Below are 143362 nucleotides of genomic sequence, written 5' to 3' on the forward strand. Positions count from 1 at the left end.
AAGACAAGCTGGTTACCTTCTGATGCCTTATCCATTATTTAGCTTCATCTTGTGATGGCGTTGGGACTCTCTGGTAAAAAATTTAACACCCTTTGAGTAAGGTCTTGAATTTGAACTCTGAATTGGGGGGGGGGGGGGGAATCATATCAAGAGACTTTCTCTCAATTGAAAGTTGACCAAACTTGATTACGAATTAGTCAGCAATATTAAATAATTGATGTCACAAAAAGAAATTTCAACATTTCTGTTGTGACTACGAAATGAAGCTTGCAATTTAAGGATCTATCCGGAACTTCATCTCTCGAATAATGTCCTGCATCGTGGTTCGTGGGTGAGGAACAATTCTGAGCCAAGGTGATCTTTTCAAAATATAATATTGGTGGCAAAAGAAAGATTTCTAATATTTCAATGCATGGAATATTCTACACGTTTAAATTAGAAGCATTCTGCTTCTTCCACAACATGTTTTGCAAAAACATTGTAAAAAAACAAGAAAGAATGAAACAAAGCATATGATGCAAATGAGAGCTAACAAAAGTGAACGCTCATGTGAATTTGCTCAAACGATTGAGAAGTGAACTCTTGCCTCACTAATGAATTTGACTTCCTAGTTTCTATGAAGCCATCTGAGGACTAGCTTCCCCCCCCCCCCCCCCAAAGTATAACTTACAGTATCCTCAAGCTACTTTGGCTAGTTCTTCAAGCTTTACAAAAGACTAGCTGAGTAGCAATGACCGAGAGAAAATACTTGTTATTCACGCTTCTGCAATAATTTTCAGGGTTAGCCCTCATTGGCATTTCAAAGATGTCAATTTACTTGATAGGAATGAAGGCAAAAAAAAAAAAAAACTTTTCAAATATGTGATGTGGGTAACATTTGAACAATCACCACTGAACAAATAGAAACCTTTCATTGATCAAGTATTTTACATGGGCAAGATAAACGCAAAAAACAGATCTGCACCCAACATTTCGAAGTTTAACCTCCCTAAAATGGAGAAGGGATGCAAAAACAGCATTATAATTGTATAATAGATTCAACAAGGTCCTGGAGAGGGGCGAGCTCTGCTTTATCAATCAGACGGAATTCCTGCAGAGTCAGATTGACATGAGAACCAAAAGAGAAATAAACAGTGCATGTTTGAACATTATGGTCTTTCACTTACCCATGTAAACAAAACAAAATGCTTGAAGCATGTATTCAGATGAGCTTCTTCCTTCAAACTCACTATCTTTTGGAAATGTGAGTGATATATGTGAGCATATACACGGAACAATCTCTTAAAAATTGTCTTAACAACATCTCCAAAATTGCTCGGAAAGGGAGCCCCTGGACCAACGCAGCAGCGCAGGTGTCATTAATAATTATAATAACCGGCAAAAAAATCAGTCAAGTTGCTTCGGCTTCTTTGATGAAAACGTACCTAGTTTTTGAGGAAAAATTGTTTCATCATCTAGTTGAGATTCAATCCAATCCATCAGATACTCAACATACTTTGGAGCAGATACCTCTATAGGTTTCTTAATTGTGACGCCATCAGCCCATCTATACTCATATCTGTAGAATTTAACTGATATTAAGTACTTGCCCCCTGGATGATGTTAACGTTGATCATTATGAACTAATGATTCAACTTGTCCATTTAAGTCAAGAAAAGTCTAGAAGACAACCAAACAAAGGCTACAAAACAAAGAAAAAAATGATACAGGACAGGTGAAACAGGGCGGTCTAAACTAAAGGAGATTGGTTCTCCCATTCTTGCATTTGAAAGAGTTCTTCCTTTTGTCAAATCCCTACGCTTAGGTTAATTAGGAAAATCTCTGTTAACTTGTAATTCGGAGAGTACTATTTAATATTCACTACCAACAGTCTCCAACATAGCTCAGCACCCATCCTGCTTCATATTTGGAAGAATGAAATTTCTCACAGAACCCATTCCTCCATCACTCAGAAAAGGTAAAGGGTAGTTTTTAATTTATACGCATATCCAGCAAATATTTAGGTGCAGTATTTTAGACGCCATGTACTCTCAAGCACTATGAAATGATACTACTAATTGACAAAACAACCAGAACTTTAATATGGCAAGCTCTTTTTGATATGAGCCCTCGTCAAAATGGTTGAAGCCACTGGTTTAAAAAAAAAAAAAAAAACTAGTTTAGGCAGGTTTCATTGATTTTTGTGGTGCATGTACTAAAACCATGTATTAGTATTACCTATTATAAAAGGCTACATATACCTAGAGTAATTGTTGTTAATAGCTTGCCAACATGCCAAAAATAGTAGACAGAAGATAAGGAGATGCAAGTAGAATAGGCACTTAGTTGATGCAAGAAAAATAAGGAGAGTTTGGCTGACGGATCAAATACTTTGGTCCTGCAGTCATTGTTGGACAGTTGTTTGGTGTGCAGAATTCCGTAAGAGTGCCATAAAGGATATTCACTTGATTAAAGAAATCCACAGCTGCACAAAGAAGGGACACTAAAGTTAACATTTTACAAGCAATTTATGAATAATTTAAATTTTAAACCTTCCAGCGTGATTTGCCTGAAACTCAATGAACTAGAGGTTCTTACTGTTTACAGCTAACCACTCATTAATATCTTCACCAGGCGGCAGCTTTACAGCTTCTCTCAAGTTTCCACTACCCAATGTGGCATCAATATGCTTTTGTAGTTGAGCACCCTGCACTTTAAGAAATAAAATGCATGAGACAAAACGACAAACAAATTGAATATGCATAACCCCAAGACAGTAGCAGAAAAGAATCCAGCAACCATAGAAAAGAATGAAAATCAAGGAAAACTGACCTTGCTTCCAGATGGAGCACTCTTTTTCGGACGAAAAGTTTTTGAATTTCTGCAGAGATCAAAGCAGTAGTAGTCACTAACAGTGAAAACAAATATGTGGACCAAGATTGTGACATAAACCCGTAAGACAGACATTACTGATATGTTTTAAGCTAATTACAGTAAGACCCCTGCACGTCAATCATGTGTCACTCCCACATTCAGCACACATATGAAACGCCTGTTATGTTAGCATTCTATCGACGTGCATAGACAATAGCCAAACATTGGCGTCTTTTACCTGCTGTAAACTTCAGGTGGTTTGACAGAATCCTCCTTGTACTTATCATGTTGACAACTTAACATGGACAAACAATGAAAAAAGAAGTACTTGCAGAAGCAGAAAAAAATTATCAAAAATAGCATACACAGAATGATCAGCAATGAAAAACTTGCAGAATTTTTGTCATCACAGCACTTCCCACCAACAGTTATATGTAACAAAAAGGTAAAACTAAAATCATGTTTAAAAGATAGGAGAGAGAATTGGCTTATTCGACGCCAATCAGCTTGGAACAAGTTAGATCAAAATACCCAAATACGATAACAATATTATAAGCACTTTTTAAAGTATATTCTGATTTTATTTTTTTTAACTTCGGCATGATTTAAGTGATAAATCATTTTAACATGTTAAAATAAAGACAATAAGCATGATGTCCAGAAATCATTACATCGTTTTGTAGTTGAATCAATACAACAGTAATGCGTTCAATATACAATTAACACAATTGAAGGGCAAGGTACATCACAATTTCATAGAATATAAAAATTAAACAAAAAATACTTTACATTCCATTTATCCAAAGAAAAGTTACATGACAAATTAATGATGCTTCTGTTGTAAGCTCTTCATAGTGGAACTTTTTTTAAACTCGGCTTTTGGACAAATAGGTGGAAGTCATAATTTCATGGGTTGGGCTTGAACGGATTGATGGGCCTTGCACGCCCCTTCTAAAACTAACCTCAAAAAAGAATCATCTGAAAGAAAGCGAAAAATATCGTCTCTCAATATCAGTAAACATCCCATTAGAAATCGAATTGTCAAATTTCAAAATTGGTTTTCTGCTCCAATGAATTTCGAATAGCCGGCTCTCAGGGAGACAGATTCACATTGCTCTTTCACAAAAAGAATCATCAAACTGAAGCGATAAATTTGACAGCCAAATATCAAACCATTCTATTTGAGAGAATGGAAAATAATTGAATGCAGCGGAACAAAAAGAGAACACAACGTGAAACAAAACGATTATGAATGCAAAAGGATCGACAACAGTTACGCAATCAGAATGCAGATAATCTTCGAGAAAATTGACTGTTATAATTGAAGGCTGACCTGCTTCCAAGACCGAAGAGACTCATGGCGCCCAAATCCTAAGCCTCTGTCTCTCTGGAAGACGGAAAGGCTCAAAACAAAAGCCAAAATTCGGAGGAAAGAAATGAGTGCTCTATATATATATATATATATATATAGAGAGAGAGAGAGAGAGAGACGTAAGACAGAGACATAGAACAGAAGGGCATCTTTGCTTGACCTCCCAATATTGCCAGACTGTCATCTCCCTCCGTCACTCTCTCTCTTCTCTTCTCCCTCTGCCCTGTGAGGGAGAGCTGGAGAGAAAAAGGCAAGGCCTTCGTCATTTGCCAACCTGCATGGTGCTTACCTGGATGATTCTCCGTATTTGCACCGTTCTGTTTCTGCTTCCTCTTTATTTATTCCCTTTCTTTTTTTTTTAATTTTCAAATCATAATCGAACTCTTTGACCAAAGTAAAATAAAACTAAATTTAGTATTAATAGTAATAAGTTCATACAAATATAATTTCTCAAAAAAATTTAAAAAATAAATTTTTTTAATAATATATCAGACCATAGATATTATGTAAATCCAAAATCATCGATAACTAGCTACTCTCCTCCGATACTTAATATAAGACCCAATTGTTGAGTTGGTTTTGGTCCTAAATATAAGACCCATTTCTTATATTTATCAATGTTCTCTAAATTACCCTTATGGATATTCCCTCAACCATAATCAAATAGAAGAAGGAGATGGGGTATTAAGAAAGATGATTGTGGTGTTTTAGGAAAAATGTGTCACTTTTCTTATAATTAACCAACTTACCTAACTTCCTTAATCTAATCAAATTAGTTAAATAGGTCTTATATTAAGGACCGGAAAAGTATTTATTATTTGTTGACTATTGAAGTAACACTGTACATTATTATGTGGCCAAAAAAAGCAGTTGTATGGGAGTGGACACATCTTTTGAAAAAACGGTTTCTTTTGAAAAAATAGAATGTTTCAAATTATTCTTTAAAACTAAGTTTGGAAACATGGTGAAAACATAGTATTTTCGTACCTTTTTAAGATAAAATAATTATGCTGGTCCAAAGAAGAGATAAAGCTGATATATATTTTTTCGTGCATGAGACAAATTTTTTAAATTTGGTGGTCTTTCCTTTAGTGGGAAAATCCAAATTCCATAATTGTCTCGCTTGTCTATAAGCCATATTGAATGCAGACAAAAAGCTAATGTGTGACTATCGTAAGAAAGAGATGCTTTCTCCTTTTTTTTCCCTGTAACTTGCGTATTTATTATTTTTTTAATAGAGAATCTGAACTCATAATCTCATAATTAGGAAAAATCTTTAAAATTATTTTATGTTATTTGGGCTGCAAAATTCTGATAAGTTCTTACTTAAGCCAGAGTAATAATAACTTTATTTTAAATTATCCTCTATTTTGTATTGAACTGTAAGGAAAATATTATGAGGAAATGAATATGATATTGGGTGGTTTCTCCTAGGACATCAATGGAAAGCCAGGGTAAATTTATTTTTAAAAAATAAATATGAGAAACGAAACTTTTTTTTTTTTTCCGAGTTACGGAGTCTGGTGCCCAAGAATAATTATGAGATGTGTGTATGATCCTTTGCCGCCCAAATCGGTGACACCCGGATGCCAGGTGCCAACCATCCAAAATTTCGGATCAGAATAATTAATATTAATAATATTAATATAAAGTTAAAGTCATGTGTATATATTTGAATTAAGAGGGGAAAAAAAAGAAGATGAATGACTTTTTTGTTATTTAAACCACAATCTTGTTCCACATTTTTGTTTTAAAAAAATCTAGTAATTGGATCGGACTATTTCTTTGCAAGGATTTGCAATATGTTCTCAAATCTAGAACAAGCAGACAATATTCTGATACGGGCATCGAATAGCTAATGCTGTGTTCTGTTTGCTTTATTGAACGTTCATCATTGGATGTCTGTCTCCATCATAAGGCTTACTCCTGTAATCTTCTTTTTTATGAAGTAGAGAGAAAAAAATATTTTTTGATCCTATTTATAAAGTATTAAAAGAAATTTATTGCACTGATGTACATTTTTATCCTTCATTTATTATTGTATTGATTTTGTTTACACGAGAGTTAATGAAATTTAAGATTTTATTTAGTCTATGTGAAACAGGTTGAAAATGACTTATAAATAGGACTAAAAGAATATGCTACATTTTTTTCATATTCCTTGTTTCAATTTTTCAATGACATATTGTGATATGTTTTATTTTAAAATAATTATTATTAAACTATAAATCCACACTAGAAAACATAGGACTCACGCCCACATATAAACGTCATTGAAAAATTTACTATAATAAATGTCAAAAAGTTATCTAAATATTTTTTTATATGCATATATGCATATGCACAGATACACATGCATTTTTTTTTTGTTAGAACGAGGGTGTGCAGTTTGTTTGTTTTTTTTAATTTTCAAAGTATTTTTAAGGTATTAATTTATTGTCGTCTTCTTTTTGGAATGACCTTGATTTTATGTTTTTAATTGCCTATTTGGGTGCCCTTGCCCATCATTTTTGTTGACAATTGTAAGGATCTTAAATAATGAAAATTATTTTTTAAATTACCACTAAAAGGTTGTACAATTAGTAAAAGGTCAATTCATAACTGTGAGTTCGAATCTTATTGCTGATAATATAAAAAATTTATTAATAGGTGAGCTGTAAGTATAACATTATTGATAATTGACCTGCAAGTACCTTTGTAAGTGAGATTTTATGAGTAAGTGATCTATAAATCTTTCTTGAGTCTAGTTCAGATGAGTTTTTAGGACTCAATTTATCTAAATTTTTTTCCCAACAAATTATTTTTAAATTTTATTTATAGCATTTTGAATTAAAAGTTTTATAATAGAACAATATAATAATGATGTCATATTTGTATCAATTATCATCTATCCTATCCTATTATTAATTTAATAAGTACATAACCCGTACTCCTTGCCTTTTAATGAAAACATTCCCATCTTTCGTGGGCAAGGTGAGAAGTTTCATGAATGATGTCATGATAGATGATTAATTGGCTTTTTGACCAGAATACTAGTCACAGTAAATAATATTACCTAAATGTGATAGAATAAAAATTATTATCAAATTTAAATGGGCTGTCATCTCTCTCCATTCTTCTCTAGAAGCCTACTCTCACTCCCTGCATTTCCTCTTCCCAGTCCGCGGGGACACATATACACAGCATCATATTAATATTTTTAATACTTATGCACACTATAATTTATGGAAAAACTAAAATTAAATAAAATAATTAATAATTTAAAAATAGGTTAACTATCATCCTCTACTTTGATTATTTTTCTCATAAACATTTAATGCTCTAAACTAATTTTTGATGCACTCAACACTATAAAATATTTCGGGTTAAAGTATATCCAACGTCTTAAAATATTTTTTTAAATATATCAAATATTTTAAAATAGTTTATGGTACACTCAATACTTTGATGTATTTTTTCAAGTATGTCCAGTACCTTGAAGTATTTTGTGGTGCATTTAGTACTTGGAAGTATTTTTTTCATGTAGATCTATTACTCTAAAAATACGTTTTGGTGCTTAATATACATTCATTTAATAGACCTTTTGAAGAGTTAATGGTGAAATTAAAACCGTTTATAAAATAATACTTTGAAAGCACAACTATTTCTGAAGAAAATTAACATTTTAAGAGTAAAATTACGGCACAAAATTACATCATTCAATGTCCTAAACTATTTTTAATGTATTCAACACCATAAAATATATTTTAATAAAAAATAGATAATTTAATTTAAAAATACATTTTATAATAAAAATTAATTAAGTAGTTTTCAACATATCGAAATACTTTTTAAACAGCACTTGATATTTTAAAATAATTTTTTGTGCATCTAACATCATAAAATAAAATAACATCAAAAATTAACTTAGAGTATTGAATGCTTATGGAATAAATAATTCACAGCAGTGGATGATAGTTAACATATTTTTAAATTATTAATTATTTAATTTAATTTTAATTTTTGCATAAATTATATTGCTTGAAAATATTAATATGATACTACCTTCGGTCCTAATTATAAGACCAAGTTGACTTATTTGAGGAGATTAAGGAAGTAAGTTAAGTTAGTTATTTGTAATAAATAAGTGTTGTCATTCCTAAAATATCCTTGCTAATTAAGTATATTGGCTAGAACTATCATTATTAGAAGGATTATTTTGAAAAAAATGCATAAATATGAGAGACAAAATGGATTAGGGTCTTATAATTAGGACCAAACAAAAAGTCAAATAGGGTCTTATAATAAGGACCAGAGGTAGTACTATACATGCGCCTCCACGGATTGGGAAGGGAGATGCAGGAAGTGGGGTAGGGTTTAGAGAAGAATGGGGAGAGAGAGAGAGATGGTAACCTATTTAATTCGTAGCATTAGAATAAATAATTTTTATTATGTAGCATTTGGATAATATTATTTATTGCGCATAGCATTTTGGTCAAAAAACCTTGATTAATATGTAAAACCATAACGCTAACATATTCCTTTCATCTACTCTTAGAAAGTTGATTTTCATTTTATTCACAATACCTCAATTCATTTTATTTTTTAAATTAATTAATTTAACTTATAAACTAATATATATAATATAATATTATATTATATAGGAGTATTTTAAAAAATTATGTTATATTTGTTAGAATTAAGCAATTTATTTTGACCAAAAAATAATTTATTTCGTGTTTTTTTAAATTTATTTAAGTTAATTACCCTCAACTTATTATTGCTATAAAAGCCAATTATTGACCCAATATTTACATTCATCCTCAACGACTCCTTCACAAGTATGGTATTATCTCATCTCATAAGAATTATAGGGTTTATAAATTTAAAGAGCTTTCTCTTCTAAAAAATTAGTCTTTTGAGATTGTGCTTTTCTTTTAAACTTATGCTCACTATATTTGTGCTTTTATTGAGAGACTGATGTTATAGAAAGGGCTACCCATGAACTGACTGGTAGAAATTGAGTGACGTGTCACGGTGTAAAGATACCACGGGTATCGACTCTTGAGGAGGCTGCATCATTATGAATCTCATATTGAAAAATCTCATAAATGTGGTGAAATTTATCAGTTTGAAAAGCTCTTCCTCTTAATATGCTAGCCTCTTGGAACTGTGTTGTTAGCTTGAAGTTGTGATTGTGATTATCACAAGGTCTTTAGGTCTTTGATTCTTTTGACCAGAAAAAATGGAGGGAAGAAGTGAAGAACGAGGACTAGGTGAGAAGCTTTAATACGCTCTCAATGGCATTTCAAGTAAACGGTTATTGGTTGTTCTTAGAATTAAGAACTTCCTGGAGACCTTATTTTCTTATTGAAACATGTGATGTCACAACGAAGAAAACGTGCTCAACCAAATATTTGAAAGCAGTGGCTCATCCTCACCGAAGAAGAAAAAGGAATACCTTGTGATGGAGGAGTGGGACCACTTACCGCTCATAATATTCTTTCTGATTTTAAATAATTAATTTGCAGAAATTAAAAAAAGCATATAAATTAGTTATTATTTATTAGAAAAGATGCATATTGAGCTAACACACTCCATTTAATTATTTGCGCAAATAGTAATAGATGTTTTTACTTAGCCGTGATGCCAAATGACAAATATAAGGAAATCCGTAGTAATATTTATTGAAGATTATCATCATTTGATACAAACCTGTTAATATATGTAATGATTATTAATAATTTAAAAATATAAATTTAAAAGATAAAATAAAATTGAGGTATTATGGGACCAAAACATATGCGCCACCCGAGTCTTACGTGTAAGATGGGTGTGATTATCCTGGATAATTCCCCGCGAGTATTCCAATATAAGCCGTTCAAAGTATCGGTCCTCCAGATTTGACGGTTGATATTCCTTTCTCTTTCTCATACGTCTTCCCTCTATCGTCTCGTGCTACTGACGACGATTCGTTTCTGATAAGGTAGCTTTTCGTCGACACTCAACTAATCATCGCTCTCCACGTGGCACCCTTCTGACCCCGGTTCTAACCATGACGCACTCTGTCCCCCTTCCTTCCCTCCTTCCACTGGTCTATCCCCAAACCCCGCGCAATTCCTCGCTGCGTTCCCAGTCTCACTCACACACACACACACAGCTCCTATTTTAACGGCGTCGTCCTTTTCAATTTCGCCAAAGTGTAAACAGTAACGGTGACTCCAATGCCATGATCAGGAGGAGCGAAGAGTGATAAGTGATGTTAGTGCCTTAAACCCCGAGAGAATTTCCTTTTCTGGAAAAATGGAGTGTGTTGCTGCTCGGAACTTCGCGGCAATGACGGTTTCTTTTGGCTCATCTTCAAGGGCGAGGAGAAAGCAGCTTTGGCGAAGACCATCGTCGTTCTCTGCGGATGGCTATTGGTGCCGTTCACGTTGTCTGCGTGTGGAAGCCCGTTCTGGGAGTGAGAGTTTGGTGGCCGTTGATCAGAATTTCGCTGATGAGGAAGATTATATCAAGGCTGGTGGGTCTGAACTTGTTTTCGTCCAAATGCAGCAGAACAAATCTATGGATAAACAGTCCAAGCTTGTCGATAAGGTTGGGCTGACTTTTTAAAGCTCTGTTTCATGAGTTTTGATCGTTATTTGATTGGAATGTTTAATCTTGTACGTCGGATAGGAGTTTCCTGTTTTCTGCATTTGCTCTCTATTAATGTCAAGTATAAAAGGATGAGATTGTAACGGTAGATAGTCATCATGAAGTCTTTGACATAGGGTTCTGCTCTCTGTCGTTTGAGCTGATATCTACGGAAGCTCCTTGTAACGATGTACGGTTTTCTTTTTGTGGGATTATTAGTTTCAAGTTTCCAACAAGATTCCTCCATCGTTATCTTTTGCTTTTCAGTGATCTCTGTCATTCCACTATTTTTGTTCTGTTTCACAAGGGGTTACTATTCTTTTTGGGATATCTTGGTATTGTGATTAGTCTTATTTCTGTTTGGTTTTATGGATGGCAAGGAGGCCCCTGCTTACTATAAATATAAAAAATTGACGTGAGACTTCTGTTGGCTTTGTTTTCAGAGTTGTCAAGCACGGACATTTTTCCTTTTTGCTGATAATTGGCATTATTTTGAACGGAAAGATAGCTTTGCTACTCCAGTTTTTTGGGTTCTGACATGGTTTACAAACATAATTGTTTTCAGGACCTTTTATCACTCGCTAAAATCTCGTATTTTGCAGTTAAAACCAATCTCTATTGGAGATGATATTCTGGATCTGGTAGTTACTGGTTGTGGTCCAGCTGGTCTTGCATTGGCTGCAGAGTCTGCCAAGCTAGGGATAAAAGTTGGACTTATTGGTCCAGATCTTCCTTTTACAAATAATTATGGCGTGTGGGAAGATGAATTCAAAGGTATTATTCTTGTTCCTTCATTCTTCTGATTTTGCTTTTGTTTTTGGTTGGGTTCTAATTTCTTCTGAGCATTGGGTAACAAAATTATAAATCAACCAAAAGAATGTGGTGGATGCTTATGTGCTCATAAATTCTTGTCGTGGTGATTGTTACCCTCCTGTTTTTTTAAAGCAAATTGTAATTCTGAAAATTTTCATTTTCATCGAATTGATATGGTGGGATGAGGCTTGTTGATCTCATCTTTGTTGTTGTTGAACTGATATATCATGTGCCTATCAAAGTTTATTTGGAAGCATTTCTGTATGCTGTTTTCTGATGAACTAGTGAATTCTGAGTTTTCTTGCTAATTTCCAGTTTGGGCATTATGCCCTGAAAAATAATATGTATACCCATCTTTTTGACAAGACAATGAACTCACTTCCACTTTCGTATAAATTAACATGCTTCTTATGATATTAGGTCTTGGACTTGAAGGTTGTATAGAGCATGTTTGGCGGGATACTATTGTATATCTTGATGATAGGGATCCCATTTTGATTGGACGTGCTTATGGACGTGTCAGTCGACATCTACTGCATGAAGAGTTATTGAAAAGGTAAGAGCAAGACTGTTTAAACTACATTGCTTTTATTTTATGATAATATAACTTCCCCTAAACATTTCTTCAATGTAGTTTTGTCACATTTAAGATTATGATTCATATTAATTTTCCCTAGGTGTGTCGAGTCAGGTGTCTCATATCTTAGCTCAAGAGTAGAAAGGATTGTTGAAGCTAGCAATGGTTGCAGTAATGTCGTCTGTGAAGATGATAATATAGTGCCTTGCAGGTATAATACAATTTTTTTTTTCTACTTTTAAATTTTGTATCCATTCAGTGATGAAATTGGCCCATTGTTATATATTGAAGCTTCTGACACGTTGTTACAGGCTTGTTACTGTTGCATCAGGAGCAGCTTCAGGGAAATTGTTACAGTATGAGGTTGGGGGTCCAAAAGTGTCTGTCCAAACAGCTTACGGCGTGGAGGTTGAGGTAGGAGGCTAGGTCTATGGTGTGCGACTTTCTAATTTGGTTGATGATTTTATTATTAAAAAGTTCTCTCATTTTGAAATTAATTTAAGTGTGGACTTCCTCTAGTTTCTCTTATCTCTATCCCCTCTCCTGCATCTTCTGTATCAGGTTACCTGTATGATTGGGTCTTTTGGTTTCTCTGGTTATAAAATTGAGTCATTGTACTGTATAAGGATAGCAGGCTAGTAAGAGTTACAAATCTCGTTACTGTTTTTACGGTACATTTTTAAAAAACAAGAGTTCTAAATATTCAAAACCTACCAGTTCTTTGTGCTGCTCTGGAGTTGGTCTTAAAATAGGACGTAATTTGTTGTTTTTGGTGAATTGTTTTTTGAAACTGTCCTGTTCCGAAATAATGGAGTGAAAAATATGATGACTAATGGTGATGACCACTCCTTGGCTATGCTTTTAGGTGGAAAACAATCCTTATGATCCAAACTTGATGGTTTTCATGGATTACAGAGATTACATGAAGCAAAATGTTCCATGTCTAGAAGAAAACTATCCAACATTTCTTTACGTGATGCCGATGTCTCCTACAAGACTGTTTTTTGAGGTCTTCTCAATCTTCTTAAGCATTGGCGGTTTACCTTTTGCTTGACTGTTACAATTCTATGTCAATTTATGTAAAACTGTTAAACACAGGAAACCTGCTTGGCCTCAAAAGATGCCGTGCCTTTTGAGTTGCTGAAGAAAAAGCTCTTTTTGAGACTAAACACCATGGGGATTAGAATCACAAAAATTTATGAAGAGGTAATGTCGTGAGCAATATTAAGATTGATAGTTAACGAGTGTCAATTCGTTTTTATGTACTTTGATGTCAAGTAAGGCTTTATGCTTTATCCCATATAATAGATTACTGATGTGCACATTTATATCATTTGATTGGCGGTGTCTGTGGCATTTGATTGGTGATATGTTATGTAATTATAATTATAAATAAGAAAATATTTAAATATGATAAATATCTATTATTTTATTTTTCGTTCCTTTTCGCTGATTTAAATAATATTATTAGGATTTAGATAGTATTTAATTATATTAGTAGGATTTGGATAGATTAGGATATTTAGATAATATTTAGATTTAGATAATATCAGGATATTTATTTAGATTGATATCTATTAGGCTTTTACTTATAAGTACCCACCATCCTTTGTAACTCAGTTTTGGCAATGTGATCAGAAATTATTCAGTTTCTCTTGGTCCTCTACTCTTCTCAATTCTCCTCTGTTTCTATTACATTTTTCCCTTTCTCTCTCCTATTTCCTTACTTTCCATTACATGGTATCTGTGGCGTCTAAAAGTAATGGCTTGTTTGTTTAAGCTTAAAATAAAAAGTGAGTTTAATTAAGCTAAACATATAGACATGACTTGGATAACAGCAGTGGAACTGAAAGTCTCCCAGCCTCGGATACTGTTGTAATCAGCCTAGTGTATCATGTGCTCCACTGATAACAATGTTGCTTTGCATCCTCAATTTCGAACCGTCCTTAGATCATGAGTTTTTGTAACAATTATGTGATATAGACAAGTTTTACTGATATATCTTGCTTTAATTTAATTATCTTTCTCCAGTAGAATTAGAAGCTTATAATTTTTTTTGGGGGCCAATTAGAAGTTTATAAATTTATAAATCAACTCAATTTGTATCCGAATCTCAATTATGAGTGCCCAAAAATTACTTCTACTTATATATTTCTATGCAGGAGTGGTCGTACATCCCAGTTGGTGGATCTTTGCCAAATACAGAGCAAAAGAACCTTGCATTTGGTGCTGCTGCTAGCATGGTTCATCCGGCTACAGGCATGTCATGGTCATATATTCATTTCACGATTATGTTTTATCCATCTTACATTCATCATTTTATTCAACAGGATACTCAGTGGTCAGATCCTTGTCAGAGGCTCCAAAATATGCGTCAGTAATTGCTACTATCTTGAGAGGGGGTCATGCACGGGACATTCTTACTCGTGAAAGAAGTAACAAAAATCTATCCGCACAAGGTAATCAAGTATTTTTCTCTTAATTTAACATTAAAATCTGCCACAACCAAGTATTTAGCTCATATTTTTCCCATTCCTTTAGTTTGATCTGACTGCATGACATTTGTTAATTTGGATAACGAATCTCAATTTTTTCCAATCTTGATAGTTTTTTGTTTTTGGAGTTTCTTTATGTATTGGAAACTCGTTTAAATATTAATTTCTTCGTATATTGATCTCTGCATTAATTTCTTCGTATATTTAAGAGCATACTTGGTCATTTAATCGTGGAAGTGGAATTTTCCGCTTGTATATGCGTTCATGGTCTCGTATTATTTTCAGCTTGGGACGCTCTTTGGCCACTAGAAAGGAAACGGCAGAGGTCATTCTTCCTCTTCGGATTGGCACTAATTCTGGAGCTGGACATTGAGGGCATTAGAACATTCTTTCACACTTTCTTCCGCTTACCTGATTGGTATGATCTATTTTCTCTCATTTGTGATTGATATCTCGAAATTTGATTTATGACGTTTTCCCTGTGTATAACGTGGCTAGGATCTGGTGCATCACTTTGTAGGTAGAAAATCAAACACGTGCGAAGGGCTTAGCAAAAGCCTTGACTATATCTATAGTTTTAGCTATACAAATTTTGGTCTCATCCCATGGAATCATCAAGAATTGTCTTGACTTCATTACGTGAAAGCCAAAGGAAAGCTTCATCAAATGCCACAAATCTTTGTTATTTTCGGTCGCTCCCGATATGAACATGACATAAATTAATGGATATGATTTAAAATAACTGCGTGGTACGAGCTTCGGATTGCCATGTCTTTGATGCCTCCAGTGCTTAGGTTAAAACTATCATGCAACTTCCCTGGCTGGAGATGATAACTTGTTTCAATGACTGTATTTGTGCTTGGGATTAATGTACTCTGAAAGTTTTGGCATAGACCTTAAAATTGTCTGAGCATCTTTCATCGTTGACTTCTGTGCTCAAGATTGTCCGCAAAAGCCACATCTTGCTTCAGGTGGATTTGGTTCCTTGGATCAAAACTGTTAGTTTGTCACCATTCCCCTGGAAATAACTTTTCCAATTACGTTGATTCTCGTTCCAGAAGAGGCTTCTAGATGCATCTGATATTAAATGTGATCTTTCGTAGTTTTCTTGATCCCCTTCTGTGCTGTTTTTGCAGTAGAAAGATTAATGACATATAATGAAGTGATCGAGTATGAAAGATTTTATGCAAAGCAGCTGAGCCTGACTGCCTTGCCTGTTTCTTGAAGCATGAATTAACTGGTAAATATGTTTTTCTTTACAGGATGTGGCAAGGATTTCTGGGTTCGACTCTCTCTTCAACAGATCTAGCATTGTTTGCATTCTACATGTTCATCATTGCACCAAATAACTTGAGAATGCTACTTGTCAAACACCTACTTTCAGATCCCACTGGGGCAACCATGATAAGGACCTACTTAATCTTATAGGATTTTTATATCCCTTCTCCTTCTCTTTTATTAGCTCCTTTTATATGGTTATTAGATTAAACCAGCAACTCCATTAGAGATCAGTAGGCACTTCTGTAGATATGTCTATAATTTTAAGTTCAACGTACGTTCTGTATTGAGCAGCATATGTGCATCCATCTGGTACTTTAGTTGCAACCATTTTGGTGATTGTCTGAACCCTCTCAATAGTTCGTCAGAGTACGGAACTGTTAGTACTATTATTACAAGAAAATCAGCAGAGAAGTAAACTGATGTTAAAATAAATTTCAGTTGGGCAGAAATTTGGGATTTTTATACATTTAAATGGAAAAATTTCAAGATACACGGAAATGTTCAATTTTCAATCGGTGCCATGGGACCATAAGATGCTAGTATGTCTTTTACAGATGAGGATCATGGCATAATCACTAGTAACTTCTTGTCACTAACACTGTTTTCATATTGATCTGCCAAAAATGCCCCTACTGAGATGATAACTATACTTCCAGTTTACCTTGATTAAACATAGCATATCCCTATTTTAAAAACAAACTCCCTCCTGTCATATGCAAAGCTTTAAAGCCTTGCTTGGTCTTAAAGGCAAGGCAAAGACGTGGTAGTTAAACTTCTTTTATTCTAATCTTGCACTTTCTTAATTTTAATAAAGACAAAATTGAAAAGCCTTATATTTTCACAGATTTAAGAATATCGACTATTACTTTCTAAGCGCAAAGTTATTTAATTATAGGAATGTTTCGGAATTGTTAAAAGCACTTAAATTTTAACTACTTTTACATGAGTCGAAATAAAATTTTTTTCCCACATGTATCATGTACTACCTCTGATCCTTAATATAAGATCCTGTTTGATTTTTATTTTGGTCTTAAATATAAGATCTTGATTTACTTTTCTTTATATTTATACATTTTTTCCAAAATAACTCTTCTAACAATGATAATTCTAGTCAATACATTTGATTAGTAAGGATATTTTAGAAAAGATAACACCTATTTAGGACAAATAACTAACTCAACTTACTTCCTTAATCTCTAAATTAGTCAACTAGCTCTTATAAATAGGACCAGAGGTAGTACTATCTCTGATCCTTAATATAAGGGTTAGTTTGATTTTTAATTTGATTCTAAATATAAAATCCAAAACTACTTTTTCTTTCATATTTATCTATTTTTTTAAAAGTAGTCCTTATAGTAGTTGCACATACTAAATATTTCATCAAATAATAGTTTTAGTTAATACACATGATTAGCAATGGTATTTTAGGAATGACAATACCTATTTATTACAAATAACTATCTTAATTTATTTTCTTAATATTTCCAAATTAGTCAACTAGATCTCATATTAAAGATCGAAGGTAATACATTGTAAAATCACTTCTAAAAAAACTAGTATAAACACCCTCTATCTCTTTCCAAATAAACAAACAAGCCTTTAATAAAAATTTTTATTTACATTCGTACCAATTGTTATTTAAATTTCGAATCACTGTACCATTTTATGATTTTTTCTAAATAAATTCATTTCAAGTACATTTCTTAAGAGACCCGCAATTGTCTGGTCGTTTTAATTAATAAAACCTTTGAGCTTTTCTGAACATTTTGAGGCGACAAGCCAATTTCTTGCAAGCATCAACCGACTGCCAAGTTTGACTAATTAGGCAGTCTCAGTCTTGGATTGAAGACGGTCGATTAACATTGGCTTGCTCAACCTTAGTTAGGCTCTGTTTGGATATTCCAAAACCGTAGTTTCAGAAGCACTTTTCTGCAAAACGAGGTAACCCCCTCTACATATTTACTTCGTAATCCGTAAAAGCACTTCTGAAACCATGGTTTTGTTTTTATCCAAACACTCCCTTAATCGATTAGGTTGACGATCATCATCACTTCCCTGTCATAATCTGATCAGTACAGTTGACTATCTTCATGCCTCAATCAGCCACCATTTTTGGGATTAGAATTTATGTTCTATTGCACTAGTCTACTCCACCAGTCCCTTGATCCAACTGATTGGGATGTCCAGGGGTTTTAGCTTGTTTATTCTTCATTTTTCCAATTGATTGGTTCTCGTCATATCAAGCTCTCCTGGTTTTTCAAATTATTTTTAATATTATCTGCATGTAATATAAACTTTAAGAATAGTGTCAACCAAAACATAAATAAATTTGATGCGTCTCTTGTCCGTTGTCGTTTGATGAGGAAGAAATCTGAAATGCATTTTGAAGCAATTTGTACCATATTTATGATCCATAAGAACATTTTTTTATGTTGCGAATCCGAAGGGAATTGTATATCTTCATTTCCTCTCAAGTAATTCCCGTTATTTTAGTACTATTTTATTATTCTCAGCAATTCATCTCCTTACTGATCATATTCATGACTTTTATTATCCTAATCCTATATCGCTAATTTACTGTGGATAAGACGACGGATTAGTAGGTGACGGAATACAGGGTGGTGGATAGCTTCCAATAGCCAATTATAGAGTTTTTTTTTTTTTAAATGATAAAAACAGGGAGACAATTTTGAGGTATTTTCGTTCTCTTATGTTTAAAAATGAGAATAGTTTTAAAAAAATATTTAAATACAAAATACATACCCAAGCCTCATGTTTTATGTGTTTCTTTATTATTATTGTTACCACTTTTCTGGTCCTATTTATAAGATAGATAGAGAAGATTTTTCTTAATTCTATTTATAAGTCATTTCGTTAAATTTTTAATATGAATGTATTATTTTATCTTTCATTTATTATAGTAGTTATTTTTTTTAAAGATATATATATTAAATAGGAATAAAGTTAGAAGGTTATTATATTTTAATAGACAGTTAATGCAGGTTAAAATTTTCCTTAGTCTGTGTGAAATAAACTAGAAATGTTTTTATAAATAGAACAAGAGGAGTATTTTCTAAACACAAGTATTTTTGTACTGAACGCAATTCTATTCAAAATACTATCAAACGCTAAATATAAGTATTTTTTTCAACGACAATTCAAACTTTTATTTATCATATTATGATCCAACTCTTGTTTGTTCTCTATAAAGTGAATTTTATATTTAGAATTGAAAGATTTTTTTGGTACAAAAAAAATTAAGTGAGTTAAGTCCTGGAGGCTCACCAAGGCTAGAACATGTTTCTAAACTCAGAAAACGCTTGTAAAGCTACTTACAGATCGCCCACTAACAAAGTCTTTATATAAGGGTGGAAACAGGTCAAGCCTCGCTCTTAACAGGCCAGGTCTGTTTTGGAGCCTATTAGCCTAAACCTGGCCGTGGCCTGTTACAAGCTTATTTTTCAGTTTGAGCCTGCTTTGTATAAAGGCCTGACCTGACCTGAAACCTGTTAAAAAGCCTGCATTTTTAAAAAATTCAAATTATAGTTATATTTTTTAAAAAAAAAGGCTAAGATTAAAAAAAGCATACATAATAATTAATTTTTTAGTGTTATCTTTTATTTAAATTTTAGCATCATAAGTACTATTTTAAATTTTAATTACAATTTATAAGGATATTATTGAAAACTAATTATAATTGTATGTTAAAATTTGGAACAAGATTATGTTAAAGTATACCAAAAAAATTAAAATTAAGACAAATAAATAAAGAGAAAAAACTATTAATTTTACAATGAATAAAGAGGGTATTATACTTTAATTAACATAGTACATAAGTTAATTAATTTATCATTCTTGGAACAAAATTTTTTTTTCCTATTTTATTTATATGTTTAAAATTTAAAGATCACATTATTTATTGATATTATTATTATTTTAAATTACATTTTTATCTTCACTTCTCAACTAAACTTCAAAATTTAAGAAAGGATTAAGCTATTAATTATATATTAAAATTAAAAAATAAATTAAAAGAGCACATTAAAAATAATACTATTAACTAATTTTTTTATATATTATAATTATAAATTTCTAACAGACCCAGATTGGCCTAACAAGCTTTTTAAAGAACCTAAGCCTAGCTTGTTTAGTTAAATAGGCCTGAGCCTGTTTCTTTTGAAAAACAGGCTAGGCCAGGACAAGTCAAATGCAGGTCAGGCCATAGACTCCGGACAGGTCACTTGACATGTTTCCATCCTTATCCTCATATCGATATTGAGATTTGAACTTATAATTTTATAATTTTATAAACAATAAGTTAGACTTCTTATCAACTAGATTAATTTTTGATCCCATCGAGGGACTAGACTTGGAGTATCCGAATAGAAGAAGGCACGCATTGACGCCATGAAATAGGAAAGGTAGATGGGCCGGAAAAGAAAAAAAGTAAATAGGAAAGGTCCAAATGTCGCGAAAGAAAGAGAGAGAAGGGTCCAAATGAAGAGAGTGGGGATGGAGACCGACAGAGACAGAGGATGTGAATTGAATGTATACAGCGATATGGTCGGTGGGTGGCAGAAGCCAAAAGAAAGCGAACACGTGGCACCAAGCGAAGAGGGGAAAAGGATCGAAGCTGACGTGTCGAATAAGGATTCGGCACAGAAACAAAAACTGAAGCACAACACAATCTCCACCTCTATCTTTCATACGTGTCCCCCTCGCTCTTATTTTTTATTATTAAAATAATAATATCAACAATTATTATCATACTCCTTCGGTTCAATGCATTTATTTTTTCTATATATTTTAATAATAATAATGCTTCCTTCCAATTTTGGGGGATTGCTGCGTGCATCTCCCCTTGCGACTTGGGATTTGTTCCTTCTTACTTCTTCCACGTCATTCGTTTCAGTCCATGCATCCTTTTTGTTCAATCTTGACCTCACCACCAATCTGACGATCATCTCTTTTTTTTTTTTTCCATTGTTCTGATAATTTCATATAGTTAGTTTTTTTCATTTCATTAATAATAATTATTAAAAGTTATCATTACATGATGTCAATTTTAATTTATATGTAAAAATTAAAAGAAACTGTAATAGTTCTTTTAACACTATATTCCTTTCTATTTGTGATGCTTAATAATAGAGTTCAGTTACATTTACCACATAAAGTACTTTTTTCAGTTTATTGTCATAAAGTAATTTTATATGGATCCGTCTTTTTAGATTTTTTTTAATAGCATTCAGTTTTTTAAAATAAATTTTGTAAATTTAATATCTTAAAATATTTTTCTGATGAGATTTAGTGTCTTAAAGTTTAGGATGTTTATTGCTACTGAGAAAATACTTTTAATAGTAAAATTACACCAAAAATTATTTTATAATACTAAATTCTATTGGGAAAAAAAATACTTGGTGATGGATGCCACCTAACCCTACTTAAAAGGTGTTAATATTGAACATATTGCCTTACCCTTCATTAATTAAATAGCAAGCTAGCAAGAAATATTTTTTTTTTTTTTTGACCGGAGCTAGCAAGAAATATTGCAACAAAGAAAAACCAACAAAAGAAGTTATCACTGAAAATTTAAGAACTTATAAAGTATGGTATTAATTAACTTATTGAAATTCGGAGATTAGGTGGGGTCCCTAGATGTGATTATTGCTAAATGTCTTGTTTATAAAGTATGGTATTAATTAACTTATTGAAATTCGGAGATTAGGTGGGGTCCCTAGATGTGATTATTGCTAAATGTCTTGTCTTGCTTAATTTTTGCCTAACTTAGGTGTATTCACATGGTGGCCGGGGATTGATATTTTAAAGAAAGAATGAATGAAATGGGGACATGTGGACTTGACATTAATATAAGAGTCCCATTGTAAAAGCAAGTAATAAAGTCCATAATGGATGAGAGAGAAGCAGTTTGGTACAGCAAACTACAAAGACATTGACATTTAAATCTGGGATTAATTAAAGGTAATCTGGATTAGGACATATTGCATCTAATTAACCAATACAAAGGAAACCTCATGGAATGACTTCTTCCATTTATTTGGAGATATTCTTCCTTAAGAAATTCATTCATCAGACTATAATTTAATAATTTTAATTTTCGGATTTAATTTTTTAAGTACAAAAATAAGTGAATGAATTGCCGGGTGTTATCATCATGTGTTAACTTTTTTTAGTCATCTTGGCTGCTCTTAATTAGTTTTAATTTTATGATTTTAACTAGTTTTAATTATTATATCATTTAACATTTTAAGTATAAATTTAATTTTTTATGATATTAGTTAACAACCATCTGTTTTTTATTTTATTGATGAGCTATGCAAGATTTTTGTTAGTCATTCTCGTTAAACAAGATTGGGATACAAATTTTGATTTTTCAAAAAATTGGAACAAAATGATGTTAAATGGTCAAAGTAAAAATAAATTAATAAACTTTTTTTTTTTGGCCTGAAAAAAACCAGGTATCTTTTGTCGTCTGAACTCTGATCTCTGAGAAATGTAACCGATAAATAACAGCATATCCTCGTGCAGGCTTCTTCCTCGCACCATACCCTTCCCTGTCCCTTCACGCGCAGGATTTTTCGTTTTGAGAAAGGTAAGCGACTCTGGATTACGAATTTGTCTTTGCTTTCACTGTCTTCAGAGAATAATCTCTGTGCACTTTAATTGGTTGAAGTGGGTGGAAGTTGTAATGATCGATATGGACATCTTTTTCTGTATTATTGAGAATGGAGATGCTTGGTGTGGGTTGACATATGAAAGTAACACAAGAGAGGAAAACCTAATGGAATTTCAATGGATGGCGTGGGTTGCCTCAGATCTGGGGAACTTCTGTTCCCATTCTTGTACTGATTGGGCGGTTTTTTAACTGTTTCGCTTATTGTTGTTGTTGTTATCATTATGTTTTTGTTGTTGTTTGCTTGTTCAACGACCCCATTCCCTCGTCTTTATGCTTAGGCTACACACACAGAGAGAGAGAGAGAGAGAGAGAAGGCACTGACTTTTCCATTATTTTGATATGGTTCTTGAATCATCGATTGCCTGATTTTCCAGGGGACCGAAGGGTTTGGTGAGAAGGTAGAAATAGAAGATTTTAGTACATCAGATAGTACCCCTTTTGGCTGGTATTGATTGAACAAGCAGGTCCAAAATCAGGTAAAATTCAGAAAGAATCTAGAGAGCTACTCTAGTATCTAGTTCCACAGCTTCAATGTTTGATGCCTAAATAAATAGTGTAAATCGCTGTCTCTTGGAAAAGTGGGTTCTAAGCTCCTTTAATTTCTTGCCGTAGGCGTCTTGGTGTTTTATGTCGGATTGAACGCGTGAGGAACAGAGGCCTAAGGAAATAGGGTATAAAATTAGTTAGAGGCTGGCAGTTTTCCATATTCTAGTGGGCGAGGGGGATAAGGCTGTTTCTACAAGGCAAAGTAAATATATGGAGGAAATATCTTCGGCGGTTGCAGTGCCATTCACTCTTGGGAATTTGATCCCTAAGGACTCATCAGTGACAAAACACATGGATATTGCTGGATTAAAATTTATGGCAAGTACAGCAACACTGATATTAAATCCTGCAATGGAGAGCTTTGGATCTGTTGGAAGTGATGAAAATTCGACAGATGCTAGTCCACAACATCAGATTACAGTATCTGCAGGGGAAAAAGAGAATCAGGCTGGTGCTTCGCATGTGCCAGAAATGTTCATTAAATGTAACCGTAATTGGACCTCAAATGAAACCCATAATCAGGGAGGGAGGGAAGATGAACACGGGTTAGGGGTTGATTTTCGATGTCTGCATGATTCAAGGTCTCAGTCTATGGCCTGTGAGAATTGCGGTATCCTTGGGGAGAAATCTTCAACTTCAGAGATTGATATACCTAATGCCATGGAGGTTGAAGATAATGCCCATGGTATGTACAGTTTGAACGATTCATATACTGTGCAGGAGCCGGTGCAAGACATTGTTTCTGTTCGAACAGATCCTGAGAGTGAAGATGGCAGTGGGTCGGATGGGTCTGATCCAAAACTAATTGCCCCACCTCTTGAGATGCCAACGGAGGAAAAAGTGTGCAGAGCAAGCTTCCAGAAGACTCTGGATTTGAATAGTGGACCTCTTTGGGGCTTTTCATCTATTTGTGGAAGGAGACAGGAGATGGAGGATGCTATTGCTGCAAATCTTCACCTTTTGCAAGTTCCTTCCCATATGCTAATGGACAACACTGGGCATGAAAACACTGAAAACTCAGTTGCCCACTTTTTTGCTGTCTATGATGGACATGGTGGCTGTCAGGTATGCTTTCAAGTTTCAATCAAATATTTTGATGCAAGTCGCAGTGTTGTTGAAGTTGAGTCATTTCACTGAGTACTTGTTTTTGCAGGTTGCTAATTATTGCCGGGAGCGTCTTCATTCAGTGCTTGTTGAGGAGTTACAAGATGCAGACTCGAGTTTGGATGGAATTAGTTGGACGGACCATTGGAAGAAAGCATTTTCCAATTGTTTCCGGAAAGTTGATGACGAAGTTGGAGGAATTCATGCTGAGAACAATGAAATCAATAATGATGGATCAGAATCTAGCATGGAACCACTTGCTCCTGAAACTGTTGGTTCTACTGCAGTGGTTGTCATTTTATGCCAAAACCACTTAATAATTGCAAATTGTGGGGATTCAAGAGCAGTCTTGTGTCGTGGAAAAGAAGCGCTGCCATTATCTTCTGATCACAAAGTGGGATATTTTATTCATATTACAGTTTGTTTTCGCCGTTCACTTGAAGCAGAAATTGAATGATTCATTGTATTTACTTTCACTTTGTATCGTGTGCAGCCAAATAGAGAGGATGAGTGGGCCAGGATAGAAGCTGCGGGAGGAAGGATCATACAATGGAATGGATACCGGGTGCTCGGCGTCTTGGCAGTGTCAAGATCCATAGGTATGTGTTCAGGACTTTTTTTTCTTTTAAGCTTCTTTTCTTTTTTACTGACTATCATCAAGCATGACCTTGTGTGCCTTCGGCATCTCTACGACATGTTATATATCTATACATTATGGTTGCCCAGTACTGTGCACTCTGTTAAGGTATTTAATATTTTGATATCCAAGTTATATGTTTTAACGTCTATCTTACATAGATTTACTGCTATCTTGTTTGTGTTATTGTTCTATTCATGAAGTTCTGCGCTGTCACTGTTGCATGGTGTTCTTTTAGCTTGAATATTCTAGTGACCGTGCCTTAGTACCTAAGATCTGGGGACAGGAAAGAACCTTCATGAACTTTCCATGTGATATCAGTACCGGATGATTGTCTCATGAAAACTATTAATGGGAAAATAACAAACTTAGCAACAATTTTCCCCCTGGTAGTTGAACATTTAGTTCTAGTAAAGAATTGAGATTTCTCGCCATGTGGGCATATAAAATACTTTAATATTCAATTTTATGGAAGGATGCAGGGTGTCGTTCGAATATTTATTATACTTTTTAATTTTTTATAACTCTGTTACTTTTTCTTGTGACCTAATTTTCCTTGATGGCCGCCAGGTGATAGGTACTTAAAGCCATGGATAATACCTACACCAGAAGTGAAGTTCGTCCGTAGGGAGAAAAAGGATGAGTGCCTAATTCTGGCAAGTGATGGTTTATGGGATGTCATGACAAATGAAGAAGCCTGCGAGATTGCACGAAAACGAATCCTTCTTTGGCACAAGAAACATGGCAATGGCGGATCGACAGGGCCAGGAGAGGGAGTTGATCCTGCAGCACAGTCTGCTGCAGAGTACTTATCTGGAGTTGCTCTCCAAAGAGGAAGCAAAGATAACATTTCTGTTATAGTGATAGACTTGAAGGGTAGAAGGAAATTTAAGACCAAGGCATGACATAAGTACCGTCAATCACCTGGACTTTCATTTCATAGATATAGGAGTATCTTGCAAATATATTTCTTTCTTACCACAGTTATGTAGCCCGTCGGTTTTTTCCATCACGTCTGGGCTTAGCCATCTTATCCTGTTTTTAAGTATATACCAGAATCTGCAGGGGATGAGGTTAGGTTCGTTTGGTTCTTGTTATCACTGTGATAGCTTTCCACATTAGAAAGCTAACTTGATTCTAGAGAGGAAATATTTTTTAGTCCATGTTTACGTGTGTGGACCGTACAATTGATCAAAGCCACATGGCTCTGCTCTGAATGATTAGATGGTTTGGATTGATTCCCGTATGGTTATATCGGGTGGTTGTGCTACGCCACAGACAAATCCATTGAAATGAACTAGTTCTCAAAGACAACCCTGTGGCAGCGTAATCATCTAAGTTTTAACGTCCTTAAGTTAAACATGTGTGTAATAAGATCAATAATAATATGAAATTTATAACATACTATTTGTCAACCATAAAATAATAATAGTTCCCATACAGAAACTTACAATATATTATTTGTCACTAATTTTGACAGTATTGATTGCCTTGTCAAAAACTTACAATAGGGCGTGTTTTCACTTTTCAACATTGGGATTCTATTGCTTCATCCCATTTTAATGTTATTATTGCCGTCAATAAGATCTGCATTTGCAGGAGAGACTCATGTGAATCCTGATGTTACATTTTACGAAGATATATTTTCATGTTTATGACCAAGAAAATTCGACGATTAAAATTTTAGTCAAATTAACCAAGATGAATGGTCATATTTACTTATTCATCCAAATATTTACACTAAAAAAGCACGGTTAAATTCTCTAGCCACAAATTTTTTTTTTGAAAAGAAAAACAGTATACTACCTCCAGTCCTAATTATAAAATATCGTTTGCAGTAAAATATGATTATTATTCTTATACTATTTCCGGTTCTAATTATAAAACCTTATGTCTACAAACGAGATCTTATAGTATAAGAATAATAACCATATTTTAAGCATTACTAGTTTTTTTTTTTGGGTGAATTATCTAGTTTCGTTGTTGAAACACTTATTTTAGGAAAAACTCATTTCTCAAAAATTGGGGGAAAACAAAAATTGACAGGGCCTGGGTTATCAACAGTTTATCAAGTAATCGAAACCCCAGGAAGCAATTTGACCAGCCATAGCAAAAGAACCTAAAAGTACATTAGGGCAGAGGTGAACTTGCAAACGACTTGGATATAATGAATTCAAAACCTTTGGCATAGATTTAGACGTGCCTTTGCAACATCCATACAAACTATGATCTCAATAATTTGTACAACAAACCATGCAATCCGCATATAGGGCAAATAACACTAGTAATGTATCCTTAGTTCCCATCATAAAAATTCAAACTTTTCGCGGTCCGTGGACGCTGATCATCTTCAGCCCTAAAATTCTTCATGAAGTCTTAATCATCGCAGCCTCGTGGATCACGGCACTTGCAAGTCTCATAATCGACGAATCCACTTGATATCCAAAAAAAAAATGTCCTTCATAATTTCTATGATCTGCATAGAGAGGTATCAAAAACTGCGGTTACATATCAGGTAAAATTAAAGGTCACAGCACCAGCCAAAGAGTGCAATCGATTTCCATTGTTAAGGATTATTAAATTGTCCCAAAACAGAAGGTCAGATAATCTCGGTATGTTAGCAACAAGAATTGGACGCCTGTAAGTAAAGGTTACTGCTATGTTTTTTGTCACACTTTATGTAACAACATTAGTACTTATTCTGACAAAATAAAACCTAAATTGGTTCCTGGTTGGTAAATAAATATCGAGGATTTCCTACACCAACAGCTAGCTTCCAGTTTTATGTCCGTTATTCTTGATGAGTTAGGCAGATCCAAAGGTTCTTCAGTTATTTTCTCCATCATTGCCTCTTGTCTTCAAGGAGGAGTCCTCTTTCACTTTCTCACTTTCAAAACTTGATATATTTATATATCAATTACGGAACAAATGTCTATTTTGTACTACTCTTTCTTTTTCTCCCTAAATGCTCAATAGTTTACAATAACAAACAAATTCTCAATATTGAAGCAGAAGTTCTGGTATTGATTAGTAGACCCTTTAATTAACACACACATACCCCTATCTTTAACAACATGAGGGGAAATGACGCATAAAACAAAAGGGAAGATGGCTATGTTTCCATTTTGAGAAAGGGGCAACGTTGAAACTTACCAAGTAGAAGTAGGCACAGTTGCAAGCGGGGATCCTGCATTCTTGAAATAAGCCGAAAGATCTACATCTGAGTCCCCATACATGTTGATAAAAGGATGTCCCTGGATTTCATATCAGATATATTTCATCACATCAGAGAAGATATTGTACAAGGTGTGCCCATATAAATAAGTTTTACGCAGTCACTCACCATAAGATCCTGAGCTGACAGTCTATCTTTTGGGTCTTTCTGTAAACTAAACAAAGAGAAGATTGACAGAGGAGGATCAAAAACCTCATGAGAAAAAGTCGCAGAAAATTCATGACAGGACAGCTAGTCGATTTTTTTTCCCCCGTGTTTGGGGGGGGGGGGATGAAAGTTGCTGGCCTTCAACATTATTTTAAGACAGTTAAACACCACTTCTGTGTAATTATGAAAAAAATCTTACGGTGTGAATTATGAAGATACAACTCCAAGGTATGGCACAGTTTTTTACCTTTTATGTTAAGGTTCTATTTATTTACAGACTTATTCTAAGAAACTGCCAGGCATTTTAAAAGATCCTTCTCGTCTTTTCCTTTTTCATCTGTTTTTCTATTTTGTGGTGGGCAAAGGTTCTCAAGACCTTACACAATTTAGTAATTGAATATACTTACCATGCAGAGATAAACGAGCAGAATTCCGGAGAAAACTGATCAGATGGAGCAAAGGGAGGAGGTTTATCAACAACAGTTTCAATTAGCTCAAAAATACTTTCCCATCTTTCACCTTGATCAGGTGGTGTATATGGAAACCGCCCAGTAGCACACTCAAGCAATATCAGTCCCAAACTCCATATATCACTTTTGTAGTTATAGCCATTCTGGCTCCCATCTATTCTCTCTGGCTGTAATTCAGACAAAACGGATAAGTTGCCTCATACATAGGTGTTCCCAGAAACATGACAGATTGATAATACATAGGTACACAACGTACTCACAGACATATAGTTGTATGTGCCGATGAAAGTATTTGCTTGACCAGATGTTGTTTGCATTATTACACTCACACCAAAGTCAGTAATCTTTACCTCCCCTCGATGGTTTATCAACAGATTAGAAGGTTTTAAGTCCCTGTGGATAATATGTTTTCATGGTGAAGATATATCAAACCCTTGAGCACCTGCATTGCGAAACACATGAGAGAAATCAGGTATAGTGGTGGAACCAACTCCTCCAGCCAGATTGCCAGAACCTAAGTCTGAAATATTGAAAGGTAACCACTTACTCCTCACCTGCTTACAGATAGCAGCAAGATATTTTTCTGGAATTGTTTTAACTTTCTTCAGAAGATCTGCTAAAGAACCTCCATCCATGTACTCTAAGATGATTGATATGGCACCATTATCATAGAATGACTGATAGCAAATAACAACATACGGGCATTGAGCTGACTGATTGATCTTAAGCTCTTGTGCTATCTGCCTTCGCATGGACTCCTCAATATTCATTTGGATAACCTAAATTGTGGAGAAGCATGTACCATAAGTAACGGAATGTGTAAAACATGTCAAGATTGTAAACAGATGGAAATAGACTTCAATATCCGAATTTACAGTATAGATGGGGCGAAAATAAGTAAACCCTAGTTCTTCAATTAGCTAGAACATCCCAATACTTCTCCCCAAATTGTCCCTGCTCTTCTCTCAGCTGATTTTTAATCCCATTCTTCAAACAAACTCCTCAAATCTCTCCCAAAAGGACTCCAGTGTCCCTCTCCCACCTGAATATTGCCTAAGCTGTCATCCAATGCTTCACAACATAACCAATTTTCACAGTTGGGGATCCAATCATGAACGTATTATGATAGGAAAGTGCTTCACAAGTTTAAACACTTTCAACAGTAAAATGATATGGAAGCAGCTTTCAAATTAATAAATTAGATTGTCAGACCACACAGACACATAAGAGTACAACCAAAATTTAAAAAATGTAGAAATCAGAAGGAAGAACAAATATGATAAAGATGGATATTTAAGTAGGATGAGGAACTCTCTCCCAAAAGCTAGTTATTGAGACGAGAGAACCTATCAACTTAAATACTCAATTAAGCATCTCATACTATTTAGGCATCCCATACCACCTAAATCCCTACCAGATACCACATATTCCACCCATGCTTATCATCCAAAATCAAGTTAATGCATGCAATGAATAACAAGAGGAGAAAAACAAAATGATGAACAAAAAAGAGATTCTCAATTTCTTGTGAAAAAGCTAAAATATTCAAGCCTTAGGCTCAGCAAATGTCCTCTGAATGTAATCTAAATTGTCCTGTCAAATGATAGATTAAAACGTAAACTCCCAGATATGAAGTCGCATCTTAGTCAATGTGTTCAGAGATACCAAGACGTCCAATATCCTCCCTTGGAACACAATAACACCAAAAGTATTCTGTTTACAAAACAATGCTTCACCTTCCAAACAAACTCTACTAAAATCTGAAAATTATTTTTTATACAAAAAGGATAATGATGAGACCATACCATTTTCTTGAAACTTTCTAGAGAATGTGTCCTTGACTGACTGCTATTGTATGGTAAAACATGCATTAAAGTTCACAATAATTACCAAGCTGAAATATCTCAGTGCTCATTGCAAGAATTTCATGGGAGAGAAGGGCATTAACCTTTGAAATTATGAAATCCGGCTAGACAACACAAGTATGAAAGAGATAACTAAATATATAAAAACCAAAGAGCAGAAGATACAAATTCAAGGCAAAGTGAGCAATATGCAGGGACTATGCATACCTTTAGTGCAAAAAACTGATTAGTCCATTTGTGTTGCACCAGTTGCACTACCCCACCATTTCCCTTGCCAACCACTTTGATTATGTCTATGTCTGCCAAACTCAACTGGTTGTCCAGAGGTCTGATAGGGGGTGCCTGGCAGATATTAAACCCATAATTAACAAATTGTCAGAGTTCAGCCAGCATATATATCAATTTCTAAGTTTTTTACAAAATAAAAGTAAATATAGGAAAATTCAGGTTAAGAGATTAAATCCCCCCCCCCACCAAAAAAAATTTCCCATGATGGAAAGAATAATGTTATCAGGAACTAATTTAAAAAATTAAGGATCAAATTTGACCAGGAGTTTTTTTTTTTTTTTGGTTTAACGTAGCCTCGGAAGTGTTAAAATAAAGCAATGCTGCCTTTTACCTTTAAAAATATTAACGGTCAATGTCAATACTTTAATAGAGAACATTAGTTTTTTAACGAGGTGGGGTAACACTGCCATGTTTTGAAACTTCTGGGGTGACATTGAACCCAAAAAAACTTCCAAGGCAACACTGGTATTGAGCAAAAACTTTCAGAGCAAATTTGCACCTTAATTCAAATTTAAATGGTCAAAATAATGATAGTATTTTCTATTAGTTCAAACCATTCGCACAAGAGTTGTGGCAGAAAAGAAAGGCCCCAGACTTGTACTCTGCCATTCTTAGCATAGAAATACAGAAGGGAAGGGAAGGAAAGAAGGGGTCTGAAAGCTATGAAGCATGGACACTTAAAGAAATGACGTCCATGTCCCACACAAGTTGGATAATCATTTTAAACATGATTCTACACTTTAAATTATATGTTTTTTAGGTAGATATTTAAATTGCATATTGATAATTAATATGCCTATATTTATGTCAATAACGTGTCCCATGTCATGGTCCATAATTTCTATGGCCCGAGTACCGAGATAGCAATAAAACAGACTCAGACAATTTTATGCACCAAAAATTCATCCAAAAATGGTCATTTCCTTAGATGGAGTCGAGATAAAAGAACACAAACAATTGATTTTATGCATCGAATGTCACATTAAAACTTCCCTAAAAATGTCCATTTTCTTAAATGGCATTGACATAAAAGTTAAAAACCAGATTGCGGAGCAGTCTTTGTGCCATAAGCTTGCATCTTGCAGCTTATCCTCCGGTTGATTTAAGAGAAAAACGAAGATAAGCGAAGATATACAATAAAGCATTAGTTCCTTGACATTTCTGGTCCAACCAGTTGCAGCAGCTGGGGAGGCAAAGCTCAATAGCTTCCCAACCTCATTCAGATTTTGTAATCAAAGATGATGTCAAGTAAAAGGCAAAAATAATTAATCTACAACATAGGCTTTGATGCTGCTTTCCAACCAAAAAAATTTCTCCGCTTGGGCTTGGGAGGGATTAAAATTAAGAAAAAACATAAAGTTAAGAAATCCTTTTTTATCACACAGAACATTTCATCAGATCCAATGATCAAGATGAAAAAATGCACCCAAAGAAACGCAGGGCAATTTGATTGGATATGCACTAAGAAAAGTGAAAGAAAAAAGAACAGAATTGAAAGACATATGTTACAGCTTCGACTTCAGTCTCAGTCACAATTCGAACTCCGTCCCGATTAACAAGCAAATCCCCATCCTTAAACGTCCCGCTTTCCGTCCTACAATACATTCAAAATCCCAGATTTGAATCAGCCAAAGCCAATCACACACACCCGCATTCACTCATACGGATGGATTTCCAAGGAGAAGGAGACTTACAGAAACTTGGCGAAGGAAACCTGATCAGATGCAGGAACATTGAGCTTGAGATTGAGGCCTAAGTTTCCTTTCTTCATGATTTTGGATTTCTGGTGGAACGAGTTAGGTGTTCAGTAATTGTAGGGAGTCAGAATGTTTCAGGAGGAGAAATGAAAGCCAAAAAACCGGGCACTGAATTTATACATCGAAATAATAATTCTATTATAGTAATATCTTGACCAGTATTTGGGATTTTTTTTTCAAAAAACGCAAAACAAAACAAAAGAAAATCATTCTTGCTTTAAGTGTTGTAAGATTCAAAACTTGTGATTGGATGGTGAAGAGCAGTCACGATTGACGATCAAAATAGATCAGCTTCGACGATGGAAGCATGTTTTGACTTTTCAGACTTCTCGCCCATTTACCCGCGCCTTTTACATCATTTTTTGGATTTTTCTTTTCGTTTTTTTAAAATAGATTCTATTATCGACATACCCTTTATATGCCTAAAAAAAATTAGTTTGATTTTGTCCTCTAAAATAATGTTAGTATGGTTTTCTGATGATTTTTTCTGACATCAATTTTTCTTGAAAGCTTGTTTAAAGAAAAGCTTCTTATAGTATATAATATTTTACTTAATTCATATTTTAATGAAATAATTAAATTAATATATTAAAAAAATTTTAAGTACATCCAACACTCTCGAAGTTTTTTTTTCCCGCTGCATCTAATACCTTAAAGTATTTAGATGAGCAGCCAAGTATTTGTTTATATCTCTCTAGCATTGTGAAATATTTTTTGACATATCCAGCATCTCAAAATATTTTTTTAGATAAATATTTTGAAGTATTGAATATATTACAAAATATTTTGGAAATACTTTTGTATTTGAAAAAATATTTCGGGATACTAGATACACCTTAGCCCTTACAAAAATAAATAATTACATAATTAGATATATGGTTTACTTCTATTTCTGAGCAATTTTATGGGAGTTGGGGGGAATCAAGATTTTTTTTAAAGGGTTAATATAATTTTTGATTCCTTAAGTTTATCTTCATTTTGTTTTTAGTTCCTCAAGTTTTAAACCATAGGTTTTTGGTCTCTCAAGAGACAAAATAGTCTAATTTTTTATTGGATTACAGAGATTAATATTTTGAATGAAATAAAACTTAAAGGATAAAAACCTATGATTTGAAACTTGAAGGATCAAAATTAAAATAAGAGTAAATTTGAGAGATTAAAAATTATATGAATCTTTTTTTTTTAAACGAAAAATAGAGGGAAGGTCAGAATATTCAACATTCTGGTGAGGCATACAGGTGGGTGGTGGTTAATGCACAACCTAGGTAGGCCAAATTAAAGTAACGTCCGACCAGCGGGATTAGTCAAACAATGCTTTACAGCCTGAAACATAAGACAGCCGGATTGAGGACTGACCCCGCAGCTACGGTAATTAAAATGGGTCAGCCGTGGGTGCTCCCAAGTGATTAGGGCTTAGTTCAAGTCTTGTGCTAAAAAAATCATTACTTCCTCCATTTGAAAATAAAAATATATCTCTTACTTATTTATTATTTTTAATTAATTTTAACTGATTCTTTGTTATATGTAAGTCAGTTATTTGAAAATTATAATAAACACTAGATGGAGTATTAATCAATATTAGATAAACCCAAAATGCCTTACATTTTTAAATATGTTACTTCATTAAAAAAAATCTCTATAATTTTATTCTTAATACATATGACGCTTTTAATTGCTTCCTACATATTAAAATTTAAAAAGTGATTAAAAGTAACGAATTACACATTCTTATTTGTATTATAAGATCCATATAACTAATTTGCAAAGATACAAAATTAAGTTAATTATTTGTTAAAAATGCATTATTTTTCTAAAATACTCTTCCAGTCCTAAATATAAGACATATTTTATAGGGTAATTTATATTATAAAATGGTCTTATATTTAGAATCGGAAGAAATCCTTTCCAATTATGCATTAGAACAATTCTCTTAACATATGCAATCAATATGGATAATTTGAGTTATTCAATTGGCTTTTTAAGGAATTTTCCCAAGATACTGTGTGTGCATGTTAAAATACTCGATCATATATTAGAATTAATAAATCACCAAACTGATTAAAATAATTATATAATAATTATCCATTCATTATTTAACACTGAAAATTAAACTCATTCATTTAATTATAATAGCTTTGGAGGGTCGTAATTTATTTTCAAAAAATGAACCTCACATATAGGCCATTTCAAGTCAGTTATGCAGCTTTACATTGTGAGAGTTTTGGCAAAATATGTAGCGAAACCAGCCAAGCCAATTGGTGATTGTGTGTACACACACATACAGTAACCAAGTTGCAATGTTCAACCCAAATTGTGCGCACGCGCGCGCGTGTAAAGGCAAACCATAATCGTAAGATGCTCTTTGTTTTGATTTTATGATGGATCTAGTTTCAGAAAGCATTGTTACCGACAAATGCCAAAGCAATAGGCAAACTGAAAATCCTCGCGCGTCCGACCATACACGTACCCTTTTGTTAAACATGAATTAGGTTTAATTTCTCTCCTCTCAATTATTTATCATTCTCCTTTCAATTTCGATCCTAGCACTTACGGCCTAATCTGTCCGTATACCATTTATGGCACAAGCCACTCTTATCAGTAAATGGTACAATCAATCATCAAACTCCGTTTAATATGCGCGAAAAGTTGTCTAGTGATTTCAACAAGAGGCTCGTGCAAAAATTTTAAACAATACGGTTGAATTGATATATATATATATATATATATATATTTACAAGTGATCATGCTAAGTAATTGAAATTAATCACTAAGGTTATACATTTCATCATAAAAAATATTACCCACATCAATTTAAGACCAAAAGAACGCGACGCCCAACATTTGATTAGAAACGAACAATTTCGTTTAACAGACTCAGCATATGCACTCCCCGAGGCTAAGGATTAAGGCTACATTTATAATCACCATCATCCTTAACCCCCTCCGACACATGCGGCCACAAAATCGTCATCTCTCAGCACATGGGAGAACCAGGCAGGGTTCAAGCTGATCCTGAAATTAAGCATGAGACAGCAATTTAGTCAGAATAGACGCACATATCCAACCATTTCGCATAAATGCAGAAGATTATTCAATGTCCTTTTATGTAACTATCATGCCAAAAATCTTGTCCAAAGTTTCAAAGTCAAATGAAGGTCTGTTTAGTTTAAAGTAGCCATAAAGCAGCATGCAATACTAGTAGTTTAGAACCGTTGATATCATATCCTCTTCTTAAAATATAAAAGCTCTATAAACCATCTCACTTAAGATAGGGCATAGAAATTGAAGGAAGTTCTGACTTCTGATCTAACAAGGAGGAAGACTAACCATGTAAGCTAGAGCTTCAAGTTTATCTTTTCAGACCATTTGAAAATATCAGAGTACACCCTATCTCCATTTAAGTCCTTGCCAGTACCTCCTGCTGCTACTCTAATAATATCTTCAATCACCGCAAAATTCCCCAAAATATCAACGTGTGCACCACTCTGGGTTCCCCTGCCCTCTAAAAGATTGGCTGGAGGGGCATGCCTATACTCCCTTATGTAAGTAGGGCTTCCTGAAGGATTGAAACGGGTTATTCCTCGCCAACCTTTCGCACACATGAAGCCAGCACTTAAAACTGGAACAGTTTCATCTCCATCAGCCGAATAAACTCCACCTTCTAGACAAGAGTCCTCATCATTTGCTGACGAGTCAATCTGAAAAGGAATGTAGCACTCAGATGGAGGGGTTAACTTGTAAACATATGCTCTCTCTGTAGGTATCCCCACACCGTATATCGAGTAGATTTCCATATCTGGAGCATTTGGTAATCTGTAGAAGCAAAGAAGAAAGACTAAGAATACCCACCACTAATAGAAATAATTGAAATGATGAATCTTCAAAGATAGCCGTAAAGAAGCTCACGTTGTTTCTAAGGGATTAGACCAATATTTGTAATGTTTGTATTTAGGATCATCCAAGTTGTCGGCAATCCCATGTGAAAAATGAGCATCTCCACGCTTCATCATCTTGGGAGCAACATAATGAAGTAGATCTAAAATTGAACTAGCCGTGTAAGCTTTGTAATCTGCCACCGCATTGATTCCCTCCACTCCCATTTCCTGGTACTCCGACCAGATGGCGCACTTGGATTTATTTTCAGGCTTCCTACCCTTAGGTTTAACCTGTCAATTGAAACCAAGGATAGAAAATGAGAAACTGTTATTTTTCAAAGCAATTAATGCCAAGTGCCTGCAAGTGCCCACATTATTAAAATATCAGGAGACAGGCAGAAAAGAAATTTGAGAGAAGGGTTGAAGTTTTTTGCTTAAAAACATGTTAAACTTCAGGGTCAATGATTGTTGACCATTTTGCATGCCTGACTAAGATGATATGAACTTAGAAAATGGTAGGTGTTGAAGGTTAGTAGGCGCAATGGAAATGGTTGACAGTGTCGAGGTCTCTATATTTTCAATATTGATATTACACAAGATATATACAAGGGCTGGTATGCCAGTAAAGAAATGTAAATAAATGGTGATTAATTTAAATCAAGTAGCTGATTCGTCAGAGTGTTTCAAATATGATCCAATGGTCATCTCTCTGAATCTAAATCTGATTCTTCGTAGATTTGTGGAGCGGATAGTTCCTTGATAGGTTTTGCTATTACATTTATATGTTCGAATGCAGATGTACAAACAGGAAGCTCTATCATTTCGCACAAATGTGAGAGAGACAGAAATTACGAAAAGCATTAGCAAATAGCAACATGATGGTGATCGCCCTGAAACAAAGCCTCATGATACCATCTAAGCATGTTTAATAATCTGAAGTCAAAATAGCTGCTGTTGTGAAAATGGATACCGGGGAAGAAGTTGGTTTATGCACAAATTCACTTTGAACACTATATTATTCAAATAATGAAAATCAATGGGCAGGAAAAAAACAAAAACAAAATAAAAAACATGAGCTACAGAGATTCTGAACAAATTCTAACTTTTTATATGTTTGGAATTTGGAATATTACCCTAAAATCCATCCTCTCAAGCCTAGAGGAATGTAACTCAGCTGCATCTTTCCCAAATGATATAAGTCTTCCATAATTCACGTTTTTGATGAGCTTAAAACTCTCCTTCCCATTGTGAAATGCATGATGAGTATCATTGTTCTTCTGCTTCTTTGCATTGCAGTTATATTGTCCTTCAGGTGACCGATCAAGGCCCCCCCATATGGTGTCTCCACCTTTTGGTATCATTGACATGGTTGAATCCCATGTTCGAGTCATCTGCATTATATGTTGTAAAGTTTGAAGACCAAAAACATCCTTGTCTAAAATACCAGGTGCAATTGTCCTGTATATAGAATAGCAGCTCATTAATTGTGCAAAACATGATGGAAAATAGCAAGGCTTGTTTTAGAATTTTAGTACCGAGGAATCTATTATAGGCATTCTGGCAAATGAGACATTTGACATGAATTTTATTGGTTTTTAAAGTACTTTCAAAATTGATATCAGTGTCTGATACTAATGCTTGTTAAAATAATACTGATGAAAACTTGAAACTATTTAAGTGGCTTCCAAAGAGACACTTGATTAAGGATGTAGCCGGCAAATAATGTATTTAACAACTCGTTTTACCAAAAGGGATAGACTAGAGTCCAATATACATGTCTAGAAATGGTTGAGGTTCTTAACTTTTTTCAGTCTTTTTTCATGATAAGAGGACAGAAACCCAATTTATTGCGATTAGTTTTTCCTCATTAACAGGTTTTCTTGAACAGTTCTTACATATTAATTAAAACGCCAATCTAATTTCGATATGTAGTATAAAAATTCCGATCAATTAAATTCAAATATAAAGGATAAAACAATATAGTGGCTAGAGGTAAGACGAGAACCTGGCTACAGCAATATCCCTGGCTTCTATAGAGAAAAGGCCGGCAACTGATTTTGGAACACCAAGAAAGGGTCCGCCAATGTTCATGACTGCTTTTATATGCTTTGCACACCAATTTGAACCGCCCCCACCACCCATTGGTGCAGGTGACTCAACCCATTTCATAAAATGAAGAAAATAAAGAACCCCCATTGAGTGGGGAATAACAACCACCTTATTACCGCCATTCGTAGCCACCATGAGTTCTATATTACTTTTCATTCTGCTCAAAGTTTGGTCTCTTACCTATTCAAATCAAGCAGGGAATTAAAAAGCTCATCTGAGGGTTTACTGCACATTTATGCAGCAAGAAAACCAGAGAAAGAAGAAGATCTTCAAAGCCATACGCATAAAAAAGGTTGGTGTAACTAAAGAATTACCTCTGTATTTTGAAATGAGATTCTCCAATCATACGAGGCCATATACATGTTTTTCTCCTCATAACCAATGTGGGCTAAATTGGCAATTAGAACAGCCCAGACAAAATAACCAGGTGCAAAATAATCAGCTGCTACTAGTCCAGATACAGGCCTCACTCTTATGCCAGGACGGTCTAGTCCTGTTTCATTATCTAGGGTCATGTGCTCCACCCAGCATAATGGTCTGCCACAAAAAAAAAAAAAAAATACAGCATTGTTGATATATTTTGAGTCTCATTAAACAGTGATGAAACAAAGGAAGCTGGTGGAAATTTTATTCACTACAGTGATACAGCACGCTTAAATTTAAATATACTCCCCAAGGGTTTCGGACAACAGGGTTCTGAAGAAATATATGAAGTACATAAATATAATTGTAAAGTTCTTTCTTAGGGGATCTTGGTCAAACTGAGATTGGAAGTCAGATGCTAAGAAGACGACTTCAGTACTACTAAACGAAGGCTCATTGGTATAACTTTATATTCCTAACAAGTATAACCAAGGAAGTGCCTAGTATTGTAATTCAAAAAATGAATGAGCAATAAGGTGACAATAAATTCTTCTAGGAAGGAAAAGAAAAGAGGGAAATTGCTCTTGAAAGGGCTTTCAAGCCATTAGGTCCAAAATTTTTGTCAAGTGGGCTGCAAATTTCAAATAAATCGGTTGCAAACTTTGGACCACTAGGTGGGAAGCTCAAGAGTTCAGCATTTCCCAGAAAACAAATTAGTGACTATATCCTACCGTCTCTTCTTTGCTTACTGACAACTTACAAACATTTATTACCAAAAGTATTGGCAGATTGAAGCAACATGCCATCCAAAAATATTAGAGCAAGTTTCATTCGTCAATGATTTCATGGATGGTGAGCTTCAACCTAATACAAGGTTGAGTCTTCTGGCCACTTGAATTTTGTTTGTGATTTTTCAGTTCTGAAAGCAGATGTCAAAATTTTCCATATATGCTCTCCGCAGAACTTTACAGGGTTACTTCTCTTTCTCACAGAGAGAAAAACTTTGTAAGCTGATAAAATCTGCTAGCGTATTTAAGTCACAAGAAGTTTACTTCAATAAATGCAATTCTCCTTCTGACTCTGGTAAACGGTTCCTTAATATAACTGAGAATTTAGACAACGTCACGCAATAATGATTAATCTCTAGTGCAATCGGCTACTTTTGCCTTCCGATCAAGAAATACAAACTATACCTAGCTTTTCGCATATGGATGCCACCCCTGTAAGTAAGATGGGAAATCAGAAAAGGGCATTACCTCTTGTACAGTCCTCCAAAAGTGCCGCCCCACATCCTCTTCCTGAACAATCCTTCCGCACACTGACGGCCCTCCCAGAGTTCGAGTCCACTGGTCACAATGCCGGGCACAAACACCACGGGGTGCTTCGCCGTCAAACCCTGCTTCATCAATTTCACACCCGGTGGATCCGGCAATGGCCCTCCAATTGCCTCCGCCACGTACTGAGGAAATGACGCCGGCATTGTATTGTACAAGAGCAGCAAAAACCACCACGTTGAACATATAAACCCTATTACCCAACAACAGCTATCCACACACGACCAATTTCTTATCTTCTCGTCTTTTCGCTTCCTCTTCACATTCTCCTCCTTCACCTTACCATCAAGTTTGTCAAACTTATGCTCTGAATCAGAAGGCGCGTAAGCAACGGCGGCTTTCCTGCGTCTTAGGAATGACATTCTAAAATAATCTAGAAGTAACCAGAAGGTGTTTAGGTACAAAAGGAAAACAAAATGAGAATTTGAAGAACGAAGCTTGAAATGTTCCGCTAGTTTATATTACTCATCAATGAAGATCTGGCTTAAAACCAGAAAATAAACAAACAGTTAAACGCGGAATGAGTGAAAGTAAGCTGGAATTGCCCTGGCGTCTCTGGCAGTTGGAAATTGGCCGTTTTTGGAGTCTCAGGCTACGAGCTGCAGGGGTAACTAAAGTATGATTTATGACACCTTAGCTGGGAGCCGTGAACCACTCCTCGTCGGAATAATAACCGTCAAACTGACCGGAGAGGATCGTTCGCCGGCGAGGAGAGGCGGAAGCAGCAAAGAAAGCATGCACAGAGGCCAGAGGCGGTCCCATATTTGTTGAGACTCCAACGCGCTCAGATGCTACAGCGGGTCCCACAGAGAGGTAAGGAACTTCAATTTAGACACGTGGCAGAACGTTCAGGCTTTCTACATTGTTCCTGACTGACCTGCGGAATTGAGAATCAGCGAGCTGCTTGAGAGAAACAAAATCCAAACCATATGGGAAGACTTTAATATATAGAAAGATAGGAGTAATATTATACGTCATGCATTTCATCAGTCGGTTAAAAAAAGTAAATATAAATTTTACAGTGGTCAAATGAGAAATGAACAGAACGAAAGCAAGAGGAATCTGGGCGTCCGTGACCAGCGGAAAGGATTGTAGGAGGAGGGTCTGGACGTTAACGGGAAGACGAAAGGCGAATTGACGTAGGAGGAAGAATGGGGACCATCGGACGGGGGGTGACGTAATCCATGTGGACAAACACGAGGTATGTGTCTCGCATTTTGTTTCGTTTTTGGCCTGCAACGGTTGAGAAGCCTCGGCCTCGCCTGAGTTTTGACATTACCATCCCTTGGATTATTCACGCATCGTACAAGAACTAGTTATTTATTTATGAAAATTAATTATTAACTGTTATGAATATCCTCCTCTGCGTGTACTCACAGACAGTTTTTTTTTTTTCCCATTCTTGATATAAAGGAAAAGGTGGGGATGGACATTAATTGGCAAATAGTTTGTATGGCTGATGAGGTAATTATCCTCAATCTTAGCTACTATAAATCATTTTATTAAATTTCTTGTATAATTATACAATTTTATTTCTAATTTATTATTTTGTAAACTGTTTTTTTTAAATATGTGTTAAATTAGATATGATTTAAGATAATGTTTTGTAAACCACAAGAACTAACACAGTCACTACTTAGCTGGGTTCTTTAAACATTTACTTGAATGTTCGATTCCTACCGATGTGTATAAAAAGAATTTCATGGCCACCATTAAAGCCCATTTTAAAAGTTCATGATAAGTAGATATCCTAAACTCAGCTGAAAAAAAGATAATGTTTTATAAATAGAATAATAAAAGATTAAGAAATGTGTTTCTTTTATCAGAATGTTGTTTTTAGTGAAGATATTAATTGTGAAAGATTAAATAAATGGGAACAAACTGTAAAATTAATGAAAAGGATATGAAGAAGAAAAATATTAAAACAAATATTTCAGCCATACAAATTTATGCTAGTATGATTCTCACTGAAATAGCAGCAGAAAAATAACTCGCTTTCCAACGGAATTTTTTTCTTAAAAAAATATTTTTATGCAGGCTAGATGGATCTCAACCAATTGATAATGAATAAGAATACATGTTGCTTTCAATTTTGTCATCCTTATTTCTTCAGTTACTTTCTTTGTTACGGTTCGGGTTGCCTGTATTTGTTTTGTTTTGGAGCTTTGTTGAAACTTTGTAACTGTCCTGCTGAGTAATACATGTTTGTTGGCAAAAAAAAAAGAATACGAAATTGTGGCCAAAAAAAACAATTCACTATGAAATTAAAAAAGCAGGGGCACAATTCTGCGGAGCATGGATAAAGGAAAAGGCAAGGTAAGCGCGCCACCAGACTCTGAAATTGATGACGACGGCTTGTTTGATCCTGCGGCTGGCTGACAGCCACCAAATAGCCTTGATGTGTTCGTGGCTTGGAAGTACCGTACCCTTTAAAGAAAAAAAAGGGTTCCCATCCAATGCTCATCACCTGATGAGCAATCTGGACCGTTCAAATTTAATTTGGACGGTTCAGATTTAATATTATTAAATAATTATTTTAAAATAGAAAAAATTATATTTTTAAAAAATGATAGTTATGAAATTATTTTTTATTTTTCTTATGCCTATTAAAATAATTATTTTTATAAAAATAAAAATAAATCTGGACCGTCCAGATCAGATCTGGACGGTCCAGATGGGTGATGAGCATTGGGTGCTCATCACCTGATGAGCACCCAATGCAAATCCGAAAAAAAATCACAGCGCTCGTTCCAATATAGAATTATCTAGTTTCATACCCACGTCACCATGTAGCGTCGACGCATGAGACGAAATGGTAGGAGAGTGGCATGTCTCTGTGGAAGAAACCTATTTAAACCCAGATGAAATAAAATTGGCAAATTTAATAAATATGAGTTTCTGGGGCACCTGAAATGTGAATCAGTATTTCTAATGTCCACACAGAGTCCAATCATATAGACGGAGTTAAATTTTGTTATACAGCAAGTATGCCTTGAAGAGAGGAGGAGAAAACAGAAAGAAAGGAGAGTGTGGAGAGTTCTTCTGTGTTAAATGTTTTCACCCCATGTATGCCTCATTCTTTTATTCAGTTTTTTCAAGAAAAAACTGAATATAAACCTTAAAACCGTTGCCTCCAAAAAAACAAAAAACAAAAGTCTTTTAACGGATAACAGCCCTTACTTTTTAATTTATTATATTTTAGACCCCAAATCTTATGGGGTTTGGACCTAATCAACCAAGAGTGGATCAGGCTAAGTCCAACAATAAATGATCTAATTGGTCCATTAACATAAGTTGGGATTTGTTAATGTTGAGGATTTTACTGAATTGTCCTTCGCTCCCCCCACCCCCAAATACCCAGCATGCGCAAATCTCAAATCGGATCCATGAACCAATTGGAAATTTGTTAAATTTACTAATCTAAATTAGGATACATATTCTTATTTCAAGTGATTTAAATGGGTTTTTCCCTATTGCTTTCCTACTGTGTGATTTAGTATGTTACTGATATTTCAATGAATCTAAGACAATCCTTAGACCATGTTCCCTTGGATCTTCCTTGAGTGATGCTTCCTCGTCCCTAGGCTTTACCGATGCCAATGAAATGCTGATGAACGTCGAGTAGCGAGGAGTATAGTGAAAGGGTTTTGCCTTTTGAATTGGATCATTGGATGTCCTCACCTCCACATTTCTCTCTCTAGTTTGTGCCTTAACTTAGGATATTCCAGTGAATTATTTACAAGACTGGAGTGGCATGGGTTGATAAACCCAAGTTTTATGTTGCATCTTAGTTCTGCCTTGCTGTTTCTGCAGTGGTGTGTGTTTCTGTTTCTCTAGCCATGTAAAAAAGATTATCTGCTTTGCTATTCTCGGTTAATGAATAAATTTTATCTTAAAATCCATATCAATGATAATTTAAAATCTGTGCGTACATGAGTGTTCCCCTGATTTTTTTTCTATGCACATGTATCTTTTTAATGGAAAACAACCTTGTCGGGACACTAAATGTGACGCCTCTTTCATATATTATTTCTGATTCTTATTATAAAAACTAGTTGACTAATTTGAGTATATTAAAAAAATTTATTAAGCTAGTTACTTATAATAACAGGTATTGTTTTTTCTGAAATACTCTTGCTAATTATGTGTATTAGTTTGAATTACCATTTAATGAAACCTTTAATATTTGCAACTTTTACAAGGATCACTTTGAAAAAAATAGATAAATATGAGAAACAAAATAGATTAAAATATTATATTTAAAACTAAATTAAAAGTCAAATTAGTTTTTATATTAAGAATCGGAAGTAGTGTAATGGAAAAAAGGTTTTTGGTAAACAAAAAATTCAAAATGTAATAGATAAGTTTTGAAGCCATCTTTTTGGGATCGACTTGAAAGGTCATAATTGGGAGGCCGAGAAAAAGCCTGTGTAAGATTTGGGCAGGCCCGGCTTGTTTGATATCAGGCCGTAATAGACAGGCTAACTTTAGCTGTATTTATGATTGTTCATGACGATCCGCTCCTTGGAAAACAAGTATGTGAAGCTTGAAGAAATAAAAATTGAGCGCGCAGGGCCAATTTGCCGGTTAGCATCCGGTAACAGGTAAGAGAAGAATAAAGCGTGAAGGCACTGTCCCGGACACTGAAATGAAAGTGTCACTCCGCCTTCCCCCATTCCATTATAGCCCTTACCAAGCAAAGCAGAGCACGCTCACACCTACCAAATTTACACAATCACGTCTGGTTACTGCCTTGATTCTCGCGCTTTAACATCGAACCACCTTCGGCTTCACCTTCATCTGCCTTTCAATCTCCATCAGGTTTCACGAATCCAGGTACTTAGCTTGTTCTCTCTAATTTTGCAATGTTGATCGATTCTTTTAGTTGCGGAATCGAATATGAATTGATTTTCAGTTCTTCTCTCTTTTGGTAGTTTATTCTGCAAAGATTGGCGAATTGGCTCAGGTGTACAAAACCGGAAAATGCTTACGTGCATAGCTCGTCCCAAGAAACCCGGGAGTGACTCGCTGAGTCAGCCCGATGATCCCGATTCTAAGAACCAAGCCATCAAATCCCTTACGTCTCAGGTACGGACCCGTAACCATAACTGTATGCGAACGCTAAAGTCCAAATCTATTTGTCTTATTCGTTAAATATCTGCTTCAATTTAACTGTTGTTGAATGGACATTTTTTAGATCAAGGATATGGCGTTGAAAGCATCGGGAGCGTACAAGCATTGTAGTCCCTGCACGGGGCCGCCCACGCAGACTGGACTCCGGAGCAATATCGAGTCAGACACGGATTCGGATCGTTTCCGGTGGTCGTACCGGAGAACAGGGAGCTCAAGCTCGACGACGACGAGGACATGGGGGAAGGAGATGGAAGCGAGGCTCAAAGGGATTTCGAGCGGAGAAGGGACGCCGAATTCGTCCAGTGGACGGCGGGTGGACCCGGTGGTGTTGTTCGTGGAAGAGAACGAACCCAAAGAGTGGGTGGCGCAGGTGGAGCCTGGCGTTCTGATCACATTTGTTTCACTTCCGCGTGGTGGGAATGATCTGAAGCGAATACGGTTCAGGTACGTAGGCCTCCAATTCTTCTTTTCTCTGTTCCTGTTTGGAATCAGGCAGGCATGAACCGTCGTGTGGTGGTTCTTTTCTATGTCGCCGTGGTCTGATCAGACGGCGACTGTGCCCTGCGTTTACAGTGTTGGTCAAGATGGGACCCTAAAGCATCTGGATCGTGATCATGACATTGTGTGCTTTTTGCTACGGTGGACAGTCAATTTGTCCCCCGTCAATTTTTCGCGCGCTTTGCATTCTTGGTTTTTATATTACATATTGGAAATTTTTAGGTTAACATTGAGATAAAATTATCTGAGTATTTATCATTATATTTTAATGAAAAGCGGAATGTAAATTTTTAATTGTAAATGAATTATATAATAATTAAATGTACAACAGATGCTTATATAATTTTTAACAAAGGCATATGATGATAGTTACTAAGAAATTGTGTGTTTAGATATTCTTTTTAAATCATACCATATGTATATATGGGAAATTAATTACTTATACTTTTTCTAAATTTTTAACCAGATTCTTGGGCTATTTTTATTGAGTCATTAGATTCATGAGTCTCTTAATTTTGAACCGTTAATGATATTAAGAATTTCGTTGGAGGGCATTGATGTGGCGGATACTTGTCTTAAAACTATCAACTCAGATTAAAAGTGCCACATAGGGGGAACAAGGTGGAGTCTTCTGCTCATGGAGACGTTGAGAAGGTTAACTGAACATCATCAGTTACACCATGTTGCAACGAGTGACCAGTTGCAATGGCCACAGTTGCAGCGATGAATCTGAAAATTTTAGGGACTATTGCCGCCCATTACGTTCGGCGATGCCCTCCATATATAAGGAGTTGAAATATGAAGATTAGGAAGGGGTTTCAGGGAGGGGCAGAGAAAGAGAGGGACCAAAGAGCGAGATTGAGGCAGAGGGGAAGCCACAAAAGAGAGTGGGACTGTGATTGCGGAATCCATGAGTTGTAGAGGGAGCAGATGAAAATGATAGTGCCGTGGTAGTGGTGGCAGCGGGTGATGCGAGGGGGAGGGGTCTTCAGTTTTTCTCTTACGTGGCACTTCTAATCTGAGTGGGAGTCCATGTTTGCAAAATAATCCAGGTGTTTCCCACATTAGTGCCCTCTAATGAAATGCTATCCCTGTCTAATGGTTTTAAAAGTGAGGGGTTGATTAATTTAACGACAAAAAAATTAAAAACCCAATAATCTAGATGTCCTTTACGTTAGTGCCCTCTTACGGAATTCTGCCCCCACTTAAAAAGCCATATTGTTTTTAATTCATAAATAATTTATTTTTTTGGCCAGAAAATAATGTATAATATAATATAAGTTATTTTACACTTTTTTTTGTGAACAACTTATTGTACACTTTATGTATGCACAAAATCAAATAATAATAATAATAATAATAAAGCCATGACTTTTATAGTAATAATACTCCTTAATTTATAGTAGTCCTTTATTAATATATCTAATAGTCTTTGTAGAGGTCCAATTTAAATACTATTTCCTGTTTTAAATATAAGATTCACATTATGATATAAATTAAACTATAAAGTAGATCTTATATGTAGAAAGAGTAAAGTACACAGGTGATTTAAATTGGGTTGTGAAGAGTTAGGGCAAATGAATCATTTGCATGTTTTTTGATCTGATGAATGCAAGTTGTGATAATCCACCAAATAAATCTTATAATTCTTGTTTGAAATATTCCAAATTCTCAGAACTTGTCTCTGGTAAAATAAAATAAAATTCTCAGAACTTGAGCTTTTTTGATTGTTGTTATTATTGTTTGGAAGGGTCGCAAAAGGCTTTGTGGGATCAAACCAACCACACCCCCCTAGTAGGGGACTGCTAGAGCATTGCACCAAGTGCAGAACTTAATGATTTTTTGTTTTTTTATGTGCATTTGAGCTTGCTCATTTATAATATCTTATCACGACCATGATTCTCATTGCTCGCCACGCCTAATCTGGTGAAGTATCCATAGTCCAAATACGAATCCCTTCATCAGTGATATGACTCCTTCTCCGGAAATATGAAATTGAAAGAGTTTGGCTGCGGGGACCACATTCCCCAGTATTTTCACGCCATTGCCAAAAGCAATCCAAAAGAGGTCCCAAAAGGAGAACCTATTGAGGCTTTGTTAGTGGAGGTGGGTCAGTGGTGATTGTGTTGGCAAACTTTTAACCCGAGCATGTCGTTTGGTCGGATGAAACCCCTCCCTTTTTTAAAATTTTTCCGTGCCTCATTCTTGGTGACTTTGTTTTCCTCTGCTAGCATTTTGTCTTTCAATCTGCAATATGCTGCGGAAAGCCCCCATTTTCTCCAAAGATCTTTATACAGGACAAAATATGAAACTCTACAAGACGGCCAGCCACAAAAGATAGAGATAACATAGGTTATAGGGTTTTGGCCCCTTCTTAATTTTCTTTTGTTATCGTATAGAATATTAAAAGCACAGAGAAATAGGGTGCATCATGTTGTGCTGGCCCTACTTAGTGACCTGTGATGCAATCTCAACACCTATGGGGTTAGTGGAGTCTGTGCATTCGTATTCATCATTTAATTTTTCTCCCTCAATTTAGTTCGGAAATTTAAGGTGTGGAATGATATAATAAGGATAAAACTAGAACTACTTCAACCAGCCATATCATTTCATGTTTAGGTGCGTCTAGAGATGTCGTTGACACATTAAACCTGGACCCACTTGTTTTCAATCGCGGAGACAAACCCCAGTGTAAGGTCAATGTTGGCCTGGGATCTGCTTTATTCCGTCCACCGAATGACCGGGTATGCCTTTAATTATATTTCGAGCATTCTTTGTCAAAAAGTATCGATTGAGCGACTTCGCATGATTGAAAACAGTGTCACAAACCATTAGAAACTAACTGTTTGGTCAAGCCTAATAAAAAAACATGACAATAATAACAATAACAATAATAATAATAGGGTAATTGGGTTTGGGTAGAAGGTTTCAAGCTTTAGTCACGCTAAAATGCTTGATTAACTTTAACATGAAACAATTATTGTTCCACCGCCCTACCAAACATAGATAAATAGGGATGGCAAGGACGAGTAGGAAACCACTCAATTCTCAAAACACTTGATTGCTTATTTCAGAATTTATTTAATTTGGGTGTGGAAAAATCCTGATTTTTTTTAAGTAGGCAAGGTTCTTTTATGGAAACCATATGTCAGAGAGGGGGTCCATTATTATGTGATTATTTATCCCCTCATTTCGTCTAAAATCACTTCGTGTATCTAAATTTGAATTTATTTTACATAAAGTTTTGTTCAATTTTGGTTTCAATCCTTAAAAAAATTAGCAATAATCAAACGCGCAGTTCTACTCATGATGAATTGATCACCAACGGTCCCACAGTTGTTATGCGCATTGGCGAAGTATTCTCATGTATGATTTATACAGTCGTCAGGACTAAGGAACTGGGACTGAATTTAGCTTTATTTTCGATGTACAGTCGCGAGATGTTTAACAAATGGCAAGCTCAAAGATGGTGGGCAGAGAACTACGACAAAGTTATGGAACTTTACAACGTTCGAAGGTTTAACCGCCAAGCTTTCCCTCTTCCAACGCCACCAAGATCCGAAGATGAGGTAAGCTCTGAATTTCAATACCTCTTGGGCATTATCATGGCCAACTTAGTAACAAGAAGGCGCATGCATGTATGGAAGATTGAAAGCAAATTATTCCCCCCCCCCCCCCCCGGGGGGCTCCTTTTGACATGTGAAAGCAGAGTAGCTTAATGGGCAAGAAAACGGAAAGTTATATGACTATATAAAAATGATTAATTGTTCAATAATATATGTACAAATATGATTGTAAATTTATATTCTAAAATTAACAAATAATGAAATAAAGTAATTTAATTTAAATATTAAAAATTGAAATATTGACATGTCAAATTTATATTCTAAAAATTTTATTCAACTGGGCTCTTTTTATTCTTCACAGATATTTTGTTTAATCAAAAATCATTTCAGAAATGAAAATTTCACTTAGAAATCAACAACATAAATTATTTATATTAATTTTTAATTAGAGTTAACTGACTTTTTCTGGAGATTAGATGTAGTATTTGTTCCCTTTTTTTGGGCATAACACATATAATATTTACATTTGCTCTAATGTATTTTAGCGAGGCTAGTTTTAGCCATCATCTTGAAATTGTCAATAGTTTGCCACTGTCATCAGTTGTTTATTCATTACCTGATCTTTAAAGGAAAGGGGGTAACGGATTTGTCTATCCCCCATGATGCTTGTTTAATATGGTCTATTTCCCTGCGTCAAAAACAGAGCTCAAAGATTGAATCAGCGGAAGACAGCCCAGTGACACCTCCACTAACTAGGGAACGTTTACCTCGTAATTTGTACCGTCCTCCAGGACTGGGAATGGGATACTCATCCTCTGATTCCTTTGATCATCAATCAATGCAATCCCGGCATCACTATGACTCTAATGGTATGAACTCAACTCCTAAAGTTTCCACCATTAGCGCAGCCAAGACAGAAATATCATCAATGGACGCCTCCATGAGAAGTAGCTCATCCAGAGAAGCTGATCGCTCCGGGGATCTTTCAATCAGCAATGCCAGCGATCTGGAGACTGAATGGGTTGAGCAGGATGAACCTGGGGTTTATATTACCATTAGAGCATTACCGGGCGGTAAAAGGGAGCTCAGAAGAGTAAGATTCAGGTAAGCTTACGCTCAATTGTATGGCCAGACGTATTCCCTTCGTGGCTATGCTGTTGTGGGTAGACATATAATTGCTACTTGATAGGTCATTATAATGACATCCATGCTAGCAGCAACTGCACTTGCAGTTCGTTGAGTTTGATACTAAGAAGCACTTACGAGATACAGAACAAGAACATGATATTATACAAATGGCAAGAAACCTCAAGATATAATTTTCAAATGTATCTTGAATTATCTTGTCACATATTTTGATGAGCCGGATATTCATTAGACATAACGAAGCCCTGTTGTTGAAATATGAATGCTTCGTAGATTTGACCGGACAAACCTATAACTATTTCCAAAATTTTAAACAAACTCTACAATTGCTGCTCTGGTCTGTTTCTGCATAAATTCTGATTTATCTATCACTGTCAATAGTCAGTAATGGTGTCCAATTAATTCCAGTCTCAAGGTTTGTAATTTTTTTTCTTGGTAACCATTAAGGTAAGTGTGCATGCGCTTAAACAGAGGCATATTTGAGATGTACATTTGTGCTCATTGTCTTGATTACATTTTGACATGGAATTGAATCGAAATTGATAATTCTGGTTGTTTTTCCATGTGATGTGCAGCCGAGAAAAATTTGGGGAGATGCATGCTAGATTATGGTGGGAAGAGAACCGCGCCAGAATACATGAACAATATTTGTAAGATTGAACGGAATTGGTGGCTGCTGATGCTATCCAAATTGTGGAGGTGGCTCTGCATATCAAATTGTTTCATATCTGTTTTGCGATACTACTAAGTCTCACTATAGGGAATCACATATCAGAAAGAGGTGCCACTGGCACCTCTCCGTTTTGGGCTCTCTTTCTCTCTCTCTATCTATCTAAATATTAATCCGATGGGATCACGCTTTTAATTGTGTGATCGGGTCAGGTTATTCTGTGGGATGAGGGTGGGGAAGTTAACTTATATTAGTTACTTCTTTCAGATATTGGCGGATCAAAAGAGCATACTTTAGAAGTGTGGTGGGTGTAAATTCTATATAGCTATTCAAATTGGGATTCAAAGAATGAATCTACTGTCATTTTCTTTTGTGCCCTTTCATATATCCATTTTCTAGTTGCGGCATGCTTCTTTGTTTTCACCAAGTAACCAAATAACATAAACTAAGATGTTTCCAGAAGCTGCTTCACCAGGTCCGTGCGGGAATATATGCTCTCTTTCAAATTATGATAATCCTCTCTTCATTTTTTCCCTTCGTGATAATTCATGGCAATCTTTAAGAATTTTCTCCATTTTTCACTGCCTACAGCCTTTTCAAATACTATCCTAGTTCTAATTATAAGACCCTGTTTACAGTCTACAAATGAGGTTTTATAATTAAAACTAGAGATAATATATTTTAATTTATGTATCGTCTTTTGCGTTGTATCCTTCTTTCCCCACATTGAGATTTTATCTTCTCTCTTATGTGCTCACCTTTTTATCCCACATAGGCGTCCTTTTCTTATTCTTGCCAACACACAAGAATTTTTTTAAAAATTTTTATCACATATAATTTCGTGGAGGTCCATTGTTCATGTCTTATCTTGATCCCCCATGTTTTTACGAACGGGCAGCAAAACCTAGTTTAGTATCCTGTGTGTTTCATCATAGGATTAAGTCTAACAGAAAAAGTTAGTCCCTCACAATATGATAAACTAAGGTTTAAATCCTATTAAAAGAGATGCCTGACAGTGCCTTGAATATGATTGAGGATACCTGTACTTTAGCAAAAAAAAAAAATTGGAAGGTCACACTGATATTTACTAGTATACTAAATATGCGTGCACAAAGCTCACTTTTTTTTTTTGGGTAAAAAGGTGAAACAGAAAAACACAAACATAAACTCCCATGAAAATATGAACTCCCATAAATGAGATGGGAATAGGTCTGTAGAATCTTTGCAAGCTAAATAAAATGAGAATGGAACAGTAAAATCTTTGTAAGGTTTTTTTGGGCAAGAATAATCTCTTGCAAGTTGAGAAATTAGTGAAATTACAAAAGAAAAGAAATAAAAAATGGCACGAGGAACAAAAGTTGGAATATTCAAAAAAAAAAAAGAAACAAAAGAAAACAAAGATAAAATTACACTAAGATGATTTATTTGTTATTTTAAATTAAATTAAAATTTTGGTCCAAAAGAGTCATTTCTGCTTAATTAAAACACATAAAAAAAATAAAACCAACTTATTAATTATTTCATTACCATGCACAAATTAAGCATCGTTCAATAAAGTCTAGAAGAAATTGAGTTGAAGCCAACAAGAATTAATCAAATCAATTAGGAGTCGACTCATAATTTATAAAGTTGTGAATTTGAATCTTACTAATAATGTAAGAACCTTGTTAGTAGGCAATCTATAAATATTTTTATAAATGTTTTTTTTTTTAATTTAGAGACATACACTAACACTTGTGAGTCTCGAATCCAATGTTGACAAAAATAAAACAGAGATTGAGTTGGATACTTATTTTTCGTTAAAAAAGATTTGGATACCTATCATTTTGTTGAAATTTTTAAAGCCCAGTGTCATGCAAACAGACCCTGAAGAAGCACTGTGAGTCTGTGGCAACCCAAGTTTCAAAAGTGGGTCAAGACCCATCAGCGAGGACGGAGGAACACATCAGAACCCATTAGGCATTAACTAATTATCCATTCATCATCATCATCTTCTTGTGATACACAAAGGAAACGGACAAAAACTAAAACAAGGCAAAATATCCTAAGAAATATCCAAAGATGTCAGAAAGCCATCAAGCAGGAATAAGGGCTGAGCATAAAATCCTGGACAGCGAGTGCTTGCAGTCTTCGCCCATTTTCCTTTTTGATTAAACATATATATTTTCTTGTTAAAAGTATATTTAAGGTTATACTAAGTGTTAAAAATGACTTTTTTTTAATAAAAATTTAAACTTTATTCACTGCATTGTGAGGAATTATCAGACCTATTACCTAACCCCTATCAGTTCATCCATTCTTCTTTAATTTTGCATAAATTTGCAAAATCTCATAATGTGAAAATCACATTTTTAATAAAGGGGATTCCACCTCGAGTGAGGCTAAAGTTTAACTCCAATGAGTAACATGCTCATTTTCAAACATGCCTGCATTAATGTTTCAATAACGCATTATCTCAAACTATCTATATTACGAGTATAGTGAGTCAATTGACTTTCTTGAAATACGATTAAAAGTGATTGTTCAATTCCTCACAATGAACTCTCTTATTTTGTTCAACCACTTCTTCATTTCTGGTTGAAGAAGTGAGACTTGGAAGGGACCAAAGCCTGTGGCTTTTCTGACTGAAGAGATTGTGCCCTTTGGAAAATCAAGACTCGCAGGGAACGTATGTGAGTGTTCATAAAAGGGCTAAAAAAGAGAAAACAGAGCACAGAGATTCGGCTTGCATTAGTGATTGCAACAAGATAGGCTTGTGAGCTTGGATCTGATAGATGAATAGGACTGAAATAAACGCAGTTGGGTTAGCCCTTGATCAGAATCCTATGCTCTGTGTTATCTCTACCAAAGGACTCAAGTGAATGCATGTGGAAACTTGAAAAGAAACAAACAAACAAACAACCAACCAAACAAGCAAACAGCCAAGTCATCAAATGATACAACTGAATTTAACTCAATTTCAACTGGTAAAAACTAAAAAGAAAGAAAGAAAGAAGCAATGCACAAGCAAATGAATAATGAATCTTCAAGTCGTGTGAGTGTGGTCTCCTCAAAAAGATTGCCCGCACGCGCGGTGTTCACTTTTAATCAGTTTCAACTCTTTCTTTTTAACATTCCCCTCTCTCTCTCTCTCTCTCTCTCTCTCTCAGTGCTCAGTCACAAAGTGTGCGGTATGACATTTCTCATTTATGTTCACCTAAAGCTGTACAGTGCACTACTGCAACACCCAAACATGCTTGCTTTTCTACTCAGAACACTTAATAACGCTATCTCGTTCCTCACACGTTGAACGAAAACCCCATACTCTCTTTTTTCCAACCTCGCACGCAATGTCCTCTGTTTTTCTTTTTCTTTTGCACACGTTTGTTCTATCTCTACTTGCTTTCTATATATATATATCCACACATGTATAGTGGTGCTCCTCTCAGCGTTTGACATTCCCTGCCTGCCTCCTCACTGACCATCGCTCTTTTCCTTCCTCAAACTAAATTGTCCTGCGCATATTTCTTTCATTTTTTCTCTGTAGATTTGGTCTTTTCCTGCGGAATCTGCATGCCTCAAAGATGCACAGAAGGAGAGATCGATGCGAGATGGCTCGTACCCACGAAGCAGAAGGACCCCCTCCTTCTCTTCATCTCTCCTTGACGCCATTTACCGTTCCACCGACCAATCAAAATCAGATCTTGATGAAGATTCTCAATTGGGTCTCTGCAAGGAAGTTCACCACACGAAACAGAGCAACATGAGCCGCAGCGGTGGAGTTTCTCTGGGAAATGAATATGGCAAAGTCAGGGATGTGAAACATCTTCGCCGATCAACATTTATGGTTGAAGATTGGATGGAGAAGCAGAGTTCCCACAGCTCTTCAGAGTGCAGTTCAGGAGGATTCTTTTCGTCGTCGGAGACAGAGACGAGCTGTAAACAGAGATCGAGGCCTAAATCAGACAAGAGGCTGAACTCAGAGAAGCAAAAGAAACAGAAAGTGAAGCAACCGATGTCACCAGGAAGTCGAATAGCTAGTTTTTTGAGCTCTATCTTCAACTATGGAAGCGTGAAGAAGGCGAAAATGTGCTACGTTGGGGCGGTGGAAGATGTTAATTTCGAGCAGAAATGTCAGTCTCCATGTGTTTCTTCCTCTGCTTCTTCATATTCAAGAAGGTCTTGCATGAGCAAAACACCCTCTTGGGCTAAAAAGAACAATGGCGTAAAGAGGAGCGTTAAATTTTACCCCGTAAACATAATTCTGGGCGAGGATTCTCAGCATAAATTTGTCTGCCAGAATGATCCAGATATAATGCCATTTCCTGGCAGTGCAGGAAAAATCACAAGAAACTCTTCAACGAAGGAGGACGAGAAGAAGAAGCAGAAGAAGAAAAACTCTGTTATGGCCAAAGAAAATGGATCAAGAAAGGGTGAGTTTGATTTCAGATTGTTGTACAATCATAATGGCGAGGAGGAAGAAGAAGATGATGATGATGCTTTGAGCTGTTCAAGTTCGGATCTTTTTGAGTTAGATCATCTGATTGGAGGTGGAAGGAGGTACCAAGAAGAGCTTCCTGTTTATGAAACTACTAATCTGGAAACAAACAAGGCCATTGCTAATGGTTTGCGTTTGTAATTCGCTGTAATTATAATGTAATGCATTGTGGACTTTTAATTCAGGACTACTTTGTTTCATTACATATAGATGATACTCATACGTTCTAGGCATGCGAGGGTTTTTTTTTTTTTTTGAATGACCTGAATTTGATTCTTCTCAACATTAGAATAAGAATTTCAAAAGCATCAAGTCGATGCGGGGGAAAAAAGAACAATTTTTTGATTGCATATGAGGTGAATAATAATGGGCATTTTCAAATGGCACTTGAGATTTAAAAAAAAAAAGCTCAATAATTTGGAGGAGAACTCTTGCCTTGTGCATACATTTTGAGAAGATTCTTTGCAATGTAAGTCTATGGAATAAGTGTCAGCTGAATTTAGCCTTTTTACTCTTTGAATCATTATTTTTTTAAAAATCTGCATAATAAATTTATAATAAGATTTAATTTATAGTTGGGTGGAGGTGAGAGATCAAGGGATACAAATAATAATATAAGTGAAGATAGCATTGAGGTTAGAATCAATTTGCAGAGTTTGTCAAAGAAGATTAACAGAGAGAAGAAAAATAAAGGGGGGAAAAGCAGAGATTGTACCCAACCAAGAAAAACAAAAGTTTAAGTAAGAAAAAGGAGGAAGCTTTTGCACATGGATGGCATCAGGAGGAGGATAGTAAAATGTCTCCCACTTTACCCCAAAAATTAAAATTAAAATTAAAAATTGTTTCCAACCTTGAAGATTTAATTAATGATTACAGCATACTACTTTTTGCCCCCTCTAAAAAAGTCCCCAAGTACAGTGAGAATTTTGATCTTATTTTTTTGGTTGTAACTAAAGCCATAATTGAAGCTCATTATTGATGACAAGATTCAATCTTATTCCAACACAGCGTACAACATAATTGTTCAAATAAATAAATTTGCAGCAGTGAAACTGACTGAAATGATCCTTGTAAAATAGTGGGGTTTGGTTAAAACAGTTAAAATAAAAACTTTTAATTTGGATTTCAACACTTCACAAAAATCTCATAACATCGATTCAAAGATAAAATCATATATAAAATGTACTAACATACAAAAGGGTAATACATTATAGGAGCATATGTAGCAGACAAAGTAGGGCCATTTTTCATAAGGCGATGAAGAGGTCAACTTGAGGGAAAATGACATAATGCCTCAAATCCAAAGCTACTTTTTGTTTTGTTTTTTGTTTTTTGTTTTTTGTTTTTTGTTTAAATTAAAAAGTTTTTTTCAAAATTGACAGTGAGACAAACTAGTGCTAATAAGTTGACCTATTTGCCATCTCCCCGTGAACGTTGCTAAGGTTCAAAGATTAAGATTGAAGAAATCAAAACATGACTTACCAACTAATTGCAATTTCATTATGTAGGAAGCATGTTAAAGATTTTAAGCCTTACAATTTGAAATTATTGCTAGGGATCTGATATCCAAATCCAATGTAATGTCAAGTATTAGAGGATAATAAGAATTTGTTTGACTTTCAATCTGGTTCTAATTATAAGACTCCAATCCACTTTATCTCTCATATTTATCTATTTTTTCAAAATAGTCCTATAATAGTTGCACATGTTAAATGTTCCATTAAATGGTAGTTCTAACTAATACACATAATTAGTAAGGGTATTTTAAGAAGAACAATACTTACTTATTACAAATAATTAACTTAATAAACTTTCTTAATCTACTTAAATTAATCAACAAACTATTATATTAAGCATCAGAGGTAATAATAATTAAATTACGGCCATTGCAATAGTTTACCCAGATGTTCGGTTGGAAGGGAAGAATTTTAATAAGATGAAGATATGAAAAGTTATACGGCTGCATAAGCACAACGCGTTTAGGTTAACTCCGTATGAATGTAGAAAATACTTTTAGAGATGCTCTTAATTCTGCTCTGATTTAATCTCATAATTATTTGAATGTAAGAATCAGATAATCAATTTGTAAATATTAAAAAAATAATTAAAACAGTTATTTTTGTAAAAAAAAAAAATTATGTAGGTTTTTCAAACATATCCTCTTCAATCATCATTTAAGTTAGAATTATTCTTTGATGAAACTCATTTGCTATATGTACTTAATAGGGATAATTTGGAGAAAAAATGTTAATTTATGAAACAAAGTATATTAAAGTCTTGTATTTTCTTATTTAGGATTAAAGTAAAATTCCCATCTGTTTTTTATATTTAAAATGGGACAGAGCATTGAATGTGATATGAGGATCACGTGCAAGTGCCAAAAAATTGAATTAATAGTGAGGTCTTCAGAAAGTTTTTCTAAAAATTGAGCTGCAGTTATAAACAAGAATACTAGTGACAAACATGAAGTTACATTTGAAAATTAAATTTCTTGACAATTTTGCTACAACAGAGCTTATTTTCAATTGATATTTTACAATTATTTGAATCGAATATTATTGAAAACAAATTTTTCAAAAAAAAAATATTAAAACCTAACCATTTCGTTCTCTTTATCACATGGTTCATAAGAAGATCAAAATGAAGAATGATTCAAAATAATTATTAAAAAGCTAAACTATCCATTTCCCTTAAATCATAACATGACTTAGCAAGGGTATTATCAACTTTATAGAGATCATATGATACCCAGTTACTTTCCTTGCTCTCAATGATAAAAATCTGAACTAAAAATTGTATTAAAATCTCATGTTATCTCTTTACCTGCGTATAAAATTAAACAAAAAATCTATCAATAACAAGTTGTTTCAATAGCAGTGTTATTCATCATGCTTAGATGAGATTCCGGCTTCAAATATGATATTAACAAGTTTATATGCATCTATGTGTTTAATTATATATAATTAAAAAAAATCACTCCGCCTTTTTCTGAATGCATAATATCTTATTGTTGAGATATGCAAATGGGGGCTAATTGTCAAGGTGAGGGATTAGATATAATGACTACAAAATAATTAGATCAATGGAGATGCTGTACGGATAAGTTCGGTTAACGAAAAATTAACTTTTGCATTATTAGATGTTCTAATTACATTTGTTTACTTTATTAAAAGAAAAGGCTACAATCTCAAATCATATCTCATAATATAATGGCTCATCTTTTTAGGTGATTGAAATCTCCATGTCACCCAATCAACTTTAGGACAGTTAAATTGTAAGTTGGTTAATACTTCACAATTTCACTCGTACAAAATTCAATAATAAACTTTGGCAGGTAAAAAATTACTTTCGATGATACCTCACGTTAAATTATGATAGAAAAACTCATTATTATTATTTTTAATATAGAAATATCCAAGTATTATTGAACCCAATTAAAGGTAACTTTTTCAAATGTGTTTTTAACATTCACGGGAACTCAAATTCGAGATTTTATCTTTCAGCCAAAAAAATAAAAAAATTGAGATCTGATGCTCAAGCAGCCAAAACTCATTTCATTAGAAACCATGCCTATCAATTGCAAAATGAATGTTTGGCATTCTCAAAACCGCGGTTTCAGAAACATTTTTCCGCAAAACAAGGTAACCTCCTCCACATATTTACTTTGTAATCCGTAAAAACACTTCTGAAACCATAATTTGGTTTCTATCCAAACACCTCCTAAGTGTGGAACTTGGAAATTAAAAGCAGAAAGAGACAGATATTAGACGCAGGGGAGAGAGAAGAATAAGACAAGATTTAATGTGAGGCTAAGAAATGATAATTAGAGAGTGATAAAGTTTTGAAGATGAATTGAAAGGAGGCAATAAACCAATATAACATGAATGGCAATGCCAGTGTGCAACACCTGGGGATGTTGCTCACCAACCAAGCACCAACTGTGACCCTTACTATACGTACACATGCCCAGTTCTGTGCTGCCAATATCCCATTATTATTATTAATTACTCTACCTTTAATTTAATTATTGTTTTTGGAACCAAATATATATATATATATATCGACTCCAAATTAATCATTTCGGGGTTATGTATATATATAGAATAGATAGATATTATCTGTAAGCTAGTTAGCTATATCTACATGTATGATCTCCCATGGCATTTTGCTGTGTCTCACTTGGCCTCCAACTTCATTTTTATCAGCTATTGGATTTTAATTTTGTACAGTTTTTTTAGAGTAATTAATCTCGATGTGACACAGATTAATATATATATACATATTCATGGAATAAGATTTTGTATCATATTCACTGTTTTTTTACTATTTCTCTCTTATTTTAAATGGATTCACATGTTTCTAGTTTCAAAAAATTCGAATCCAGTACTACTTTTTTACAAATAAACAAATGAAAGTTCAACATAATGATAAAAAATTATTACTTTGATGCTAGTTAAACTTTTCCCGTACATTATTTTATACTGGAAAGTTTTCATGAATGAATTAATAGGATTTAATCCAGCAGAAGGGACTACTTTCTCGCAAACACAAATTATGCGGGTAGAAGAATCCGACCCGACAGGCTTTTCTCTCTACTACTCTATTTACCTTCTGGCAGTCTCTAAAGGGCAGGCACAGTATTCACAAATTAGAATTTATAGAATGTAGACCAAAATTCGATTATGGGCTATGGGCTATGGCCTTTGTTTTTCTGTGCATTCCAGTTTAGCCTGTTATTTCTAAGGCCCAGATACTTGTTATGGACCCGACAACCCAAATCACTACGACACAATATGGAGGTGCCGTTTATTAAAACGACGAAGGTCCGGGTCCCGGTAAGTGGGGTCCCCCGAGCAGGTCCTGCGGAGGAAGAAGATGGGGTGGTTCGTTCGTTGATGATTCTTTCCTTCCTTTACGCTTACCGCGTAAGCAATATCGATCAACGAGATCTTCGACCTCTAAATCCATCCTTAATAACATCCTATCGGGTCAGATTGTGAAACTTTGATTGAGTTACTGGGTTTCGGTTTCTAGTTGTGGTTACTGTCGATCAACGAGATCTTCGACCTCTAAATCCATCCTTAATAACATCCTATCGGGTCAGATTGTGAAACTTTGATTGAGTTACTGGGTTTCGGTTTCTAGTTGTGAGTACTGAATCATGTTGAAGTATCTGTCGATGATATATCTTGCCGGGAAAATCTAATTGGCTGCGGTTTGTATTGGACTGTATTATTGAGCATTTAAATTGGGAATTGGGATGCTCAATTCTAATCGTTTGTTTCGTGTTTTGATCGGTGCTTCGGACAGTACCTTAATTATACACACCGTATCCTTTGAGTCTCCTTTAGTATGTTCTGAGAATAAGTTACAATAACTGTAATTTTTTCTTTGCCGGCTTCAGTCATAATTTATTGTGCCATCTATGTTTGAAAGCAGTGTTGTATGGTGTTGATGTTGTAGTATTACTATTAAATTCATTTTATAACATTTCTAGCTATGAGAATCATAATTATAAGGGAATGCTTAGTAGCACATGACATTTGTTCACTGGATGCAAATTGATACTCGAGTGAAATTGTTTGCTAGTTTCGTGCATGCATACCATCCATAACATGCATATTAATTGGCTGATATGCCTGTAATGGGATTTTCTGTGAACTTAAAAACGGCATCGCTATGTGAATGTAAAATGTGATTTTCAGAGCTTCTGCGGGAAAATAAGAGAATGTTGGACAAATCGATTAGAGAAATAGAGCGGGAGAGACAAGGCTTGCAATCACAAGAAAAGAAACTGATTTTAGAGATAAAGAAGAGCGCCAAACAAGGCCAGATGGTATGATGTGTTTCCTTTTGTATTTTTGGTTTTTTTTTTTTTCCCTACCTTGGTTTTCTGTTGTAGCATATTGAATATGATAGCTTAACTGGCTGTGGCACAGCTAGTTATTTCCGTATTCACTTTTGAAGTTCGCAGCATTGGCTAAGCTGTTGTTGCTTTCTCAGTTTTGACCATTTTGTTTGTAATAATTTCACATTCTTTCTAATTGCCAGTCACTCATGACATAAATCAGACATTCCTAGTATTACTGCATGTTCTAATATTTCCACACGGTCAGGCAAATAGCCAGAGTCAATGAATTTCCGAGTCCCAGCGTGCCAAAAAGAATGAAAGGCTTATTTTTTTCTTTTCCTTTTTGAAATATGTCTGGAGCAATGGTTCGCAGTGGTTAAGTTTACGTTGCTTTAGAGCTTCCATTAAATTAGGGGCGTATATTCTGTATTTGATCTTTAAAGTTCAATATTATATTCAATCTTCATTTCTTGTGTCTTGATGAAGAAAAATACTTGATTGTCGTTAAGGTATTGGTGGACTAAAACTACTGATTGCATTTGATGACTATCGTTTATAATAATGGGATTTTGTTGTTTGATTTTCTGTCACTGGAACAACTCACACAGCAAGAAACTTATCCAGTCAGTTTTGATTTGCAGTCTACTCCTGCCTACTTTTGAATGTTTAATATTGATGTCATTTTAAAGCCTGAAAATTTACGTGAATGTAGTGCTTGGGAGTGATTCAAGCTCGTTTGCGTGTTATGAAGGGTATTTTCTGTTCTCGTTTGAATTAGTAGTCTGTTGCGTGACACATTCTAATTTGGTTTCAGTGTGTGAATCAACTGCCCAAATCTGACTGTCTGAAACACTGAATTTTGTCAATTTATTATGGTTCACAAATGAGTTGTCTTGGAAGGCGGTGGCCTATGCTTGCCATTGTCAATCTTGATTCGTGTAATGTTTTTTTTGACTTTTCAGGGAGCTGTTAGAGTGATGGCAAAGGATCTTGTTAGAACAAGGCATCAGATTGAAAAGTTTTATAAGCTTAAATCACAGCTCCAGGGTGTATCGCTCAGAATTCAGGTATGCTATTGTTGATATAATTGTAACTATTGGTTTGTCCTTCCATAGAAACTTTTCAAAGGATGAAATTGTGTTTTAAGACCCATGGCGTTATTCTTAGGAAAGGATTAGCCAGTGGACTGGCTACTTCCATGTATATCTGTTGATAAGCCCTGCACTGATGATCTAAATCTGTGCCTTAGCTTATATTTGGGTGGTAAAAGTTGACGTATACTGTGATACAAATTTTCAGACTTTGAAATCAACACAAGCAATGGGGGACGCCATGAAAGGTGTGACAAAAGCAATGGGACAGATGAATAGGCAGATGAACTTGCCATCTCTGCAGAAAATCATGCAAGAATTTGAGAGACAGAATGAGAGGATGGAACTGACGACTGAGGTGATGGGAGATGCAATAGATGATGCTTTGGAAGGAGATGAGGAAGAGGAAGAAACAGAAGAACTTGTGAACCAGGTTCTAGATGAGATTGGAATCGATGTAAACCAAGAGGTATATACAACACTTGCTGACTATTCAACTTCTTTCTCTAGCTTAAAAGTGAACTGTATAATTTCATCACAATGCCTAACAACTTTGATGTCATGCACAGCTTGTAAATGCACCATCAGAAGCCATTGCTGCCCCAGCGGCAAAGGCAAAGGTGCCTCAAGTCGAAACAACTGGAAATGATGATGGCGGGATAGATAGTGATTTACAGGCAAGGTTAGACAATTTAAGAAGAATGTAATCTTCATCCTGTATCTTGTACACTCCACCTTTACTTGGAGAGGTGTAGCATATTTGTACCATGGTATATAATTGATAAGTTGTGCAAGACTCTGATGAACTCGGGATTATGAACGAAATGGATATTTTTCTTAAGGAAATTTCCTCGTCATTTTGCTTATCCAAGTGATATATTCTTGGAACAATTGAGATTTAGATTTTGTGTTTAGCAAATTTATATTTCTTATCGGTTTCTTGTGCCTCGATCTTGGGGCGCATTACATTTCAAGCTGTAATGGGCTTGAAATGCTTGAATGATATTACTAATGTGATATTGTGCTGGCGGCTCCATCCATGTTCGGATCTATAAACGTAATTATCAGATGTAGCGGTGAATAATTAAAAGTTGAGTCTTGTGGTTTTATATTTTATTGTTTATCAGGAGATATATGTAACTTGGTAATTATTACTGTGAGAAAAAGAGGCGCGCACAAATTTGAAGAACGGCTGTTGGGTATGACCTTGTGTTTCGCTAATACATGTTATGAATATAAGTGTGCTGCTATGTTTCTATATATTTGTGTCATATCAAAAAATATTAAAAAATATACTCCTCTGTTCCTAAATATAATATCCTTATACTCACTAGTATAAGGGTTTTATATTTATGACTGGAGTATTAAATTGATAAAAAAAATTTTTACATTTGTTCCTATTAAAAAATATTGTCCTTTTTCTTTTACCTTTTTTTAATTATATCTCATGGGGGTAAAATTAAAAAAGGATCATTAATTATCGTACAACCAACTTATATTTAGGAACAAATATTTCTCCTATAAATGACTTCCATGTAGGAACTAAGCCGTAACTATTTTAGGGACTAAATTTCATTTTCTTGCAAAAATTCATCTGTTCCTATCCTCCAAATTGCATGCAAGTAAAGGAGGGCGCCTGTGTTAATTTTAAAAGATTGTAATTAATTCAAAAGCTAATTCGAATTAACGTAAAATGGCTGCAAGGATTGTTATAGAAATTTGGCCAAAATTTTTCCCTCTTTTGTTATTCCTTAAATTAATCTCTGGCATGAGAAGATAATTCTTTTACTTATCCTCCTTTCATCTTATATTCAGGTCTTGAAAACTTCCAAATAAATCTAAACCTTCCAATAACAGGCAATTTTTTATTCAATTTATTATCCTCGAAACATCAACTATGGTGTATACTCTTCATCCCAAACAAATAATTTGAGCTAAAGGTGGCACAGCATGTCTCTTCTCCTGTCTGCACAGAACCAAACAAATGCATACTTTCTTTCACTTCTTTTCTTTTCTTTTCTTTTCATTTTTGAAGCAACACTTTCCTTCGTCTAAATTAATTAAGCCTATCACTATACTACGAAAACATACCCTTGAAATAGTAAGCAAAAAATTTTCCCCTTTTTCCCCTTTTCTCAGCTCCTATTCATTTCCCCCCTCATCTCTGCCAGCCAGACCATCAACAATGATTGAAGTTTCCACTATTGACTTTTCTGATTTCTTTGCCGCGAAAAAGTATCAAAAAGCTGAAAAAAAAAAAAAGGGTGGAAGGATGTTGCAGACATATCACATAGAATGAACCAAAAGTGAACGGCCTGTATTCAACCAAATAATTGGGTATCCCTGAAATATTTTAAAAAATGAAAAGGAAAAAAAAAATCCAAATGTTAAACTTAACCCAGCCCAGCTCTCAATCAATCTCCCCCAATGGAATCTCCTTCTTGTCATCCTCTGGATTCTCCCACTTCTTTTTCTAACAAATCCATCACCATTTCACAAAACACAATCACAAGTGAATTTCACATACCTACTCTTCTTCTTCTTCTTCTCCTCCTTGCCTGCTTCAATCCGATCAATCTCACTCTGTTATCCCAACAGGTGTTCGACAGATTGGGCAATCCAAGTGAGAATAAAGCCACATGTCTATACACATCGCATGAAACGAATGATTACACTGAGGTAGCTTCCTCACTTCTTCGCCTTCTTCGAACACCGATAAGCAAACTGGGCATTCATATTCTTCACCTCTTCCTCCTCCTCCTTCCTTCTCTTTTGCTTCTTTCTTATACCTGAAGCTCGAAAGCAAGTTCCTGTTCGAGCATTCAAAGCTCCGGCTGCTACTTCCGGGCCCGATCACCACCTCCACCTCCCGGTCGTCCCCTGTCCCTTGCAGCTGCCGCCGGCTGCGGCTGCACCGTCTGATGATGATGAGGTTGTACATGGCTAACACTATGGCGGCGGTTCCGACCACCGCCAGGCCGTAGTACAGCATGGTCATGCCGGAGTTTGGGGAAGAAGAAGACGACGGAGGAGGAGGGGGAGAGGGAGGTGAGAGTGTCAAGGGGCTTTGCTCGTCAGCCATTGTTGGTGAGGTAGGAAGAAGGTTTTAATTAGAAGAAGATGAAGGAGAATATATTGTAGGCAGACGTGAAAGCAAATCCTGGCCATGAGTTCCATGATAGAATTGTAGAAATTAACAATATTATTATTATTAACTTTATAATTTCATTATATATTAATAATATTTAGTTGTTAATTAATCTAATTAAAACCCGTGGTGGTTATGCAGTCCTTAGCTTGATGAAATAATTTAACTTTTTTTTAATGGTACTTAAGTTTCGTTTTTTCCCCTTTCGAAGTATACGTGGCCTTCGCTCGTTAGTCTCCTAAAAATTAATATTAATATTAATATTATATCATTAGCAATGTAATTAAGAGAACAAGTATGTTATTGATATAATCGTTAATTAGTCTCCCAAGTTTATTTATAATTGTTATCACTTATTGGCCAACAATCTCACTCTCAACAATTTTTTCATTGAAAATCAAACACACAGGGCATTACGTGGCAATAAATTGATGTAAGATAGAAATCGTCCAGTCATAGATGAATCTAACATTTGGGTTAAATATAAATATTGAATGAAAAAATCGCACCTGGACTAAAAATTTTCAACTTAGTGATAAGGATTTAATTTTTATATTCTTGTTCAATTTTTTATTGCCATAAAAACAATTAATTAATAATCATATTACCCATCTATTTCGTTATAACAATAATATATGATACAATTACTCATTCCTCAATATTTTATTATTACATTCTTACAAGGGGAAAAAAAAACAGCTTCAACTCAAAAAACCATGGATATATAATCATGATTCATGGGTGCTTAGTTTTACGTTATAAACGGTTGACATCATAATTTTGTAAGTTTGTAATATAAAATCAGATATATTAAGAAAAGAATAACTCCCTCCACTTCCTAGTATAAAAACTAGTTAGAAATTAAATTTATTTTTAAATATAAAATCTAAATCCATTTTGACTCTTTTTTTTTATTCTATTTTGTCTTTTATATTTATCATTTTTCTTTCCAACTAATTGGCATAACTTATAAACTAATACTAGTATATAATCTAATGTCATATAAGGATATTTTGAGGAGATCATATCTCATTTATTATAATTAATTAATTCATTTGATTTTATTTATTTATTCAAATTAATTAATTAAATCTTATATTAAAAACAGAAATAAGTTATGATTTTTTTGATGCGGTTGGGGTGAGGGCCACTTTCTCTCTTGTAAAAAACTTCTTTCAGCTGCTAAACTGAAGTTGCTTAGCAAGACATTAGTAAATAATGTTGGTACCTTTAAATACCATAAAAGCTTCTTTCATGCGCACCAAACACAATATCAATTAGGAGACAAAAATATAAAAAGTAATTAACAAGGATGGGATGAAATAGGGTTGGTAACACAGGTTAACCTGTGAGTTATGGGTTAACTCGTGACGGGTTGAGCCCGTGGTGGGTCGGGCTAAAAAGGCTTGTTTGAAAGAAAAACCAACCCTAATCTGCCACAGCAAGTCGGTGGGTTACTTCGCCAACCCGCCAACACTTTTTTTTTTTTAATTTTATTTTTTAATTTTTTTCTTATACAATATCTAAAAATAATAATAAATTTTTTATTTTTCTTAAAATATTTGATTGAAAGCACCAAATAAATTATATAGATATTTTTTTAATTTTTTAGATAGGATATAATATATAATTATATAATTATAATAATTAAAATTTTTAAAAATATAAATATAAATAAATGCGGGTTAGCCCGCAGGTTGGCAGGCTAACCCGTGACAGGTTATGGGCCTGGCAATGCAGGTTAAAATGACTCGTTTACTGGCGAATTGGTTTTTGACCAACCCTAACTTACTATTTTTTACGGGCGCAGGTTCAATCCATATTATCAGTTTTAGGACGAAAGAGAGCAAAATTGCAGAACTACAGAATTGCAAATTCTTTGCTTGTTGATTTGGTAATCCTCAGGCCTCGCTCAATTTTTGTATGTGTAAGGAAATTTTGGTTTTTTGTTGGGAAACCAGAACAAAACCCAATATAGGGAGCGCATAAATAAGCCATAAACAATAATGACATCATAATTTAACATAAAATTGTAAGACTCAAATTTATAATTCCTTCTATTTTATTATATAACACCTCCTTTTCTTAATATAAAAGGTAGATAACTAATTTATAAATATTTAAAAACTAGTTAAATTAGTTATTCATAACAAATATGTCTTGATTTTTCTAAACTATTATATTTAATCAAGTGTATTGGAAATACTTCTTGATTGGAAGCTCCTTTTATATATATGCAATCAACAATAATACTTTTAACAAAACATTATATATAAATCTAGAAGACAGAATAGATTGAAATTATATATTTAAGATAAAAAAATAAACTCTTTATCTAACTCCTATGTTTAGGATAGAAGGTAGTATTATTTATTAAACCCAATTTTGTTTGACATGATGACTGTTTTTCCCTCAAACAACATCCGAAATGAAACTTCACATACCAATTTAAGTCTACCGTAAACGCGCCAGCATTAAATATACTTTGTCATTGTAATATCTCTTTCAGTGAAACGTGCCGTTCAGTTATGCATGTACCAGAAATTTGTTTTTCTTTTCAAAAAATTATTAACATTATTTTAATTTGCTTACAGATGAATTGGCAAATAGTTCGTTGGATTATACAGAACTTGACCCTTAAAACAGAAGATTCGATATGACATGGTAAGAGTAGCCGTCAATTGAATTTTAAGGGGTGTTTAGATACCCAATAATCACTTTTCAGAAACATTTTTCTGCAAATCGAAATAAACTCTTCTACATATTTACCTCGTATATCGTAAAAACACTTTTGAAACCATGGTTTTGATCTTACCCAAAAACCCCTTTAATCTGAAAGAATGACAATGAAAAAGTTCAGAGAAAGGTCATGATACTTTTAAAAAAAACATTAAAGATTTTTAGTATCCAATATTAAAAAAATGAGTGTTTAATTTGAGAACTTAAATTGTGATGAAATCCTAATTTAACACTTCTTATAAAGCTCTTAATTATCGTTCTACATTTTTATTTCTCTCACTCTATTTTTCTAGAACAAGTTTTTAAAAATACTAATAATAATTAAATGTACTGCAACCCCATTCTCTATTAAAACCCACTCAAATGAAAGAAAACTTAACTATTGAAAATTCGAAATAATTTTGGGAGTGTTTGGATGTAAATCAAATTATAGTTTTAAAAGTGCTTTTACGATTTACAAAGTAAATATGGAAAAGAGTTTACTTCGTTTTGTGAAAAAGTGCTTCTTAAGTATTCCCAAACACCCCCTTTATCATACATAAGAGATTTATGTTTTAATAGAAAAAGGCCACACGGGGAGAGAAAGAGAGAGATTTTGTAAATAATTTTGTTTATTAATATATTTTTATTTTAATTATATTTAATATTTCGACGGTTTATATTTCAGGATTAAAAGTATCATCTCATATAGTACAGTTCTTGAAATTAAAGTACCTCTTTCTTTGTTGGGAGAGATAATTAGAATAGGAAGTATATACCTTATATTACACTTGTTTTCTTATTGTTATCATTTGTTTATTTTTTAAGATCTTACAAACACTCTAATATGGTAATATGCCAATATAATCGACAATTATAGAGACAGCTGGAAAGAGGAAAAAAGTGGTCTTCGTTTGCTAATCCTAATGAGATTGCTACAGCAACACAAAATTATTTTATATTCCGACCTAAGGCCAAAAAAAAAAAATCAAACCCCCCTCAACATATTATGTTACTTGTCCACTTTTTTTTTTTACTACACATAGATATTTTTTAATTAAAAACAATTTTATTCAAAATACTATCAGGTTTATAAATGTAAGCATCCACATTGTGAGAAACTAAACACATTTTAATAATCTTACACTTTTTTAAATATGCGTTCAGTTTTTAGCAATGTTTTTTTTTAATATTTTTTCTTTTTACTTTTTCTATTTGCATAAAATTTGCTTTATTTTGCCCAATATACTATATATAAATAAATAAAATAGTTTGGACATCATGTCAATGTCACGGAGGAATAAAATTTATATTTGTAATAATATTTATATCATGATTGGTGGCTTTCGTGGAAGTTTCAACCATTCTCCAACTTTCAATAAATATATATAAAATTTTTTGGCGTTCTGTTTTATATTATTTATATATAATGACTAGATTGAGGATCTAACCATTCTTTTAACCATAGCGAACCTTTAGCCTTCACTATTGAACAACTAACAAACTATTTTTTTTTTGTTAAAATTAAATTGTGAGTGGTGACTTACAAGCCTAAAATAAGCCACGTTGTTAATTGCTTATAAATTTGTATAAATTTTACGTTATATACAATAGGTATTTAGATGTGTGTTGCAACTGACGTAAAAAAATGACCCAAAAAAAATAATAATAAGATGTGTGTTATGTTTCAACTGATGTATGATTAATTGATTACTTTAAATTAGCTCCATAAGGTACACCTCAATAAACAGGATGGCAAATCGTTACTTTGCGTACATTAAAATAATGTATTTTTCAACTTGAATCATATTAGTCAGTTTAATCAAATTATAACAATTTTAATCAAATATGGGGAACATATCAAATGAATGAGGCACCTTATCAAGAATGTAATGGAACGTACATTTAATATCCACATGATCATGAAGTTCTCTGGCCAAACCAAAAATTAGTCCAATACTCCCTTCTCCTAAATGTAAAAACGAAGCAATGAATTAGTTGTTATCAAAAAATTATTTAGGTTATTTATTTTTTATTATTGTGTAAAAATGTCGCTTTCCTTAAATTCCCACAAAGAAAAAACATTAAACGTGGGGAAAGATTTGAGAACCTATATTTTAAGTATTTAACCAGCTTTTATATGCAAGACTGGAATGAGCATTAACGAAATAACTAGATTGAAATCTCATAAATTTCAGTGAGAGCCATACATATAGTGACATCAAAATGTCACATTTTCTGAATAAATTTGAAGTGCTCACCACTTTATTGGTCGCATAATAATCCCTTTAAAACATTTTAATCCTCCGGTTTATAATATAAGATTTATTTAATTAAATTAAAAAAATTAAGTAATATTAATTATAATAAATATGATTTTTTTTCCTTAAATGTCATAATCATCTTTGTTAATATCATCCCTCTTTTTCTTACTTGATTATGATTAAATATGAAAAAAATTAATAAATATGAAAAACAAATCTTATATTTAAAATCAAAATTAATTCAACAAATAGATCAAATTCAGGAATTTCCTCGTCTAATTCTTTAAAAACCCTCAATATTTTTTTCTCGCGGCCTAGCTCCTCGCAACACTTACAACTGTCGTGGTTGGGTGAAATTCAGTTGATCAATTCAACCCGAACAATACATTTACAGCATTACTAAAAGAATTAGAAAAAGACCCCTGTTCAAGAAAAGTAAAAACTTTGAAATAAGTCCCGAGGGATGGAGGAAAAGAGACGCCCTCAACAAGACATAATACAAGTTGCCAAAGAAATAGGGAATTGGATCATTCAAGATGATTAAAACTTGTCACTAGAGTCCGGCAAAACTTATGTAACGGTAAAATGAATCATAAAAACTTGTGACCAGAGTACATCAAAATTTTCGAAACAGTGAGGAAAGATTATAGAGAACTTTGAACTCATGTACCTTTAATAACCATCATTGCTTACAAGATAACCTAAGCACTCCGAGGCCAAAAATTTGGCACAAACCGCTAGTACAGAAACAGTCAAAATGCTTCAAGCAACAGGAAGCTCGATATCAGTTGCCACAATAGCAGCAGGCCGGCCGTATTCTTCCTCCTCCTTTGGAGGGTGGATTGTGACAACATCCGGGAGAGGAGTTTTGGGACCCTGTTTTCCTTTAGGATCCCAATCGAGCATGATCTTGACCTTGATACCAAGAACACCCTAAAACATACACAAAAACAAAATAACTAAACAAAATCATTCCATAATAGATTGGAAAGCACCAACTAGAATAGCCACAACACAACACTAAAAAGCATGATTGAAAAATTTTCAGGAACTCGAGAAGTCCTGACCTGTCTTAGAAGTACATGTCTTACAGCAGAGTCAATGTAGTCCCTGACTGGCTGCCCAGAAGAAATCATGTATCCGTCCTTGAACTTCATGGACTTAGCTCTCTGAGCCCTCAATTTTCCACTAACAATAACCTACTCACAAATCAAACAGTAATTACCATCTGTCTAACACAACATTGCTACAAGCCAGTTCAAAGATGGGTACTCCAGAACAAACCTCGCATCCCTTGGCACCACTTTCCATAACAAATCTCAGAACACCATAACAAGCCCTGAAAATAATTAGTCATTTAGATATATAGTTTATAATAATTATGGAGAAGAATCCTGTTAATGCAATGGATATTGAAAATTCCTATTCCCAGACACGAATTATTGCAATTACAGAGGAAGTTCAAACGATAATCAAATAACATAGCGAAAGCTAATGACATCCTTAGCCAGGTGGAGGCATGCGAAATATTCAATCTACCAGGTATCGAAGTATAACACCGGTAACCATTAACTGCTAATCTATCTGTTTCAAGACTACTAATGATTCAAGTGTCCGAATGACAATAGGCACATCTTGAAAGCACCGTTCAGGCCTTCAAGCGTAACATTGTGTTAAAAGAATGATGTTCAAGGAATTCAAGACAGTAGATGGAAATACATAATCAAAATACACCATGTATCCCCCAGCGGTACTGCATGAAAAGAAAAAAGTTTCAAGAGTTTTGATGGCATGGAGGACAAGAAATAATATAGTCATCTTCCGACACAAACTTGGTACAGAAACGCCAATCTGCTTTATAGATGACCGCAGAAGCCACAAGAAAACAATAGTGGATTCGAATTAGCCATAAAATCTATGTAACTCAAACAAAATTATGTACCAATATTCAGTAGAATGATGGAACATAAATGAAAACTTTCTCGTTTCAGAAAGCCTATCCTGGGGGCATTATTCAGGAATTAGTGTTTGTTAAGTTAAAAAGTGACTTGAAAAAAAATTATCATGTAGTTATAATACACATTAGCATTTGACAAACATCTTGCAAACAATCCAACAGTATCATCATATTGCATGCAAGAAGACATCACTTACATACATAATTCACACATTACTATACCACACATAGCTAGCTTCAAACTTTAAATCACATACCTCCGTACAGCGAGACCACCAAGAAGCTTATATCGAAGAGACTCTGCCTGGGCAATAGCGCAGAGACCTCTGTTGTTGACCTTCTCGGCATATAGTTCCACACTATTCTCGGGAAACTTGAATCTCTTCTGTACAACAGAAGTCAGCTCCCTAATTCTCCTTCCCTTCTCCCCTATATTCAGAACAGATAAAATTACTATTGGCTCAAGAAAAATCGGCAAAAAAAGTTCATGGAAATCACAGATAATTTTGGTGCGAATAAAGTAAAACGCCTACCAAGAACGTTCTGAGTTCGAGTTGCTCTGATAATGATCTCAGTGCGCATTGGGGTAACCCTGACCTCGACACCGGAGTATCCATCTTCAGCTAGCTCTCTAGTCAGAACCTCGTTCAGCTCAGCGAAGAAAACTCCGTCAGCAACGAACTGCATACGTAAACCAACAAATCAAGAGTAAGGCAATGAAACGAAAAACAGGAGAACAGGCTTAGACTGAAATTAAATATGAACTGAGGAAAACTGAGGGATAAGATCCACTGGTAATTCTCACTGGGCAAGACAGCTATAAAGTTATAACCTTTCTCTTCTTGCTCATCTGTGTCGCCATTGTCGCAAATGAAACGAGTTGCAGAAACGAGATGCAGAGGCGGAAGATCAAAGGCTGCCGCAGCAGTGACCGTGGCCCAACAAACCCTAATTTCCTAGGAGGGGTTTGGAGGGAGAACGGGATTATATTGTGCAGGAGCTGATAAATCCAACGGCGGCAATGCAATTAGGGTTTGGCATCTAACGGATCAAAGCAACTGTAAAATTTATAATAAATGAATTTACTCCTTCCCATTTATTATAAGGAAAATGGCAAAAAAAAAAATACTGTCAAAATAAAATTTATAAATTGGGACCCATAATAATATTAGTATGGGTTTCGACAATAATTTTTATGAACGGTCGTGTATACAATTTTTTTATTTCAGTGATCTTTTTTTTTAACAATTTTTTTCTTTATTATAAGAAACAGCTATTAAAATCATAAAATTCAATATGTTAATTAAATTTAGTTTGAAAAAATTAATATGTAATATATATTTTAAATTATATCCTTATTGATAAAATAAGTATATGAAACATAATGAGTGAAAATTTATTGCTGAGATAATAAGTAACATATATTTAAGGGAGACTTAGAGAGAAGGACCTAATATGGATGATATTTATTGGAAAGGACCATAAAAACTATAATTGTTTAGAAGGACCAAATACCAAAATATAGATTTAGAAATATTGTTTTGCTCCTGACTAAATCCCCTATATTCTCTCTTATCATATTCTACAATTATCTTTTTTTTTAAATAAAATAATAACTTCTTATTCATATTAATTCAAACCAATTAGAATTACAAAGTCAAAACCAATTGTAATTAATCAAATTAAATTAATGACCAACACTAATTAATTTATTTTTCCATCATTTTTAATCAATAAAACTTTGTTTAAGCTTTCTAAATAATGAAGTTATCAAAGTTATAAAAGTCAACCACATTTTTATTTATTTATCTCATAATCTTTTTTTTTTGGCAAGGTACTCTTATTTCATTTCAGGACATTAATTATTAATTAGAAATAAATTGAATCATATTGGTTAATAAAATTACAAATTTCAAATAAAAAGTAGCATATAAAAGTCATTATATCAACAGGTATTTATCCTAATAAAAGTAACTATAATAGTTTGAGTGCCAAAATTCAAATTTAAGTCTACCTAAATATAAAAGATAAAATTGAAAGAGCTATCTCTATTTTGACTTGATAAAAATTTGACCTAATAATACATTAATACCAAGTATCAAGTATTGAATAAAAGAGCTTTTTTATTTGGGTTCAATGTTTATTATATCTTTTCCCCCTATATTTTTTTTTCTTAATAAATTCTCAGTGTTCAATTTCATACATAAAAAGGCTTGAGCTTGTATCATATTAACGACTAATGATATCAAAATCTAAGAAAAACATACATGACATGCCAACATTTACCACACAATATGAACATATGAAGTGGTATACCACAATAATTTTTTATTTTTATAAGTTATGAATAAGTTATACATTAATTATTATTATATTTTTTTAAAATTTGTAATTGTATTATTTAAGAGGATTCAATTTAATCCTAAATTGGGATTATAACTTATAAGGCATGAAATAGAACAATAGTATGAAATAAATAAATAAATAACCATTAAACTTTATAACTTTAATAGGCTCATTATTCCAAAAAGCCAAAAAAAAACACTTTTGTTAATTAAAAAATGATGGACAAATAAATTAATTAGTATTGATTGTTAATTTCATTTTACTAATTAGAATTGCTTCCTAACTTTGTAATTCCGATCAGTTTGAATTCTCCATTATTTCATTTAAAAATAGGATAATAATAGGATATGGTGAGAGAGAATATAGAAAATTCAGTTAGGAGCAAATTAGTATTGTTAAATTTATATTTTAGCAGTTGGTCTTTCTAAATAATTATAATTTTTAAAATCCTTTCGAATAAATATTATCCACGATCGGTCCCTCTCTCTAATTCTCCCTATATTTAATGTGGATAAATATGAAAAGATTTCAAACAAAGAATTTGTTTCTTATATTTAGAAACAATGTTATGATAGAGATTGTTCATCATGAAAAGTGACAAAGAGAATAATATATTTGTTCTGAATATAAATATTGTCCACATGCTAATAGGAAGTGTTTGAATGAAAATCAAACCATGATTTGAAATATGATTTTATGATATATAAAATAAGTAGGTGAAAGGAGTTTTGTTTCTATTTGTGTAAAGTACTTTTTAAAAGTGTTTTTTGCCCAAACCCAACACCCTAGAAGCACCGATGAAGAGTAATTTTTAAATATGACAAACCCTTTGTACAATATAAAACATAAGATACTACTTCCAGTACCTAATATAAGATGTTATTTGACTTTTATTTTGATCCTAAATATAAGACTCCAATCCACTTTATCTCTAATATTTATGCCTTTTTTCTTAATATAATCCTTCCAATAATGATAGTTTTAGTTAACACAATTGATTAGCAGGGATATTTTAGGAAAAACAACACATATTTGTTACAAATAACTAGCTTAACGTATTTTCTTAATCTTCTTAAATTAGACAACTAGCTCTTATAATTAGGATCGGAGGTAACATATTATAAACATTCTATGATGTATGATTAATTAAAATATTAATCCAGCTCGCTTAATACGATCTAAGTTGATTCATCATCATGAAAGTGAACAATAAACAACACTCCTATAAATGTATAAGTTAGTTAAATGACTTTACATTGAGGATTAAATATAATCCCAATTAGCTTTTATATCAAAAAGGAGTATTTAGGATCGAAGCAAATAGTGCAAGAAGTTAACATGCAGCCAAGGTCAAGGAACAGTGAACTCTACTCTTCAACTGAACTTGAACTTGGGTTCCTCCAAGCCCAAAAAATTACGAACAATGTGGGGCGAGGTCTCCAAGAACCAACAAAGATTTGTATCAATGTTTTTTTAAAAAAGAAAAGAAAAGAAAAAAAGTTTGATCCTTTACAAGAAGAAAGCCTTAATGCACCCGGAATTAGTAAGTTGATGTCCACTTAAAACCCAGGAGAGAATTTATAGACCTCGTAGCCTGGATTATTGTTTTTCTTATACATGAGCTACAGAATTTGTCCTCTCACTACTTTCAGCTCCCAAAGCGCACACAAAATTAGTAAACTGATTGTGCTTTTAAGATATTATTCGAGACACCATCAAACACTAAATGTAAACATCTCTCTCAATAGGAATTCGAATATTAATTTACCATGTTATGAGAGACTATCTCATTCCACTAGATTAAATTGCATTAGTTAAACTGATCATACTTTTTTTGTTACGTATATATATCCTCTTATTAGAAGCAATCATGTTTAAGGTTGAACACTAAATGAATACCTTTTTCTAACAAGAATTCGAATGTTGCCTCACTATATTGTGAGCGACTCCCCCCCCCGGGGGGCGGGCGGGGCGGTTTAAGCTGGTCATACTGATAAGAGAAAATCGAACCAATTCAGCGTGACTCGGTGAGGCCAAAAGTCCGTGAGGGTTTGGTCTGGCTCTTATGTTTCAATTGACCTCGTGGAACTCCCATCAGATCAGATCGGACATACTAATTTCCGGTGACTCTGTAAGCCCAAAAGACCGCGATGCGTCTGTTTAAGACCTAGGTGGAGAATGGGCTACCCATCAATTTTGAAAGGCCCATTGGACTAAGTCCGTTTTTCAAGATACAAGTCCATTCACTATTATCTATTATAAAATAACTCCCCACTATTTTGAATAATAATGTTATTTAGAACTTATAATTATTACAGCTTGTTATAGATTTTATATCTTATACATATTGATATGGTATCTATAATATTCTTTGTATTGAAATATAAATTCTATGATATTTGTTATTACTTTGAAAAGCGAGTTTATAGAAAATATTGGAAAAATGAGTTCCATTTTCATTCATGATATTAATCAAATTATAAAATGCATAGAATACTTACCATGACTAATGCAGAATGTTTTTTCTTTGAAAAGGTGAGAAAAAATTTTACACCTGTAACGTGTAATTAATTTAAATTTCTTATTTGCATGGTTCAGCATGCATCAATCCATACTGAGAATCATTACAGGTGTTAATCGAAAAGAGGTTGGGTTTTGGATAATATATCTAAAAAAGTATGATCAGAGTGAAAAATAGCGTGACTTTTATGAAAATGACATGTGATTGAATGTGTCAATGCGGCTCTCACTAAATAAATGAATAAAACAAAATACGTGATCTAGTGAGGAGGGCAACACCCAACAAGTGGTTTTAAGGAAAATGACGAAATAACTACCATCTCTAACTACTCTGATCAAGGGGATCCAGATCCTCAATAAAATAAGAACATGGTCGCTTAATACTCTAAGAATACAAAATTTGTCACCAAACTGCCTTGGTCAAAACCACATTTTTTTGGCCAAGATCAGTGGGTTTGCACTTTTCAAATATGCACTGAATCATTGGCACCCAAGTGTTCAATTAATGACTTTTAAATGTGCACTGAATCAGTAGCAATCGAGTGTTCAGTGAATATTTTAAGCAAAGACTTTAGAAATTTGAAGTCGCAGTGGATTTATATTTGTTAGTTTTTGGGTTGATTTAGTGGGTGCTCAGGATAGTCGAAAAAGAGTGTTTTTTAATCAAAATTAAGGCGTTCCTCGTACTTATCTAAAATCTCGTTCAAAACCAAAAATAGATTTTTTTTCCCATAACTGTAGTTTAGATTGAAACTTATTGATATAAGAAAAAATGACAAAAACAGACAGCTGAAATAGAAAAATTACACATAATGATCTATTTATAAAAATTATTGTCAAAATCTGGACTAATATTATCATGGGTCCTAATATGTAATTTTTTCTATTTCAGTGGTCTTTTTTTATCATTTTCTCTTGATATAACCTGTTTAACATGACTTTTCAAAGCGAGTTATTCTCCAAAACTTAGTCTAAATACTTGTTTAACCACATAATTTTATGAAATTTACAATTCAATTTTAAAAATTTAAAAACGTATTTATTTTTTTAAAAAAATAAAGTGGGTTGACAGGTTGGTGAGGCAACTTGACTATTAGCTCATTTGGAAACTTGTTTGGTGCGGTGATCTACAAGTACTTATAAGCAAATTTAAATAAGCTAAGACTCCATCACATATTTAACTCGTACTCTATAAATTATTATTAAAAAGTTGTTTTTAAAAAACTATAACTATCCTATTTCCAGAGCATGATGTTCTTACCGATTAGTCCTTTTTTTCCATTGGAAAAAAAGAAGACGAGAAAGAATGTGGTTGAGAGGAGGGGAAGGTGAAACATCAAGAGGTGGAAGGGAGAGACGTCAGACAAGTCTTTCGTACCAAACCATAACGATGAAAATAACGAATCGCAGAAACGCAGTCCCCTCCAACGGTTACGCATCTCCTAACGTTGTCCCTCATATCAACTTTTTACAGTTCACTCCAACACCCCCCCCCAAAAAAAAAAAAAACAAACAAACCTTCACAGTTAACACTGCTGTCATCATCACACCATTCAATACTCATGCGCCTTGCCGACGAGATTTAAGTCTAATAAAAGAATTAGTCATTTACAACATTACGAATTAATATTTAAATCTTTATTAAGAGAAAGATTTACATTTATTATCGAACGGTGCCTCAAATATAATTGTCTTTAATAAGAGGATATTTATAAAAAATATATATATTCATGCACCTTTTTTTATAACTCTACAAGTTTTAATATTTAAAAAAAATCACAACCAACATTTACCAATGAATGATTCATCATTTCATAATTACTTTGTACCTAACTTATTTGTATAATACTTTCAAATCAAATTCAACAAATGCATTATAACATAACATTTGAAGTATATAGATGAAATTACTTTAAAAAATTAAATATTGTATTTATGACGATAAATTTATTCAAAACAGAATGAATATTAATAAAGTTTATAATTAAACAGAATGAATCTGTACACAGACTTTTTTTAATTATAAAAGTTATGCCGTTTTCCTTTTGTAAATCGGGTTCAACGTTACTGCAGAACCACAGTAATTATACTTGTCTAACTTATTTTGTTGTTTGTGGAAGGACCGTGGGCCCACTAAGCTTTGCCGTCCTTTTTTTTAAAACAGTTTTTTTTTTAAATTTAAATATAAGGAAATAGAATGTGAGGCTTGTGGCGGGGAAAAAAGGAGCCAGTGTGAGACCACATTTATTTTTTATTATTATTATTATCATCAGGAAAGTAATTGGGTCCAAGCAACGATGCAGAGCTGTATAAGTTGCATTATTATATTAGTAATATAATACTCTTCTGATTCTTAATATAATACCTATTTAACTAATTTAATTAGATTAAAAAATTTATGTAAGTTAGTTAATTATAAGAAATATAACATGTTTTTCCTAAAATACTATAATCATCTTCTTTAAATCCTCCCTCACTTTTTTACTTGATTATGATTGAGAGAGTATCTATAGGAGTAATTTAAGAAAAATTGATAAATATGAGTAATAAATCTTATATTTATGACTAAAATTAACTCAACTATTAGGTCTTATATTAAGGACCGGAGGAGTATTAGATTGGCATGAATATAAGATGATATTGTTCCTTAATCAAACCGTTGGAAATTAACTTCGATTTCTAGCATTTGTGCATGGAACAAATTTTGTTGATAGAGAACTCATCATAGATGAGTTTTGATTGTTAGTGATGAATACTCCTAGTACCTTAAAAGGGCAAAAAAGGGAAAAGCTAAAAAGAGAAACTTTAGAACTGGGAAAAAGTAAACTTTGAAGGGGACTACTTTGAAAATTTGTTGCTCAGGTCAGGAATGACATTCTGGCCTAGTAATATAGCAACTACATTTTATAAATAAGAGGTTTTTTCTGAGTAAAAATGTAATTTTTTTTTTTTAAAAAAAGTGTACAAATACAAACTCATAGTAAAAGAGAATTTACAAAATCACTCTAAAAACAGAGAATGCTTTTTAACGTGTGATCAACTATGATACAAGTATGTGCTAAACTATCCTCTATTACATGAGTATCATTGGTTAAAAGACGTTATTTCCTAACTTTCCACAGCTTCCAACAAATAATTCAAATCTCGATCTTTAGAGATTTGTCTAGATTGGATGCTTGCAAATTGTAAGTTAACCATATTTCAATATCATTCCCAAAAAAAAAAAAGTCAACAAATGAGCCAACCAGAAGAGAGGAATGCAAATTATATATGTTCAATCCGCTTATAATTTCAAGTTGTTATTACATATCTTTCTATATATATTTGTTTTTAAAAATGTAGATTGCTGAAAATGCAAGGAACAAAGTGAAAGAAGGCCCAAAAGCAGATTCCCTCACCCACATGTTGTGTTGCATACCAATGTTTAGTCTGTCTTGGCTTGTTGCTGGACCAACCTCCTTTGCTTTTAATATTCACACATCTCATTCATTTTCCAACCCCTTTATGATTGCCCCAAGCTAAGCATGCTTTAGCATTTCAAACTAGTGTTCCCTATTTTATGCTAGCTTAGCCTCTTTTAATATTATTCTTGCTATATAGATTTATTGGCGGCTGATAATAATAATAATAAGATGCATGCATGTAACACAATGTATTATACTACTTCCGGTTTTTAATATAAGATTTTATTTGATTTTTATTTTGGTCATAAATATAAGACCTTAATCCACTTTGTCTTTTATATTTATGTATTTTTTCAAATTAGTCCTTTTAATAATAGCAGTTCTAACCAATACATTTGATCAACAAAGATATTTTAGGAAAGATAATATTTATTTATTACAAATAACTAACTTAACTTATTTTTTAATATCTTTAAATGAGTCAACTATTTTTTATATTTAGAAGTGGAGGTACTATTTAATCAATCATACGTATGGTTTTGGCCATAAAATTAAAATGGGGCCACCGTGTTCTGCTAAGTGCTAATATCAGCATCACATCTTCTGTACTGACTTGAAGAGCTCAGTTTCTAACATATTTCATGCGTCTTTTTTTGAAAGTGACTTTATTTATTCATTTATTTATTGTTGGCTTTCTTCTTTTTATTTATTCATTTATTTATCGTTGGCTTTCTTCTTTGGCCCATTCTCTCTTTCTATCTCTCTCTCTCTCTCTACAGAAGAGGGTCTCATTTTGAGCCATCAAAATTAAACTTCACATCCAACCCTGGCTTGAATTTTGGTTCAGTGACTGTCTTTTTCAATTCTTTCCCAGAGGATAGGCTTCAACATGTGTTCTGGGATCCGATTCAGTTTTTTAGTTGTTACTTAAATCTTTTACAGTATAACATAAAGCAGTGAGATTAAGATCCTTTTTTTTTTTCTTAGCTGATTTTTTTTTTGGTAATCTTCTTTACTCGGTTATGAATAGTTTTTATTTTTCTAATGACAGGAATCTTTTTATTGAATGTAATTCTATTCAAAATACTGTTAGATACTAATATAATACTTCTCTCAATAAAAATTTCAATATTAATTTTTTATATTATGAGATTTTTTTTTTTGACCAGCTATATTATGAGATATTAGTCCCTCCTATCAAACAAAGTCACATTAGTATTAGGCTATGAATACTCAAATGTTACCTTAGACTTTACCTCTGCAGGCGCCACGAGAAAGCCGAAATGAAAAGAAATGGCACGCATTCTGAGAAGCCAAAGTTTTTATGAAAAGGCTGTTTTGTCAGGAGAATAGTAATTTTATAAATGTTATAGATTCAAATTTTACATGTATTTTACATGTAGGATGATTTGTGAAATTGAGGTCATATGCATTTATGCATCATATGTTTAAGGAAGAAATAAATAAATAAATACATGAAATTAAAAAGCTTGTTTGTTTTTGTTTTTTGTTTTCTTATTTGTATAAAATTGGTTTTTAGTATAAGTTTTGAAAAAAACAACAAAAAAATTTGTTTGGATAATAATTTTAAAAGATTATGTTTGAAAAAAAAAACCCCATAAAAAACTATACTTGGTAGGTAATAGTTGTCGTTGGTAATAGTAAGTAGTGGATAGTAGGTAAGAAGAGAAAAAAATTTCTCAAAACTTTTCCCAAAAAAATAAAAAACACAAAAACAAAAACAGGAAAACATGTAAAAGTTATTTTAGTTTTTTAGTTTTTAAAAACATGTTATTGTTTTTTATTTTTTAAAACTATCAACTAAAAACAACTTACTAAACAAGTTTTTTTTGTTTTTAAAAACAAAAAATTATTTTCAAAACAAGAAACCAAACAATTCCAAATATTTGTAATATTACAGTTTCATTTAAACTTTAACCCGATTTGAAAATCTATTATTACTTACTATTAGTTTATCAAGCCCTACCACTTCACATTCCCAGTTTTACAGTGTTCCACAAAGTAAAAGATTTTCAAATATTGAGCGTTAGATTGTAAAGAAAAATGAAAAATAGACAATATAAATACGATTACTTAAATATCCACTAATATATATATATATATATATGTATTCAATATATATAATAAAATTCACAGCAGATCACACCACTATGCTTTGAATTTTGTACCATCTATGCAAAAACAAGCACTTGTATGTGTGAGAGAGAATAACAATGCAGCTATTTTGTTTAAACAAAAAGCGCATGTAATTAAATTAAAATTCCCTTATTTACCAGAGACCAATGAAATGATCTGATGGAATATAAAAAGCGATTTCTCCCAAAAGGAAAAAAAGAAGAAGAAAGAAGCAGAAAGTGTTCATTTTCAGCAATGACTCATGTGGGCCTCTCTCTCCTGAGAGCAGGAAATTTGGCTGCCATATACATGGCTCCACCAACAAAGACACCTCCACAATCACATATATAGGGAGAAAGATTTGAAACATGAGAATCATCAAGGTTGTCATACAAGGACATTACTTGCATTAAAATAAAAAGAAAAGCAGTAAAAAAAAAATAATCCAACATTGAAAAAGTAAAAAAGAGAACCTAAGAGCAAAAGAAAGGGATAAGCATGAAGAAGTTGAGTTCCTCCCCCCAAAAAGAACCTATGGGGCCCCTGTCATGTTGTTGGGAGTCACTGTTCACTCATATCTGTCTTTTGACACTACTCTTGTGTTTTGTTCTGGCCCCATTATCATTCTTTTACCTTTCTTTTTTCCCCCCTTATTCTTTCTCTGTTTCCCCTTCTTGCCCAATGCCATCCAAAGCTTGTCATTGCCATTTAGTATTACAATACATTTTATGCATAATTTAGTCAAAAAGGTCATCATCCCTTATCTGAGATTCTGTTTTTGTGGTGGTCTGTGATTGGGAACCAAAAAGATTTATCTAAAGCTGCTTTCTTCCAATTCTTTCAGAGCATCTTCTCACACCTTATGTGAGAAAGAAACTATGCACTTCTCTTCCCCACAAGGACACACAGTAACAGCAGGAAAAATTAAAAAGATATAGTTCTCTTACAGGGGGAAAAGAACAGAAGCACTGTTTATATGAGAAAAGAGACTAAAACAGTATCTGCAATCCCTCATCTCTCTCACTTTCAGTTCTCAGTTAAAGTAAGATCTTAAGGAGTAACAACAAAAACTTGAGAGCTTAAGTTGAAAAGGGGAATAAAAAGGCTTTTTCGATGAAGAGTAGTTCCCATCAAAAGCTTATGAAGACCCTTTTGACGCCAAGGAAAAAGTTTATGGAAGCTGAAAAGCCTTATCTCCTGCTATCAAGTTGTATGCAAAGAAGAGATAGACAAATGAACAAAAGCATAACAGTAGCATTAGATTCCATCACATGATGAACCTTAAATGGAGGAGAAAAGACATTCTTATCTTCCTTCTGGGGCAACAGAAAGCATAACTAAATTAGTAGTACCACAAACATTGCTGGAATTTCCATTAGATCCACAGTTACAAGGTTACAATGGGAGAGAGGGATTCTGGAAAATCATTTTTTTTTCTTTTTTCTTTTTAATATGACAACCAGAGATCAGAGCATAAGCTACAGAATCTAATCTTAGTTCTACCCTCAACTCAACGCAATTTGCGGTGTTGCTTGCTTGTTCTGCATCTTCAGTCACCAAGCAAAAGAATCAAGAAAAAAAGGAAAAAGCAAACTCTATGCAGGCCTGTGTCGCTTGTGTCCCGCTTTTCCATCAGATTTTAGAGCACCACTAGAATCTCCCTCGGAAGAAACATCAACGGATTTCGTGAAGGAGCTTGAAAGATCAGCATAAAGATCAACCACTCTTCTGATGTTGTTGTTGAGCTCTCTAATGAGATCCACGTTTCTGCTAAGATTGTCGGGGATCTTGGACTCATGATTCTGGTTTATCTCGTTGATGAGAAGCTTGTTCTGATCCAAGATGTTCTGCACTTGAACGAAGCTCTTTTTGAATGTCTGCAAGATCTTGCCATCAACTTGTGCTGTACCATTGTTGAGACCCGAGAATGTGTCACCCTCCATTCTTCTTTTCTGAGTCAAAAGCTTAATCGACCGAGTCAGACGCAGTCCTGCATCAGAAGGAGATGAGGAAAAGAAACAAAGGAAGAAAGGAACAAAACAAAACAAAGGATAAGAAACAGTGTAGAAATCTACATACTTTAGAAGCTTTTCTGAATTTTTAATTCGGCCATAATCATATCCTCTTATCTGTACATGCCTGCACTAACGAAAACAGAAAGACAAAACATGAGCAGTATTTGAATTGTTTAAGGCATCTGGGCAGATGAGACAAGGCATGTAGTAGAAATCATGACCTCCATTGAGTTGCTTTTCCAGAGGGATCAGATTATATAAGAAGCATGTACATGTAAATTCTACTTTTCCCCTCCTTGCTTTACTATTATTGAGTTATTCATTATGGAAGTATTACTGTTGTTCGTTGCTATTATCATTGTTGCAGTTATTGATCATATTATTATAATTTATGACGAGATGGGAAAAAGCAGATCCCATTTCCATAAAAGGGAACCTTTTTCAAGGAAATACCTACCTAAACTAAAGCACAGAGTTCTAATGAAGAATCTCATAGACCCCAGAAGAAAAAGATGAATGATGCAGAGAAGATGAGGCACGAAATTGTACTGCACCAGTTCTGAGACAGCATTATTAACCCTTTCCGACCAAAACTACGGAAATAATAATAACTGTCTAGACCCAAAATTAAATAGCATTGCCCAAATTCTGAAAGCACGCCTTGGAAAGAACCAAAAGCAGTTTAATAATCTGAAATTGGCAATGACTCAAAAACCCAGAAATTGCCCAAAAGAAAAAAAGAAAAAGAAAAAAAGAAGGACTGTGTCACGGATTCGAGCATTGAAACCGTACAGGAAATCTCGCACTTGCAGAAGCTAAAATTCCTTAAAAGCGAGCAAAAAACAGCTGGAGATAAAACAAAACGTTTGACGGGGCCAAGGAACGAGAAGATGCGAGAAATCTCAACCCGGCTAAGCTGTGAAGATTTCTGAAGAAGAAAAGGGAAGAAAGTACCCAAAGCAATAAGAAAACTCGAGTTTTGATGATTAAACAGGTAATTTAAGGGGCCAAATTTTATATTAGAGTGTATTGAAGTGACCCAAAAAAATATGGAGACTTCGTACCTTGAAAATCTGGAACATGATAATATAGGAGGAAGGCGAGGGAATACCGAGGAGGAGTGATAGAGATCGGGGATTGAATGGAATCTCCGGAAAACACAGAGGTCTGCGGAATTCTGAGAATGGAGGGAAGAGAGAGAGAGAAGAGAGAATATGTAGATTTGACAGTCACGCTCGAGGGCCTGTGTATGTGTGAGGGTGCGTAGTTTAATATATTTATTAAGCAGTATATTTTATGAGGAACCCCTAGAGTGGGTCCCAGGAGCTCATTTTAAAGTTAACATGAGAAGCGTATATAAGAAAAAAATACATTAAATATGTTAAATATTAGTGCAAGCCTTTTTTTTTTTTAATGCAAAGACAAAATCACATATATAAAGACAAAAATTAAGTTTACAGGTTACAAACATTAAGAGCACCAATATTAAGTGTGAATAAGCGTAAGAGAGCCAGATAAAGAAATAGTACTAGAGCTCAAAGAGGAATAAGGGCTGAGATATCCTGCCTATTAGTTCAAGTCTTTAGTGTAAAAAATATTGCTGGTAAAAAAAAAAAAGTACCAAGAGGGTTGAGTATAGTAGAAAGGGTTAGTTCCTCACAACGTGGTGAACCAAGGTTCGAATTCCCACTAGAAGAGGTGCCCACATTTAGTACCTAACAGTACTTTAAATAGAATTGTTTCCAATAAAAGAATACCTATATTTTAACCAAAAAAAAAAAGTGTAGAAATATCAAAGTCTTTAGTATACTCATGTGTTACCTCATAACCTTTCTAGTAGATAATGCTGTGGGATTAAATCCTATAATGGTCTATTAGTATCCAACATTATCTTAAACAATATTGCTTATAATGAGAAAATACTTGTGCTTTTTTTTTTCTTGCCAGAAAATAAGACACTTATGCCTAGCTTTCAAAAAAAATCCGTTGGGATATTATGGATTTGATTTTTATTTTGAAAAATACTAGTACCGGTTCATATGTTCTATAAAATTTAAAAAATAAACTGCATATAATGGAGTGCGCGAGAATTGGATACAAACAAAGACAGTTGAGGGGGGATGTTGTTCTATCCAATCTAACTTTGTCATGTGATTACTTATTTCAGAGATCAGATCGGAAGCATCAATTGTTCCCATCTCTGGTGGCGACACGTGGCCCCTCATCATCCCACGCTTCCTTCGTGCACTCTGACCTACACACATCACTGTATCATCTGCTAATAATTTAGATATTTATTTCATCATTATATATTATACAGAATCTTAATTAATAAATAATCGCCCTTATGATTCACAAGTTACAAATGATTGCCAGTTTTATGTTGCCAAATTCATCTTCCTTTTTGTTGGCAAAAAAAATAAAATAATTTGTTTGTAATTTTCTTCATTAATTTACATGTGCTTAGACTTAAAAAGGATTTATTTTTTTATAAGGCTTAATAATATCTAATCCTCACGTAATAATATTAAATACCATATAAGTGTATACCAAATGCATATGAAATGGTCACAAGTTCATCAACAACAGCTCAGGATGGGCATAAAAATAAAAAAGAACATATTTTTCAAAAACACGGTAATCTAATTGATCTAACACACACACACACACACACCAAATTTTGAAAGGCTTTATGGTGTTGAATTGAAAAGTAATTAATATTAAGCCTTGAAAAATTACAACAACTATATAAGTGTTAATCAATTTCATCCATCATCAATTAATTTTCAAGCAAAGCATCTGCCGCAATAATTTCATATGTGAAACAAGACTTTTTTAATCATTCAAAAGTGGACCTTGGAAGATCCAATAGGTCTATTCTTAATTTTTTTTAAAAAATAATATATGGGTAAGTACTATTTCACTTTCAAAGATAGCTTTACGAGCCTGACAACTCAAGCTGATTTTTTAAAAATATATGTATAATATAATCGCCCTGAAAAATCAACAGTCAAAGGGAAAACAACATTTGAGTTCGGGCTGGATACGATCATTCTGAATTTTAAAATCAAAGTGTTGGTTCAGGCAAAAGAAAAAGAGTCCCCATGGGATGTTTTGGTAATAATAAGTGATTGGTTTATTATTAATTAATAATTGGAATCAGAATGAAATGGGAAAATAAATAAGTAGGAAGAAATGTGAAAAAGATATTTTAGAGAGGGGATGGCATAGCCAGCCCGGAGAGGCGATAGGGATACAATCTGGAAGATTCCTGCAAAAGCGACTTCTGCTCATTTTCTTCCGGAGATGCTTTTCCATTTTTACCCCTCCCCATATTCCTGCCCCTTTATTTGATATCTTATCATCCCTCCGTCATTCTATATTCGATATCCGGGTTGATAAGATGCTTTTAATCACTTTGCTAGAATTACACTGAATTTGTTTTAAAATAAAAAAAATTTTAAAATTTTCCTTTTCACAAATTCCACTTTGAGAAGTGAAAAAAAATTACAGCAAATTTTAAATATGATCAATTCTTTTTTAAAAAAAAGTGTAATTAATAGTACCACATTTGTTGCCTTATAAGAACGATAATTTGTTCCTTTTAAAATGTTCTTTATGATAAGAATCAGAATGGTATGACTTGAGTGTGTGATTTTGCTAAGCCAATCACCTTACAAACTCATGAGTTTAATCTCACTTATAATAATATAAGATTATTGGGGCTTGCCTTTTTAATTAAAAAATTACGAGTGAGATTAAACTCATTAGAATAATATAAGATTGTTGGGGCTTGCCTTTTAATTAAAAAATTATAAGAATAATGGGGGGGGGGGGGAATAAATTTGGTAACAAGATTTTACAGGAAAATGCGGGATGATGAAGGCATCAGGTGCCGCCACGAGGAATGGGGAGAAGGGATGCTTCCGATCTGACCTCAGAAATAATTAATCACATAAAAAAACATGTTAAATGTTTCATAAAATTTACAGCGAATCATGGTGTTTATAAGTTATGCAATAAAAATTAAAGGAAAAAAGAAAGTCTTTGTTGATAGCATCCAACGTAAATAAAAGAATAAAGAACAATATACATTGACTTGTAAAATTAAAATATAAGTATAATGAAAAAAAAATCTACAAACTTAAGGTTCTGTCTGATATGAAAAAAATGAAAGAAAAGAGAGGGGAGGAAAAATTTCAATGGATTTGATTAAAAAAATTTAAAAAATAGGGTTAAAATTTTTAATTAATTTTTATTACTCTTTTACATTACTTTTTTTCTTTATTAAATTTTAAAAACCCCACTTCTCTAACTTTTTATATAGAGCTCATTAAAATTTTTTCCTCTTTTCTTCTCCTTCAATTCTTTTCAACTTGCTTAAATCAAGAAAAGACTCTAAGAAAATTAAATATATTTAATGAGAAATAATGACATAATTTTATTATTGTTCTTAAGAGATAAAAAATTATATCATGCACAACGTCTTTTTTTTTTCCAAAAAAGAAATTATTGCATGTGTCAAGTGACTCGATAAAGTTTAAAATATTGAGGATGAGCTGAGATCATTTATGAATCGGAGCCTTGGGCTAGGAACATTATATTTGCTCCCAGAGCTGTAGGAATCTGCAAGGACAAGCAATCTTTGTAATATTATTTTGTATGTTTCCTGTTCTTTGATAATACAAACCTTTTTCGGTCAATACAAGCATAAATACATAAAATGAAAAATGAAGAGAAAAAAATAGTTACTTTGTTTTTTGGGGGGGGGGGGGTGTTAATACCTAATATCATATTCAATTTCAAAAGGGATCTGCTTTACATCTTTTCAGGAAAGGGGAAAAAAAAAAAGAAATTATGTTTCTGAATCAAATTTCAATCCCCAGCTTGCTTTGCTTTAGGCCGCCAATTAATCATAGTTGCTTCCTTAAGAATGCTAAAGATAATTGTCCAACCGATGTCTAATCAGTAATTTTAGCCAAACCTGCAAAACACCAAATTAAACAAGCTATATTGGGTAAATTTTAAACTTCAAAGAATTAATAGAAATTTTTTTAACATATTTTATCTAATTAAGAATAACATTCTACAATAAAATAACTCTAATTCACACTATAAGAAAATCAATAAGAATGACTTCAAGGAGATTGATTTTATATTAAACCATTGTGATTTTTTTCATTTTTCGTTTGAGATAAATTTTTTGATATTTTTATTATTTATAAGTTTATTATTATTGTTTTTCTTGCAAATAAAATAAACTAATTTAATTACGACACCACAGAATTAGCTAATGAACCATCTACCACCGTTTCAATCAAAATCCAATATCATCCATAGGCTTGAAATTTATACCACCAGTTCATTATATTGTAAAATAATATTAATGTGCAATTAACTTAAACTCTGGAATGGACGAAAATGGGTATGACTGTATGAAGTATCAATAACCAATTATTATATAAATGTGATAATATGTCAACAACATAGAAATTTCAAAGCTTGACTTGAGTCAGATTGATTAAACTGGACAAATCTAAGTCTTTGAGGGCGGCAACATAAGACAAATCTCCCATTATTGAACCTTTTGATATTATCTACTTTATTCTACTTTCGTTTGGACAATTATTTATGAGGATATGCATTCTGATTGAGGCAGGGTAAAATTTGGGGAAGACTAAAATTACGCATGTCAGATTTATTTACTAAGAAAGTTAACGGAGAAGTACTGGAATAAGGAAAAATATTTGCATTTTTTTAAAAAGAAATGCGAGTGTTACATGTATCAAAGTTATATAAAATTATACAAGGGGCTAATAACTAGTGCAAAAGTGTGTTAAGATGGGACAAAATATATAAAAATAGACCCACGTTATTATTTAATACGCTTTTAGACATTCTAAATGAGTTTATATAAGAAAATATTACTCTTTCGATTATAAATATAAGACCCTTACTTATATTTATAAGGACTGAAGGAGTATAATTATTGTGGTTGAATGAAAAAAAGACATCGGCCTTAAACTTGAGTCATGAAGAAAGACTTGGGATTGGAGTGTTTTCACCTCAGCAGGACTAAGACAAAATATGCGTATTGAGATTTTGATAAAACAAAGCAAAGTTAGAAGTGATTTGGAGATTAAAATATGAGATAAAATCATTCCACAAGGAGTAAAGTTCAAATGTTTGCGATCAACTGTACAAAAATATTATAAAATTGATGAAAATATTAATAATCAAATTTAAATTGAGCGGTTTAAAAAGAGAAAGGCTATCAAAGTTCTTTGCGATGAAAAAAGTATCTAAGAAGATAAAAGAAAAGATTTATCATATTATCATAAGACCAAGGATATTATAGGGTAGCAAATGCTGGTTTTTAAGAAAACAACAAGAGTATAAAGTGAAGGCAGGTGATAGAAGAATATTGAGATAGATATGTGATTATGAAGTTGTTTAAGGTGGTTCAAACATTTGGACACGGAGATGAGGATGGTGAGCCAGGTACATTATAAAATGGATCAATGAAGAGCCCAAAAAAAAAAGAAGAATATAATGCCTGCTATTGTCTTAGTTTATAGGACGATGGGTGGTGATTCCAACTTCTCAATCGGAGTCAAGGGAATCAAACACATTGAAAATGAAGTTTTGTATTGCAGCTGAATTAGTGACATTATTTTATCAGTGAACTGATGTGTGAAGGAGGCATGATTTAATTAGGGGCATAAACAAAAGGAAGTACTTTTACTTTTCGCGATTCACAAGGAAGAAAGCAAAAGAGCGCCATGCGCAAAGCTCTGGGCAGTTTAAATGCCCAATAATTTCAATCATTATCTGTAATCACAGCCCTGGTTTTCTAAATGGGAGACACTATCAATATTCAATTATATTAAATTAATATTTTATTAATTACGCTTTCTTATCCTCACTTTCACACTCGTGACTCGTCATTTCAGTAATTATCTCATTAACCCATTATCAGCCCCCCTTCTCACTCTCGTGGGAGTCTTCTCACCCACTTGGGCTAAACCCAGCTTAACTCCGTGAGATTTCAAATGGGTCGTCCTAATAACAATTGAATCTAATGAAAAAGACTAATTTGTATGTGTGTTCCCTTTGCACGCAATTGATTTAATGTCTTGATGTAAAATAGATCTCGAAACATATTATAGATTTGACACTTTCACATTTTAAAAGATTGGAAATTGAAATTCAACAGACACGGATGAGAGGATTATTTATTTTTCGCATCCGTCGGTACCGTTGAATTAGGAAAAAAAAACAAGTAGTTGGGATTTATTACCTTATAATATTATGATTATGATATTATATAAAATAAATAAATTTAAAACATTGAAATTTGATCCAGATAATTCAGAGTACCTTAAAAAGAGAAAAAATGATTTTTTTTTCTGCCAATGAAAAATTAATTTTGTTAAATATTAAATCTTAGCTATTTATTTAAGAGAAAAAAAAGGATGAGTAGAGGATCTAAATTTTAAGGATGAGTGGATGAGCTCTGCTTAGTCAGCATATACAGATAAGAAATTGAGGTGTCAGCATCAAATTAGATGAATGATGATCATAGCTTACAGAGTAAATAGACTTCTTGTTAGACTGGTTGGTGAGTTTTGATATGTTTTTCTGAGTTGACCAAAGGCAACGAGTTAAACTCAATTTTTGGGGTTCAACCGAGTTAAACTCATTTTAACACAAGGCTGAGGGGGTGTTTGGATTCTCTCATAAGTGTTTTTTAAAAGCACTTTTTCGCAAATCAAGAGAAACTCCTCCACATATTTACTTCGTATACTGTAAAAGCACTTCTAAAATCATGGTTTGGTTTTCATCCAAACACTCCCTGAGTCTTCAAAACAAGGTGTCGGCGATCATGAGTTTGGGCCCTGATCCAATGTCCTTTTTATGTTTTGGCTGCTACTCAGAATAGTAACAATAAACTCACCGTTGGCCAAAAAAAATAAACAATAAACAATAAACTCAACAACAAGTTGAGCTTAACATGAATGACTAGTCTTTTCATAACTTAACAGACTTATGTTTAAATTTCTACTGAGAGAGGCACTCATATTTCGTACTTGACAATATTTCGAATAAGATTATCTGTAATAAGAAGATACTTATATTTTAAGCAAAAAAAAATTTAAGTTTAGTATAAAGAACTAATTCTCTACAGGGAACATAGTCATTCACCTAAAATTTTTTGTGGGAAAAATAAAAAGAATAACAGCATGCTCAAATATAGAAGAACAAGTGAACATATAATGATTTTTTGGATAATTAAGATAGGTAACTTATGAATTTTATTAGTTTTCATCAATACAAGTTCAAATTAAGAAATGAAAGTTCATATAACTATCTTACATTTTAGATTTGAACATTGCCAGCCTAATTTAAGAGTAGCTTTCTTGACATCATTCTATGTCAATCTAAGCCGATTTTTTTTTTTTTTTTTAACTTAAAGAATTGTCCCCTCTGCCCAACATCGACAAAAGATTCTCCTCCCCAGAAGCCGCTTCATATTCAGCGCCATCCTTTACTTTCTCGGCTTCCAAACAATCCCTTCGATTTCTATTCCTCCATCCGCCTTCGACTGACATGTCCACCCAAATCATCGAGCACGTCGTCCTGTTCAAGGTCAAAGACGAGACCGAGCCTTCCAATGTCACCGCCATGGTCGACAGAATCAACTCCCTCGTCTCCCTCCCCCAGGTTCTTCACATCGCCATGGGGCCGCTTCATCGACTCCGATCCTCCTCTCTCACTTTCACTCACATGCTTCATGCCCGGTACAACTCCAGAGCCGACCTAGACGCCTACACCACCCATCCCGCCCACGTGTCAGTCGTCAAGGCCAACGCCCCTTTCTGCGACGACACCATGGCTCTCGATTGGGTCGCCCACGACCTCCGGGGAGATCTGGTTCTTCCACCGGGCTCGGCGGTGCGAGTCAGGTTCTTGAAGCTGAAGGAAAACTCGAGCGATGAGGTCAAGAACGAGATCTTGGGGGTTCTGAGAGAAATTGAGGATAAATTCAGTGAAATCAGTCAGTTCAGCTGCGGGGAAAATTTCTCGCCGGGAAGAGCAAAAGGATTCTCGATCGGTTGGGTGGCAGTATTTGGAGGAATAAGGGAATTGGAGGCGGTGGATTCGAATGAGGAATGGGGAAAGTATGAGAAGGATAAGATTGGAGAGTATGTGGAGAGGGAGATGGTGATGGATCAGGTCGTGGCATCACGAGAGGCGTAATCTGGAAACATCGGTCGAGGTAATGCATTGCTATAATATTATATCATAAACTAAATTAATAAGCGTGCATGGCTTGTTATGAATGTAAATTGAATCTGCAGCTTCCGTTTACTATGACGGTGTAAAAAGCCGAGTGTTCAGACCAAATTCAAACATTTGATATCCAGTACAGACTTTATTTCTTGTTTTTCTCTTTCGAAAATTATTTAGGATTTTTTTTATGCATTGAACTTCTCAGATTTTTCATATGCATGGCTTAGATCTTTTTTTTTTTTGGGTGCTGAGCATAATTTATATCTTTGAATATTATCAGACACTAACATGAACATCACTCTTAACAAAAGTCAAAGCTAGGTTGAGCTGGGACAAATCTAGATGGGCTATTAGACCTTGCGAGGCTCAGCACTAGTTGGATGTCCAGCCCAACACATTGTTTTAATCAAAATTTAGTTTTTGATGAACATTTATTCATTTTAAATACTCTTTCTGTCCTTAATATGAGACCTAATTATTGAGTTGGTTTTAGTCCTAAATATAAGACTCATTTCTCATATTTATTAATTTTCTCTAGATTACTCCTATGGATACTCCCTTAACCATAATCAAGTAGAAGAGGAAGAGGGAGTATTAAAAAAAATGATTATGATATTTTAGAAAAAACGTGTCATATTTCTTATAATTAACTAACTTATCTAACTTCCTTAATCTAATCAAATTAGTTAAATGGGTCTTATATTAAAAACTGAAGGAGTATGGTATTTTCCTTAATACTAAATTTCACGAGATACCAATTTCAGTCTGTAAGATTTATTTAATACTTAGAATTTATTTCTTATTTCACCAAGAAAGTGATTTAGGTGAAAATAATATATAATTGCAGTATATTATATTTGTAATGAATGGAAATGTACTCGTGTAAAAATGATGTCCTGGCCGAAAAAACGAGGTTCTTCCCAGAGCAACAGGCCTTGCTCGCTAGTCGCTACTTGCGGACGCACACAAAGCCATAGTTGCAGCTTGAAATGTAACTAAAGTTTGTGCATGACGAGTTGATTCATCAGGGACAATTTTATCTGAGAAATTGTCAGGTATTAAACATAGGCACCTCTTCTAAACTTTCATTTGCACGATGTGACAGAAGTAATTTGGTGCAGCTGTAATGCATTCATTCCCAAACAAAAAATGGAATGGATTGGGCCTGGTCTCCAGCTGGCCCATTATCGATTGCGAACGACCCGATTGTTGTTGACAGTAAAAAATGAAAATGAATTTGTGTATTTTTTTAATTTCCACGAACCATACAAAACGCAAACATCACGGTCATGTCGAGGGGTCAGTGAGTTTGGAGTCCCTCGTTGAAGAGTGAAGACAGTAGGCGTCGGAGTGAAGGGCAAACTCAATCGTCCTTGTGCTTTACCATGCTCTGCCTCAAAACCCGGCCGTTATCCTCTCCGTTTTCTCTCACTTTCTCGTCTTCCAAACGCCTCCGTCCTCGTCTTCCTTCTCCTCCTTCCTTCAAACCCTACTCTCATTCCATCAACATGTCCTCCACCCAAACCATTGAGCATATCGTCTTGTTCAAGGTCAAGGACGATACTGACCCCTCAAAGGTCAACACCATGGTCAGTGGACTCAGCTCTCTCGTTTCACTCGACCAGGTCCGCCACCTCACCGTGGGTCCGCTGCTGCGCAACCGATCCTCCGCCCTTACTTTCACTCACATGCTCCATAGTCGCTACGACTCCAAAGATGACCTCAGCGCCTATTCGGCCCATCCCAGCCATCTCAGCGTCGTCAGAGGATCTGTGCTTCCCATCTGCGATGACATCATGGCCGTCGATTGGGTCGCCCACAACCTTGAGGGCGATCTCGTTCCGCCTCCAGGCTCCGCAATTAGAGTGAGCTTCTTGAAGCTGAAGGAAAATTTGGGCGATGAGGTTAAGAACGGGGTTTTGGGGGTTATTGGTGGAATTAAAGAGAGGTTCGGACAAATTAGGCAGCTCAGCTACGGGGAAAATTTCTCGCCTGCGAGGGCTAAAGGGTTCTCGATTGCGTCGCTTGCAGTTTTTCCCGGACAGGCCGACTTGGATGCTGCGGCTTCAAATGAGGACTTGGTGAACCAGCAAAAGGATAAGGTTAGGGAGCATCTGGACAGTGTGGTGGTCGTTGATTATCTGGTTCCATCACCACAACCTCGGCCTGCGAGCCTTTGATGAGGTTATTTTCTGTAATGCCATTTTACCTGTTCTATGTCTGACGTTTTTCGCTAATTGAATTGAATAAGTCGTCATTGTTCAATTACTAGGCTGTGTAGAAATTGAAAGTACGGCTTTCAAGAGTTGGCTTTCCTTGGAAATTTCTTCTTTTCTGCTTCCCTTTTCTCAATTGTGTGCATACCCTTGCCAATAAACTCATTCATCTTTTCGTGCGCGAAGTGCGTCTCTTCCATCAGGTAACCTGATTGGAGTAAACCAGAAAAAATGGGGAGGGCGAGGAGGGAACAATTTTGGGTCCAAATAATTAGCTACGACAATATAACTTTGCAGATAATTGATGATATTGTGATGGTTGTTGTGCTGCGTCCTACTTGTTCTGTTGTTTTTGGGTGAAGGGACTAACCTCGTGAGGCATCGAAAATGTTTAATTTCCCCCCCTTCCGATGGTGTTATTAGCTTAGGAACAATGTTCACAGGTCATGCAATTGGCTTAGTCCATTTCATCTCTGTCAATGTTTTGTACTTCAGTGCTATATGCCCCCCCCCCAAAAAAAAAAAATACAACCATGGGATGGGGGACGACCTATTTTTTAAGTAATTATTTCCTTAATTTTAAAACGGGAACATGCACAATATTTCAGTTTAGCTGTAGCATTTTATCTTGGTAGTGGAGGTATCGAGCTTATTTGGAGGAAAAAAGTATAAGCAATCCATCAATTATGGGAAATCATATTGGTAAGGTTAGTTGCTCCACCATTCCCAATCGCTATTTTTCTGCATACTGTTTCATTAATTTTGACTGTGATGGAGGTCTTTTTTTATTTACTCTGCCTTGCTTATCTGCAGCCTGCACCTCCGTCCAGTTTGTTTTGCACCACATAATAACATGTATATTTGAATATACATGTTCTTATGTATGAAAGTTGGGGTCAGGGCTCTGGCCCTTGAGTTTTCATCTTAAATAGGCTTGGGGCTGAATCTCAATAAAACGAAACTGGGGTCTGGTTTCATCATCATAATATCGCTCACAAACCTGCCCATCTCAGCCTCACGACTTCATTATATGAATATATGCTAAAACCCTCATAGTTGCTAGCCGTATCCAACTCCTACGTTTCTCTGCTATCCAAACTCCATAAACCTTGGTGTCTTAACTTGGCACCTCAAATTATGACAGCTGATAAGTCTAATGTTTGAACTTGATGATGCTGATCTGGTTTGCTGACATGTATTGTGTTTGCAAAAACTTATGCTTTATTGCTATGTCAACTAGAGCATCTCGTGAATATCTGATTACTGATAATCTGATGCTAGTCATGATGGAAAATCTTGTTCTTAGCCGTGCAAGACAGCTTTTAAGTTTGATTTTGAATGATATTTTTCTTCAGAGAACTGTGATCACTTGTCCAGCGCCCCTGAATCCCTGATGATATGTTTTGAGATGAATGCTGGAATTTGAAGCCAGATTCACTATAGAAGGTGTACTCTGTTAATTCCATACGTCTGTGCTGGAACCGTCCTTGCTTGAACCATTAAGATGGCTAGTTAGGTTGACTCCTTGAATTGGAATGTTGGTTCATAGGAAATTTTACCCTTTCATTGGGAGCAACGAAGCCTTAGTGAGGGAGAGTCCAAGTATGGCAAAACATAGAAAAGAAAGAACAGAAAGGAGGTCAAGGAAAAACCTAATATGGAAAATGTACTTAGCCAAATGAGGATGTCAAGGGAAAATGGGATGCATGTTGCAGACATATGTAGCAAGAGCTACAGCATGTCCTAATCAACAACGAAAACAATAACAGTCTTATTCCCCTGGGTATAGTTGACAACATGAATCCTATGACGTCGTTGAGCTTTGTCAACAATCAAATTTTTGGACAGATTGTAAATGGAAAGATCTCATGCAGCATATCGTAACCAAATTACTAAAATTACACTATAGATTATTAGAATTACAAACATGTTAGTAATGCATGGCATTCTTAAGGACTAGCCGAAAATATTAGCTTGTAAATTATCCTCAACATAATGATCTTGAAAAGTATCTTTTGTTTAATGAAGCCACGATCAACTTCTGTATTTGAGCCTATCGTCAAAATCAGATTCGAGACAAAATCTAGTGTTGCTTGATTGTCATGGAGTAATGTTATATATGCGCCTGCTTCTCTGCGAGATCTTCCAAGATTTGTATCAATGTAATGGAAATAATTGTATGATTCCACAAACTCCTTTTGATAAAAGCTCTCCCTCCTTTCTATTTCCTTGGGTGGGCTCCTTTCCATTTGTATCAAAAGAAAAAATTATTATTAGTGATAGCCCTTATAGTCGTGTCTTCTCCTTCAGATTGAATTTTCTTCAAATAACTTGCTTCCTCCGGTTCTACTTTTTTTAATTAATTTTTTTAATATTCATAAATTAATTATCTAATTCTTATATTCAAAGTGAGATGCAATATATTATGTGAAAATTTTGAATATTTTCTTTGAAATATTTTCATTTGTCTTATCTTAGGACAAATTCACGACTGATTGAATATCATTTTCCAAATGAGCCTGAAAAGCTTTTGAACATAGACTAAGAGGGTGTTTGGATGGAAATCAAATTATGGTTTCAAAAGTATTTTTACGGTTTACGAAGTAAATATAAGGAGGAGTTTATCTCGTTTTGCGTTAGAAGCACTTTTCAATGTTGCCAAACACCTTCTAACTCTTACCCTATCGCAAGAGTTTGTTTATGTATCTGTTTTATCAATATATTGATGATAATCATTGTTTTGTAAAATTTAGTGATATTTTATTTAGAAGCTAATATACTACCTCTGTTTTTTTTAATATAAGAGCTTATTTGATTTTTATTTTGGTTCTAAATATAAGATTTCTAATTTATTTTATTTATCATATTTATCCATTTTTTTTAAAGTAGTCTTTGTAATAATGGTAGTTTTAGCCAATACACTTGATTAGCAAGAATATTTTAGAAAAAGCAACACCTATTTATTATAAATTTTTAAGTAATTTTTTTAATATATTCAAATTAGTCAATTAGTTTTTATATTAAGAAGTGGAGGCAGTAATAATTATTAAGGATCCCCAGTCCCGCCTGTCACATATGTTTTCCCAGTTTTATCCATGTTTCCCCAGTTTTACTCCATTAATAAATATAAATTATTGGGTATGTATGTATGTATGTATGTATACGTATAGGAAAGTTGCCAGCTGAAAAAGGAGCCCAAACGTCGTACTCAATACTTGGGATTCAAGGGACACTTATTTTGATGGCCCAAAAGAAGGGACTATTATTTTATAATGCTCGAATAAAAATGAAAAAAAAAAATCTCTACCCAAAAAGAAAATAATAATATATAATTATATACATGGCTCAAATTTCTTTTCTTCCTTTTATTTTAATATCAAAATAATCAAATAAAACCTAAACTCAACAAATATATGTACTATGAAATTTCCTCCCACTTAAAATATCAGATATTTTTAATATATTTAAATTGTATGTTATTACTGTATAGTTTTATATGTAATTAATATAAATAATAAATATATAATTTTAATCTAAACTTCTATTAACTACCTGAGTATTATGCATTATAAAGTTAACAAATTTATTTTGATAATGTATATAATATTACAATAATATGGATTTAGTATGTGTTCCTTTTAAAAATTACTCCCTCCGGTATTATATATAAGCTTTAAATTTAGAAACGGACGTGGTCTATTTTATAAGTTTTAATTTAAGTTTTTCTTAATATTTAATGTATTTTTATCAAACTTTACCTGTAATTATTTTGCCATACTGTCTCTTATCACATTTTCTTATACATTTTTTTAATCATTTTTCTCATTTATTATAAGGACGTATTGGAAAACACAAGTATATTTCTAACCTATTTATTATTTTAAACTAATTTTAATTAATTATTTGTTACTTATAAATTAGTTATTTAAAGTTTATAACATGGACAGGAGGAATCTAAAACTCATGAGTTTGGCAACTTTAAGGGAGTACATTAGAAACCGTAGTGTTAAAACTTGAAGGTCAAATGGTGACCAAACCATTCAAGATATATTAAAAAAAATTGCCATTTGCTGATGATTAGGTACTAATGATAATAGGAACGATAATTTTTTTCCCAGGCACATATATCCTTCTAATTATTGAGGTATCGCCTTTTGTCTTTCCTAATCTGCACTGCGTTTTCCAATATATTATTATAACTCAATTCGTATAATTTATTAGATATTCAAATCCACACCATTAAACCTTGACCAAAAGAATTTCTCCATTTATCAAAAACCAGGATTAAGATTCCCAAGGGTACGTTTGATATGAAAGGAAGGGAAAGAAATGAAGGAAGGAAAATTTTTTAACGAGTTTGGTTTAAAAAATTGATGAAGTGAAGTTAAAAGCTTTTAATTAATTTTTATTATTCTTTTGTTTTATTTTTTTATTTATTAAAATTTTATAATTCCATTTTTTAAAAAAAATTTTTAAACTGAGCTCATGCACAAAAACCTAAGGTTAGAGTTTTCTTTGTCCTCGGCTTATCTCGGTACATTTTGGGCTACCCAAAGCCATCCACCACACCGAACCCCCCCCCCCAAAAAAAAGATCCAAAATCCCAGCCCATACATTGAGCATGGCAAACAAGCCGCCAAAACATATGTACATATTTGTGTGTCGAAGTGAAAACCGTGTTCTGATATGCGTGTTTGTGTTTTGAAATACTACATTCGGTCCTATTTATAAGATCTCATTTGTAAATTATAAATAAGGTCATTTAAATAGGATCAGAGGTAGTAGTATACTAATCACAACAGAGTTTGCCATGTTTATTCAAGTGCGTACTGGGAATAAAAGTTCTGATGATCGTGTAATATAAGTACGCATTACACAATGAATCCCAGAAGCAATCGATGCCCAAGGTCCGTGTCCAGAGAATCTCAGGGTACAGTGCCGCGACAACATTATAATCATCAAAATACATAGGATACATTGGAAACATCTGCTCAGGCCTACACATGTGCCTCATTAATAATAATGTCATTTAATTACATTAAGTGGTTAAGAGATGATGATACCATATACATATACACACACATTAAGTGGCTATGATAAAAGCGATCTCAGCAAGAGATCGAGTCCAACAAAAGAATCACGTTCATCATCACAACAGCAAAACCTCATCCGATCCAACAAGAACCAAAGGTAGTCCAACCACATTATTGTCAGACGCTTAAATGATTGACAGGAGGACAAGGCCCACAAATCTATCTCTTCATTATTAGTATTATTAAGTTCTTACATGAATTGAATCCTGCAGATTGTTCTCAGTTCACCCCGTGATTAGTCCAAAAGCAGCGAGATCCACCAAGAAAATTATCGTACCCGAGCCTACATGGTCACTCACCAAAAGACATAAACATATGCTAATGTCCATGCCTCCAATATATCATTCTTGGTTTAGGGGTAATTTTTGCTCTATATAAGTACTGGTGAAGAAGAAGTAAGATTTTTAGTTTTTTTTTCTTTTTAAAAACCTTGTCCTATAATTAGCACAGTACGTTACGTTAAAGAGCGCATTTTTCATGAACAGAAAGCCAAGTCTGAACTCTGAATATTAAATGTAAGGTTAATATACGATTTGGTTGCTTTGTTTAATTTTCGTATAATAAGATGCATGCAGCGGCAGAATAATAAGATTGCTTCTGCATGGAGCACAGGTGAAGATGACAAGAAAAATAAGGGTTTCTGTGGTTTCCTCGAAGGTTTTGACGAGATGGGCATCGACGACTTGCTCAGTTGCTCGTGCCGGAGGGGGCACAAGTTCCGTGCACAATTTTGGAGAAGCTTCTGGCGAATGTGGGAATTCTTTCAGCCAGAATATGATGACGTGGATTTCTCTTTTCCTTAATACTACCTCCAGTCCTAATTATAAGAGCCAGTTGACTAATTTGAGGAGATTAAAGAAGTAAGTTGAGTTTGTTATTTGTCCTAAATAGGTATTGTCTTTCCTAAAGTATCCTTACTAATCAAGTGTGTTGACTAAAACTCTTATGATTAAAAGGGCTATTTTGGAAAAATATATATAAATATAAGAGATAAAGTGGATTGGGGTCTTATATTTAAGACTAAAGTAAAAGTCAAACAGAATCTTATATTAAGGATCGGAGGTAATATTAGGTGAGTGACTATTCATGCAGTGAGATCGATGATATCGATGCAATAATATAATATACTAAAAAGCTCTGTGTGTGTCAGTGTCTTGTGAAAGTACTCGTCCCGTGATCAAATTGGGGAATAATCTTAATTTTTTTATAAAATTTATTTAACATATTTATTAATTTTTTAAAATTACTCTTATTGATATTTTTTTTAATAACAATCAAGTATTTTAAAAAATACATATAATTAATTATGTTTTGTGTTAAGGACTGGAGGAATAATTTCTTTTATAATTTCTTCACATCTGTGAAATTCCATGCTGTGAGATATATATATATATATATATATCCGTGTGTATCGATAATGCATATGTAATATAAGAAGATAATAAAGTAATTTTATGAAAAGATCGTCTACCAATTTGCTCTCTTCAGATGTCAGTGAGGCTTTTTGTTTTTTTGAATTTGGTGGTGTTGGGGGGTATTTCATCATCAAATAGTTATGTATTTCTCGTATTTTAGCCTTATAAATAAAACATGTTTAAGTGCGAATCTTAATATGACTCTATATATGTAATAATGAGACATTAAAGTATATATAATGAGTTGATTAATTCGACCGAAAGCAATATCATTCACTGTATAATCGCAGCCGCTCCAAAAAATAATTGGAAAAATACCACAACTTTTAGTAAAATCTCATAAAAATACCATTGAAATATTAAAATCCCAAGACAGGGATTCGAGTTTAAATAATCCACATCAATCCACTTCACTGATTTGAAGTTTTAAAATATTTCAGAATTTCAAAAAATATATTAAATATAGTTTAACGTACATAATAAATAATGAAGTAAATATAGTAAAAAATCAGTAATATGAATCTTCTTCGTGAACCTATTCAAGTACCACAGTTCTTAATCATTTTTCAATTTTTTGAAAAATTTTAAAATTTTAAATCAGTGAAATGAATTGATTTGAAATTATTGAAATTCGATTTCTTCATTTGATTTTTTAATATTTCAACGGTGTTTTCTTTTAGTTTTCCACAATTTAATTTAACTAACCAAATCGTAAGGTCTAAGGCGCGAGGAGTGTAAATATAAATTAGGAGTAAAATATTCTGACTTTTCTTATATTTTGTCCTAATTACACTGATTTCTTATCCATTTTGAAAACATATACTTAAATTTAAACCGTTACCTTTTTAAAGAATATTCTAAAAAGATACTTTTTAATAAAAATTTATATTAAAATATTTTTTATTTACTAATTTACCCTACATAGTACTAAAGCGCTCAATTTTGTTTGGCTATCCTTTTCTTTAAATTTATTTTTTCTTTTTACAAAGAGTTATTTGTTTGAATGTTTTTATCATATTGGATGGAAAATTAATTAATTTAGTTAATGTAGACATAAAAACATTGAATGGAAATTAAATTAATTCTTTAAATAAATATATAATAGGCCAAATATGTTATAAATGTTTCTAACAAAATTTTTATTTATAAATTTATAAATTTAAATGATTTCTATAGTCTCTCAAATTTAGAAATTTATATTATATGATAAAAAAATTTATTTAATATATTATCTAGTCATTTAAAAGAAACTTAAATAAATAGGTTTCATCATGCGGTGAACAATTCAAATTATAAAATTTTATAATATAATCAAAATTAAAAAATTTTATTTCATATTAAAATTTGAAAATACATGTATTAAAATTATTTTTATATCAAAAATTATTTTTTCAAAAATATAAATGTTTAAATAATTATTATGTTAAGGAGGGATATTTTGGTTAAAGTACAAAAATCAAACTTAAAGATCAACTAACAATTGCATGGATAAAAATAAAATCCCAAATATATAAGAGAAGTTTATGTAACATGCATGTTAATTTCAGTGGAGATTTATATATATTTTTAAAATAGAGAGAAAGTTTCTATAATTTAAATAAAATAGAGAGATAGTTAAAGTACTTTACTCTATAAATTAGTATTAGTCTAAAGGTTGTACCTAATTCAAAATATGAGGCTTTAATTTGTTTAATCTGTCTTATTCATTATCTTATTTTCAACTAATTTATGTAATTTATAAACTCATATAATACAAAAATATTTTAAAGAAATCATGTCTCGTTATTACATCTCATAAAGTACTTATTTAATTATTGAGATTTTTGGGTTGGCAGTCTTTTTTTTTTTGGAAAAAATTTCATTATCACTTTTATAGATTCATTCTGATTTCACTTTCTATTTTCAGCCAAACATTAATAGATTAAGAACTTAATTAAAATTAACTATGATGTACTATTAAACCTTATTTATATATTTAAATAAATAATTTACAATGTAAAATGTGTGTGATTCTTTGGGAACTAATTGTCAAAGAAAATTTTAAAATATTTTTAAATACACAAATTATAGTGAAATACTATCATCACATAATTTTATATAAAAAAATTATGTGCCCATTATCGGTCAATGGCGAATCATGTGAAATGATTTTACAGTGATTTGTTAAAAACGCTGTCAATTTGGGACAACATTTTTATGAAATAAACGGGTTCATTTTCACAGTGATTCGCCATTGACCGACCCGTAGGGAATGGGCAACTAAATGACATCTTTGCCCTTCGTTTGGTTACCCCCAAGTCCCCAACCTTCCATGCATTCCAAACTAGTTTTAGTGCTCATAACATTTAATGTTTTAGATTTTTTCACAAAATAGCTTTTATTTTCTTCAATACAGTTTAAAACTATTCGTACCAAATTTTAACGGTATTAATTTAATTATTCATTTTTAATTAGCAATTTAGCATTTTGATAATGATTTTTTAAAAGATCAGATTTAAAACATTTAAATATTGATCTAGTGGTTTGAAAAAAAGGGAAGTGGATGGAAATCTTCTCCTGAAATGGACGCTGTCTAAATACAGTTTCAACAATTAAAATTTAAAATTTTAAACTTATAATTTTCAAATAAAAAAATCATTTTTTAAAGAAATTGAAAATTAAAAATCATATTTATTAATTTATTTAAGTAACAAAAAAATTAAATTTGGACTGTTCATATTAAATCTGTTGTGTTTGATGGACTCTGAAGGTGTTCCCCATAGATACCTCTATGATGTTTGCTCTAAGGTTCTATTTGGTACGAAATATTAAAAATGAGGGATAGAAATTAAGAGTGAGATTGAGAAAATATATTAAAAAAGTGTCTAGCACGAGAGATTGTTTGTTATATGTGGGAATGGGAAATCCCACTTTTATGAATTTGTCTAATCTCATGTAATAAGTAATTACTTATATTAAAAAAAATTTAATAATTTTTTCAATTACAATACTAATCACTATTTTTATTTTTAATATTTTGTACCAATCGAGACCTAAAAGTATAAGAAAGACGGAAAAGAGATCCATTAGAAACTGAAGATGCCTTCTTCTGAAGCGGGATGACATATCATAGCACTAAAATTGAGAGCCAAGCCCAATGGTCGAGATTTAATATATTATAACAATATTATAATATTAAATAATAAATATACACATAAATAACTTTAACCTATGCATAAATAAATACTATAATTTTATTATAGTCAGACAGCACATGATAAAAAACAAAAAAAATTATAAAATATTTTAAGAAAAATCTATAGAAGTAACATATGCATACTAATTTTTGATTGCTTATATATATTTTATTTAATTAATATTATAATAATATTGTTATAATATATTAAATCTCAACAACTGGATGTTAATCCAATGATAAAAGTAATAAATAGAGAGAAAGTAGAAAGGGACCAAATGAAGACATTCTTCCTTGGTTTTAATACATATGATTAAAAAGAGTAAGTTATGGATGTTAACGCAAATATCTTATAAATAACAAATTTAACTAATTTTTTTAATATATTTAAATTAGTTATTTATTTAATATATTAAGAACGAGAGAAAGTAATATTTGGAAAACATGATGTGACCTATATTATAATTAATTAATTGATTTCACTTTCTTCACCGTCTAAATTAATTATCGAATAATGTCAAAGGATATGATATAGGTATGCACGTGGTTCTGTCAACATGACTACAGGTTCAATTCCAACTACTTTTTCGATAAAAAGATCTCTTTCGTTCCTATTTCCTTGGCTTGTATAGTTGCCACTTTTATGAAAAACAATTGTTCTTTAGTATTAGTGGTAGCACTGTACACCGCATTATCTCATCACAAGTTTGGAAAATGTAATGTTAATCTTCAAATCATCATCGAATGAATTTGAATGGTTTCACCTAATGAACCATATCATTAACGTAAACTATTCGATGAATATCTAGATAGGACTCCTATATGTATCATGCCTAATCTAACAATTGTTGACTTACGTTTATTCATGATTTATTAAAAAAACATTGCCTTTATACACAATTATTGAACAAAATCTTTTTAAGGTGAGGCATTCTTATATACAAGATAATTTATAAAATTTTAGGATTGATAAAAATAGGCTTTTTCTAAAATGCCCTTAATTAGTAAATAAAATAACTTAGCCTGCCTTAGAATAAAGCGTTTAAAATTAAGAAAAACAATAAGTATTTATTAGGAGTAGGGGTGTTCAATTCATGATACGGAACAGGACGGCTTTTTTGTCCCGTGTCCCGTCTCGTTCTGATTGGGATGAAACATAACTGGGATGGGACAGGACGTCCCATCTCTCTTTTTTTAATTTTTTTATTTGAAAACTAACTATATAGAAAATATGAAAACTTATAATAAAAACTATATGAGAAAAATAGATAAAAATGAGAAAACAATGACAAAGAATTTTTTTTTTTTGTAATCATGAGAGAGAAAAAATAAACAATTCACTACAAAGAATATCATGTAACCTACAAAAAATAACTTATAAAAAAATAATTGATAAATATCATTACTAAAATACTATTAAAATGGTAAATAAAATAAAGATAATATAGTGGGACGAGACACCCCTGTCCCCCATCCTATCCCGTCCCAAAATAATTTTACCCCATCCCGCTTTCATCCTGTCTCAAAAACTTTCGGAACGGGATTATCCCGTCTCAAATTAACTGGGACAAGGATGGGATATTAAGACAGAACACAGTTGAACACCCTAATTAGGAGTAGAAGTGTGAAAATGAAAAAAAAAAAAGTTAAAACTATTTTGAGTAAATATGCTGGAGTACGTTTTTATATTTTATATTACAAGATATACACCCTCTGGTTCTTTTTATAGGATACTTTTAAGTAAATTATGTTGTTTAAGAAAATAACTAGAATTAATTAAAAGTAATAAATATGTAAACTTTGAACTTTATTTTTTCTAAGTATGTCTTTATTTAATAAAAGAGCAAACAAGTGACAAAAATACTAATAATGAGATAAAAAAATAAATTGAAAGAGAATGTAATATAAGAACAAGATTATAAAAGAAGATTAAAAAAAATTAGTTAGGAGTAAAATTAGTAAGGAAAAAAATTAATATCTAGACACTACTAAGTAGGATCTTATAAAAAGGGTGAAAGCAATTTGAATTTTGAGATCTTATTTAATTATTTTGCACATTTTTATTTATTTAATTATTTTGCACATTGTTCAGTTTTCATCTGGGACCATTATCATTGTGGAAGGGTCCTACCACGGCCTGCTCCTTTTAAGAGCACAGGCCCTCCATATGCTAACTCACAATTATTGTTCTTTCACATTTAGCTGATGCTAGCTAGTGTAAATTACTTAAATAATATAATTTTTATACTTTTTTATTGAGAAAAAACCTCAGCCGTAACTATAATATTAAAAAATTATATATATATATATATATGTATATAAACTAAAAGCGTTCGTCGATTCATATGATGCCCAAAAATGTTCGAACTTTTTAAGACAATGATTTGGAAAAATATTCAATGTTTATGTATTAAAAGAAAAAGTACTGCATGGCTTTGGCGTTTAAAAGAAAAAGCTTGTGCCTCATCTTTCTACTTTTCTATCATCTAATAAAAAATTTGGATTCTTAATTTCTTACATACAATTATTTTTTGAATAAAGACTTGTACATCATTTAACACGTGAGTAGACCCTCACACAAGATCCACCCATTGATAAGGTAGAAGTGCATTGAGAAGAGAAATAAAGTTTTATTCAGTGGGAGGACTTTAAAATTCAGAAAAGAACAAAATCTTTCCTGAAACAGTGGTTAGTTACTGTTACATCCCACTCACCATGAACAAGCAACCTAATTTTTTCAAGAGTTAGGGTGAAATTTTAATAAGAAGATTTTTTGGTCACGAGGGCCTCCATTAAATTCTAGATGGGGCAAAACTAATTAAAAGTAACGCGGCCGTTATTTCTAAGAAATGTCCGTTACTTTTAATCTGGTGAGTTCCACTACTGGCAACGAAGGTCCGATCTGATCAAAGAATTCACACCAAATTTTATTTAATAAAATAACTTCAATTTATCCAAGAGAAAATGACAAACAAGAACTTGAAAATTCTAAAATCTCAAATCAGGATTTGCTACAACAGTTTAACAGGTTTTGACAACAATTAACTGGCCAATAACAAAATATTTTTGTGAAAAACCCTGATTTGACATTTTGCAATTGTCACGATCTTTTTGTGTCATGTTCCCTTTATCAAATCTGATGTAAGTTGAACAAATACATAATTATTTTCCTTTTTTATACAACGGAAATAATTAACTACTTTCTGACTGAGAAGAAGATTTGGTTCTTGAAAAAAGGACAAAAGAGTAAAGTCATATAGAGGTGTTAAAAATGGAAGCAATAATGGAGTAAGCTGTGAGATGTGTATGATAGTTTGGTGATGAGACGTATGAATGGAGGATGATGATGGGAGGGTTGGCTCAGCTACTTTTCATAATCCAAGTTTCAATGTCGTGTTCTGATCAGTGGGGTTTTGAGAATAGATCAATTGGACCAAATTCATTTTCACTCTAACTCCCCTGAAAGAAACAGGACGGAAAATAGGTTTTTCTCCAATTCACATAGTAAAAGAAAATAAGAGTGGACCAGAAAAATAGAGCTATTCGACCCACATGTTTTCTCCTCAAAGTAGTATTTTTAAAAAGAAAAAGAAAAAAACGTTGCATGCTTTTTATAATTCTCTTAAATGAAAAATAAATATCCACGGGCCCCCCATCCTTTCTATAGTGAATTATTGCCTTCACACTAAATTAGTTGCTACTGTTACACTAATCATGTCTTTTCATGGCCATATAAATATATATTATGAGAGAAAACATTTCCCCTTCCTTTTTCTTTTCCCCCTCCCCTTATTGTCATTTTAGTACTAATCGAAAAACGATGACTAGGTAAAACCGCTTTAGTATGGTAATACTTAAATCTGATATAATAATATTAAATCTCGAATATTATTTTCAATGTATACATGCACAGTAATCCTCTTGATTTATCTTTTGCTAGTGGGGTCGATATGTTATTTACGACGTCCTTCTCAATAGGACTGGGATGACTATTGTTTTTGCCAAAAAAAGGGTGATTTATTGCCCTTCAACCTCATTTTGTCGATGTGAACTCTCTGATTATTTCAATTCATTTTCGCCTATCTGTAATTTTGTCTCTCTTGTCCACTGCCAATGGTGGACCCCAATGCAACCAAATCTTCATGGCCCTATTTGATGCTTTAATTATATGTTTTTTAGAAAATGAAAAAGGAATTTGCTTTATTTATGTTTGCTGCATTAATTCGGTCACTTTCTTTTTTTGGAATCAACAGGCAAGTAAAAACTTGAAAGAGAGTTGGAAAACTGTCATTCTATCTAGCTCCAGCTGTGCTCGGCATCCTGGGGGGCCTCCCTCATCATTCGTTTGTCTTCCACATTGTCGTGTACTTCCTTTGCTAAATAGTCAGCACAACGCGGTGCATTCCGTGGGACCCTTCTGATCTCAACATCCCGTTCAGCATAAATACGGTCCCTAATCTTTCCTATTTCAGCATGCACTGCATATTCTGGCGTTTTATGAGCTGTATATGCCCCGGGGGAAAAAAAATACTTAATTTGCATTCTTTGAAGCCATCACCATCACTTGTTGTGGTATCATCATTTATAGAAAAGAAGGCGATAAATTGAAATCAATAATGAATTTTATTTTTAGTTTTTGTCATCCAGTAATTAAATCAAAACAAAAGTACTGGTATATTTTATCCTTATGAATTTCGAATTTGAGTTTTGAAGTATAACTAGCTTAGTATTATTTAGAGTTTGAATTACGATACAACACAATTCAAAATTAATATGTGGTATTTACTTTCAAATAGATAAAAACCTATAAGTATAATACTACCTCCGACCCTTAATATAAGAGTTAGTTTGACTTTTAATTTGATCCTAAATATAAAACTTTAATCCATTTTGTCTCTCATATTTATCTATTTTTTTAAGATAGTTTTTATAGTAGTTGCACATGTTAAATATTTCATCAAATGACACTTGATTCGTAAGGGTATTTAAGTAAAGATAATATCTATTTATTACAAATAACTAACTCAGCTAATTACCTTAATCTACTCAAATTAGTCAACTAGCTTTCATATTAAAGACCGGAGATAGTAATTTTTACCTATTAAGCTAAATTCCCTCCTTACAAAAATGCTTTCATTTTTATTAGCAGCAATATATTCCTTTCATTGGTAATACTACTTTTGATCTTTAATATTAAAACTAGTTAAAGATTTAATTTGGTTCTGATATAATAACCAAGGAAAAAAAAACTAGATCGGACTGACCGATTCAATCAAAAAACCGGTAAACCGATGACAGGTCTAGTCTGGTTTGATGAAAAAACTGCCTCCCAAATGAACAGTTTAAAAACCAGTTCAACCGGTCAAAACTGGGCAACCAGTCAAATTGATAGATTACTTGGTTTGATGGGAAATGATGCCGTTTCAGGTTGAAGAAATTTTTTTAAAAAATACAGTGAGGTGAAAATCAAAGGCGAGGCTCAACTTCAGAAAATCAAACATTCAGTTTTCACTTTTAGCTTTGTCGTTTTCTTCGCTCCCCCCAAATTGAAAATCCTTAGCCAAAATCCACCCTCATTATAGCCGTCGTTTTCTAATTCACAGTTGGAAGTCACCGATCTTCACGTGACATCGTCCCAGTCGAAGCAGTAGGTCGTCGTTCTTCAATCAGATTTGCAAGTCGCAGCAGCAACTCGTCGCTTCTCGTCATCATTTCTTCTTCATGGTGGTAGAACCACTGTCGTAGCCTGCAAGTTCTTCCTTTTCCTTCTACTTGTTTTTAGCTTTTGTGCTCTTGTTGTATGGTTACTGGTTAGTTATTTTCTTTCAGTTCGATATGTTCTGCTTTTTCCTTCCTTGGTCGTGCTTTTGTGTTCCAACTGTGAGTTAGATTGAGATATGAAATGTGTATAGCTTCCAGCCTCCAATAATCAAAGTTTCTTGATCTTTTATGTTTTCTTTTCCTCCAATATCGGAGTCTTTCTCACACGTCCGAAGCTGAAGTGCTAAATTGAAAGTCTGAAATTGAATTTGATTTTTGTGAATAATGAATCTGAATTAGTTGCTGAATTTTGAGTGATTATTATTTATGAATTTTATTCTATTTTAATGTTGTCGATTAAATTATATTATTTTCATATGATCGGTCCGACCCCAGTCCTATCCCTTGTCCAATCGATAACCCTTTACCTACTATCTCGACCGGTTTAGTTTTTGGTCTGGTTTTTTGTTCCTTGATAACACATCAATCCACTTTGTCTTAAGTATTTATTCATTTTAATTTGCCCCTAAGTAATCCTTATGTGATTACACATGTTAAGGAGTTTTCATCAAAAGATAGTTCAAGTACATGATCAACAAAGATAGTTTAAGAAAGCAACATCTATTTATTACAAAGAACTAATTTAATTAATTTTTTTAATATCTCCAAATTAGTTATTTAACTCTTATATAACGATTAGAGATAGTACTATAATATTATATATATATAACATTTCAAATTTTAGTTTAATAAATGGAAGGGCAAACAAAAAATAGGCATTTAATTGAATAGTACTAACATAATAACATTAGACAAATTTTGTCAATGGATGCGATAGTTTCCAATAGCCGCGTCTGAGTTCCACACCAAATTAATTAATTAGAATGCTTAAGCATTACATTGATTGAATGCAACACGTTTTTGGCCCATAGCACACACTCATGATATGACAAGCATACAAAACTCACCGGATGTCGACTCTTCAAATAGGATTTGAACGGTTTAGATTTACAATTTTTAATTATTTATTTTCAAGTATAAAAATCATTTTGTGGGAAAATGATAATTAAAAATTATCTTTATTTTAAACTTTTCACCCATTAAAATAATTATTTTAAAAAATAAAAAAAATTGGAATATGAACGGTGTAGATTGTTCATCGCTTTGATTTGGTCGGCGCCCAAACTACACGTGAGAATATAAAGTAACCAACGATCAGAAACACACTCAGAATTATAACAGACCCAGAAACTGAGAAGCTGAGAGAGAGAGAGAGAGAGAATGGGAAGGAGGCCGTGTTGTGATAAAGAAGGCGTAAACAGAGGAACCTGGTCTGTGATGGAGGATCAGATCCTTGCCAACTTCATTAAAGTCCACGGAGAAGGAAAATGGAGGGACGTTCCAAGGCGAGCAGGTATGTTTTTCTAAGGTTATAGGATGATCTCCTGAAGCCATTATTATTTTATCTATCTGTTTGTTTCAAAACTCAATCCAAGCTGTTAATTTGTTGGGTGATTTTGCCGATGTTCTGTTAAGAATATTGTCATCTGATGGCTTGTGAGTGATTAGGGCTGAATCGATGTGGAAAGAGTTGCAGACTTCGATGGATGAACTATCTTAGGCCAGATATCAAGAGAGGAAACTTTTCTGCAGATGAAGAAGACCTCATTATCAGACTCCATAAGCTCCTGGGCAACAGGTACACACACACACACACATGTACACACTTTTTTGGCTTTTTGAGCCAAATGCCGTACACTCTAAACAAAATTACCGAAACGTTGTCGCATCGTGGAAATTATTTATGAGGATGCTATATATAGATAAAAACATTCTCCACAAGAACCATTTCAATCTTAAGCAAAACACAAATCGTTCATACCACATGCGATTTCTAGTCTGCCAGCTATCCATAGCCCTCTCTCACAAACCTCCTCCTCCCCTCTCTTTCTTTTCTCTGATCCTCGTCCACATGTTCACAAACTACTCAAATTTTAAATATTAATATATAACATAATATGTGTAAAAATTTAAAATACACAAAAATAATTAGCAATTTAGAAATTAATGTTTTAAATTGTTTATAAATTCATGTTATAATATCACAGTAACATTTTGAAAATATGATACCGAAATAAATTTACTTAAATCACTTAGTTTGCTTTATTTTCGTCATGTGTTTTTTATGCACTTTCCTTTTTTGGCCCTGCCATTAATGTCATTCCGCAGTGGCTTGGAAAGACCACTCAAGTTGGCTCAGACAGCCGACAAACTTTGAATACGAACAACCTGTCGTTCAAACTACATCCTACTCCCAACCGATCATGCAATATCTTATGCTAGCATAATTCAAATTTCAAATTCATTAAATTTTGACGGGAGATCAAAATGTCACGCCCCAGTTTTCACAAACTAGATCAAATTAAATCACAGTACCATTAATCGTGATTTGTATAAATACTCCTATGATAGTATATGCATTATATTTCAAGCCACGTAATTATAATTGATTAATGATTTTAGTGAATAATGAAACTCAGGTGGTCCTTAATCGCGGGAAGATTACCGGGACGAACAGACAATGACATCAAGAATTTCTGGAACACCAATTTGAGCAAGAGGGCCCATTCGATGGATTATTCCCACAACAACAAACCCTCATCAGATCCAATAATTAGAGCCACCAAAACTATTCCGACCACGTCCCCCTCAACAGCCCCAACGTTAACATCTGCTCAATACACGAGAAACCCCCCCTTCAATGCTTACTGTCCTGCAGATTCTTCTTCCCACCTCAACCCTGTGATTCGAGCAAAAGCAACCAGATGCACCAAGAAAATCATCTTGCCCGAATCCAATGGTATGAAAATAGAGTAACTAATTATCGTTTGATGTTGAAATTGATGTATTTGAGGTATTATTGTTGTTGTTTTTGTCGTCCTTATCATTTGTATGGTTTTCGTGTAACTGCAGCGGCAGCAGAGTGGGAAACCCAGAATAATACGACTGCTTCTGCACTGGACACTGCACAAGATCTTATGAATGGTTGCTTGTCTTCCTATGGTTTCCTTGACGATTTTGACGTTGATGGCTTGCTCATACCAGAGGTGCCACAAGTGCCTGAAAACATTGATGATGACGAAGCAGCGAATGAATTTGAATACTGTGACTGCGACAACCTTGGTGACAACAACGTTGGAGCTCAGGTCGGCGTGGTCGATGATTATTCCAGAGGAGATGAAGCCGATCTTGCTCAGAATTGGATGGTAGGGCAATTCTTTGAATCTGCAGATGAGGACATGGATTTCTCTTTTCTAAATCTACTAAGTGATGACTCATTCATGGACTCAGGTCCGTCAGGGTTCAGATCAGAATTTGCATCAATGTATAGTCACGAGAAAGGTAGACACAGCATAATATAGACTCGTCATATGTTAAAAGTGTCGATCGAGGCTGATTGTTTTGTGTCTGTTTCTCTTTCCACGTTGGGTGTAATCACATTGTAGGATGTGATTTTCATGTTCATAAATTGTACCACTCCGGTGTTTAATATAACTCACTTGTAATGCATTCTTGCATATCAAGGAGTGCATTAAATTGATAAAATTTTTCAATTTTACCCTTATTAAAATTCTTTCTCTCTTTCTGATAAGAATTGACTAAGGGTAAAATTGAAAAATAAATATTAAAAATACTACAAGTGACTTATATTTAGGATAGGAGTGATACAGAATAATTTCATTGAATCATTCAATGATCTCCCTCTAGGGATGTTTGTGGAGTTTTCGTTTAAGATATGTATTTGACATATTTTTCACCTTATAGTAGGTACATTTAATATTTTAGAGCAAGGCTCTTAATATGCATCTGTGTATAGTAATAATGAGAAATTAAATAAGTTTAGCTTGGAAGGAGAATAAAAGATAAAATATAGAGTAAGTGTTAATTATTAACATCAACAAATTATTGAATGAGACCAGATTTTATGTAGGACGTGCGTGTGTCGGGAATTAGATGAACTATAGTTTATTTGAAGTGATGGAGGTACAATCAGACGAATGAGAAATAACTGAGAATAAGGAACACACACTTATTTTAATGTTATGTTTATGCACTATAATTATATAAGATTAAGGGTTGTTGGTTTGAATGTTGCAATGAAACGATCTGTGTGGAAAAGAAGCAGAAGTAATGGAAGCAATCTCAAAGGGATCCTTCCCAGGCGACAAAATCCCATGATGAGTTTGATGCTCATGATGTAGATAAGGAAAATTTGTTGTCGGGCTGTGGCAGCGAACCTTAGACAATGTTTGGGAATCTTTCCAACACGCAACAAGTTCATCTTTATAACTCCATCACACTTTAATTTAAATTACTCTCATCCATACTAGATACTACAACAGTTTGGATAACTAATTTATTACATTCATTAAAAAATTAATTTAATTATTTACTTTATAAAATACACGTGTTAGTTCTTTTTTAAATACTCTCAATAATTTGTGATAAAATTATTCCTATTGATGCCATTAGATTATAAGTTTTCACGATAAAATAAATTGATATTTCATTTAAGATCAAATTAGTAAACTCTTTCAAATAGCTTACAAATTATGATTAAGGAAGACCTTTTTTCGGCCAGTTTTGACTAGTTTAGGTGATGAAGGGTAATTTGGTCATTTAACTCTATAGACTTAGAGCCTGAAAAACGGGCTAAGCCCGTTTATGCCCTGAAATTATGAGGGCTGGGTTTGAAATTTTTTCCCTCAAATAGCAAACAGGTCCTGGAGGGTTGAGGGTTTAAAAGGACCAGCCTGTTTAGACCTTTTTATAATTTTTTAAAATTTTTTTATATAATTCAAATATTATTAATAATATTTTAAATATTTAGTTATTATTATCATTTTAAAATTAAATTTTACCGAATGATTTGATTTATTTAGTTTTAAACAATAATTTATCCAATTAAATTTTTAAAAAATGGGTTAATTTGGATTTTAATAATGATTTGATTTATATTATCTGCGTTGATATTTTTAAACTATATATATATTTGATAATAAAGTATTTTTATACTTATATAACTTGTGATTCTATAATTTGAATTAGAAATTTATGAGTTTCAACAACAATGTTTCTCACATTAAAGTAAAAATAACAGTTAGATTACAAAATTTAAAAGTAAAATTCTTATAAAAAAGAAAAACTTGATATTTTTGTTACGAAAGAAAAGCATACTTCTGAAAAAGAGTAATTGATTATAGTGATGATTAAGTTTCAAAAGATTAATAATAGTATTTATTTATTGCACAATTGCACTATAGATAAAATTTTTGGATGTTGTTATCTTGTTAATAAATATTTTAGATATTCTTGGATGTTGATGGATATTTATATATGATGATATTTTGTATTTGTGACTTAATTTTATTCATATTTATGTCTTTTATTAACAATTTTATTGGTTTATTTTTATTTTTTAATAAAAATATGAGAAATATAAAAAAATAATTTTTTCCCCTTAAATGAGCTAAAAGGCCACGGGCCAGCTTTGAGCTTATTGGCTTAAGGGTCGAGCTTAGCAAATTGAGATATTTTTAAAATTTCAATCCTAAAAAGCCGACTCTTTTAAACCTGTCAGTTCTGGGAAGTCGGTTCTGATTTCCCTTCTATTTATATCTATAGTCTAGGGAGGGAACATAAACCCTGCAGGTTCCAAAAATAATGATACGTCGAAAAGGAAAAGACAAGTGAGGACCTGAGCCACACAGCTAAAAGCGACCTCGGCCTAGCTTCCTATTTGCCATGAGAGTACTTTCAAATATGGTTTAGTGTACTGCTTCCCCTCCTTCAATATAGGACTTGTTTTACCTAATTCGGAAATTAAAAAAAAAGTTTTATTAGTTTTATTCAATTTATATACTAATAACTTGTGATAAGTTTTTTTTAAAATACCCACGTCACTTACTCAAAAACATTAAATTCTAATTAATGTGTTGCTGTGCCTGCTTCCCTCGCTGTTGACATCACAATTATAATTTGATTGATTTGGCGAATAAGGTAACTTGTACGTATCTTGTGAGAGTCCAAGTTAAAGAATCTTGCCGGCCGCCATCTCCTGTAAATCAAACGCAGAGTCGTTTTACGTGTTCGTGTTTTCTGCAAACCTTTTCTCACACAGCCTCCACATGTCCCTTTCTCACGAGTTTCACGTTGTTAAAAGTAAATCGCTTTATGTTTTACCCCCTCAATATTATAAACTTATTTGTTGGATTTATCTAAGTGTATCGATCTAACAGTGCGTACGCTTTCCCACGTTGTGATATTCATGAGATTATCTTTGTGTCCGCAAATAATATTAGAAGATACTCATCTTGTCTTATTTATAGGGTATTTGCAGTATGTTTTACACAGATAAAAAAATTTTAACTGTATTAATTCCTTTTTAAAATATAACAATTTTTAATTTTATCCTTATTTAATATATACACTTTCTAAAAGGTTAATATCTATGCTATAATAAATAAAGGACAAAATATTACATTGATGCTAAAAATTGAATTAAGTGCTTTATAAATTAAATAAGATAAAAAAAAAACATTCTCTCTTTATCTTATCAAATACGAAAACTTGAATAGACATAGAATTATTAGTCATAGGATTTTGAGGTTAATGAATCCTGCTAGTTTTAATATTTTGAATTTTGGGGTATATAAAGTAATTAATCTGGAAAGGATGAAAGTGATTATCAATAACTTTGATCTGTTTTGGGTCCTTTAAAAAGTCTTGCATATGAAATTATATGATTGCTTATTGTTTTGACGATTCGAATGTGATTAAAAAGATAAGGAGAGAATATTAATGATGAAGGAAGTCACTTTCAAGGTATTACAAAAATCATCTAACTTTCAACCACAACTATGAACGACAGCTGAGTGTAGTGTAGTTGGAAGTAGTACTCTAAGCTCTTCCCCTACCACTAAAATTAAATCTTCTGCATTTCACTATACGAATGACTCTCTCGGTCCACACGTTTCCTCATGCATTAATTGTCTCGTAAATTTTATATCTTATATATATATATATATATTAAAAATGGTGGTGATTAGAGATCAATAATGTATTCAATTAACACTAATAATGTACACTCACATAAATATTCCTAAAAAAGAGAGTGAGTAAAAATTAATCAACACTAGCACAGATTAAATAAGTGACGAGAGGCAAGAACGAAATTAGAAAATTAAATACTAGAGGACATCTAACCTGCTAGCAAATAAAGCAAGAAAGCCAGAAAAGCCGCTTGGTGATGATGATTTATTACTACGTCAGTTTCAAATACAAGCAACACAAAGAAAGTGATATTAAATCATTATTTTGTACTGGTGTGAGAAAATTAATGAAAGAAAAATCAATTATATCATTTCATTGTATTACTTTTTTATAGTTGTATGCATAATCAAAATTTAACCGTAGATTAATGAGAATGGTGAAATTACTAAACTGTGAGCTTGGTTGGATATTTATATATGAAATAAAAAAAATGTTAACACGTTCCACCCTTCATAAACTATAAATAATACTACAATTTACTTTTTGAGAAAATGGCAAAAAAAAAGACCGCAACATAGAAAAATTGTACACAGAGACTGGTTTACAAAAATTATTGTCAAAACACGTACTATTGTTATCAAAACACATACTAATATTGTCATGGGTCTTTATTTGCAACTTTTTTATTTCGGCTATCTTTTTTGTCAATTTTTCTTACTTTTTTGAAGACTGTTTGTGCACCATTTTTTAATATGATTATTATGTACTCTTCTGGTCCTATTTATAAGACACTTTCAGCACATTTCACACAAACCAAGAAAAACCTTAAAATGCATTAACTCTATATTAAAATATACTTCTCTGGTCCTTATAATATAGGACTTAACTATTAAGTTAATTTTGATCTTAAATATAAGACCTATTTCTCATATTTATTAATTTTTCTAAATTACCCCTATAGATATACTCCTTCAACCATAATCAAATCAGTGAGGGAAGGAAGATATTGAGAAAGATAATTATAGTATTTTAAAAAAAACATGTTATATTTTTTATAATTAACTAACTTTCTTAATTTAATTAAATCAGTTAAATAGGTCTTATATCAAGCACTAGAGGAGTAACAATTTTTCAACTTTACTCATGTCTAATATATATATACCTTTCGAAAAAAATAACTACCTATACTATAATAAATAAAAGATAAAATAATACATTCAATTTGAAATTTTAATAAAATAACTTATAAATAAAACAAATTTTTTTTATTTTATGACCAAAGGAGTAAGTGATAAGAAGAAAGAAGTGAAGGGTAAATAAATGGGGTTAATAGGAAAAGCAGACATGGTGGGGGGCGAATGGGCAGGGCGCCACATGGGGGGCGTCACAGGCGCCACATGGGGGCCGTCCCACGGCATGCCTAAAACGTTGGAGCTTGGAGGCCTCGGGAGTCGGGAGAGAAAATTCCCCCCGGGGGGGGGGCCACTGTGTGTGACGTGGAGGAACACGGACCGTCTATTTCGTGTCGCGGCCTTGCCATTATTTGCGTGCAGGGTGCCGCAAATGTGCAAAAATCATTGCCCCGGAGTCCTCGCCCCCCCCTTTTTTTTTAAAGTTATATTGCTCCTAATTCTTAATATAAATGATAACTAATTACCTCTTCTAATTTTACATATAAGCTTTGAATAATCGAATTATGTTTAACAAACTAATAATTAAAAATAATAAATAGGTTAGAAATATTTTTTAAAAAAATTTGTTCTTATTTGTTAAAAGAGTAAATGAGAGGGGCAATAAAAAAATAATGAAAGAGAATATATGAATATTAATAAGAGAGAAGGAGTACTAAATGAAATTAACTAAGGACAAACTAGAAAAAAATTAATAAATATTTAAATAAACTTGAAAATGAAGTTTATATTTTAGACCAACCCCTCTCTGAAAGTAAAGTTTATACATAGGAACGGAGGAAGTAATTTAGAAAGTTTAAACTAAATAAATTAATTTAAAATTTTATATTATTTATTTTTTAAATTAATTTGTCTCACTTTAAAAAAAATTAATTAATTAATTTAAAAGTTTATATTATTTATTTTTTAAATTAATTTGTCTCACTTATGAACTGATATATAATCTAATGATATACATAAATATTTCAGAGATATCATATAACATATGTTATAATTGAGCAATTTTTCAACTCCTTTAATTTCTCAAATTAATTAATTGGATCTTATATTAAGGATCTAACATAATATTTCCTAACATCCTAGCTCAATTAAAATATTTGTTTTGATGTAAATATGGGATTTTAATCTTTTTTAGTCTCTCTCAATTAATATTTTTTTAGTCAAATTATCCCAATTTAATTTCATATTTTTCTCATTCTCTTTATTTCTCACGTTTAATACTCTCATTTAAAAAATTTGTTAAAAAAAAGTGAAAATTTTTACACAATAATAACAGGTAACAAAATTAACGGTCTGACTTCCTTTTTTATAAAGATAGTGACACGTTACAGAAACAAGAAAAAATAAAACGAAAAATAACATAAAAAGAAGTTAAAAATTATAATATTTTAATTTATGCTTTTAAGAGGTCAAAATTTGAGAGAATTAAGTGGTGTGTGATCTGATATTTTGCAAATATAATCAAATAACTATAATATCCTTATATCAGATTTTTTTTTCTTTTTGAAAAGCTATTAAACTTGTTATTACCAGTATATTTTTTTATACTTGTTATTAATTACTAGTATATTTCTTGTCATTTGATGTTAAACATTTCTCATTATTAGTTTATAACTTATTAATAAATTTTTTATATAAAAATATTTTTGACATTTAACTATATTTGTAAAATACCTGACCATGCATTACTTTCTCTTGTAGGATTTTGACCTGTTAAATACCTGAATTAGAATATTGCAATTTTTAACTATTTATTTCATGTCATTTTCCCGAAATAAAATAAAACTTAACGAATTTAAATTAGAGCTGAGACGGAGAATGCACCATTGGATGTATTAGCAAGGAAAATTATAGTGCGAAGGGATTTTGGAGAATATGGTCCCACACCCATAGAATTTTTGTTTAGAATTGTGGAGTTACATTTTAAAAATAACTTTTTAATTATAGTTTATGAAATATAAGATAAATATGTAGAAGAAAAAATTTGTCCTGGTATACACTAGCTTGTTTGTAAGCAGCTAACATAAGCAACCCTAAACAAGCCCGGAATTGATTCAGCCGCCCCCACTACAGTTTCTTTCATACTTCATAATTATCGAATTTTAGAAATGGGTCTTCCACTATTTATTTATTTTACCTGTAAAACTAATTGGGCGGTGTCTTACTTTAAAAAAAATTACATACAAAAAGTTTAAATTATGGGCCTTTATTCTTCTCTTACCTCACTTGCATTATTACTTATTGTATTTAATTTTAATCGAATAGAAACAAATGAGTTTTAAAATCAAAAGTTTTTATAATAAGAATTGTAGTAGGATGGTTATAAATATCAGAAGTTTGCAATTAATCTGCTAATACATATAATTAAATTGTTGGGATTTTTAGCATTTCTCATATGATCTACTCCGGAGCCAACGTCTTCTATAGTTCAATTTCCTTATTAACTTTGACCCTGCATTTTCTCTGTGTTTTCTATCGTTGTATTTAGCCCAGTAATAAATAAAAATCTATCAGTATGAAAGTGATGGTTAACATTATAAACATGTTACAAGTTACAAGTTACTAATTAATTAAATTACTATCATCATCGATCTATTGTAGCAGCCGAAAAATATACACTTTCTCTGGTACTTATTAAGCTTCAAATAACTAATTATATAATTAGTTAAAATTAATTAAAAATAATAAATAGACTAATAAACTGTTAGTTGAAATGGTAGGTAGTCTCGTTCCCAAAAGGGAGAAAATGTAAATTCATATCTTGGAAAGCATAATTGTTGTGGGAGAGCTTTAACCTTAACGTTCTCAGCTCGACAAAAATTAGTTTCATACACAATATTTTGAGGATACTTTGACTTATAACAAAAAATTAAAAGTAATAAATAAGTTAAAAATATATTTTTATTCCTAAATATGTTTTTATAATAAATGAGAAAATTTATGAAAAAGAATGTTCGAAAAATGTGACAGAAGGTTATGACAAAACCATTAAATATTAAGACAAACGTAACTCAAATTAAAGTTTATAAATAAAGTACAAGTCTCTTGAAATTTGAAACTTATAAATAGGATAAAAGGAAATAGTTAATAGAATTAATATTACTTGGAATAATTTTGAAATTTGTAATTTGACGAAAATTATATCATTTGTTTATTAACAAGTCATTTTTTTAATACAAATTAACAAGTCATTTTCCGCCGTATGCATTCTGTGCTTCTTGGAATTCCTTAGTTTCAGCTCCAACCTCCAAAAATATGACCATCCGCATCGTTTCATCCATCTATCCTATAAAATTTTAAGTGTGGCTCATTGTCCAAGGATCATGTTATTACTTTTGGGCCAAAGATTTGACTATACGAAAATGACATAAAAAAAAGTTAGAAATTACAATATTCCAATTTAGATACCTAAGATTTTAAAATTTTAGTTAAAGAAATGATGTCTGATAAGGTATTTTGCAAATGTAGTTAAATGATAAAAATATCCTTGTTTATTACCACATTGTAAATTGACAATTATAAGTGTTGAACAGTAAATAACAATAAATGTACTGACAATAACAAATTATTTAGTAACAAGTTGTGAATTGATATTGACAAGTGTTAAGAGTAGTTAATAACAAGAAATGTATTGACAATAACAAATTTGATAGCTTTTTCTAAAATATGATACAAGGACATTTTAGTCATTTAACTATATTTGTAAAGCACCTGATCGTGCATTACTTTCTCTTCTGGGATTTTAAACTCTTAGATGTCTGAATTGGAATATTGCAATTTCTAACCTTTTTTTAATGTCATTTTTTTACTATTGAGGTTTCTTTTGGTAAAATTTAGTATTGAGATTTGATTATTTTTATGTCTATCTGCCATGTCATTTGAGACTTTTAATACTTCGATAACACTCCTATATGAATAAAATTCTATAAACTTGTATTAAAAAGAAATCCTATAAACCTGGCAGCATCCCGTAAGGGGGGCGTCTAATCGGGCCTTGTAGCAAGAAGATAAATAAAATTAAAACAGGCGTATTTTTTAATGTGATAATGAGTTAAGTGGCCTATAGTAAAATCTAACGGAGCACTGGGTGCCCTCTCTTGCACTTATATATACCTATTTTCTAACTTAACTGTATTCAGTGTGAGACTTCTCCTCACGCCCAACCAAGTTCACTCATACCCCACATCCTAACAAGTATAGATGATTTTAATGAATAAATAGACTAGGGATTATATATATACATATACTCTTCCAATCCTAAATATAGATGGACCAAGAGACTATATATATGTGTGTGTGTGTGTGACTAGCTAGGGAATTGATTATTTATTTTTCTGTTTTTATACTATGATCATGGATTCAATTAACCTGTGCACGATTAAACAAGCAGGAATCTTAGTCAATAATAAGATGATGAAGGCAAAATTCGAGATTATTTAGATTATCTTCTAAGCTTCGTCTTTCCGCGTGATTATACAAAGGATCAATGATGGCACGTTTACCCCATTTCATTGGGCTTTGAAAAAGCCATTCATCTTTGCCGACTTGGCTAATGGCTATGGCTAGCTAGCAAACCCTTTTGTTTGATATGTACAATTCACTTTTTAGGTTTAACAAACCCACCCATATAATTGTGGATTAATATATAAATATATCAGTATCATTTATTATTTTCAATTGCAAAATTTAATCATGCAAATTGACGATGCCATTCTATCTAACTAATTTCACTATTTGCAGATAATAACTTTAATTAATTGGGTTTCTCCTTCCAAGCTGGTTGCATATGTCTTATTCAACTTTCAACTTCAACGAGTAGATTTCAAAAGGTCATTTTAAATTTTTAAATGAATATTATATGCTTTAATCTCTTGTTCTATGCCTTGTTGAAATCCAAAAGTGAAAAATAAAGAGTAATTAAGCAGCAGATTATGGCCGTTACAAATTGTATTGCTCTACCGTTCACTAATGTAATTATTGTGGTGGAATTTGATTAACATCATTGTGGTGGCGATTTGAAGAGAAATAAAATGTACAATCATGGCTATTGCACCTTTGTTGACTAAGATGTCTGATAGTAAAAGGGCTCTTCTATAAGATTGTTTATAATTCTCATGCATTCTTTTGGAGATCCCCCCCCCCAAAAAAAAATTTCTTTTGGGTACGTTGTGGATGAAATATTTTACCATTTCTTTACCAAAATTTGTTATTGCCAAATAACTATTTCTTTACTCCTTATTACTTTCTCTGATCCTATTTATAAGCTTTAAATTAGGAAAAGATGTGGTCTATTTTATAAGTTTTAATTTAGATTTGTCTTAACATTTAATATATATTTTTATGTTATCATTAATTATTTCTCTCTTATCACATTTCCTCACATATTTTTTTATTTATTATAAATGCATATTTAGAAATAAAAGTTTATTTTTAACCTATTTATTATTTTTAATTAATTTTAACTAATTATTTATTATCTATAAATTAGTTATTTAAAATTTATAATATAAATCGGAGGGAACTTTCCAGGATCATTGATGAGGTTTCAAATTATGAACCTAATAATTGCTATACAAAAACCTTACTGGGAGAGCCGCGTTGTGTGTCAGAGCAGAGCGTGGCGTCCCCACTGTCCGTATATACACGTTTGAATTATTGTGGTGTTAGTCCATATGAAAGATTTGGAAGGTGGCCGCAGCCGATTGGTGCTGCCTTTCAATTTTGGCTTTCTTCAATCTTCATGCATGCATCTCTATTATTAATTCTTCTTAGGATTATTTTCCTTGTTAGATCATTGTCAGCAGCCATCACAAGTTACTAATTTATTATTCCTCCTATCTTTAATTTAATATTTAATTATTGAATTGATATTAATTCTAAATATAATATGTATTTTTCATATTTATTAATTTTTTTAAAATTACATTTATTAATACTCCTCAACCATAATCACTACTACAAACATAAGCTTGTTTGGTCTGACCTAACAGACAAGTATAAGACCTTATATTCGTCGGTTTACTTTAATCAGGACGAATATAAGACTTTTTTCTCTTCTGTTTTTAATTTCAGATAAAAATAAAAGACGAAAATAGATATTCTTGTAGTAATAGTAAACCATGTAGGAGCGGAAGATATGATATTAAAGAAGATGATTATAGTATTTTAGAAAAAATTATCATATTTTTTATAATTAACTAACATATCTAATTTTTCTAATATAATCAAATTAGTTAAATAGATTTTATATTAAGAGAATGAAAAGTACTGCTTCACTCATCTATTATATAATATAAGAAGTTGGTCTAAGCGTCAAGTTTAATTTTAAACATAAGACATAGAGTCATTTTATTTTACATACTTATTATTTCTTTTTTTCCTAGATTTTCGAAATTTATTACTAGTATTTACTTGTCCTCTTTGCGCGTCACATGTCGCTAACGTACAAGTTAATTCTCCCAACATAATGCACACGCACATGGTGGCAAAATTATATTCCTCCGATCCTTAATATAAGACCCATTTAACTAATTTGATTAGATTAAAAAAATTAGGTAAGTTAGTTAATTATAAGAAAAATGACACATTTTTCCTAAAACACCATAATCGTCTTTCTTAATACCCCCTATCCTTCTTCTACTTGATTATGGCTGAGGAAGTATCCATAGGGGTAATTTAGAGAAAATTGATAAATATGAGAAATGGATCTTATATTTAGGACCAAAATCAACTTAAGAATTGAGTCATATATTAACGACCGGAGGAGTATCTGTAATTCAATCTTTTAAGGGAGAATTATAATGAGGTCCCAAATAAGAAAAACAATTAAAAACAAATCCCAAAGGTTGTCATTCTCGCTATAAAACTTGTTATTATAAGCTGTTGAGATTGTTATTGGGACATTTTGATAATTATTTTCCTTCTGTGGGACTTGATTGTACTTTCCTCACCTTTTAACTTTACCCAAATATTCTATTTTGGTATCTTAATTTTATAAATCATCTTTTAATTTGAGTATATTAACCTTAGTCCTATTAATTTTCTTTAAAATGGTGATATTAAAATATTTTAATTGTTGACAGAACATTTTCTAACACCGGTATATTAAAATAATTCGGATGAACAATTATTATTTGAAATTAATGATATTAAGATTAAAATATTAAAAAATATTTTATAAAATTCATATAGCCAAATCAAAACCTTCCATGATGTACTTTTATGTAATTGTGATTGTCCTTTGCCCTCACATCAGTACATACATGCAATGACACATACAAAGTGGTAATATCCAAATTTGTCTTGAAAATTTTCACTCAAGAGTTTCAGATATCCAGAATTTTTTTGAAAGTAAATTTCTCTCAAAAATTTAAAATCATAGTAATATTGCCCATTGCTATAAAAAAAATTAATGTTGACCATTAACATTTTTAACAACAAGAGGCAATATTATTGTTACTATTTTAAACTTTTGAGACAAATTTGCTCATAAAAAAACTTTTAGGCTAAAGTGTACTTTTAATCTTTTAACTTTATATAATATTTCAATTTAGTTACTTAATTTTAAAAATTATAAATTTAGTTCTTTAACCCCAAAATTAATGACAAAAAATGATAATATTGAAATCTTGAGTGTTAATAAAATATTCTTAAATATTAACATATTAAGTTTAAATTTTAGAACAACTATACTCGTTACAAAAAATCATTATTTAAAACTAACAATTTTAGGATAAAAGGACTAAAAATATGCTTTTTAAAATCCACAGACCAAAATGAAATGTTGTATAAAAATAAAGAACTAAATGTATAATTTAGTCAAATTTTCATATATCTAACGCTTCTGAATAAAAACTTTTGGAACAAATTTGCAAAATATCGAGGCCAAATTTTCATTTTAAGACCATTATAGGCAATTAATATCAATCAACTCCTAAAAAATTTCAAAATTTCATTCAACCCCCTAAAACCAAAGTGAATTAAAATTTAAAGATAAAATTACAATAATGCCCCTCCTTTTATTTTTTTAAAATAAATATTAATTATCATTAAAGCGGAGGTTGGAGGTCTGACCACTGGTGCTCAGGTGGCTACTGCCAGAGGTCGGAGCTCCCACATGGCCACCACTGGAGCTCTGGTGGCTGAAGGATATCTTTTAAAAATAAGATGGCCAGGGAAAAGTTTGAATCCATAACCCTTGACACACCAAAAGTAATGTAACCACTAAGCCAACCAAGCCATTTTGAGGTTATGAATTCTCTTATAAGTTTTGTAATATTTATGTTTCTTATGAATCGTTGAATTTGGATTTTTAATTGCTGAATTTTATTTGTTCATTCATACTGAAATACATTTGTGGTTGTGAATTCTCTTATACTTCTTGTGAATCGCCAAATTCGGGTTGTTAATCTATAAATTTTACTTGCTCATTCACACCTAAACACTTACATTCAGAACTTTGAATTTCATTATGTTACCTGTAAATCACTAGATTTTGTTATAAATTGTTGAATTTCACTTGTAAATTGTTGAATTTCACTTGTTCATTTACACTTGGATACTTACACATTTATTTTGTTATATATCTTTTTCTTTGCATGATATGACTAAGTGGGTTTAGTTGGCTTGGTGGTTGTATTACTTTTGATGTGTTAAAGAATCATGGGTTCAAACTCCCTTTGGCTACCTTATTTTTTAAAAAAAATCCTCCATTGCTAGAGTTTCAATGGCGGCCACTTGATCGCTGGTGACCAAAGTTCTGATGACAATTAATATTTATTTCTTTTTTTAAAAAAAGGGGTATTATAGTAATTTTATTTCTAAATTTTAATTTCAGTTCAGGCGTAAGGAATTGACTGAAATTTTGAAATATTTTGAGATTTGACTGATGTTAATTACTTATAGGGGACCTAAAATAAAATTTTCCCAAATACCAACGTCCGCACATGCGATGGCATGGGAGGAGAAATGACGGCCACACATCACATGGTGTACTGTACGGTGTGAGCTTTTAGATATCAAATCCTTCTTCAGCTCTCTACGGGCATTTTGGGCCACTAGTGGGTCCCATCCCCATTTCAGCCCTTCTCACGTTCATGCATCGCATTCCCTACCCGGCCCCTATCGTTTCAATATACACTTCCCTTCACCTCATCCCTATTATTTATCCATAATTATAATAATGTTAAATAATGCTAATAATACAATATTGAGCTTTGAGATGATTTTTATGCGTGCATTGCATGGAATGAAATAAACTTACTTTCTTTTAAAAATTTGAAAACTTAAACGTTCTAAATAAAAAAAATTCTATTAAATAATTGCCATCATCTCTCAATTGAATCTGACCATATTTAAATAGAAAAAATTATATTTATAAATAGAAAGAAAATTTGCAAATATATGTTTTTTTTCCTCCAACCCGAAGGCATGCACTTAAAACCCCGTTTGAAGTTATATTTATAAACACTTATAAGTAGTTTTACGTAAATTGAAATTAAACTCTTTTCACATACTATTTAATTTATATTTCATAAAACAATGTTTATAATAATAAACACGAGTTTTTTTTTTTTGAGTATGATGGTGTATCGCTAACTCTGGGTATCCCAGCCTTCCGGCCAGACTAATCCCAGGTGCACTCGCAGGTATCGAGCCCATGACATAATAGGAAAAACGTCTTACGTTCCCGTTTACAACCAGTCGGACTTGACCCTTGCAAGCATAATAAACACGACTTTATTTTACCATTTGACGCTTCGCCTTTTTTATTAATTATTAATCACAGTCATTCGCTGAAGGGGGAAAAAAATCACAGTCATTCTCTAAGTGCGAGAAATAGGATCGTTGTCATGACCCTTAATCACGGATGATGATGATGATCCGCGCTGCTCGTAATCGTACAATTATTCTTGATTTCTTGTCAACATCATGACAGCATTTAAGCGGATCTGCTGGCTCCTAAAAGTGACTAAAGCAAAATTGAATTTTAAAATAAAATATAAATGTCCATTGTCAAAAATATTTTGAAAATATTGGGAAACATTCTTCATTAAAAACTTTAGTGGTAATAACAACCACTTGATAAATTTTTATACACAAAAATACTAGCATTTTATAAATTCTATATAAATAAAGTAGTGAGGCTTTAATTTAAGTCTTTCTTACCAATAAAATTTTTAATTTTTTTTTCAAAATTTCTTGTTCTTAATATATTTTACTTTTTTTTTATAAGCAATATATTTTTCTTATTCTAACTATTTTTCTTGTTTCTTTTTGGGGAAAAAAGGTAAAATACCCTAAAAAATACTAAATGAAAAATAAGGGTAGGTGGATTTCAAAATCTCAATTTAAACCCTAGGTACTATTTTTAAATTTTCAAATCTTATAAAATGACAATATTATCCTTACTCTTGATGACTACTTTCACATAACTATTGATTACTTTTGTTTTCAAAGTTACGGTGACTACTTTTATATAGCTATTGACTATACTAGAGTAGTAAATAACTAAACAAAAAGTAGTCACTAAATCTCTAATAACACCTAATGTATTTTTTGAATTTTTGAAACAAAAGTAGTCAATAACTAAATAAAAGTAGTCATCAAAATTTTAAAAATAAAAGTACATAATCGCAATATTAGAGTAATCAGTAGTTTAATCAGAGTAGTCATCAGAGTTTAAAAACAAATGTAGTCAATAGCTAAAAAAGAGTAGTCAATACATAAGAAAGAGTAGTTACCAGAACTCTAGCGATTGGTCCTTGAAGTTTCAGTAACATATCGTTAGAGCTCCAGTGATTGGTTGTTGACAGGGTAGCCAGTGGCCAGAAATGCTGAGATGGCAATATTTTTTTTAAAGAAATAGTAAAAAATTAGTAAAAGGTATTTGTGTAATTTTATAAAATTTAAAAATTCCAAGAAAATATCAGGGGTCTGAATTGGAATTTAAAAATTTATATACCCTTATTTGTCATTTAGTATTTTTTTTAGGGTATTTTAGTGTCTTCTCTATTTCTTTTTTGCCAGCATACACTTCCAACTATTCATGAATTCACTTGCGACCCAAAAAAAGTTACGTATATTGTACCAGTATAATATTTTGATTTTTTGCCTGAATATAGTGCCAGTATAATATACCACTTTATGATCAACTTATTAAAATAAACATTTTTATATACTATTTTTTGTCTTTAATATAAAACTGATTAATTTGAAGAGATTAAAAATTTACAAAATTATTTAATTATAACATATGTTGCAGGATCTTTTTGAAATACTTATATGTATTATTAGATTATATTATTTAATTTCAAAAAATTGATATATGTAAATATTTTAAAGCAATTTTTTAGTTTTCTAATTTTTTTAAAATTAATTAACTGAGTCCAGTATAAGAAAATCCACCGACTTATATTTAATACTCCAACAAAAAATCTAGACTCTTGATGGGATCAATTATCACCATATCCAGTGCACTTCCTAAATAATTTATTTGGAAGTTGGAACAATGGACAACTCCGCGGGTTTTATTCACACAACATTTTATTATTTTAAATGTACGGATCAGCGTTTCTCATTACAAGCAGATCCTTCGAATATTATCATATCGCAACCTCAATTATCAAACTCCTCTTCTTTTTTTTTTTTTTTTGCTTCCAGTGAAGTGTCGTGTGGATTCCATAGCTTACTCACTAAACACTAATCAATTAATCAATTAATAATAATAATAATAATAAAAGCAACCTAGGCATTCCCCTGCCCAAGTTGGGTTTTTTTTTTAATATTACTGATTATGGATGGGGTTCTTGCTTGTGAATTGTACATGGTTGTAAAGATGTCATATTGAATTTTAGACGACTAATCATCAACGAATATATTAATATATAATATAATTTTTTTCCATTTTATTTCAGGTTAAAATTCAATAAATGTACAAGTTTCTGATAATAATTCGATATCTAATTCTTCCGGTCCTTATTATAAAGACAATAAAAACATGCAAATCTACTTATAAATCAGGTCAAAAAAAGTCTACTTATAAATAAAAGGATTAATTAATCCGCAAGTCCTTATAGTTTCAAAGAATTTTGAATCAGGTCCCTATAGTTTTTTTTCTTTTTATTAGATCCTTATACTTTTACCTTTTTTTAATTAGGTCCTTGTATTTATTTTTCTTTTAATTAAGTCCTTATAATTTCACTAAATTTTTAATCAGGTCCATGTAGTTTTAATTTTTATTTATTAATTAAATATAAGGTTAATTAAATAGATTAATACTGAAATATAAAATATTAATAATTAAATTAAATTAATAATTATGTAATAAAAAGTAATAGAATTAATTAATTCAGGAAAATTTTTTAGAACAATTATTTTTTTGCTGAAAAAATTAAAATCATTATAATAATTCAATATCTTTAGAATATTATTGTTTATAAACTAATATTAAATAATATATACTATTTTATGTTTATATAATAGTACTATTAGAATTTATAAAATAAAGAATAAAAAATTCAGGAACTTAATTAAAAATAAGGTGAATTTATAAGGACTTGATAAAAAGAAAAATAAATACAATGATCTAATTAAAAATATGTGAAAGTATAAAGACCTGATAAAAAGAAAAAAAACTATACGAACCTGATTCAAAATTAGTTAAAACTATAAAGACTTGTGGATTAATTATCCTAAATAAAAACAGGGACGAGGAAATAAAACAGGGCATGAAAGATGGTCCAATATGCGCGCGCGCGCGTGTAAATAAGAAGACAAGGTCGGGATCAGAATTAATTAGGAAATAGAAAGGGCGTGGGTCAGAGGCAGGATGCAGGTGGCAGGTTGAGATCTCAATAATTAGATTTTTAAATTAAAACTTTGCCTCTTGCGCATCCAACACACTTCAATGCTTGATTTTGACTTCTCTCCTTTCAAAACCCTTGTCCTTTCTCCTTCCTGTATATAAAAAAAATTAAAAATTATAATATTTCTATTCAAGCATCTAAAAATTTAAAATCCTAAAAAAGATGGTGCTTGATCTGATATTTTATAAATATAGTCAAATAACTAAAATATCTTTATATAATATTTAAAAAAGCTATCAAATTTGTCATTACTAGTATATTTTTTATCATTAATTGTTTAACACTTATCATTGTTAGTTTACAACTTATTAGTAAATAATTTGTCATTGCCAATACATATCATGTCATTTATTATTCAACACTTGTCATTGCCAATTCACAATTTATTAATAAACTTTTTGATGTAAGGATATTTTTGTCATTTAACTATATTTACAAAATATCTAATTAGGCATTACTTCTTTCTCTCAAACTATGAAATCTTAGGTGCTTAAATTCAAATATTAAAATTTTCAATTTTTTTAATGTCAATTTCCCTTTTTCCTTTCAATCTTTTTTCAACTCACTTCTTACTCTCTTCCTTGCGTTTTGAATATAATATTATATTCTAATTGTAGTATAAAATTAAAAAAAAAACTATGATTAATGCAATTGTCAATGGTGTTTGTTTAATTCTACCTCTCGTCTTTTAATATATGAGTTATATAGGAGATTGAATTCGATATTGAGTATAAGATCTCAATTTATTTTGTTTTTTATTTTCTTTTAAAATATCATTATGGGATAATTAATCCACAGGTCCTTATAGTTTCAACTAATTTTAAATCAGGTCCTTATAATTTTTATTCTTTTTATCAGGTCCTTATACTTTCACCTGTTTTTAATTAGTTCATTGTATTATTTTTTTTTTATCAAGTCCTTATAAGTTTACTTTATTTTTAATTAAGTCCCTGAATTTTTTATTCTTTATTTTATAAATTCTAATAGTACTATTACATAACCATAAAATAATATATATTATTTAATATTAGTTTATAAACAATAATATTCTAATGATATTGAATTATTGTAATAATTTTAATTTTTCCAGCAAAAAATTAATTGTTCTAAAAATTTTCCTGAATTAATTAATTCTATTACTTTTTTATTACATAATTATTAATTTAATTTAATTATTAATATTTTATATTTCAGTATTAATCTATTTAATTAAGCTTATATTTAATTAATAAATAAAAATTAAAACTACATGGACCTGATTAAAAATTTAGTGAAATTATAAGGACTTAATTAAAAAAAAATAAATACAAGGACCTAGTTAAAAAAAGGTAAAAGTATAAGGACCTGATAAAAAGAAAAAAAACTATAGGGACCTGATTCAAAATTCGTTAAAACTATAAGAGCTTGTGGATTAATTAATCTTATCACTATTGATTGTAAAAAGTTTCTACTAAGAGTAGTTTCAATGTACATGATTAACTATGATAGTTTAGGGGGTTAATTAATCCGCAAGTCCTTATAGTTTCAACGAATTTTGAATCAAATCCCTGTAGTTTTTTTTTCTTTTTATCAGGTCCTTATACTTTTATCTTTTTTTAATTAGGTCCTTGTATTTATTTTTCTTTTAATTAAGTCCTTATAATTTCACTAAATTTTTAATCAGGTCCATGTAGTTTTAATTTTTATTTATTAATTAAATATAAGCTTAATTAAATAGATTAATACTGAAATATAAAATGTTAATAATTAAATTAAATTAATAATTATGTAATAAAAAAGTAATAGAATTAATTAATTCAGGAAATTTTTTTAGAACAATTAATTTTTTTGCTGAAAAAATTAAAATCATTATAATAATTCAATATCTTTAGAATATTATTGTTTATAAACTAATATTAAATAATATATACTATTTTATGTTTATGTAATAGTATCATTAGAATTTATAAAATAAAGAATAAAAAATTCAGGGACTTAATTAAAAATAAGGTGAATTTATAAGGACTTGATAAAAAGAAAAATAAATACAATGACCTAATTAAAAACAGGTGAAAGTATAAGGACCTGATAAAAAGAAAAAAAACTATAAGGACATGATTCAAAATTAGTTAAAACTATAAGGACCTGTGGATTAATTATCCCATAGTTTAGGGAAATCGACATATATTTTTGATAAATAACTAATTTAATTAATTTTTTTAATATTTTTAAATTAGACCTAAATCTTAAAGATAGAAGAAAGTAGCATAATACCATCACACAGGGACATAAACACCCAAAGCACGCGCCACTCGCTTACTTTTTGATATTTTTGAAATAGCTTTTCTTTATTTTGAGGTTGGTTCAACAGGACAAAAAAAAATTCATATGAACATATATAATAATCTTGTAGAGCGAATCTATGCTATTCCTCTATTATATTTTTCTATAGAATTTTTCTGATATTCAATACTATTAGGTTAAATTTAAGTACTGTTGTTGGGAAAAAAAAAGTAAAAAATCAAGCATTGTTAATCTCAATTAAAAATATTTGTTTTTCATCTATGGTTTTGAAATCTTAATCTTATTTAAGAAAAATTGGGTCTTTTCTATTTGACTTTACTACTATTAATCCTCTCTTTAATTTGTTACATTTTAGACATATCCTCTGCCATAATATTTCGATATAATTAATAGAAGGAAATAATTAAATCAAGCTAAAACAATTATTATATTTTATTTGCAACTTGATATTACTTATCACCCGCGGTCCTAATTATAAAATCTCATTTGTAGACTATAAACGATATCTTATAATTAAGATCGGAGGTAGTATATCTTAACTAGTTAACATCATATACCATGACTAACCGTATATAAAAAACGTCAAACGTACAAGTTTGTATAGTTTTTTTTTTTGTATGCATTATTTTTATATTCCTTCTGATGACGTTATATACTAACTACTACTACCTCCGGTTCTTAATACAGGATCTCGTTTGACTTTTATTTTAGTATTAAATATAAAACCTAATCAATCTTGTCTCTAATATTTATACATTTTTTCTCAAGATAGTCTTTCTAACAATAATAGTTCTAGTCAATACACTTGATTAGCAAGGATATTTTAAGAAAGACAACACCTATTTATGAAAAATAATTAATTTAACTTCTTTTTTTAATTTTTTTTAAATTGATCAACTAGCTCTTATAATTAGGACCGGAGATAACATAATTTACTCGTAACGGAGAATCCCAACTCTATTCTAATTATTCCTTTCCTTGACAAAATAATGGCTTCAATTTTCTTCGCGTTCGGGTCACATTTCAAATCTGGACAACGACGTTTGGACTTTTGAGTCCTTTAAATAGGAACCAATGTGCACTAATTTCCCGTTCATGGATCTGAATTTCCATTTGTAGAACCGTTGAACAGTTGAACATTACAGTTAATTTAATCTAGACGTACTTCTAGAAATTACATTGTTTACCCCCAAAAAGAAAAGCAAGTCTCAATTTTGAATGTGACAGCAACAAATTAGGATTTTGGGAGTGGACATAATCATATTAATCAAATAAAGTACAGGACACATAAGGCAAATACAGTACTAGTGACCATGTTAATTACATATAGGGAGAGATTTTGGCTACCTTTTTTAAAGTTTCATTTTTAATTTTGTCTCTATTAATTATAATAAAGGTGAAGAGAGAGGAAATGAATAAGAAAAAAATATATTAGTATTTAATGTTCTTATTAATAAGAATAAAAATGAAAGATTTCATCTATTTAATATTCTTATTGGTATCTGAAAAATTACTACAAAAAACAAATAATAAGAATGGGAGTGGTATATATCTGGACGGCCGTAATAATCCAGAGGCTCTTTAGAATTTGAAACAATTAATATATGGCATGCTTGTTGGATGAGATTCATTAAATGCTAGTTAATTAATTCGTTGGCATAAATATACAATCATTTAATCTGTCACCAGTACATGGCAGACAAAACCAAAGCCTGACAAATGGATCCAAAAAAATTATATATAAATATTAGAAAATAAACTCTAATCTTTTGTACATTCAGAAAAATATTGCCTTTTGTTCCATCAAAAGAATAATATTATATTTTCTTTTAAAAAAAATCAAAAGCTACCCTGGTAAAATTATTTTGGCCATCTTTTGACTTTTTAAAAATTTCTGTATATTAACAAAAACGGTTGGATTAAATGGCAAGAGACTTGCCACCTCTCAGGCGTGGCTTTTAGATATTTCTATCTTTGGGAAAACTTTACTAAATACTCTACATAATAGTTTTTAGATAAAAAAATTTGTGGGTATTTAATATTTAGAAAGGTAATTGTCTATGATGATAAGCAATTTTTTACAGCCATCTTGGGTTAGATAGTACCACTCTATTTCTTATTATAAGTCACTTGTATTTTAAACCCGCAAACCAAGAAATACATTAAATTAACCAATTTTTTTTTATATTTACTCTTATTAAAAGTTGAGAGAGGGGGGAGGGAATGGATTGCATAGTAAATGAAAAGTTGAGAGAGCGATTAATTAATTTTTATTAAATTAATAGAAGTAAAATTGGAAAAAGATCATTAATTATACTACAAGTGACTTATATTTTGAAACAAACTTTTGAGATACAATTGACCTGTAATAACGAACATAGTGGTACTAACTAATCTAAATATATGAATATGCATGGTCGTGTCCTAAACGGGGTTTGCTCTCTTCGTGCTGCATTTCCATCCACAATATTTAATTTGAATTTAAAAAAATTATTCAAAGAGAATGAAGTTTCTTTAATTAACTTACTTGATATAACTGTCCTTGTTGATAATAATTAAAGGCTTTAACATATACCATAAATACGATTAAAATATTTTAATCAAATTACAGACAGGATAACCCAGAAGGTATATACCAAAACTTGAAAAAGAATCTAGCAGTCTAATAAAAAGATTCTGGGGGGTAATGGGTGGAAGGAAAACAACAAGAATTTATTCCTTTCTAGCTTCCAAACCCTACAGATAGTTTCTGATTCAACCATCACCCACACATTCATCGTCTCCAATTACTGCTATATAGACCTGTCCTTCTAAATTTTCCATAATTAGAAACCCTCCTTTATTCTATCCTAACGTACATCCCTTCATTTCACACAAAATTAAAAATAATAAAAGTAACTTATCTTTACTTCTATAGAAGAAAGTCATTAAAGTACATCACATCTTAACTGAAAACCTCAACACCTATGTTTACAGGTCATTCCTCTTTTATATATAGAATACTTCCTCTGGTCCTAAATATAAAAACTAATTTACTTCATAGTATAATTTACATTACAAATCAGCTCTTATGTTTAGGATAGGATGCAGTATTTATTAAGCTCAACTCTTTTCAATGTGAGATAAATCAAGTTCACTCATATTTGGATATATATTGAATGAATAGTACTATATCACTTTAATTATAGACAAAAATAAAGTACAATGAAATTCAAAATAAACATTCTCTCATCAACGGACATTTCTCACGAGAAGTAGAGGTTGATCAATGATACAAAGCCCACCTTCATATAGCAGGAGGATCTAGCAGGGAGAGTCGGATTTAAAAAAAAAAAGTTCTTTTATAACGTTTATTATGACGAAACAAATTTATAAGTGTTTTTTTGAGTCTACTGGAAGCTAGTTATAACTTTTTAACTGATATCTTGATGGGTCTCATTCATCTAAAAGTTTGGTATATATACAAAAGAAGCTAAATTACGAATGGGATTAGAAGTAAAAAGGGGAAAAGCAAAGTACTAACAACGAAGGACTATGAACGTAGTTGAAAAGTAGAAAAGCAGGTGGTGGAAGGTGTGGAGTGGAAATAATGAAATGAAGAGAGAGATAGAGACATGAGAGGGACATGAACGGCAGAAACCACAGGAAGGACCATCAAAGTACTAGTGATTTGATTAATTTTGTCAGTGACATTACTCCAACATTGGAGGCACTCTACGTGGGATCTCACGCTTCACACAAACTCACAAAACTGTGTACGTCCACAACACCCCCTTGACTGCAACCAACTTTCCAACCAGCTTTTTAGAATGTTAGTTTGAGTTCTAAAGCTCTGCCTATAATTAGGTGACCAAATATGAAATAGATAAAGATAAGAACCAAATAGACAGACTGAAAGTTAGCTGTCAAAATTTAGGTTGGATCTTCCTGTGCGTAGGGTTTGTGTAAAGTAGATTTGAAGTGAGAGGGATAGAGAGCAAACTGCTTGGCAGAAGAATGATTTTTTTTTTTTTTTGGAAACTCTGGAATTGACTATGTATTATGAAAATTAATATATATATATATATATATATATATATATATAAACCATTTCAATCAGATTAGCGATGATAGATGTTCGGATGGAGGAGGACATAAAGAGGGAAATGCGTAGTACACATGCTCTTCTATACTATTTATGTCAGACTTTTTGCCAGTCCAGGGGCAATTTTCAATTTCAGAAGATGAAAAACTCATGATTAAAGGCTTGATGTTACGTTAAAATAAATTTAAATCAATTAGAGATCTGATTTATTATAATTGAAAATAAAAAGGAGTCCACATCATATAAATCACTACTTAATTAATTTGAATGACTCGATGGCTACTTCCACAAAAACATGTAGCATATACTTTACTAATTTCACCAAGCATAGTAGGTGACCTGTTCTTAGAGAAATGGAAAAAAAGAAAGAAAAGGACGATAAGAAGATAAGGGAAAAAAAGAGCTACATATCATACAGATTTTCACTCTTTAAATGACATTATTAATACTGGCGATAAGAAGTTTGAGGTCAATTGATTGAACATTCGTATTTATTAATTAAACGACTTAGGAAAGAATCCAGAATAAATCGCTTTCTAAAACTAAAAATCCAAAATAATATTCGCGGCGAGAAATTAAGGCAGAAAGGGAGAACAAAGAAAATTATTGCGAGCTACTGATGCGCAGGAAGGTAACAAATGAAAAGTAAAATGGGTAGGCGTCCTTGTGAGGAAAATAAATGGAGTGGATAAAGAAGAAGATGGAAAATTTCAGAATATAGAATCAGAGGCAGTTAATAAGGATCCTGATAATGCAAGGAGAAACAGGAGAAACAGGAAAGTGACATGTTACTAAGTCAACAGGAGTGGTTAAAGTTACAGTTGAAATCATGTTAACGCCTATTTTATATATTTATTTATTTATAAACCACGTGCTTAGTGTTGGTAAGACCAACGAAGAAGAGGGAGAAATTACGAACGTACACAATCAATATTATCAATGTCAATTAGTAAAGGTGTGTGCGCGTTTGTGTGTACTATAAAAAGGAGGAATTATTATCGGGTTTCAAACAAAGAATTTAATTGTCCAAAAGTTCATTAATAACTGTGGTAAATTTTACTGTAAAAGATGATAACAAATTTATACTGCTCACTTGTTACTAAAATTTTTTAGTGATTAAATCATTTCCTCTAAGATGACATGATAATTCTCCTATTTAAAAATCTATAGCCTATGCAGAATTATTTATGGGCCAACCACAGTGAGTAAACAGTATGATTCCCTTTATTAGATTATGTACCACATAACGCAGAGAGAACAAATCACGTGGGAGTATTTTTTTTTTTCCGACAAAAACAAGATTGTCGAAAAGATGAATCGTAATAATGGATTTATTGAGGAATCAGGGAGAATATTCCGATTCCAACTCAGAAGTGGAGTGTTGACAAACAAGCAGCCAATAAAATAGTATAAAATTATAAAAGGACATATATTATTCATGAATAATAAACAATGGGTCTGCTTTGCAATTTTTTTTTCTGTCCATCTTTTTTTATCTACATATTTCAACAATTAATGTTCAAATCTTAATCAGGAAAATAAGTATTACCTCTGGTCCTAATTATAAGAGCCAGTTGACTAATTTGAAGATATTAAGGAAATAAATTGAGTTAGTTATTTGTCCTAAATAGGTGTTGTCTTTCCTAAAATATCCTTGCTAATCAAGTGTATTGAGTAGAACTATCATTGTTAGAAGGGCTACTTTAAAAAAAATATATAAATATGAGAGATAAAGTGGATTGGGGTCTTATATTTAGGACCAAAATAAAAATAAACACGGTCTTATATTAAGGATCAAAAGTAGTATAAACCATATCTCTCACCCGAGGGGCTATATCCATCTACTCACACAGAGTCTAAAATGCTAGCTGAAATATTATTTTAGAAGTGAAAATTACAATAACAATGATTACGTAAAATCAAAATTAACAATACCAGTTAGAATATATTTTAGAAGTGAAAATTGGGAATTGAGATGTGATAGAAATTCATCTGCCGATTGATGTGGAGGATTTTGGATGTTCTATAATTTATATCTTGAAAAGCTTCTAAGGGTCTCGGATCATATATTTATCTCTATCTATAGAATGTTATATAAGAAGATGAGAGGCAGAGACACGAGAGACTTGATCGTAACTTCACAGTGCGGGGCCATTGAAAATGAGTGTAATTGAGAGCAAACTAGTAACCAAAAATAATTTGATGAAGGATTAAGGGTGTGTTTGGATGAAACCAAACCGTGGTTTAGAAAAGTGATTCTGGAGAATAGATTCTGGAAAGAATAGATTTTATGAAAAAGTGATTTTGATAAGTGAGAGTGTTTGGATAGTTGTTATCAGAAGTACTTTTTATATATACAAATTACTAAAAAAAAGAAATAAGTTAATATGATAATTACAGAAAAAATAGATTTTATGATATATTTTAATTTAGAGGAATAAAATTGTTAATAATATATTTTTTATTAACATAATTAATAATACATAAGATAATATAATTAATAAATAATTAATATGTATATATATTTATAAAATATAAGATTAAATATGTTTATAAAAAAAATAACAAGATATATGTCCTATAGGCTCTCACACTCTCCCTTTTTTCTTCAAAAGCAAATTTTTTTTGCTTTTTTCAAAACCATGGTTTTGGTTTTTGAAGGGGTGTTTGGATAGCATTTTGTGCAAACCATGGTTTGGGCTTCCAAACCATGGTTTGCAAGTGCATCCAAACGGTGCCTAAATAACTGATCGATAAATAATTCGTATTGCATTTTGCAATATAAACTAGATCTCATACTTCGTATTAAAAGTACATAGTGTCATTTTTTTGATGCTGATGGATTAGTTTAAGTAATTCATATTGTGAACCCCATGAAGTATAAAGAACAGGACAAAAGCATGTGTTATGGATAATAATAAAAATAAGAAATGAAAAAAGAAAAGAAAAAAAAAATTGGTCCCAAAATGCACCCGCATCCGTCCACTTTGCCATGTGGATGATTAAAGCCACATATTTCTGGAGCTAACACAAAAGCGACGTGAATAAATAAGAGCGAAGCGAGATTCTTTGTAATTGTAATTGGAAACGTGACATTATTATTGGGACCGCGGTGGCCACTGAGGGGCCTATAAGAAGGCCTCTCTACCCTGCGACCCATTTGGCACAAAAAGAGAGAGAGAGATGGGGAGAAGCCCTTGCTGCACCAAGGAGGGCTTGAACAGAGGTGCCTGGACTGCCCACGAAGACAAGATCCTCAGAGACTACATTTCTGTGCACGGTGAAGGCCGGTGGCGCAACCTCCCCAAACGAGCAGGTCGGTCGGTCGGTCCCTTCATCATCACTTCGTTCCCTTCATATATATATTTACCCCACTCTTCTTATGTCTGTAATTTGCTCATGGTCTGGTCTGTTTTTGATAATCCTCGTGCAGGTTTGAAAAGATGTGGCAAAAGTTGCAGACTCCGATGGCTCAACTATCTCAGACCAGATATTAAGAGGGGTAACATCACCCCTGACGAAGAAGAGCTCATCGTCCGCCTTCACAAGCTCTTGGGAAACAG

The 143362-nt window shown here is 32.5% G+C and overlaps 15 protein-coding genes across 24 annotated transcripts in view; 9 read left to right on the plus strand and 6 right to left on the minus strand.

Annotated features, from left to right (window-relative positions):
• Positions 1-865: 865 nt before the first annotated feature.
• On the minus strand, positions 866-4223 carry LOC114711286 (MOB kinase activator-like 1A). 2 transcript variants are annotated; one of them, XM_028895661.1, is made up of 7 exons: positions 4187-4223; positions 2812-2860; positions 2578-2686; positions 2371-2464; positions 1425-1558; positions 1167-1330; positions 866-1090 (listed from the first exon to the last, which is right to left on the minus strand). In XM_028895661.1, exons 1-7 carry the CDS (start codon positions 4210-4212, stop codon positions 1019-1021), a joined length of 648 nt encoding a protein of 215 aa, XP_028751494.1. In that variant the 5' UTR covers positions 4213-4223; the 3' UTR covers positions 866-1018. The 2 variants fall into 2 exon arrangements, with proteins under 2 accessions (XP_028751494.1, XP_028751493.1); XM_028895660.1 differs by lacking the exon at positions 4187-4223 and adding an exon at positions 3092-3172.
• Positions 4224-10359: 6136 nt separating this feature from the next.
• Positions 10360-16344, plus strand: LOC114711263 (lycopene epsilon cyclase, chloroplastic). 2 transcript variants are annotated; one of them, XR_003737130.1, is made up of 12 exons: positions 10360-10801; positions 11443-11614; positions 12074-12209; positions 12331-12441; positions 12542-12644; positions 13096-13239; positions 13329-13436; positions 14393-14489; positions 14561-14689; positions 15011-15143; positions 15246-15519; positions 15988-16066. XR_003737130.1 is itself a non-coding variant. In XM_028895631.1 (11 exons), exons 1-11 carry the CDS (start codon positions 10508-10510, stop codon positions 16151-16153), a joined length of 1593 nt encoding a protein of 530 aa, XP_028751464.1. In that variant the 5' UTR covers positions 10360-10507; the 3' UTR covers positions 16154-16344. The 2 variants fall into 2 exon arrangements, 1 of the variants encoding a protein (XP_028751464.1); XM_028895631.1 differs by lacking the exon at positions 15246-15519 and having other exon boundaries at positions 15988-16344.
• A 6175-nt stretch (positions 16345-22519) lies between these two features.
• Positions 22520-26199, plus strand: LOC114711284 (protein phosphatase 2C 53). Of its 3 annotated transcripts, XM_028895657.1 has the most exons (6): positions 22520-22616; positions 23075-23176; positions 23313-24311; positions 24400-24744; positions 24844-24949; positions 25558-26199. In XM_028895657.1, the coding sequence occupies exons 3-6, from the start codon at positions 23457-23459 to the stop codon at positions 25890-25892; spliced, it is 1641 nt and encodes a 546-aa protein (XP_028751490.1). In that variant the 5' UTR covers positions 22520-22616; positions 23075-23176; positions 23313-23456; the 3' UTR covers positions 25893-26199. The 3 variants fall into 3 exon arrangements, with proteins under 3 accessions (XP_028751490.1, XP_028751491.1, XP_028751489.1); XM_028895658.1 differs by having other exon boundaries at positions 23075-24311; XM_028895656.1 differs by lacking the exon at positions 22520-22616 and having other exon boundaries at positions 22678-23176.
• Positions 26200-27129: 930 nt separating this feature from the next.
• LOC114711274 (mitogen-activated protein kinase kinase 2-like) lies at positions 27130-32960 on the minus strand. The gene is given in 10 exon segments (XM_028895642.1): positions 27130-27463; positions 28141-28241; positions 28331-28376; positions 28777-29006; positions 29100-29248; positions 29251-29281; positions 29394-29618; positions 30912-31046; positions 32502-32586; positions 32687-32960. Coding segments are annotated over 10 exon segments (1080 nt in total). The 5' UTR covers positions 32764-32960; the 3' UTR covers positions 27130-27462.
• Positions 32961-35431: 2471 nt separating this feature from the next.
• LOC114711272 (phospholipid:diacylglycerol acyltransferase 1) lies at positions 35432-41266 on the minus strand. Its single transcript, XM_028895639.1, has 7 exons — positions 40353-41266; positions 39048-39270; positions 38630-38913; positions 37758-38082; positions 36656-36915; positions 36077-36562; positions 35432-35761 (listed from the first exon to the last, which is right to left on the minus strand). Exons 1-6 carry the CDS (start codon positions 40790-40792, stop codon positions 36085-36087), a joined length of 2010 nt encoding a protein of 669 aa, XP_028751472.1. The 5' UTR covers positions 40793-41266; the 3' UTR covers positions 35432-35761; positions 36077-36084.
• A 3845-nt stretch (positions 41267-45111) lies between these two features.
• Positions 45112-51806, plus strand: LOC114711273 (protein Brevis radix-like 4). Its single transcript, XM_028895640.1, has 6 exons — positions 45112-45266; positions 45365-45518; positions 45628-46007; positions 49495-49630; positions 50331-50731; positions 51349-51806. The coding sequence occupies exons 2-6, from the start codon at positions 45414-45416 to the stop codon at positions 51425-51427; spliced, it is 1101 nt and encodes a 366-aa protein (XP_028751473.1). The 5' UTR covers positions 45112-45266; positions 45365-45413; the 3' UTR covers positions 51428-51806.
• A 3220-nt stretch (positions 51807-55026) lies between these two features.
• LOC114711264 (protein BIG GRAIN 1-like C) lies at positions 55027-56061 on the plus strand. Its single transcript, XM_028895632.1, has one exon. The coding sequence runs from the start codon at positions 55027-55029 to the stop codon at positions 56059-56061; it is 1035 nt and encodes a 344-aa protein (XP_028751465.1).
• Positions 56062-61625: 5564 nt separating this feature from the next.
• Positions 61626-63733, plus strand: LOC114711278 (vacuolar protein sorting-associated protein 2 homolog 1). The gene is made up of 4 exons (XM_028895647.1): positions 61626-61756; positions 62734-62838; positions 63071-63331; positions 63432-63733. Exons 1-4 carry the CDS (start codon positions 61649-61651, stop codon positions 63567-63569), a joined length of 612 nt encoding a protein of 203 aa, XP_028751480.1. The 5' UTR covers positions 61626-61648; the 3' UTR covers positions 63570-63733.
• Positions 63734-65440: 1707 nt separating this feature from the next.
• On the minus strand, positions 65441-65944 carry LOC114711265 (RING-H2 finger protein ATL16-like). Its single transcript, XM_028895633.1, has one exon. It carries the CDS (start codon positions 65942-65944, stop codon positions 65441-65443), a length of 504 nt encoding a protein of 167 aa, XP_028751466.1.
• A 5551-nt stretch (positions 65945-71495) lies between these two features.
• LOC114711276 (40S ribosomal protein S3-3) lies at positions 71496-73902 on the minus strand. The gene is made up of 6 exons (XM_028895645.1): positions 73782-73902; positions 73483-73630; positions 73207-73378; positions 72277-72331; positions 72060-72191; positions 71496-71925 (listed from the first exon to the last, which is right to left on the minus strand). Exons 1-6 carry the CDS (start codon positions 73809-73811, stop codon positions 71755-71757), a joined length of 708 nt encoding a protein of 235 aa, XP_028751478.1. The 5' UTR covers positions 73812-73902; the 3' UTR covers positions 71496-71754.
• Positions 73903-84589: 10687 nt separating this feature from the next.
• LOC114711279 (protein ELF4-LIKE 3-like) lies at positions 84590-86601 on the minus strand. Of its 3 annotated transcripts, none has more exons than XM_028895648.1 (3): positions 86435-86601; positions 85435-85494; positions 84590-85345 (listed from the first exon to the last, which is right to left on the minus strand). In XM_028895648.1, exon 3 carries the CDS (start codon positions 85296-85298, stop codon positions 84951-84953), a length of 348 nt encoding a protein of 115 aa, XP_028751481.1. In that variant the 5' UTR covers positions 85299-85345; positions 85435-85494; positions 86435-86601; the 3' UTR covers positions 84590-84950. The 3 variants fall into 3 exon arrangements, with proteins under 3 accessions (XP_028751481.1, XP_028751482.1, XP_028751483.1); XM_028895649.1 differs by having other exon boundaries at positions 85435-85499; XM_028895650.1 differs by lacking the exon at positions 85435-85494.
• A 7038-nt stretch (positions 86602-93639) lies between these two features.
• Positions 93640-99089, plus strand: LOC114711277 (stress-response A/B barrel domain-containing protein UP3). The gene is made up of 2 exons (XM_028895646.1): positions 93640-94650; positions 98909-99089. Exon 1 carries the CDS (start codon positions 93981-93983, stop codon positions 94629-94631), a length of 651 nt encoding a protein of 216 aa, XP_028751479.1. The 5' UTR covers positions 93640-93980; the 3' UTR covers positions 94632-94650; positions 98909-99089.
• Positions 95389-98488, plus strand: LOC114711275 (stress-response A/B barrel domain-containing protein UP3-like). 4 transcript variants are annotated; one of them, XR_003737131.1, is made up of 4 exons: positions 95389-96848; positions 97489-97587; positions 98236-98326; positions 98430-98488. XR_003737131.1 is itself a non-coding variant. In XM_028895644.1 (2 exons), the coding sequence occupies exon 1, from the start codon at positions 96050-96052 to the stop codon at positions 96842-96844; it is 795 nt and encodes a 264-aa protein (XP_028751477.1). In that variant the 5' UTR covers positions 95389-96049; the 3' UTR covers positions 96845-96848; positions 97067-97211. The 4 variants fall into 4 exon arrangements, 2 of the variants coding, with proteins under 2 accessions (XP_028751477.1, XP_028751476.1); XR_003737132.1 differs by lacking the exons at positions 98236-98326; positions 98430-98488 and adding an exon at positions 97694-97876; XM_028895644.1 differs by lacking the exons at positions 97489-97587; positions 98236-98326; positions 98430-98488 and adding an exon at positions 97067-97211.
• A 14497-nt stretch (positions 99090-113586) lies between the features above and the next one.
• Positions 113587-115766, plus strand: LOC114711282 (anthocyanin regulatory C1 protein). Its single transcript, XM_028895652.1, has 4 exons — positions 113587-113737; positions 113893-114022; positions 114864-115183; positions 115297-115766. Exons 1-4 carry the CDS (start codon positions 113605-113607, stop codon positions 115743-115745), a joined length of 1032 nt encoding a protein of 343 aa, XP_028751485.1. The 5' UTR covers positions 113587-113604; the 3' UTR covers positions 115746-115766.
• Positions 115767-142976: 27210 nt separating this feature from the next.
• LOC114711283 (transcription factor MYB13-like) overlaps positions 142977-143362 on the plus strand; it is a 1362-nt gene continuing 976 nt past the window's right edge. The window contains exons 1-2 of the mRNA XM_028895655.1: positions 142977-143115; positions 143233-143362. Coding sequence (XP_028751488.1) covers positions 142983-143115; positions 143233-143362 — 263 coding nt within the window. The 5' untranslated portion in view covers positions 142977-142982. The remainder of the gene's footprint in view (positions 143116-143232) is intronic.

The sequence above is a fragment of the Neltuma alba genome, unplaced genomic scaffold (genome assembly GCF_004799145.2).
Source record: "Neltuma alba isolate B1F8T4 unplaced genomic scaffold, ASM479914v2 tig00011287_pilon, whole genome shotgun sequence".
Classification (NCBI taxonomy): Eukaryota; Viridiplantae; Streptophyta; class Magnoliopsida; order Fabales; family Fabaceae; genus Neltuma; species Neltuma alba.

What these genes read in the sequence shown, in the direction of transcription:
- LOC114711286 (XM_028895660.1), bottom strand. Translation starts at nt 3,156, where the DNA reads ATGTTAAGTTGTCAACATGATAAGTACAAGGAGGATTCTGTCAAACCA. An exon ending in CCACCTGAAGTTTACAGCAG is followed by an intron (nt 2,861 to 3,091) that starts GTAAAAGACGCC and finishes TGATCTCTGCAG; the next exon opens with AAATTCAAAAACTTTTCGTC. An exon ending in ATTTTGTTTTGTTTACATGG is followed by an intron (nt 1,091 to 1,166) that starts GTAAGTGAAAGA and finishes CTGACTCTGCAG; the next exon opens with GAATTCCGTCTGATTGATAA.
- LOC114711263 (XM_028895631.1), top strand. Translation starts at nt 10,508, where the DNA reads ATGGAGTGTGTTGCTGCTCGGAACTTCGCGGCAATGACGGTTTCTTTT. An exon ending in GTGGGAAGATGAATTCAAAG is followed by an intron (nt 11,615 to 12,073) that starts GTATTATTCTTG and finishes TTATGATATTAG; the next exon opens with GTCTTGGACTTGAAGGTTGT. An exon ending in TCACAAAAATTTATGAAGAG is followed by an intron (nt 13,437 to 14,392) that starts GTAATGTCGTGA and finishes ATTTCTATGCAG; the next exon opens with GAGTGGTCGTACATCCCAGT.
- LOC114711284 (XM_028895658.1), top strand. Translation starts at nt 23,457, where the DNA reads ATGGAGGAAATATCTTCGGCGGTTGCAGTGCCATTCACTCTTGGGAAT. An exon ending in ATGGACATGGTGGCTGTCAG is followed by an intron (nt 24,312 to 24,399) that starts GTATGCTTTCAA and finishes TTGTTTTTGCAG; the next exon opens with GTTGCTAATTATTGCCGGGA. An exon ending in CATTATCTTCTGATCACAAA is followed by an intron (nt 24,745 to 24,843) that starts GTGGGATATTTT and finishes TATCGTGTGCAG; the next exon opens with CCAAATAGAGAGGATGAGTG.
- LOC114711272 (XM_028895639.1), bottom strand. Translation starts at nt 40,792, where the DNA reads ATGTCATTCCTAAGACGCAGGAAAGCCGCCGTTGCTTACGCGCCTTCT. An exon ending in TTTGGAGGACTGTACAAGAG is followed by an intron (nt 39,271 to 40,352) that starts GTAATGCCCTTT and finishes TTTTTGTGGCAG; the next exon opens with ACCATTATGCTGGGTGGAGC. An exon ending in TCTCATTTCAAAATACAGAG is followed by an intron (nt 38,914 to 39,047) that starts GTAATTCTTTAG and finishes TGATTTGAATAG; the next exon opens with GTAAGAGACCAAACTTTGAG.
- LOC114711273 (XM_028895640.1), top strand. Translation starts at nt 45,414, where the DNA reads ATGCTTACGTGCATAGCTCGTCCCAAGAAACCCGGGAGTGACTCGCTG. An exon ending in CTGAAGCGAATACGGTTCAG is followed by an intron (nt 46,008 to 49,494) that starts GTACGTAGGCCT and finishes TTCGATGTACAG; the next exon opens with TCGCGAGATGTTTAACAAAT. An exon ending in CTCAGAAGAGTAAGATTCAG is followed by an intron (nt 50,732 to 51,348) that starts GTAAGCTTACGC and finishes TGTGATGTGCAG; the next exon opens with CCGAGAAAAATTTGGGGAGA.
- LOC114711264 (XM_028895632.1), top strand. Translation starts at nt 55,027, where the DNA reads ATGCGAGATGGCTCGTACCCACGAAGCAGAAGGACCCCCTCCTTCTCT.
- LOC114711278 (XM_028895647.1), top strand. Translation starts at nt 61,649, where the DNA reads ATGTTGGACAAATCGATTAGAGAAATAGAGCGGGAGAGACAAGGCTTG. An exon ending in GTGTATCGCTCAGAATTCAG is followed by an intron (nt 62,839 to 63,070) that starts GTATGCTATTGT and finishes ACAAATTTTCAG; the next exon opens with ACTTTGAAATCAACACAAGC. An exon ending in GAATCGATGTAAACCAAGAG is followed by an intron (nt 63,332 to 63,431) that starts GTATATACAACA and finishes TGTCATGCACAG; the next exon opens with CTTGTAAATGCACCATCAGA.
- LOC114711265 (XM_028895633.1), bottom strand. Translation starts at nt 65,944, where the DNA reads ATGGCTGACGAGCAAAGCCCCTTGACACTCTCACCTCCCTCTCCCCCT.
- LOC114711276 (XM_028895645.1), bottom strand. Translation starts at nt 73,811, where the DNA reads ATGGCGACACAGATGAGCAAGAAGAGAAAG. An exon ending in GGTGGTCTCGCTGTACGGAG is followed by an intron (nt 72,332 to 73,206) that starts GTATGTGATTTA and finishes AATTATTTTCAG; the next exon opens with GGCTTGTTATGGTGTTCTGA. An exon ending in GTGGTGCCAAGGGATGCGAG is followed by an intron (nt 72,192 to 72,276) that starts GTTTGTTCTGGA and finishes ATTTGTGAGTAG; the next exon opens with GTTATTGTTAGTGGAAAATT.
- LOC114711279 (XM_028895650.1), bottom strand. Translation starts at nt 85,298, where the DNA reads ATGGAGGGTGACACATTCTCGGGTCTCAACAATGGTACAGCACAAGTT.
- LOC114711277 (XM_028895646.1), top strand. Translation starts at nt 93,981, where the DNA reads ATGTCCACCCAAATCATCGAGCACGTCGTCCTGTTCAAGGTCAAAGAC.
- LOC114711275 (XM_028895644.1), top strand. Translation starts at nt 96,050, where the DNA reads ATGCTCTGCCTCAAAACCCGGCCGTTATCCTCTCCGTTTTCTCTCACT.
- LOC114711282 (XM_028895652.1), top strand. Translation starts at nt 113,605, where the DNA reads ATGGGAAGGAGGCCGTGTTGTGATAAAGAAGGCGTAAACAGAGGAACC. An exon ending in GGACGTTCCAAGGCGAGCAG is followed by an intron (nt 113,738 to 113,892) that starts GTATGTTTTTCT and finishes GTGAGTGATTAG; the next exon opens with GGCTGAATCGATGTGGAAAG. An exon ending in CATAAGCTCCTGGGCAACAG is followed by an intron (nt 114,023 to 114,863) that starts GTACACACACAC and finishes AATGAAACTCAG; the next exon opens with GTGGTCCTTAATCGCGGGAA.